The 104458-nt window shown below is 49.7% G+C and overlaps 4 protein-coding genes and 1 pseudogene across 4 annotated transcripts; 1 reads left to right on the top strand and 4 right to left on the bottom strand.

Annotated features, from left to right (window-relative positions):
• The first annotated feature begins 18067 nt into the window (after positions 1 to 18067).
• Positions 18068 to 25957, top strand: TEX261 (testis expressed 261). Its single transcript, XM_061155663.1, has 6 exons — positions 18068 to 18230; positions 19117 to 19196; positions 20339 to 20492; positions 22275 to 22342; positions 23002 to 23104; positions 23267 to 25957. The coding sequence occupies exons 1-6, from the start codon at positions 18161 to 18163 to the stop codon at positions 23380 to 23382; spliced, it is 591 nt and encodes a 196-aa protein (XP_061011646.1). The 5' UTR covers positions 18068 to 18160; the 3' UTR covers positions 23383 to 25957.
• Positions 25958 to 26571: 614 nt separating this feature from the next.
• Positions 26572 to 31753, bottom strand: ANKRD53 (ankyrin repeat domain 53). The gene is made up of 6 exons (XM_061156124.1): positions 31472 to 31753; positions 31188 to 31364; positions 30692 to 30891; positions 29318 to 29482; positions 28852 to 28972; positions 26572 to 27291 (listed from the first exon to the last, which is right to left on the bottom strand). Exons 1-6 carry the CDS (start codon positions 31751 to 31753, stop codon positions 26572 to 26574), a joined length of 1665 nt encoding a protein of 554 aa, XP_061012107.1.
• Positions 31754 to 36755: 5002 nt separating this feature from the next.
• LOC133065338 (selenoprotein W-like) lies at positions 36756 to 46046 on the bottom strand (annotated as a pseudogene).
• Positions 46047 to 46635: 589 nt separating this feature from the next.
• Positions 46636 to 74025, bottom strand: ATP6V1B1 (ATPase H+ transporting V1 subunit B1). The gene is made up of 14 exons (XM_061156317.1): positions 73908 to 74025; positions 66985 to 67040; positions 54230 to 54328; positions 53930 to 54023; positions 53275 to 53352; positions 52573 to 52712; positions 51556 to 51657; positions 51018 to 51115; positions 49910 to 50033; positions 49594 to 49744; positions 49288 to 49370; positions 48227 to 48331; positions 47900 to 48029; positions 46636 to 47813 (listed from the first exon to the last, which is right to left on the bottom strand). Exons 1-14 carry the CDS (start codon positions 74023 to 74025, stop codon positions 47650 to 47652), a joined length of 1542 nt encoding a protein of 513 aa, XP_061012300.1. The 3' UTR covers positions 46636 to 47649.
• A 1979-nt stretch (positions 74026 to 76004) lies between these two features.
• On the bottom strand, positions 76005 to 102405 carry VAX2 (ventral anterior homeobox 2). The gene is made up of 3 exons (XM_061156316.1): positions 102171 to 102405; positions 83027 to 83214; positions 76005 to 76661 (listed from the first exon to the last, which is right to left on the bottom strand). The coding sequence occupies exons 1-3, from the start codon at positions 102403 to 102405 to the stop codon at positions 76221 to 76223; spliced, it is 864 nt and encodes a 287-aa protein (XP_061012299.1). The 3' UTR covers positions 76005 to 76220.
• Positions 102406 to 104458: the final 2053 nt, after the last annotated feature.

Raw genomic sequence — 104458 nt, 5'->3', positions numbered from 1 at the left:
CCTCTGTATCAGGCATATAACAGGACGTCCATGAATGGTTTTAAGAGTACTTATAAACTATAAAGCACTCTACCACAAATATGAGAGGTAGTAAATACTACTGTGAACTAAAGACGGAAGCGAGCAGATTCTACAGCAGAGACGTTTTGCAGAACAAACTGGGGAGAGGAAGATGTTTGGAGAAAATAGAAGTGAAATTGTGAACTGGGGAAGTGGGTGCTGGACAAGTGGTCAGGGGGCCTCAGAGGGATCGAGCCCTGATGTGTCCTGCATTGGGAAGTTACCACGGCACGTGTGACCTCAGCACTGTGCTTTAGGATAATTAATCTGGCAGGTTCCTTATAGCAGGATAAATGGGAGGGAAGAGCCTGGAGCAGGAAGATACTCAGAAAGCTGGGGCAATGACCCAAGCAAGAGATGAACAAGAAGTGATGAGGAGCAGGGCAGAAGTCGTGGGGAGGGATTGAAGTTAGGGTGGGGATCATGCTGACCTTGTCCTTTGTTGTTCTACGATGAGAGCAGAGACAGGCTGGAGTTGGCTTCTTACAGGGGAAGAGAGAGGGGTGAGGGGCTGCCTTACTGTAAAGGGCGGAGGTGGGACTCTGAGGCTGGTAGCTGGAAGGCAAGAGCTCTTCCACACCTGTAGGTCCACCAGGAACAATTCAAAAGGGGTTAGGTGTCCAAAGAAGCAAGTGTGGATGATTGTACACAGTCTGCCTTTCAAGCCTCTTCTGCCTTGATCTGACATGGTTCTGAAAGGGGGGCCTTAGGTCAAGCCAACTACCCCAGAAAATCAGGTTGGTTTACTCCCTCTTCCTAGGCACGAGGGTGTTTATATATGTGTTTATATGCATGTTTTGGCTTGTATTGATCTATATGTAGATTTGTATATATTTACATATTTGTATATGTTCTAAGTGACTAAATTCATCTACAAGGGCATGTATTTGAGATTGTATCTTTATGCATGTTTCTGTATTAGTGTATGTACAGAATTAGCATTTCAATTCTCAAAGGAACCTAAGCAATCCTGCACATCTAGGTACCTCTGAGTGGGTGCCTAGGTGTACAAATGTAACTTTGCCCGTTGTGCTGGAGCTGGCCCGCACTAGCTCACAAAGAGCTAATTGTTCATATTTTTCTAACTGTTCAGTGATATGGCATTGATAGCTCTAAATTACCACGGTGGGAGTGTTTACAGCGCAGAAATCAGCAACTGGTGCCAATCACATTGTTGTTATTTGTATTTCCCAGAAAGCTGGCTGTTAGACCTTTAGCAGCACACACTGGATAGATGTTTGCCGTGTGTGAGAGCAACGGTGGTCTCTGGTCTGTGTACACCAGTGTAGAAGGACATACGTGAAAGCATGTCCTGCGTAATGGGTCCATTTTTTATAGACTACAGACTCAGGGGTTCAAAATGCACCTATTTTCCTACAACTAAGCATAATTTCTGTCTCAACCCTCCACTTTTAATCGAGCCGCTTACAGGAGAAAGTGATTTCAGGTTTCGGTTTAGACTGACCTCTGGAGAAAGTGATTTCAGGTTTCAGTTTAGACTGACCTCTCATCCTTCCTCCTCTTGTTTTCCCACACTTGTGTCTGAGGGCCAGGGGGCTGTGAGTAAGGGCAGCTCCAGGCATCTGCTGAGAGCTGAGGTTTTCCCATCAGGGTCTTTGCTCATTTGCATCCAGTCTCCTAACAGCTTCTGAGATTCCCTCAGCCCATGAAGCATCCAGTTTCCCAGAGCACACTGCCCGTTTTGAAACCTATCCTCTTGGCAGGTGTCAGGGCAGGTTGGTTCCCTTCTCCTGGCACCTGGACTCCCCCTACAGTCTGCTGCATACAGGAATCACAGGAGAAGAGCAGCAGCATCGCATCCCCTGGCCACAAAGTCCCTGATAAGAAAAATTTTACAGAGGCTGAAACTCCAGAGGTCAGGGGCCAAGATGGGGTTTAAACCAGTTCTCTCTGACTACAAGCCTTTTCCATTCTACCAGACGGGCCAAATTCTCCGTGGATTAGGAGCACTTGATACACGCTTTCGGTCATGAAGTGAAGTGAAGTGTTAGTCACTCAGTCGTGTCCAACTCTTTGTGATGCCCTGGACTGCAGCCTGCCAGGCTCCTCTGTCCATGGGATTTCCCAGGCAAGAATACTGGAGTGGGTTGCCATTCCCTTCCCCAGGGGATCTTCCCAACCCAGGGATCAAACATGGGTCATGATAGCTGCTCAAATAATTATAGAATTCCCAGTTTCATCATTCAACTTTGCAGCAACTGGTACCTCTCCTGACACTGTGGTACAACAGGAACCCCAGAAATAAGTGTATGGGGAAGGAGGGCTGTGAGCCGAATTTCTTCTAGGAAGTCTGTCACATGTAAAGCCAGTGGTAAACGTTTTTTTTTTTTCTTTTTTTCAGTGGTAAACGTTTCACCAACTCCTACTTCCCAGTTTGTCCCAGTCCTTTATCAGGGTTTGTTCTTCCTGAAGATTCCTAGTTTTCACTTGTTCCTAATCTCTAGTCTGTTACTAAATTTGCTTTTCTGCCCCTAACTCTGAACGAACTACCTTTTGCGCCTATTATCCTTTGACTCTATGTTAATCACACTCTGTATCTGGTGCTTACCTTTATAGCAGTCTTTTCACAGACCACCACTCTTAGTTTTTCTGTTTGAATTATAAAGAGAAGGCTGCAGGGCCACCAGACTGCCAGACTCAACTACAGAGTTACTGACTCCAGCCTATGACTGTGTTGGAAACAATGCAATAGGAAGAATACAAGATCCTTACACCTTTGTTCCTCATCAGACCCCTGACTGCAAGCCCTCATCTTATATGAAGCTCCTAGACTCCTTATGGAAAGGGGGCCCACAGTCCTTGAGGCATGAGCCTACTGTGTTCCCCTCCTCCACCGGCTGAGGATTAAAGGCACCTTTCTATTTCCTTCAAACTTTCTTTGTCTTTTTATTTGGCTTCTGTGGGCAGAGAAAGCCAAGATTTTGGTGGGCAACAGAAGCAGTGACAGATTTCATTGTCTTGGGCTCCAAAATCACTGCAGACATTGACTGCAGCCATGAAATTAAAAGATAGCTTGCTTCTTGGAAGAAAAGCTATGAACAATCTAGACAGCATATTAAAATGCAGAGACATCACTTTGCTGATGAAGGTCCTGTTATAGCCATGCCTTCCGGGAAACAAACTCACTCAGAGGGACAATACAGATAGTGGAATGCAGTTTATTACACCGGCGGGCCCAAGGCAGAGTCTCCTCTTAGACAAGGACCCCGACCAGCATTTGTGAAAATCTTTTATACCCCATGTGTACGTGTCCAAACCCATCACCCCAATCCCTTGATGCTTACAAAGGAAGGGTAAATACAATCACAATAACCCCATCATTCACGTGTTATGTGTCCAAACAGTTAATAATCAATAAGCCCGCGGTTACATTCCAACCAGTTAATAACCGATAAGCCTGTGCTTACCTTCTGATAGATACTGTCCGGAGGCAGGGGTGATTAGTGTCTGTTTTCTCTTAGGTGATGAGTAACCTGGATATGATCTTCAAGGGGAGTCTGGTGTGTTGCAATCCATGGGGTTTCAAAGAGTCAGACACCACTGAGTGACCAAACCACAACAATAACAAATCATCTCACTCATTAGCCTATGAAATCACCCAGCCTATAAAAACTAACCACCTCAAAAAAAAAAAAAAAAAACTAACCACCTCATGTCTCCAGGCCTCTTTCATCTTCTGAGATGGCCCACATTCTGTCTGCAGAATGTGTATCTCCCCCAAATAAACCTTCTTTCTCTTTACTATGGCTTGTTCTTGAATTCTTTCCTGTGCAAAGCCAAGAACCTAGACCCAGGGACTCATCTGAGACCTGGGAAGTGACCATACTCATGCCCCACACGCTTTCCTGCAATAGCTTAATCAGTTAAAACAATACCTTTCATGATGCCCTGCCTACCGATCTCCTTGGAGACAATCCCTGATATTTCAATACCTGTTAAGAAATTGGGAGACCAGTGGTCTGGTCTGCTCAGGACTGAGGGACTTCATTTAAAAATAGGATGAGTTGGTCACTCTATGAAAAAAATCACTCCTGGAGAGGAGTCCTAGGGCAACTCTGTCAGTTGCCCCAATGACCCATGACAGATTATATGGCTCAGGAGTCTTAAGGAGGAGAAATGTTGAGTTTTCAGTTCAATAAAATTGTCTTCCAAAATTTAAGAGAGCAGGATTTACATGTCATTGGGAGTAAGAGAATGAGGTATTTGTTCCACAGATCAATTCAGCATTGTTTCCCAAATGATGTTTCCTCGAGAGATGTTCATTGGTACTTCCAGAACAAAGAGTTTCTGTGGTCCCTCAGAATAGAGTCCTCTTTAGTCTTCCTGCCCCACCCTTATCCTGGGGAGTCCTGCTGCCCATCAATACATTAAGGCTCAGAAAAGCCCCAAAGGAGAACAACCAGTTTCATCCTATTTAATGGCTCAATAAGCAAGGATACTTGTGCTGACTTAAAAAAAAAAAAAGAAGCTTAACGTGAGAGTTAAGAGTTCTTTATTTCAGGCAAAATAAGGACTGCAGTCCAGGAGATAGCACCTTAGATAGATCTGGGAAACTGCTCCAAAGAGGCAGGGGGTGGGGGGAAAGTCAGTATATATATATGTGATTTTTGGCAAAGGTGGAATACATGCAATCAAGCATGTATTTTTCCAGAAGATTTCTGCTAGTCTCATGAAGCCTTCGCTAGCCACGAGAAACAGTGTCACCATGACTGATTTTAGAGCTCATCGAGATATGAGAAGACACACGAGTTGGGCTCATAAAATCAGTCCTGAGAATATCTATCCAAAGATCTGTTCTGCAGGTTTTCCTGGAGAACAGAGTGCCTCATTTCAGCTCTCCACCATGAACTCTTTTCAGGGGGTGTTGAAGGTCAGCAGCAACACACGATTTAACCCTTATAGAGGTAGATGGCAAGCACCCATGGCAAATGCCAATTTGTAGTTGACACTTGTACCAAGGAAGTGTTACCTCACAAGAGGTATTAGGTGCCTAATATCTCTGCCCTTCCAACACACATAGACACACACATACACACACACACACACTTTTTCTTAATTCCAGTTTGAAAACTCTGGAAGAGAATATTGATCTACAGGGTCATCTGTTTTATGGTCCTGGAGGCCTTTTCCAGCTCAGTAATCTCAGAGGGTAATCCAGCTGGAAGTGTAATTTCTATTCTATTCACTTTCTTTTTCTCTCTAATCATCCACTGGCATTTAAAAGTTGGGCTTTTCGACTCTCCAAGCTGCCTCACCCTAGAGTCCCAGGTGTACTTTGCTTCCCTCTGGGCTGGAACCACCAGCAGCCCTGGACCATTTCCCAGAGCCTGGTCATCTCTGCTGGAGGCCCAAGGCCTGGAGAAGATGGACGAAGCCATGGCCTAGCCAGGTGGGGTTTGCCCTCCTCCGCTCCTTCCCTTCCTCTTACCTCCTTCTCTGGGGCAGCCCAGAATCTTTCCCCAAACACTGGCTCAGGCAGACCTTGGCTGGCTCCAGCCTTTTCTGACTCCTAAGGAGGAAGGGCAATGTGGCTTTCAGCTCTCTAGACATAGAGCAAGGGCACGACCAGCCTAGGAAGTGTTGCCCAGAGCCTCTTTTTGTCCTTCCCCAGCATCTTGCCTCTCTCTGAGTGATGGAGTATATCAAAGGAGGCCATTGAAGTGGATGACCAGATGGGATTTTTTTTTCAGTCTTGAACCCCTGAGCTGGGGCATTGAGGGGGTGAAAGGCAGGAGAGGCATGCTATCACCCAAATATGCCCAGAGTTCTGCAATCCCTTGAGTAGGATAGATGGGGCAAGGGTGTAGACAAAGGTTATAAGATCTGGCCAGAGTAGTAGGAGGGTCCTTCCTGGAGGAGGCAGGATTTGGGGATGGATTACAGAGTGAGAAGTATTCTAATCCCAAACTGATGGGAGACTTTGGGTCCTGGTGAAAGTGTGAAGGGGTCCAAGCTGGGCTCTGGAGGCATGAAAGGTGGGCATGAGGTAGGTACCCCTTTGAGGAGGCCAAGTCTTAAGTTTTCTCATGGCCTGGGCACTGCTTCATTGAGAGGAGCATCGTAAACTAGCTCCCACTGAGGATTCCAGCCTTGGCTGAGAAAAAGCCACTTCATCGTCCCCAGAACCCTAATGCTGGGGATGGCAAGAGGCTGGGCAACTGCTTCTACTCAATCCCTGGAAAACCCCTGGAAAATCCCTGGAAGTGGGTTGCCAGGAGCATCTGTACGAACCCTGACAGGTGCATGTCAGCAGGGATCGACTGTAGTATTCCAGTTTGTGGGGCTTCCTCTCCCCACCCACTCCCATTAGGGGATGTGCACTTTAAGAGAAATCATGAGGGAGTGCCTCACTGAGCACAGAAGAACTGATGCTTTTGAACTGTGGTGCTGGAGGAGACTCTTGAGAGACCCTTGGACTGCAAGGAGATCCAACCAGTCCATCCTAAAGGAGATGAGTCCTGAATATTCATTGAAAGGACTGATGCTGAAGCTGAAACTCCAATACTTTGGCCACCTGATGCGAAGAACTGACTCATTTGGAAAGACCCTGATGCTGGGAAAGATCAAAGGTGGGAGGAGAGGAGATGACAGAGGATGAGATGGTTGGATAGCATCACCAACTCGACATGAGTTTGAGCAAGCTCTGGGATTTGGTGATGGACAGGGAATCTGGCATGCTGCTGTTCATGGGGTCGCAGAATCGGACACGACTGAGTGACTGAACTGAACAGATGAGGGAGAGCAAAGATGGACCTAGAGGTCTGTCCCTCTAACAGTGGCTTTTCAGACACTGAACAGGTCATCCTGCATAGATGTTTGGGCTTGGAGCCCTCCTCACACCCTTGTCATCACACCATATCCCCCCAGGCCAGTCCTGTGCACTGAGCCATCTCTGCGATCTCTCAGGAGGGTGAGGGGCGGGAGCCACCATCAGCAGGACTCACTGGTCCAGCCGGTCCCCCGTGGCCGGGCATGTGTGGTTCAGCGGCTGTCTGAGGCCTAAGCAGAGGGGACAGCAGCGCCTTTCCTGAGACAAGTGGGAAGAAGGTATCAGCCATGGCTGACCGAGCGGTGACCCAGGGCTCAACACAGAGCCAATTAGCAGCCACCACAGTGGCAGTGGGCTTGCCGCGGCTTCCACGAGAAGCCCCACGTGCCACCGGCATGTCAGCCTGAGTTAGCAGCAGGAGGGCTGAGTGGAGTCTGGCTGGAGGCTGCCTGCACTGCGGAGTGTGGGTGATAACACTTCCCCTGGGCTCAGGGCAGCTGGGCCAAGTGAGACGTGGGAGTACGCGTGCCTCTGCCTGAGAGTTAGTGTGTGTGGTGCCTGTGTACACATGTGTGGTGTGTGAACACGTGTACTGTGTACATACACATGTGTTGTGTATACACGTGTGTGGTGTGTGCATATGCATGCGGTGTGCATACATGTGTGGTGTGTGCACACATTTGTGGTGTGTGCATACACATGTGGTGTGTGTACACGTGTGGTGTGTGCATGCACATGTGTAGTGTGTGTAAATGTGTGTGGTGTGTTACCAGTTCATCATCCAGGACTTGTGTGTCAGTGTGCGTGCACACACCTGCTCACGTCCCTTCAGCATGTTTACTACGTGCTTTGTGTGCTTGCTTAGTGAGAGGTGAGGATTCTAGGACTGAGCAGGCCGAAGTCCCTGCCCTCCAGGGGCTTCTGTTCTAGTGGGAGAGACCAAAAAGCAGCCAGTAAACAACTACTCTGCGGACGCGGTAGAGGAAAGTGCTAAGAGGAAAGGCAAACAGGAAAAGGGCTGTTTGTGATCAGGGAGGGCCCCTCGGAGGAGGTGATCTTGATCTACATGAGCAGGAGGCAGCTCATGACTACCCCGAGCAGAGGGCTGCAGACAAGAGTGCGGAAAGCAGGGCCAGAGTGCCCAGCTAGGGTTCCACTGTGCTGTCCGTGTGTGATGTGGATGGGAGGAAAAGGGAGACCCCACAGCTGAGGGGATATCTGACAGGCCAGACCTGGGAACAGCCCTCAGTGAGAACCTCCTTGTCCAACTCAGCTTGCTAAATCCACCCCCACTGTCCAGCACGGCCGGGCCTCCCCAGGTGGGCCCCTCAGCTCGGCCGACGTGTCCACGGGGTGGCCAGAAACCAGAGAAGCCACTGCCAGGCTCCTTTTCTCTCTCAGAGAACTGGCCTGGAAGCTGCATCCTAGAGGCCAGAGGCGAGGCTGCCTGTGGGTGCTCTGACGCGAGGAGCCACTGGCAGATGGTGTGATGGGACTGCAAAGAGGCTGGTGGGGACGATGGATACCCTGGACCATGCTCTCTCAGCCCAGACTCGGGAGGCCTGGCAGGGCTGGGCCTGGGGAGAGCTGGAGGCCTCCCCGCTCTGCGCACCGCCTCTCTGTGGGAAGGGCAGGCTCTAGACCCCAGCAAACGTGCCAGAGCAGGCTTCAGACCTTGTCTTTCATTTCCCAAACCCAGAGGCCCTGGACAGGGAGCCTCGCAGGCCCAGGAGGGGAAGCTTAGTGGGCTCCGCCACAGGTGGCCTTTGGGAGAGGTTGGGTGGACGAAAGGAAGGGAGGTGGTCGGGGAGCAAAACCGTTGTCACCACACCAACCCAGCCAAAGGCTTCCTTCTGCTGGGGCGGACTGCGGTGTCTCGGGGTGACAGCAGGCATGGGGCCTGCGTCTGTCTCCCCGTGCAGCTTTGTCTGCGGGCCTGTGTGAGCGTGTATACTTGTGTGTATCCAGTGTCTGTGTCAGACTGGGTCCTTCCTGGTTGTTTGTGTGTCTGTGAGTGAGCCCCCCATGCCTGTATGTCTGCAGCTGGGCGCCTCTGGGGATCCTGCAGCCTCTCTGGGTACGTGCCTTTCTGGGTGTGAGTGCGTGAGGTGTCTTGCAGTTTGTCGCCTGTCAGCCTCTGAAACAGTAACACCCTGTTCCCTAGCGTGACCTCGAGGCTCTCGGGGAGAAGCTGCCTCCTCCACTCTTGTCAAGGCGGTGGAGACAACAGCTCTGGGGGCCGCGGGATTGCAGGGCTGGCCGGCAGAGACCTGCACTGTAGCTCTGCCTTTGCCGTTGCTGTCAATGTCAACCGCTGCTGCATGGCTGGCCAGACCGGCAGCCCCCAAACCAGGCCTACACTTATCCTGGCCTCTTACTGACCTCTGGCTGTGGTCTCAGACTCCCGTCCCGGCTGCTGCCTACCCTGAAGGGGCATGGAACGTGGTGGCGGGGCAAGGAGGCGGGTTGGCTGGATGGCAGCTCAGCTGTGTGGGGGGCTCAGAGACTTAAATTTGGGAGGAAATTAAGAAGTAATCTAGCCCTCTGCCCAGGGTATCCATCCCAGTGGCCGCAGCTGCATCTTTGTGTGTTCCCACTGAACCTGACTCCCTCTGGACCCTCCTAGGAGTGGACCCTCACTGAAACTTGGGAGTGGGAGGGGAGAAGGTGGAGCTGGGAGGGGCAACGAGGGCCCTGGATTCAGAGCCTCTCTAAGTGCCTCGCCCAGGTTTTGACCAGACTGGGTGGGGGCAGGGGGTCAGGGGGCGAGGTGGGGAGAGGCAGGCATGGGTTTCACAGACTGGCTGGGGAGGCAAGGCGTCAACTCTTGAAAAGTCACCAGGAGGCAGTAAATGAGCCTGGTGAGGACCACAGACTCCAGGTGTGGACAGGAGGCCAGAGAAGATGGGAGCTAGAATGGGCTGGAGCACTCAGGAAGGCTTCCTGGAGGAGGAGTGTTCAAAGGGTCTTGAAAGACTGGTAGAAGCTGGGTGGGCAGAGAGGGGGCGGGAAGAACACTGTGAGTTGAGAGAGGAGGGTCTGTGCAGGGCAGGGGCCCGGGAGAAGTAGGGTTCCAGGGCCATGAGGGACTGGGACTGGGAGTAGAGCCAAGAAAACTTAGGGGAGAAGCCCTCTGCTGAGGAGGAGCTGGAAGGAAGGGCAGGAAGAAGAAGGAGGACTGGGCGGGCTCACCTTACATGCCGGCCCCTCCTCAGCCACCGTGGCCACTGACTACCTGAGCGGGTGGGGCCTCAGGACTGCAGTGCCCTGGGCTCTCCTGGGCACTTCGCCCCACCGGGGCAGCGGTTCCCATCCTGGCTTTGCCCTGCGGAAGCCTTGTGCAAACAGGGGGTGTCCTGCACCATGGGAGCGCTTGAGAAACTGCCGCAGCCTGGGCCCCGGCCCGGAGTCTAATCCCAGTGGTCTGAGGAGTTGTTAGGCTGTGCAAGTGAAATGGAGACGTCCCTGACTCTCCGTTCAGAGAGAGTAAGCAACCAGGGGGACGTGGACGCAGCTGCTGCTGGGGAAGCTGGGGCCCTGGTAACCTTCTCCCCCGGGGGCAGTTAGGACTCTTGAGTTGCAAGAAACAAACTCTGTGGTGCCTCCTACAACTAAAAGGTGGGGAGGAAGCAGGGATGGGAAGGGTTCTGGGATCTGGAAACACTAAGTCATGCCCTGCTGACCATACCTCCTGTTTTATTTGAAAAGCAGGGCACATCGCCACTCTAAGCAAAACAGAAGGTCTGTTAGGAAGGAACAGGGGCGATTGGCAGCAGGCCCTCAACCTCCAGATCTCCACTTCCTTGTACTGGAAGCACCTGACTCTGCCCATGGCAGGAGGTGACGATATGCAGACCACAAGAAGTGTGCAGATGTGGAGGAGGCCGGCATAGGAGGTAAAAGTGTTCCGTATGAGAACAATGGGAAGGAGAGGGCTTGGTGGTGGTAGTGGGGCAAGTGTGTGTGTGTGAGAGAGAAATATCTGAAGAGTAGGTATCCGGAGGCAGTGTATCTGGTGGGAAAGGCATTCTCTTGTGCAGTCTTTCTACCCTCACTGGGCTGGAGAACAGGCCTTGGGCCCAGAACATTTCTTCCCCAAGAGAGAAAAAGCCACGCAGCCTGTGCCAGGCTTATCGCCTCATGTGGGAACATCTTTTCCTGTTTGCAGCTCAGTTTGTGCTCCTTTTGTCTGCTTTTATTTACATCCATGGCCCTCCCGCAAACCCCCAGCTTTCATTATTTCAAACTCCAGGAAGGAAGGGCTGGGGTCCTTCTGCTTCCACACTAGAGGGGCACACACAGGCCAACCGGCCTGCATCAGCTGCACTGCCATGAGGGCCACCTGCGGTCCACGAGGGGCCAAGGCCCGCTGCGGAAGCTGCCCTTGCTCTTTTTCCACCTGAGTAAAGGCCACTCAGGGCTGGACTGTGTCGTGTTTTCCTTGACGACTCCAGCACCAAGATTCAGGGGACAGAAGTGTTTGGACTTCTGTTCTGGTGGCTGACGCTGTGATGATTGTTGCTATCCTCCTCTTAATTGGAGTTCTCCCTGGCACTAACTGGGTTTCCCTAGTGGCTCAGACAGTAAAAAGAACCTGTCTGCAATGCAAGGAGACCCAAGTTCGATCCCCGGGTGGGGAAGATGCCCCGGAGAAGGGAATGGCAACCCGCTCCAGTATTCTTGCCTAGAGAATCCCATGGACAGAGGAGCCATGTTGCAAACAGTCAGACTCAACTGAGTGACTAACACTTTCACTTTTCCTGGCACTGGTTACCACCACAGGATGTTCTGTGGTGAAGCGTGTGGTGCCAGGAAGACTAGGGAGACCAACTCAGCCCAGTTTGCCTGTGACTGGGAGGGGAGGAGAGCTGGCTTGTCAGAGAGTCCCTTTTCTTCTAGTCAGGACTCTCTGTCATGGGATACCACTTGGAGCTGCTTGAGTCACAAGAGGAAAACACTCTGCCTGCAACTCCAGGGCTTTGTGATGAGTAAGGGCCAAGCGAGCGTGAAGGGCTGTCTGCTGTCTGCTGTCTGGGCTCATGCGGCGGCCTCCTCTCCTTGGAGAGAGCTCCCAGCCCTGACTGGACCTCCATCAGCCAGCTGCTTCCCCACAACCCTGCTCAGGAGCTCTTGTGTGTGTGTGTGTGTGTGTGTGTGTGACAGAGAGAGACAGAGACATCCGAAAGGGTATCCGGTGATGTTTGCCAAGTCTCGGAGTGTTTTCTTCTCCCTGTCTTGTTCTTTCCTGCCATTCCCCAGCCTCACACCCTTACACGTCTCCCTCCCTCACCCCCACACCCCCAACCAGGCCCTCTCAGGTCTGGAAGCTAAAGACAAGCCTGAGGCAATTAGTAGAGCCTATTGAAGACTTGTCACTAGAAAGCTCCTTAACTCAGCCACCTGAGTTGGGGCCCCAGGCAGGTGACAGGGATGGGGGAGGAGTTCCAGGAACACCAGGGCAGCTGCTTGGGTGGGGAAAGGGTTGGGGGGTGCAGCGGTGGGGGTGGGGGATGGGGCAGACACCTAGCAGAGAAACAGGGTTGGGAGGCCTAGATTGTATGAGCCTGTAGATTATGCAGATGTAGGAGTAGCCATTGTTTTTCACTGTTTGTGGTTTCTCTCTTCCTAGAATTTTGCTCTGGCTGATCTGCTGCAGAACCTAGGCCTGAGAGGTGAGGTGCCAAAGAATAAGCCTCCTGACTACATGGACCATCCCAGGAAAAGTTTTCCTCTTGGGTGTGGGCCCCTTAAAGAGGGGCCATCACGTGAAGACCCTGTATGTAACACATAGAGTGGGATGGGGTAGCACATGCCCATAAATCGTTCCACCCGTGACTCTGTGCTTCTCTGGGGTGGGGGAACTGGCCAGGAGAGAGACGAGCTCACAGCAGGATCAGAGGACGAGCAGGGAAGAGGGGCCTGGGTCTCCAGCCTGTCCCTGCCTATCTCTGACTTCATGGTGTCCCTCACACGACAACCATTGTAGCCAAGCCAGGCAGGGGCAGCAGAGGCCCTGATGCTGATGTAGATCCTGTCTCCAACTGTGTGTAGTGTGTGTGTGTGAGTGTGTGTAGTGTGTTTGTGAGCTGGCTCTCGATCGAGCTAGCCCTGGCTTTGGTCCGCTCAGCTCCTCTAGCTGCCACTAGAGGGCGGCAGTGAGCATAGCCGGGCCAGGGGAACTCGAGCTGCACCCCGCCCCCCAGCCTTTCCACTCCGCGTTTCCTGGCCCTTCCCAGCGCGGAGGGGTGATCAGGCCCCAGCCACACAGCCACGAGGACCGGAGAACCCACTAAAGCCAGTCCCTAGCCTTGGGTGCGGTGCAGGTGTAATGGTATGGGAGTGGGAGGTTAGTTAGTGAAGACGCTGGAGGGGACCAGAGGTGAACAGAGGTGGTCCAAGTCAGAACCGCCCTTTGTATTCATTACCTCCTACTAGGATCAAGGTAGAAGGACAAGAGGCGGGACCAGGGGACCAGGCAGCCTGCAGGGAGACAGGCAGTGGCCAGCCCACGACCAGGCAGGCAGAATCACCCTGACAGCAAAGGCAGGTTACTTTAAGAGGCCAGACAAAACCACGTGGCTCTGGAGCCAGACTGTCCAGATTCAAACACCAGCTCCTCAAGTACTAGCCCTGAGACGTTAGGTGAGGCTCTGAACCTCCTCCCTCGCTTTCTCATCTGTAAAACGGAGATGGGTAGATGTGAGTGTTAAATGGGTTAAAACATACAAATCACCTAGAACAGTGTCTGGCACAGAGTAAGAACACTCTCTGTGCACTAGAGTGCATTTATAGAAACTATAAAAAGAAACAAAAATCAGGGATGGTTTTCTGAGAATAGATCCACCTGCTGTCTAGATCCCCTAGGACAGCCTCATGAGATATATGGGAATGGATTCCCATACTCCCAGGCATTGAATAGTAACAATATGAGTTAGTGAATCAGTAAAAGTTAAAGGAGCCTGTGTAACACTGGTAAAAATGTATGGAGTTACCAAGGTCTGTCAATATGTAAATCGATAAACCTTTGACTCTACAAATCTTTTCACTCTTGGGTTCCCTGAATTGAGCATGAGAGCCCTTCTGCTTCCTCGAATTTCTACTTCAAGAGCGGCTGTTTTTTTTTTTTTTTTTTTTTTTTAACATTCTGGTGACCTCCTGCCTAAGCACAGGTCCCAAAGAGCCTCCTTGAGCCCTGCACTGCGTTGTTGGGAAATCCTAGTTTCTTCCTGTTATCCAGAGGAAATGTGAGTCCTCACCAGGTGCCAGTTTTGGCTTTAAGACTGTAGAGAAGTAAAAAGGCCCAGCTGTGGAATAACAGTCCTGGATCAGTCATCAGAATGCCCTTAACCTTTTCCAGCCTCATGTTTCCCTTATCTACAATTCTGGGGAGGGATGGGGGAATACTTTTATTATATTTTCCTCCTTCCTTGGGAGGATAATGCTCAGGAAAATAAAAACTAAGATCAATTGAGATTTTATTGTACTTCTACTCACTGATACTTCTGTGTCTCAAATACAAAGTATCCAACAGAAAAGACTTGACCAGGAAGCTCCCCTATTGGGCCCATCAGGAGGAAGGTCATGTGATCCAAGGCTAGCTGACTGACTTGTAAGGCACCATATGTTTTTCTCACAAAGAAACTGAGTAAGGACAGACAACTCGAGGCATCCCAGCAGGTCCAGCATACTACAGACATTTACATTTTACATTTAATTTATAATAGGTGATATATTTACATATATTTACATAGTTCAGTACTTTAAGCATATAAAAAGACATGCAGGAAACACCCTCTCTTACTCTTGAACCCAGCTCCTCTCTCTGTCTAGGAAGCAAGCAAAGTGACCATTTTCAAATGGACTTTTCCAGAGATAGTCCATATAAAGAAATATCTATGCAGATTCTTTCTCCTTATTCTTTGGCTTTTTTCAAAAGGGGATCCTCCTATACGGGTACATAGAGAACAGTCTCGATTGTTTCTATGGCTGTTCTTTAGAATGTACCAAAACGTACTTGTCCAGTTTCCTATTAATGAACATTTAGGTTGTTCTCAGTCTCTCCCAGTGCTGCAGTGAAGAGCCTTGTAAATAAGCACACAGGTCACACTTCTTATACACAGCCCTCAGAAATTCTTAACCAGGGGTGTGGGGACTCCTTAGAAGTCAGCAGATATAAAATTCAGGGAGACAGAACTGAAGGACTCCAGCAACCTGGACGGGAAAAAACTCCCTTTATTTACACTAAGGTCAACAGAAATTTAACATTTCCTTCCATTATGAATGCAGTCAACACATTCACAAGAACTGGCAATATCTGTGACTTTCTCATCTTACCTGGTTGAAGATATTTTGAAAATATTTACACTCATCCCTTCTCTGTCATTGTGGTAGTAAAGGAAAACGGTTTCTTTACTCACCACACTCTGACATCAAACATGTGGGTTTTTTCTGCACATCAATTTTGTGACTCTCTGGACACAAACTGGGTGCCTACAATTGCATTCAATTCTGAGACTATCTACCTGGAGTTATTGTCAGACTCCACAGCTTTAAGACCTTGGTCCCACAGCCCTTCCTTCAGTTCAGATTCAGTCACAGTCATGGGTCCCTGTGGTACCACACTTCTGTTCAACTTGGCTGCAAAACTAAGGGTCCCACATACCCCACCTCAGATTGGATAATTTCCTACAATGGCTCACCAAACCCAGAAACATTTACTTATGTCTCCCAGTTTATCATAAAGGACATTATAAAGGGCAGAGATGAACAGCCATATGAAGAGGTGAGGTCTGAAGGGACTGAGTCCAGGAACTTGTCCTCAGGGTGTTGGGGTGCACCACCCTCCCCTCAGGTGGATGTGCTCACTATTCTGAACCCTATACTTTAGAGATTTTTGTGGAGGCTTCCTCATGATTATTAACTCAATCTCCAGCCCTGCTCCCCTTCCTACCAGACAGAGGATAGGATTCAAAGTTCCAAGCTTCTAGGGAATTCCCTGGAGGTCCGAGCTCTCACTGCAGAGGCCCCTGGTTCGAGCCTTTTAGTTGGGGAACTAAAATCCCACCAAGTTAGGCAGCGTGGTCAAAAAAAGAAAAAAAGTTCCAAACTTCTAATCTGGTGACCAGCTCCCATCCTGAAGCTAACCAGGAGCTCACCAAGAGTCCCTCATTAGAACAAAAGATGCTTCTATCACTCAGGAAATTCCAAGGAACTTAGGAGTTCTGTGTCAGGAACTGTGGGCAGAGACTGAATATATATATATATATTTCTTATTATGTCACAGGCAGGTAGTTACTAGACTTTCTGTTAGAACGGGTTATGTTAGGCGTTCCAAAGAAGCGTGTGTGTGTGTGTGTGCTGTGTGCTAAGTCACCTCAGTTGTGTCTGACTCTTTGTGACCCTATGAACTGTAACCCACCAGGTTCCTCTGTCCATGGGATTCTCTAGGGAAGAATACTGGAGTGGGCTACCATTCCCTTCTCCAGGGATCTTCCTAACCCAGGGATCAAACCTGCATCTCCTGTGGCTCCTGCATTACAGGCAGATTCTTTACCACTGAGCCATCAGGGAAGTCACATATATATGACTATATCACACAGCTATCTAAAATTTTTTTGATATCTGTATTTCAGTGAATTTTTTTGCTTTGTAATCTTATGAATTTTTTATTCATGGTAAACTATACATAACACAAAATTTACCATTTGAACCTTGTTAAGGGTACGGATCAGTGGCATTACGTATATTCACAGTGTCATGCAAGCATCACTACCAGTCATTTCCAGAACTTCCTCATCTTCCCAAACAGAAGTTCTATACCATCAAACGGTAACTCCCTATCACCCACTGTCCCTTCCCCCTCCAACCAACCACCATTCTACTTTCTGTCCCTATGAATTTGATTACTTTAGATACCTCAGGTAAGTGGAATCATACAATATTTGTCCTTTTGTGGCTGGCTTATTTCACTTAGCATAATGTCCTCAAGATTCACTCATATTGTAGCATGTGTCAGAATTCCCTGTTCTTTAAGGCTGAATAATACTCCATTGTATGCATGTACCAGTTTGTTTATCCATTCATCTGTTGAATTATTTTCTTTCCATCTTTCGGCTATAGTGAATAATGTTATGAACATGAGTGTGCAAATATTTCTTTGGATCTCTACCTTGAATCAGTTCAGTTCAGTTCAGTCGCTCAGTCGTGTCCGACTCTTTGTGACCCCATGGACTGCAGCATACCAGGATTCCCTGTTCATCACTAACTCCCAGAGCTTGCTTAAACTCATGTCCATCAAGTCCAACCATCTCATCCTCTGTTGTCCCCTTCTCCTCCTGCCTTCAGTCTTTCCCAGCATCAGGGTCTTTTCTAAGGAGTCAGTTCTTCGCATCAGGTGGCCAAAGTATTGGAGCTTCAGCTTCAGTATCAGTCCTTCCAATGAATATTCAGGACTGGTTTTCTTTAGGATTGACTGGTTTGATCTCCTCCTAGTCCAAGGTACTCTCAAGAGTACTTTCAATACTTCTGGGTATATACCCTGGAAGCCCCGTATACATTCCTTATCTTTGCATGCCTGCCTCCGCCACTAGATGGGGGACTTCTTGATGGGCTGCCCTGCTCTCTGCGGCCCCTCAGCTAGCCCTTCCAGAGGTGGAGTAAATGCATTCAGCACCTAACGGAGGAAATCAACAGAGAGGGAGAGTTAGGCTTCAGGATGGCTAATCAAAGATGCCCCAGTTTCTACCTGTGCCACTTGTAGAGGTACAACCTGAGGCAAAGTAACTTTCCTGGGATCAGATTAATTTCCATCCTGAACCTACAGCCTAGCCTTTAGCACAGTGCTTGGCACTCGAGAATTTTGTTCCTTTTACCTGCAGGAGCAAAAGAAAGCCCTGGGCAACCTGCCTGGAGGCTTCTGGTCCGAAGCTGCTGGGGAGGGGTTGGGAGGCCCGAGATCACGCTCCAGGCTGACGCAGGAGTGCACGGAGGGGGCCGGAGGTTACTTTTCAAGCTCTGGTACTAGCGCCGCGTCCCGGGTTGCATAGCGGATCTTCTTGGTGCAGCCCTGGGAGCCCGGCGGTCCGCGGGCGCGCGCCGCTGGGAGCAGCAGCGGTTGGCCCTCCGCGCCGGCAGGCGGCGCTAGTCTTGTCCCGGCCGAGGGCGGCTCTCGGGCCGGGCTGCTCTCGGCGGCGGCGGCGCACGACCGTCCGCGGGGCGGGGACGCGGCGACGGTGGCGGCGGCCCCCTTTCGCCCGAACCGGAGCGCGCAGGCCCGTCCCGGTGGTCGGGGGCGGGCGGGGCTGGGGCGCCATGTGGTTCATGTACGTGCTGAGCTGGCTGTCGCTCTTCATCCAGGTGGCCTTCATCACGCTGGCCGTCGGTGAGAGTGCGCGACCCGGCCCCGCGCGGGCTCCCGCTCCGGCATCTGTGCCCGCCGGGGGTCGCATCACGAGGGCGCCGGGGCGACCGGCGAGACCCCCGCCCGGCCCTCCCGCCTTCGCAGCCCCCTCCTGTCCCGCCTGGTCCTGCTTCTCCTCCTGGCCCCAGCAGCCTAGCTGACCGCGGGTCCATCCAGGAGTCACAGAGTCCACCCCAGCGGTGCCCGGGAGAGGCTGCCTCAGGTGCCCCTTGCCCGCGCACCGCCAACCGCTGTCGCGCCCGTCCTCGCAGAGCCGGCCGCGCCGAACTTTCCCCTACCCCTACCGCCGCCCTTTCGCCTCTGGCCCTTCGTGCTTCCTACTCTCTCTGACACGCTTTCCCCTCCTGGCTAGTTCCTCCTGTTGATCCCAGCTGAGATCTCACCTCCTCCGAGAAGCCCTCCTTATGAGGTCTGATGGTCCAGCCGCGCCCTGTACTTCCTCTAAAGTAGCACCTGTCACACTGAGATCGTCTGATTCCATTACTACTCAACCGCCCCCCCTCAAAGTTGGATCAGGGAAGGGACGTTGTCTGCCTTGTAGTGTGCTCTGCTCTCAGCCCAGCACCTGTGAAAGAAATTCCCTTTTATGGGCCAGAGGTTAGGTTTTGTGCTGAGGCATCGAATACGGGTTTCCATTCACTTTTGTGAAATCTCTCCTTAGTTGCCTTGACAAAGTTTTACTCATGACTTGGGAGGGTAACGCACAGGTTGTTTGGTTTGTTCCTTGCCTCATGGACTCATGAAAGGTTGGGTGGGACCCAGCTGCAGATAGCGGGCTGATCAGGATGGTGGGAGTGACCCTGGCTAATGTTCTCCCTGCTTGCCTTGCTCTCCTCCCCGCCTCCAGCCGCTGGACTTTATTACCTGGCCGAATTGATAGAAGAATACACAGTTGCAACCAGCAGGATCATAAAATACATGATCTGGGTAAGTGACAGCTTTCCCCAGGATCCCCCTCACTCTTGACCTGCCTCAAAAGGAGAAAGTGGGGAAAGTTTGGCGTGGGTGATGAGACCTCTGACCTTGCTGTTTCCTGAGGGTACCATCCCCCACCTCCCTCCCCTGTACCTGGTCCCCTGGGTCTGCTCGCCTGGGCTTAGGGAGCTTCCTTCCCCAGTGGCATCGCTTCACTGCAGGCCTTGTTCTCGGTTCCTTACGGTGAGAGCCAAGTGCCTGTTCTGTGTTGACAGGACCATGGCTTTGCCTTTGTTTGATTGTCTTCAGTGGTCTTAGCCCCTTGCTCTGTTCACAGCATTTAGAACTGAGAGGAACCTTAAGGACAGTTTTGAGTAGTTGTTGGACCAAGTGACTTGTTCTAAGAGAGAGACACCGTCCCTGGCCCAGGCCCTGCCCTGCTCAGGGCTCATGGAAGGCTTCTCTTCCTGAAGATACAATCCTTGCCGTCGATGTCAAAGCCACAGGAGAGACTGCTGGTGGTCTGCAGCTGCAGGAGAGGCTGGGAAGGGGCTGGAGGCATATTTGAACAGGAGGGGTCCACCGCCTCTCAAATCACCTCCTGTCAGCAGCCGCTTTCTCTCTGGGCATGACCTGGGGTAGGGAGTCAATGGTGGAAACAAGACCATAGCGCTCAGCCCTGGGTTCAGGGACCCAGCTCGTAGGTGTTGATACAGGAGTCAGTCCTTCATTCAGCTAACTGCCTGCCATGTGTTATGCCCTGACAACTATAAGTCTTTCAGAACTGTGTTTTTCAAACTGCAGGTGTGATTATTGGGTTGTGCAGTCAATTCAGCAGGTCATTATCAGCATTAAAAAAAGGGGGGGATGGAAAAAACTAGAATTGAAATCTGAACTTTGATCACATGTATGTGTGTGTGTTGGGGTCACAGTGTAAGCTGTTTTTCTTACTGTGGCGTGCTGTCAAACAAACTTTGGGATTAAAAAAGAGCTGCCCTTTGGGAGCCAAGAGGCTAGTCGGGGAGGTCAGAACTGTGGCTATGAAACAAGGAAAGACAAGCATGAAAACACTGTTGCCCTGCGTAGGCTAGGGGTTAGTGAGTCCAGGAAGGCTGCCTGGAAGACGCTCCCCGCACCGTGTGCCTCTGTTTCAGTTCTCCACAGCTGTGCTGGTTGGCCTCTACGTTTTTGAGCGCTTCCCCACCTACATGATTGGCGTGGGCCTCTTCACCAACCTTGTCTACTTTGGCCTCCTCCAGACCTTCCCCTTCATCATGCTGACCTCACCTAACTTCATCCTGTCGTGCGGTGAGCGGGGACAGAGTGGGAGGGCCAGCTGAGGTGGTGGGATGTGCCCTGCTCCGTCTACGGCACCGAAGGGGGAGACAGACCATGAGGTCCTCCAGGAGGCCAGGCCAGTTGGAGGTCGGGGCTCTCACGTGAGGACCCGGGAGCCCACACCGGCTCTAGTGACTAGAATTTGGAGGACTGGGATGCTCAGAGAGGGACGGCTTTCCTGGGGCAGGTGGGGTTTGAAAGATTCGAGAAGGGAAAAGAAGTGGGTTGGCTGAGTAGTTACAGCCCTTAAGAAACCACTTGGCCAGGAAAAGCCCAAAGCCTTTCCCTGGCCTGCAGGCAGCGCTCCATCCAGTCGTCTGGCCGTGAGTTCTGATTAAGGTGTGCTTCACGGGGCTGTGGGTCTCCCTGCAGACAGCTGCCTTGGGGCTGACAAATGTGTTCGGAGGACCCTGGCCTTCTTGCCTTTGCTCTGCCACCAGTTTCTGGCCCCGGGGAGTCAGTTCCCCTTTCTGACCTTAGTGTCTTCATCTCTTCAATGATATTTGGGAAAGTCATTCGGCACATAGATGCTCTAGTTATTTCTGGAAAAGGTTCTAGACAGAATCTGGTTACCAGGATTGCCTTATCTCCCTTCAGTTGTTACTGGTCGTCATAGCCTTTTGTCAAGATGTCAGATGGAATTGGGGTTTCTTAGAGTTACTTTTCTATTTCTGTGAGAGAACCTGGAAAGAAACCGTCATTCACAGGAGGGCATGGTGTTCAGGCCAGGACTGAGTGCCTTGGTTTGATTCCACTGAAAGATTTGTTCTGTGGGGGTTGGTGTGAGGTGTCCTTCCTTGGATCCTATGCCCCTCTTGAATCTTCCTGGGTGGGAGGGTGCTCTCCACTCCCCCCAGCCCCACCTACAGTAGCACGCTCCCTTGGCTTCCCATTGTCACTTCCTCAACTTGCCCAGGAGAGTTTTTCTGAAAGTCTGTGGGCATGGGGTACCATGCTGTCTTCCAGCAAGCCCTTGCCCTAGAGCATGGCTAGGCATGGCAGAGATGTTGTCCCTGCTGTAGAAGGGGAGTGGCAAGAGAGGAGAAAAGAGGATGGACCCATGCTGTTGCCGGCAAGGTATATGTGAGGGGTGTTGGGTTTGAGGGGATGTCTACCCTTCACTTCACCACAACAGGAATGCCTATGTCTGAGCAGCGGGTCCCCCCAGGATCTGTCTGAATCTGGCTGCACATGAAGGAGGTGTGTGGGGATGCAGAACGTACCAGTTCAGATCAGCCAGTTTTACCCTGGGGCAGGATAAGGAGAGACCTGGAACTTTGAGGAACCCTGAGACTGCACCGCAAAGCATCCAGCAGATGGTGCCCTTTATTCCTGAGGAGTGAGAGCCTCTGTCTGTGGCGCCTCCTCTTGGACACAGGAGCCCTTTCCTCCTCCCCCACCGCCCGTGCAGAGCTCTCTTCAGGACTCACGGCCGCTCTAGACCAAGTCATTTGGCACGGTGCTTTGGGCTGTGTAGCACTGAAGTCTCATTTCTGTGACATTCAAGGAGTGTTTTATCCACTTCTAATGTAACTCACACGTGCACTCGGCAGCGGGCAGAGGAGGGGGCTCGTCCTCTCATTTTAACAGATGGGAGACTGCTGGAGAGCAGCGTGCTTGGCCCAAGCTGCACTCTGGGTCGTGTGTAAAGTTAGGACCAAGACTTGGCATCCGACCTCCGGGGCCTTGTGAAGGCTGAAGGTCTATTTTATGTCGTCCCTGAGACTGACTGACTCTTCATTCCCTCAACAGGGCTAGTGGTGGTGAATCATTACCTAGCGTTTCAGTTTTTTGCAGAGGAATATTACCCTTTCTCAGAGGTAAGAAGTCTTCAGTATGTCCTCAGACGTCTAACAGAGACAGCAGGGGTAAAGGGGACTTGTGTGATTTCTTTGTGAATTTGGCTGTGATTTGAAACTGAGACTATTCAGGAATAACACATTAAAAAAATAATAATATCGATGATTTTAGAAAGCTGTGAGTGTGAGGAGCAGGGACCCTTTGGCTGAGGAAGAAGGCCACTGGGTCTCCCAGGATCCCAGCCTGACATCCTAAGGTCAGGAAGGGGTGAGGGGTGACCTGGTCTGATGCCAACCTCACAGGGCAAGGCTGGGCCACAGCCTTGAACCCTGCTGCTCTAGTTTGAACCCTGGAGAAGAACAAGGTCACTTTTCCAGGAGATACGGGTTGGTCATGGTTTTGCCTTCCATCTACATCCTTCAGTTGAGGAGTTGCTTGTCCTGGTGACCAGGATTCAGGGATTTTGGCCTGAATCGTGGTCATCTTCAGTCTCCACCTTTCCCCACTGAGTCTCCATGTCTGGGGCTGTCCTGTCTCTGCTTCACGGGCCCTGGTCCCCTTCAGAGAGCCCACGTGGGGCCGTTGGTGTGCCCTCGGCCACCCTTCTGAGATACACGGTGGCCACTCCTGGGCCAGTCTCGCCACCCAGGCACCATCTTCTCAGTGTCTCTGTTGCCAGGTCCTGGCCTATTTCACCTTCTGTCTGTGGATAATCCCATTTGCGTTCTTCGTGTCACTCTCGGCTGGGGAGAACGTCCTGCCCTCCACCATGCAGCCAGGAGGTGAGAAGCGGGCGGGAAGGGGTCACAGTGGGAGGACACCGGCAAGGCCTGAGCTGCCGAGTGAGCAGAGCCCACCCTGAGAGAGAGACATTTGAATTCTGGGTGGGCAGCCCTGTGTACTCACACACACAGACTCTCACCTCCCTGCCTGTGTCTCCACAGATGACGTGGTCTCCAATTACTTCACCAAAGGCAAGCGGGGCAAACGCTTAGGGATCCTGGTTGTCTTCTCATTCATCAAAGAGGCCATTCTACCCAGTCGGCAGAAGATATACTGACCCCCTGGGGAGGGGATGCTGGCGCAGGAGCCGGAGAGTCAGGCCCCTGGGCCTCTGCACTGGGTGGGGGCCGAGAGTTGGAAGGCACCTTCCCCCAGCCCCGGCCCTCCTTCCTTCCACTCCCCTGGAAGCCCTCATCCCCACCCTCCTCAGGAGGCTCAGCTCAGGTCAGATCTGATACTGCTGGAGGCTGAGACCTCAGAGGCTGCCAGGGAGTCGGGGCCTGCTTAGCCAGGAGGCCACCACCCACCTGGGTGCACAGAAGCTGAGCCCGTGGCCCTCCTGCTCCCTCCTGTGATCGGTCAGGAGTTCTGGCTCAGCCTGGGAAGGTAGGGCCAGGGCCATGAAGCTGAAGAGCAGACAGTGATAACTGCCAGTGGGCAGACGGCCATGGGAGGGGCTGTGACTTAGCACTTGCAAGAAAAAGTTTTTGCTGTTGAACTGTGATTTCTGTCCAAGTGCTGATTCCCATTTGAATAAAGATTCTAGGTGGCACTGTTTGCCTTAATACCCTGAAAGTTCATCTTTCTTCCTGCAGACTTTCCGCCTGGACTGGCTTTGCTGCACCAGGGCTCTTTCTCCACGTTTGGGTCTTGCCCTTCCGAAGGGACCATTCTTGTGGCCCATAGTGGGAAGGGGACAGAGATGAGGAGCCGAACCTGCCGGGGGGATGGGGAGTGGAAATGGAGGCAACCTTTCTTAATCCCTGTCTCTCTTCTTCCGTCTCTTCTTTCCCTGGGGCTCTGTGACTGCCAGGCTGAGGGCAGAGAGGGGATAGTGTGGGACTGGGTTAGATTTTTCAGGAGAACATGTATGATATCCTATTTGTAAGTTTTGTCCTAGGGAAGAGGAGTGGTTTCTGCCTGATTTCTATCTCGGGCTTGAGGAGAAACAATAAAAATTGGCTTCCAGGCAGCCTGGACTACAGCCTGCTTTGTAAGAAACGGGTGGTGGGAGAAGCTGTGTGTTACTCTAAGCACACAGGGCTGGCCCTCTCTTCTGAGTGGTCACGGCTCCTGGGAGGTGGTTGTCTTCTAAGAAGACAGTCCAGGTCCTGGGCATAGGGCAGCATTTGTCGACCTTGCACTCCAACTATAGTGCCTTCCGAGTACTCAGCAGTATGTATGGGAATGAAGTCCCCAAGGGAGCCATTAGCGGCATGTCCGATACCTCACAGCAAAGCAGGCAGGTGCAGAGATGGACAGCACACATATGGTACCTTTCAGCCACGGGGAAGACCTCTGTGCTTGCAAACCTTATTTCTACCTCCTGCCTCCAGTCCCACTGTAGCCCTTCATTTCCTTGGCTTTAGTATTCCCTTTCTCTTAAAAATAACCAGCCCTCCCCTTTCCTGGGGAGGAGCAGCCATTTTGGCCTCCTCTCAGTGCCAGGCCCTTCTGTCCTATGCAGACAAGGCAGGACAAGGTCCAGGACGCTGGAGGCCAGTGTCCTCCTGACTGCTGGCTGGCAGCTGGCCTTGCTGTCTCTTGCAGTCTCTTTCTTTCTCACCCCAGTGGCAGCTTTGCCCCTCCATTCATTCCACTGCTCGTGTTCCAGCAGCTGCCAGTAGCCTTGTGCTAAGTCCAGCGGACCCTTTTCACATCTCTTTCTACGTCTCTGCAGCGTCGGGCAGGTTTCATCACTGCCGGCTTCCCAAGCCCTTTTGTGGCTGCTTCTCCCTCTCTGCTCCTTCTAGGCCAGCGCGGGCTCCTCCCTTCACCCTGTGTACAGGGTTCTGTCATGGGTTCCTTGGAGGAGCCTGTCCCTTGCTGATGGCTTCAAGGAATTGAGAGCTGACCTCCAACCCCAGCATCCCTTTTGATCCTCTGAACCACCATTCTGCTACCTTTGGGCACGCAGACAAATCTTGTGGCCCAGATAGCACTTGTTGCTGTCCTCTGCAAACCTGCCTTTTTTGGGTACCTGCTTTGGCCCGAAGATCACTCAGGAGCCCAACCAGACACCTGGTTTCTCTTTCTGCCTGGACATCCAATCTCTAACAACTGTCAAGTTTACCTTCTTAACATCTCTTTATTTGAGCCACTCCCACTGTCATCAGCTTTCACCTGGATTATTGTGGCAGCCTCTGGCTTCTCTATCCCACAGCTGGAGTTGTCTTTCTAAGGCATAGTTGATTCAGTCTCCTTCTGGCTTGCAGTCTTCCCTGGCTCTCCACTGCCCTGAGGATAAAGTCCAGACCCCTAAGCATGGCTCGTGAGACTCGTGGTGGCTTGATTCCTGCTTGCCTGTCTGGCCTCGTCACTGGCCACTTTGCACTCTGAATTTCAGCCTCCTGTATCCAGAAACGCCCCGTTGCTTCTCCTTCATTCTACTCACCTGGTTACCTTCTCTGTCAGTTCTCAACTTAGACCTCACTTCCTCCAAGGAACTCGATGTCCCGTCTCCCTCCAGCACACCACACAGATCACTTTGGTCTTACCTGCCCGCTGACTGGTCTGTCTCCCCACTAGACTGTAAGCTCCTTGAGGGCAGGGAGTGTCCAGTTTTTGTATCAACAGCGCCTAGCTTGGCACCTGGCACATAGAAAGTACTCAATAAATGTTTGTTTAATGAATGATTTGCAGTGATGTATACAGGGGCTAGCAGGGGATCCAGGTGAGCTTCCTGGAGGAAGGAGGAGTGCTTTCAGCCTCAACCTCCGTCCTCTATATAGAGACCGCCTGTGCTGCTCTGAACTGTAGAGACCCCACTGGCAACTGGGGTGAAGGAAGACCAGAGTGGCGGGAAAGCCAACGGCAGGGCGACACTAGCCTTCCTCCTCCCTGTTCTGGAAATGCAGAATGAGGCTCAGAACCTGCAGCAGGAAGGACTTAATATGAACAAGAGGCAGAATTTCAAAGTGGTCCCTCATCCTGGAATCCTCACCTCTGGTGAGCTGTTTGGGGTAGGAGGGGGAGATGGGGATGCCAAGGTGTCATTTTTCCAGTGCTAGGGCCCAGAACAGAGGGATCCCCACTCTGAGCCTTGGGATACTGCCCTAACTTGGATCTCCTGGGGGAGATTCCTTTGTGGAGAGAAGGGGACCTGGGGTTGTGGGGAGGGGGCTGCCATCCTTGAGCTTGAGGGTGGGCAGCCTGTGGGCACTCCCCCTTCCTCCCCATCCACACAGAATCACCACACCTCAGCCTTCACTGAGCAGTCTCCAGTGGAGAGGCTACCAAAGTAAGTTTAAGGGAGGGGTGATTTAGGGGAAGGCAGAGCGGGGAGTCCTTGATGGGCTCGAACAGCCGCCAGGAAGGCTTCGTCGAATGTCTCTCGCAGGTTCATGCTCAGCGTGTCGGTCCAGAAGCTGCTGTCGCCCAAGTGCCGCTTCCGGGGCACCTCTCCCATAGTGACAGAGCAGAAGCCCTGGGGCACCTTCATTCTGTAGGGCCGCACCGAAGGGTACAGCTCGCGGATTACCACTTCAAAAGGCAGCCGGGGCACAGGCTCCACATGGCGGCCGGCCACCGTGCGCAGGTGCACGCCACCGTGCCCGTTGGACCTCACCTCCACGAAGCAGCGGAAGTCACGCTCTGGCCTGGGGTCGGGATGCACACCCAGGCGGACGCCCTGTGGGTAGCCGATCTGGGCGGTGGGGGACCTGGCGGGGTTGCTGCTGAGATTCCACACCTTGGGCCGCCTGATGGTGGGCGGCTTATAGGTGGGCGCAGGCATCAGCAAGGGCAGATTGGGCTGCTGTATCTGTTGTAGACGAGCCTCCGGGGAGGGGTGGAAGGTCGTGGGAGGCCACAGTACCCCGTCCTTGCAGGTCTTGGAGAGGGCCGTGGCCCGGGGCGGAGCACGGGGCTCTCGCTGAACGCTGGGTATTAGGGACTGGTCTTGGAGTAGCAACTTGCGATGGAGCCACTTCTTGAAGTCAGCTTCTCTCAGAATTTGGTGCTCCTTCTGCAACATCAGAAGGCACAAGATACTTCTGGACAGCTGCTCCCCCTGTGCTTCTGTGAAAGCAGGCCCTGTGGCTGTAGCCCTGGAAACCCCAGGTCTAGTTGAGCAGATACCTTCCTGCCCTTTGCGAGCCCAGAGTCTGATGAGAGAAACCCCTGCCCTGTGGGAGCCTTGTTCTCATGAGGAAAACACTGCCTGGAGGGGCCCCTGGCTCTTGCGACAGAGCCTTTCCCACAGGGGAGACCTCCAGTCAGATGGAGACTCGGCCTCTGCCCTAGGTGAGGTCTCCAGCTTGAGAGGGGAGACCCGATCCCTGCCCTATGGAAAAGCTTGAGTCTTAATGGGGGAAACTCCTGCACCCCCCACAAAGGAGTTCCCAGCCTGCCTTAAAAGTTTCTGGTTTGATGGGGGTGGGGGTGGGGTGGGGGGAGGCAAATGAGTGGTGCAAACTTATCCTTGACCCTGGAAGGAGAGAACAGAGAAGTCTGGAAGGCCAGCAACTGGATGGAGCGAATCTGAGCAGGCTTCTTGGAAGTGGAGGCCTTGAGCAGTCAGGGTAGGGAGGGAGACAGTTGGCTGGTGCTCCAGACTGGATGGTGATGATGTCTGTCCTTCCTTCCACTAGAGCTGAACCTTCAGCTTGTCACAGAACCACCCCTTCCTCCATCCCCGTCTCAGTTCCCAGACTGTTGCTAAGCGGTCAGGTGGTTTGGAGACTGACCCAGCTCTAGAGGTAGGCACCCCCCCCCCCCCCCCCCCCCCGATTAGGCTAAGCCAATCATCATAATTCCATCAGCCTTGCCCCAGACTTCAGTCGGTCAGCACATGGCTTTCCTTGAGCTCTAGGGATTGGAACAAGAATGCACAGGTGATCCAATTGAGGCCAATAAGAGATGAGGGGAAATCTTAGAGACACAGGAACAGATGGGCTTTGCCTCCTCTGGATACACACGTGACTGAGAGCTGGGTGGACCAACAGGGGGTATGACAGGGAAAATGAGAGGAATGCAGCTTGAACAGAGCTGAAATACCAGATTTTGCCAGCCCCAAAGCCCTCCCCACCCCTGGATCCACTTAGGAGTCCCAGCATCTTCTTTTGGAGTTTCCTGGTTCTTGCATTCTATGCAGCTATACCTCACATTAAAATCCTTTACTCTCCTTTTCTGCCCCAGTCAAGGTCTGACATTGATCTGGGGCCCTGCCGAGTCTCTAGCTTGTCAGTCTCCAGCTCATATCTGATTCCTTGTCTGTTCTGAATTTGCACTTCTTGACATATACCATGTTCTCATGGTCCCCCATGCCTCTCCACAGGGCTGTCTGTTCCTTCTCCCAGGTCAGCTCTTTCCTGATGGTTCATATAGCCAACTGCTGCCCACCTCTATAGACTCTTCAGCATTATCCCTCTGGCACCCTCCTGGAGCTCCCTCCTCAGCCGGGGGGGAGGCTCTTTCTGGATGGGACCACTTCTAGCCACTCTTCTAACTAACCACACACGGGAGTCATGCTCACACACCTGGATCACAGCTGATGCCCAGCACCCCTGCCCGCCCTACCCCTTACTTGGTACTCAGTGAGGTAGTCCTCCTCCATGAGGGCCAGCTGGTCCCTGAGCCTCTTCAGTTTCGTCATCTCATGGGCAAAGTCCTTCTTGTCCCGTTTCCACATGGCATCTTTCAAGAACCTGGTGCCAAGGCGGGGGTGTGTCATCCCTTCAGTTTCACCCTGGGCTGGGAAGACTGGCTGCTGCTGAGGGCCTGGTGAGGGTAGGGGGAGCTGCTGGAGATGAGGTGAGCAAGATGGGCCATCCCCCGTCTGGTTAACTACTTCCCTGGTGGTGAGAGACGAAAGTGATCACCACCTTCCTGCTGAAGGGCTAGGACCTCAAGGTAATGCTAAACCCCAGGGGTGAGGCCCTGTGGAGAACCCCAGGAATAGCATCTTGGAGAGGGGATCCCCCCTGCAGACTCATCCTTGGGTGAGGGCCCTGGGGAAGGGTGGCAGATGGGGGTGGTTCTCACACTCTCACCGGGCACAGACTCGGTGGTTCCATATTTTGCAGTAGTCAATGGGCTTGCAGCCGGTGGCATCTTGTGCATGGACGTTGGCACCTTTCTGCACCAGGACTTTGACACAGCTCAGCAGGCCCTCGCGGGCTGCCAGATGCAGAGGTGTGGAGCCATTGCACGTCTGACTGTGGAGGGCCCCGCCAGGGAGAAGAGGGGAGAAAGGAAGGATGAAGGGCATCAGATAGGTGGGCAAACCAGCTCCCAGGCCTGCTGTGCCACCAGTCCACTGGGTGACCCTGGCACATCCCTTTTCTCTGTACCTCAGTTTCAACTGTTGAAGGAGGGTTTGGACTAAATGAACACCAAAAGTCTGATTATGGAGTATGTGACCATAAGGACCTACCAAAAGGAGAGCTGGGTTGGCTGGAGTGCAGAGACCATGAATCTCATCTCTTTAACCACCCAGGCCTCCTCCCCCTTCCCCACGCCTGGCCATGGGCCCTCTTCCTCCCCAACTTTGTCTTCTGACCTTGCCCCATTCTCTCCCAACATGGCCTTTGCACCTCTGCCTGGAATAATTTTCCCTGGCTCTTCACCTGGCCGGCTCCTCTCAGTCCTCTCCTTAGAGGTAACTGCCCATTCCCAAATAGGTCTTCTCCTTGTCCCCTTTACTCACAGCTGCATTACCCTTCATAACTGCTTACCAGACTGTCATTTTGTTCATTGGTTTGCTAGTTGACTGGCCGCTCCTACATTAGTATGTCAGCTTTAGGAGGGCAAGGACCATGGCTGTTATATTCACCATATTCCTCAACTCTGACCCAGTGCTCAGCACATTAGATGCTGGATAAGTATTTTGAATGAATGCAGTGTCCTCTAAGCTGTCCATTCACTTTCTCAATTATCACAGTAGTCTCATGTGATAGGCATTATCATCCACCCAAATTTCAGTTGAAGACACTGAGGCAGTAGTTCCTAAACTGTGCTGCAAATGAGAAACAGCTGGGACTCTTTTGCGCCTTCAAAGCCCGGGCCACATCCCAGGCCAATTAAATGACAGACGCCTTTGGATTGAAACACAGGCATTGGTATTTTTGAAGCTCCCCAGGTGATTCCAGTATACAGACAGGCTTGGGAACCAGAGCACTGAGACTTAGGATTGAGTGACTTGCCTGAGGTTTTTCTGTCTCCTGGCAGGTAGCAAAACGGGGACATGAAGTAGGTCTGCCCTCTTTCAAAGCCTCTCAGCCACTACCACGTGACTGCTTCATGTGGGAACTGAATCCTGGCACCCCACAGCTCCTCTCCCTCTCCTCTTTGAATCTCCCTGCCTGGAAGTGGGGCTCTTATCTGCCCAGCCTGCCAGCCCCTCTCCCCACACAGGCTGGACTCACATGTTGAGGGCCGCCCCTTGCTTAATCAGATAGTGAATGCAGGGGAGGGCCACGGTCTTGTTGTCAGCATGGATGACAAGGTGCAGAGGTGTCTGGCCGTTGTTAGTGGGCAGGTTTACGGGGAACTTGTACTCCTCCACCAAGACCTGCAGGCATGCAAGCTTGCCGCTCTGGGCTGCAAAGTGGATGGCAGTGAAACCCTGCGGGGGCCAGAGAAGACAGGAAGTGGCTGAGCAGGACTGTGCCCCGGGTCCCACAACCTAACCTAGAGTGGGTTTCTTGGGGTTACCCTCGCCTCTCCTCTGTGCCCCCTGGAATCTCACGTTCTCCTTTCCCATTCCCTTAACTCGCTCCCCCAAAATTGCCCTCCAGATGGTAGGAAGCTGAATTAGAACCGTCCACCCAGAAGCTGGACTTGCCAGGTAACCACTGTGTGTAGAGCTCTCTGTAAGGTGGAGAAGACTCCGGTTCCTGCCCCTGCGCTCCAAGGCCTTACCTTGTCATCGGCCACGATTTCGCCAGGGTGCTGATTTAGACAGAACCGCAACCATTCCAGGTTGCCCAATGAGGCCGCGAACAGCTCGTAGTAGCTTTCTCCGATCGCCCTCTGGTCCCACTCCTCCGCTAGACTCTTGGAACTGGAGCCGGCGCGGGAAGGAAGGTGGGCGTGAGCCTAGAGGCCGGCCCAGGGCGCGACGGGCGGCAGGGCCCCCGGGCACCTCTTGGGAGGTCAGCCCGGCCCGGCCTGAGCCCTCACCGCCCCGCCCCGAGCCCGCACACCCAGGCCCGGGCCCACCTGTGACGCCGGACCGCCGACTCTTTGCGGGTGGTTGAGCCCGCCTTCACCAGCTGCAGGTGTACGTCCCCGGAGAGGTACCGCCGCTTGCTGATGGGCGCCGCCGCCCACTTGCTGAAGTGCCAGCTGGCGCTACGGGCGGAGGCCGACGGGCGCTCCCGGATTAGGGTCGTGGTGGAGGGGCCGGACCGGGGCGCCTCCCTAGCCGGGTCACCGACCAGTCGGTTACCCCACCCCACGGCCCACGCATCCCGGAGACTCGTCATCTCAAGACCCCACACGGAAAGACGAGTAGCTTTTGTTTCTGATTATAAAATTAATAAGTGCTGATTGTAACAAAACAAAACAGAAGGGCAATGAAGATATTAAAAATAAAACCCCATTACCTACAGAAATCATGATCTATTTCGCTATGTGTATGCATATCCTATACGTGTTCCTGCCTCTTTTCATTCAGCCTTATACAATGAGCTAGCTTCCGTTGTCAGTCCACATACTAAACGTGAATTATGACGCAACCATAGCCCAGCATCATAATGGATGCGCTGCCGTTTCACTTGCGATGCAGAAAACAAAACGGCTCCTCTCTGGTTGTTTTCTCAGGATGGATTCCCAGAAGTAGAATTACTAGGTGAAAGGAAATGAACATTTTTAAGCCGTTGATAGATATTTCCAAAATGCCCTCCAGTAACGTTTTATATTCCCTTCTACTTCCACCTGCAGTGAAACAGGTACACTGTAAATCAGTCTCATGACTTTGGCCAAGTAGCCAAGCAACAAATGTTGCTTGAGACAGTGTTGCATGTTACTGATTCAACCACATTCTCACCCTTTCTCAGGGGAAACACCCCAGGCCTATCAGAGGGTGCCTGAGACCCCAGAGTCAACTCTACGCTTATCTGACCACACTGCCCACTTCTAACGGCTGTCTCCCCTCTGTGCCTGACTTTTTAGTGTTGCCCCTGGAAAAGTCTATGATGGACAAAGGAGGGTCTCTTAAGACCACAGTGACAGGGAGCAGGGAGCAGCAAAAATGCAATTCTCCACCCAGAAGCACCTCTCCCCCTTTCCAGGGAAACCTCCTTTGATAACCCACTTGCCTTCCAATCCCAGTGGCTGGAAGGAGTTAGCACCCCTCCAGAGCACCTTAAAAACCAGCAAATCCTACTGGAAATTAGCCTCTGGTGGGGCCTTAGCAACTGACTTCAAATTAAGATTAAAGTGACAATGCTTTGCAAGGACAAATTTTGAGGATTTCCTGGAAACTGAAGGATTCTTTGGAACTGTTGCTTTTGGAGTATTAGGATTCTAACAATGGCAGTAGGACCTTATGTGTGTGTTGGGGTCGGAGGGTGTATCTCAAGACCTCTTCAAGTAAATCCTCTTTATCTTCACCTCCGGTCTCTATACAGTAGTTGCAACCCTGACAGTACATTAGAATCACCTGGGGGGAAACACCAGTGCAGAGGACTTACACCTAGTGATTCAAATTACAGGTTGACCCTTGAACAACACGAGTTTGAGCTATGCGGTTTCATTACTCACATATTTTTCAATACTAAATGTTACATAGTCCCTGGTTGGTTGAATTTGTAAACGAGATACAGATACAAAAGAACCACTTTTATGCAAGGCCAACTATGTTGTGTGAGGATCGAGCCCCACATTGTTCAACAGTCAACTGACTGATTGGGTTTCTAGCCTGAGCGGTGGGTATCTTGTGAAATTCTCTAGGCAATCATCACATGCAGCCAGGGGTGAGAAGGACTTTGAGGCATTCCAGCCTCAGTCCTCTTCCTTAGGAGGCAAGAGGCTGCAGGTGACCCTAAGGAAAGAAGATCACAGAGGTAGGCAGGGAGATGGGAGAAGAGGATGTCTTTCCACCTCTAAGGAAAGATCACAGAGGTAGGCAGGGAGATGGGAGAAGAAGATGTCTTTCCACCTAAAGACCCCTTGGCCAGAGCTAGAGTCATACGGCTGGGCAGACCACGGGGAGGGCAGATGGCAGAATATGCCCAGGGAGAGTTGACTTCTCTCTGGAAGGGGCTGGTAAGGGGTATGGCTCCTGAACAGCTGGTTTTTACAGCCCTAGGTAAGAGAGATGGAAGGCTGAGCGAGGAGGCAAACCCAGATAGAAATGGAGGCAGGACCTCAGAGCCTGTTGTCTCCACACCCTGGTCCCATCCCCAAGGCCCGCTCCTCGTTGTTCTCTAAGCCACTCCAGGATCCTTTTGAAGCTTAGGCTATTTCAAACTGTTTCTGTCCCTTTAAACTGAAGCCTGACTACTAAAAAGTTCCCGAGGTTAAATTCTCCATAGGAACAAATAATTGAGAGCAGTGGGGGTTGTCTCTGAAAGGAGCTGTGTGGGCCGGGGCACTGTGAAGCCCCAGAGGACATTGGGACCGGTTCCTGAGGGGTGGGTGTGCTCTGAGAGCCAGGACGGGCTGGTTCGAGTGGGGGCACACTCACGTGGGCAAGGGCAGGGGAGGCTGATGCTGTCACTGTGATCTGGCTGAGCTAGTGCATCATCTGAGGATAGTGGTAGGACAGGGGATCGTGGCTGCAAGGAGCTGAAGTCCTCAAGTGGCAGGTCTGGTTTCTGGCTGTGGTGGTAATGGCATAGGAAAGAGGACAGACCGACCTTGAGATCAGCACCCTGGATATCTGGGCTTCCCGGTGGCCCAGCGGTAAAGAATCTGCCTGCAATGCAGGAGACGTAAGAGATGCAAGTTCGATCCCTGGATCAGGAAGATCCCCTGGAGGAGGGCATGGAAACCCACTCCAGTATTCTTGCCTGAATAATTCCATGGACGGAGGAGCCTGGCGGGCTACAGCGCATGAAGTCGCAAAGAGCCGGACATGACTGAAGCGACTTAGCACGCACCCTGAGTATCCAGTTGTAGTTGTGGGGGTAAACACTCCCATCAGGGGGAGAAAGGAAGCCTGAAAGACATGTCCTTAGAGGCAGGAGAGAGAATGCCTGCATCTTGAGACCAGATTTAGAGAAAAGCAGGAATCTGAGTGCCTATCACATTGTGGGGTGAAGATGGAGTCTATGCAGGACAGGAACTCCAGAGAGCAGGTCATGTCTCTTCACCAGATATCCAAGTTGTGTGGCCACTGTCTTATCTGTTCTCCCAAGTACTCTCAAGGAATGGGCCAAATCTGAATGAATCCTTTGCTTCAGTCTCAAAGCAGTTCCAAAGAATCAGCAAAACTGTAGCTGATTTGGTGTTCTCATCTATCCACTGCATGTCTCAGAGACTGGAGGTTACATGAAGCTTTCAGTACCAGGGAGATGATTTAATCAGGCTAGCACCTGAGTATCCTGCTTAATTTTAATGATCCCAGAAGGGATCTAAAATATAATTCCAATGTCTCTTGAACTGCTGAGAGCTGGAGTGAGTTTATCTCAAATCTCTATGCCTGGCTTTCACTTCTGGAATGGGGCACTCTGTTGACCCACTGTCCTACATAATCGGTGAAGATTATTTTACAAACCAATTGTCAAAGTCTCTGACATTTTCCTAAGGGCATACAGCAAATGAAGAAACTTATTCAAGAAAATCTACTCAATCTCAGCAAGAACAGTGAGAGTCTGTGGCACTTAAGCAGCAACCTGCTCATTCTCTCCTCTCTACCCATCTCAGAGCAATGCCTGAAGCTCTGATCCAGGTGGGCAAGGCCAAGAGAATGAGTCTCCTTTTCCTCTCAGTTCCCAGTTGAGATATAAGATATCTCACTGAAAGAAGCAGGCTGCCAGCATCTCACCAGTGCTTCCTTTCTCTGCTTGAAGTGGTGGAGGCTAAATTCCTGGTGAGTGTAGCCAAGAGATTGGGGCACACTTCCTCCACCCGGCTCTCACTGATGGGACAAAGGCTTGACTTCAGGCGTGGCAGGCTAAGAATATTGATCTCTTTGTTCCAGCCTGCATGCTCAGGGGGCAGATGTTCTGTGTTGGGAGAGAATTGCAGGTAACCTAAATGTCCATCGACAGAATGAAAGGCTACCACCACTGCCCAGAATCCTGCACATGAAGCCAGATGTTATTCTAGGAGATGAACCACTGTCCTTGCCCTCAGTTCTACAACAGAGACTCAGAGATTATGCCCAGTCAATCCACAAAAACTGAGAACTCTGAAGCTCTTCCCTAAGTCATTGACTTCCCTGGCTGTCCAGTGGTTAGGGCTCCATGCTTCCACAGCAGGGGGCATGAGTTCCATCCCTGGTTGGAACTAAGATCTGGCAAGTGGCACAGTGCAGCCAAAAAAAAAAAAAATCACGAACTTTATTTGAAACAGAACATGGGGACATTCAAACTTAAGAGTGCTCTGAATGCAATGGAGATTTGGGTGGTAAGCAATTTAAAACAAGCTGTAGGCCACCTAGTTTACCAGAGAGAACCAGGGAAAAAGAAAGCCTAGAAGAGCCCTCATGGGGTCAGAACAAACCTCAAAGACTAGCTTTAAAAACTACCTCCACAAAGGCACCCAGGTTTAATTGAATCAGACCCTAGAGTAATGTATGCCCTAGAGCAACAAATAGAGCAATAAGCTGACAATTAATGGAGCCTAAAAGTTGGGTATGATGCCAGCAGAGGCAGCCAGTTTAACAGAGAGCTCAGGGAAACAGTCTCAGAGAGTTCTGCTACTACTGCCATCCTAGAGTTATTGTGCATATATCCAGGGCTGCATCCTCTGAGCAGCATATCAGAGGCTTCACAAAGAGGGGGAAAATACCAAAATAATCCATCCAAGTCACTAAAGGAATAAACAAGCAAACAGCAACAAACAAACCTTGGGGAGTGAGTGAGTGAGTGAATGAAAGTTGCTCAGTTGGGTCTGATTCTTTGTGACCCCCATGGACTCTGGCTTGCCAGGAATTCTATCCATGGAATTCTCCAGGCAAGAATAGTGGAGTGGGTAGCCATTCCCTTCTCCAGGGGATCTTCCTGACTCAGGGATCAAATCTGCATCTCCTGCATTGCAGGAAGATTCTTTTTTTTTTTTCTGTTAACCTCATCACCATTTATTGAGCTGTGAACTGTTGCCACCACTGCTGAAATCTGAGACTCACTCATCCTGATCCTCCTCTCCGCTTCCCCTTGAAAAGGAAGCCTGGAGAAGGACCACCCCAAACACCACAGGGTAGAAGGGAAGACAAGGGCCAGTTTGGAGAGGGGGGAGATGCAGGGAGATGAGGGACGGGGAAGGCAGCAGGACCAGCGTGCGGGGACACACACTCACTCCCACACACACACACACAGGCAAAGACCAGGGGTGTCCATCTCTGCTCCAACCTGCAGCTGTGAGAACATCAGGGAAGGACCAGGCGTCCAAGAGACATTTCAGTCCTTCCTGTCATGAAGCGTCTGCCGGGAGGGGCTGGGCCACAGTTACAGGTCTTTGCCTTTAGGGCACATCAGGCCTGAGCCAAAGCAGCTTTGATGGCGGCCACCAGCTTCAGAAACTTGCTCTCTGTGTCCACATAGCCATCGCCTCCCTTCTTGGAGTGAACCAGCTTTCCTGCTATGAACACTTCAAAGAAGCCAGTGACCTGGGGAGTCCCCTCGCCGCAGATGTCCAGACGGCTAGGGAACTCATCTTCTAACTTCTTCTTGAGCTGAAGATACTTCGGCTTGTAGCCTCAAGCGCCACAATAAACCACTTGGATGACGACCGCCACCACTCCGGACCGTGGCGCGGACTCGGGATCCAAACCCCTGCAGGCAGATTCTTTACCATCTGAGCCACCAGGGAAGGGGTGAGAAAATCAGTATCCAGAGTTGCTACAATATATTACTTTAGAAGTCCAGTTCTCAACAAAAAATTATGAAATGTACAAAGAAACAAAAAGTAGGGTAAAAAAGCATACAACAGAAATTGTCTGTGAAAGGACACATATCAGATAGAACAAACCAAGATTTCAAAGCAGTTATCAGTTATCTTCAAAGAACTAAAGGAAGCCATACTAAAAAGTGAAAGTAAGTATGCCAATGTTTCATCAAAAAAGGAATATCAAAAAAGAGCAATTATTAAAAAAAAATGAAAATCCTGAAATTGAAAAATACAATAACGGAAATGAAAAACTTACTTGAAATTCTCAAGAGTAGATCTGAACTCACAGAAGAAATAATCAGCAAACTTGAAGATAAGCAGTAAAGATTATGCAATCAAAGAACAGAAATAAAAAAGAGTGAAGAAAAATCCTCAAAAAAAATATATATGGAACATCATTATGCACACCAACATACACATAATAGGAGTATCAGGATGAGAAGTGAGAGAAAAGAGCAGAAAAAATACTTGAAGAAGTAATGGTTGAAAAAGATTAATCTACACATTTAAGAAGCTCAACAAATTGAAAGTAGGAAAACATAAAGAGATTCACACCCAGGCAATCATACTAAAAATTCTGAAGACGAGAAGAAAATTTTGAAAGCAACAAAGAGAAAAGTGACTCACCACAAACAAGGGGAGCCCACAAAGATAAGCAACTCACTTCCCATCAGAAATAATAAGGCCAAAATGCAGTGAGATGACATATGCAAGTACTGAAAGAGAAGAACTATCAACCAAGAATCTTACATCCAGCAAAACCATCTTTTAAAATGACGACAAAATAAAGACATTGCTTACCCTGCTTGCTGCAACTAGAGAAAGCCTAGAGCAGCAACAAAGATCCAGTCCAGTCAAAGATAAATAAATAAATTAATATTTTTAAAAAAGGAATTGTATAAAACAATATATAATTGTATTGTTGGGCCTATAACATATAGAACAATAACAATAATAACACAAAGTAGGTGGATGGGAACAAAGCTGTATGGAGTAAGAAAATAAGTAAGTAAGATTTTTAACTTGAATCCACAGAGATTCAAGAGAATCTTGAATGAAGAGAACCAGAAATGGTAAATTGGAAAACAAGTATAACAAAATCTGTAAATATATACTGTTCTCAGCTTCTTTAAAGGACATAAAGTTACATAAAGCAATAATTAACAATGTATTGTTGCATATATAATATATATGCAAATTGTAATATGTATAATAATATTACAAGAAAGTGGAAGAAAAATAGAGATATATAGGATATACAGGATATAGAGGATATCCAGTATCTCCTTGAAATTAAATTAATATAAGTCTTAGATACTGCTAAGGCAAGATGTATATGATAAGTCCTAGAGAAAACACTAAGAAAATAAAAAACAAAAGTTTAAAACATCAACAGAATTAAAATGCTACACTACAAAAAATTCACTTATTGTAAAAGGAAACATTAAAGGAGGAATAGGGAAACAATAACAACAAAAAAGACTTGACACATAGAAAAATAAAATGGCAAATGTATATCCTAACATATCAGAAATAATATTCAATGTGAAAGGATTTAATAATCCAATCAAAAGACAGAAATGATCAAACTGAATAAACATCAAGATCCAACTATATACTGCCTATAGGAAGTATACTTTGGATTCAAAGATACAAATAGGTTGAAAGTAAAAGGAGAAAAGGAAAGAAAAAGTTGTATTTTGCAAGCAGCAACCATAAGAAAGCTGGAGTGGTTCTACTAGTATCAGACAAAATAGACTTTAACACAAAATCTAGCGCTAAAGAGGGACAATTCATAATGATAACAGGGTCGATCCATCAGAAAGATAGACCAGATCTGCAGATATGCAATTAACAACACAGCCCCCAAAATAGGAAGCAACAACTGCCAGAACTGAGAGAAGAAATATACAGTGTAACAATAATAGTTAGAAGCTTCAACACCCCACTTTCAACAATGGATAGAACAAGGAGACAGTACAGCAAGGAAACAAGAAGACCTGAACAACACTAACCCAATGACTTAACAGACATCGATAACACCCTCCATCCAAAAACAGCAGAATACACATTCTTCTCAAGTGTACACGGAACATTCTGCAAAATAAACAAATTTTGTCTATAAATTAGACCATAAAATAAGCCTCAATAAACTTAAATAAATTTAAATTATACAATTGTGTGTTCTCTGACACACAGGAATGAAATTAGCCATTAATAACAGAAAGTTAAGAAAGCCACAGATATATGAAAATTAAGGAACAAACTTCCAAATAACAGACGAGTCAAAGAATAAATCAGAAGGGAAATTACTTTGAGTGAATAAGGACAAAGGCACAGCATACCAAAATTTATTGGATGCAGCTAAAGCAGTGCTACCTGGATTGTTTATAGCTGTAAATGCCTAGGTTAAAAAAGGAGAAAGATCTCAGATAAATCTAAAATTCCACCTTAACGATGAAAATAAAAGAGCAAACTAAACCCAGAGCAAGTAGAGGAAAGAAAGATTAGAGCAGAAATTAATAGAATAGAGAATAGAAAACAATAGATAAAATCAAAAAAACGATTCTTTGAAAGATCAATAAGACTGGCAAATCTTTAGCTAGACTGACCAAGAGAAAAAGAGTGAAGAATTAAATTACTAAAACAGGAATTAAAGAGGGGGCATTATTACAAGCCTAACAGAAATGAAAAGGATTACAAGGGAATACTATGACCAGTCATTTCCCAACAATTTATATAGCTTAGATGAAATGGGCAAATTCTTCTTTGTAAAAAATTTTTTAAATTAAAAAAAAAAAATTTCTTCTTGGCTGTACCATACAGCTTGTGGGATCTTAGTTCCCTGACCAGAGACTGAACCCAGGACCTTTGCAGTGAGAGCATGGGGTCCTGACCACCGGCCAGCCAGGAAATGCCATGAAGCGGACAATTTCTTAGGACAAAAAGTACCAAAACGGACTCAGGAAGAAATGAAAAATATAAACAGAACTATAAGAAGTAAAGCAATTCAGTTAGGAATAACAAACTTTAAAAAACTTAAAAAAAAAAAAAACCTTAAAAACCAAATTCCTAGTTTAGACTTTTGGTGAATCTACCAAACTTTAAAGATGAATTATTACCAATTACTTACAAACTCTTCCAAAAGTAAAAAATAAAAGATCAAGGAATTCCAAGTCATTCTATGAGGTTGTGTGTGTGTGTGTGTGTGCACTCAGTCACTTAATTGTGTCTAATTCTGTCGACCCCATGGACTATGACAATAGGTTCCTCTGACCACGGGAATTCCCAGGCAAGAACACTGGAGTGGCCTGCCATCTCCTGCTCCAGGGGACCTTCCCGACCCAGGGATCGAATCTGAGTCTCTTGCATGACCTGCATTGGTAGGAGAATTCTTTACTGCTGCACCATGCAGTTAGTATCACCCTTATACCAAAATCAGACTAAACATCACAAGAAAAAAAAAAATCCTACAGACCAATAGCTCTTGTGAATATGCAAAAATTCTCTACAAAACACTACCAAAGAGAATCTAGGAATATGTAAAAAAGACTATACACTATGACAAAGTGGAATTGATCCTAGGAAAGCAACATTGGTTTAACATCTGAAAATCAATTAATGTAATTTGTCATATCAATCAAATAAAAGACAAAACCCATGATCATCTCAACAGACCAGAAAGAACATTTAACACTGCTTCCCCGGTGGCCCAGTGATTAAGAATCTGCCTGTCAATGGGTAAGGGACAAGGGTTCAATCCTTGGTCTGAGAAGATCCCACATGCCTTGGGGCAACTAGGCTAACTACTGAGCCTGCACTCGGAGCCGGTGAACCACAAGAAAGGAAGCCCGTGTGCCTAGAGTCCGTCCTCCACAACGGAAGCGACCACAGTGAGAAAGCTGTGCACTGCAGCCAGAGAAGGCCCAGCACAGCCATAATCAACAGATAAACCTTTAAAGAGCGTAACAGAACTTTTAACAAAATTCCACACCTCTTCTAGATAAAGTACTCAACAAACTTGGAATGGAAAGAAATCCCTCAACCTGATAGAGTATCTGTGTAAAATCTACAGCTAACTTTATACTTAATGGTGAAAGACTGATTTCTCTTTAAGATCTGGAACAAGACAGTGATGTCTGCTCTTGCCTATTCTATTCAACATTGTATTGAAGTATTATAGCCAGGGAAACGAGGCAAGGAAATGAAATAAAAGACATCCATTCAAAAGAAAGAAGTAAAACTATCTCTACTAAGATTATATGATCTTGCATATTGAAAATCTTAAGGAACATGGTCCTGGCAAAAGGATGGACATACAGATCTATGGGATAGGTCTGGAATCCAGGGGAAAAAAAAAACAAAACCTTAACACTGTCAATTGATTTTTTAAGAAAGTGCCAAGATAATTCAATGGAGGCAAGAATACTCTTTTCAACCAGTGGTGCTGGGACAACTGAATATCCACATGCAAAAGGGTAAAACTTGACCCCTGGTACCCTCTTTGTACCATAACAAAAACTAACTCAAAGTGAAGGAAGATATAAATGTAAGAGCTAAAGCCAAAAACTCTTAGAAAAAAATTGTAAATGTAAAGCTTTGTGCCCTTAGATTAGACAATAGGTTCTTAGATAAGACATCAAAAGAAACAAATTGGATATTATAAATTAAAATCCTTAGTGCTTCAAAAGATGCCATCAAAAAAGTGAAAGCCAATCTACAGAATGAGAGAAAATATTTACAAATTATTAAAGACTTGTGTCCAGAAAGTATAAAAAACTCTTAGAATTCAACAATAAAAAGACAAAAAAAAGGAACCCTCATTTTAAAATGGGCAAAACATCTGAATACACATTTCTCGAGAGAAAATATACAAATGGCCAACAGCACATGAAAAAATAATATGCTCAGTATCATTGGCCATCAGGGAAATGCAAATCAAAATAAAAAATGAGATGTCATTTCATGCCTACTAGGATAGCTGTTGTGTCAAAAAGACAATAACTGCACAGCTACATACAAAAGAATCAAACTGGACTCATACCACATAAAATAATAAACTTTAGGTGGGTTAAAGACTTAAATTTAAGACCTGAAACTATTAAACTCCTGGAAGAAAACAGGCAGTATGCTCTATGACATCAATTTTAGCAATATTCTTCTCGGGCAAGGGACACAAAATCAAAAATAAACAAGTTGGGTCTGCATGAATCTAAAGAGCTTAACACAAAAGACTGCCTTGAATGGGAGAAAATATTTGAAAATGATAAATCTGATTAGGAGTTAATATGAAAAATATATAAAAACTCATACAACTCAACATTTAAAAAAAAAAGACATTTTTCCCTGAATAAAAAATGCTGCATAGAGGACCTGAATAGATATTTTTGCAAAGATGACAGATGGGCAATGGACACATGAAAAGATGTTCACATCACTAGATATCAGGGAAATGTAAATCAAATCCACAGTGAGAGCTCACCCACAACTGTCAGAATGACTAATTTCAAAAAGACTAAAAATAACAACTATTGGTGAGGATGTGGAGAAAAGGGAACCATCATGTACTATTGGTGGGAATGTAAATTGGTACAGTCAACATGAGAAACGGTACAGAGATTCCTCTGAACATTAAGAACAGAACTACCACCAGTCCAGTTCAGACGCTCAGTCGTGTCCGACTCTCTGCGACCCCATGAATCGCAGCACGCCAGGCCTCCCTGTCCATCACCAACTCCCGGAGCTTACTCAAACTCATGTCCATCGAGTCGGTGATGCCATCCAGCCATCTCATCCTCTGTTGTCCCCTTCTCCTCCTGCCCCCAATCCCTCCCAGCATCGGAGTATTTTCCAGTGAGTCAACTCTTCGCATGAGGTGGCCAAAGTATTGGAGTTCCAGCTTCAGCATCAGTCCTTCCAATGAACACCCAGGACTGATCTCCTTCAGGATGGACTGGTTGGATTTCCTTGCAGTCCAAGGGACTCTCAAGAGTCTTCTCCAACACCACAGTTCAAAAGCATCAATTCTTTGGCACTCAGCTTTCTTCACAGTCCAACTCTCACATCCATACATGACCACTGGAAAAACCATAGCCTTGACTAGACGGACCTTTGTGGCAATGTAATGTCTCTGCTTTTTAATATGCTATTTAGGTTGGTCATAACTTTCCTTCCAAGGAGTAAGCGTCTTTTAATTTCATGGCTGTAATCACCATCTGCAGTGATTTTGAAGCCCTCCCAAAATAAAGTCTGACACTGTTTCCACTGTTTCAGAACTACCATACAATCCAACAATTCCTACTTCTGGGTATTTTTCTGAAGAAGACAAAAACACTAATTCAAAAAGATATGTGCAACCTTGTGTTCATTATTTACAGTTGCCAAGATATGAAAGTAACCTAAGTGTCCATTGATAGATGGATACGGATATGGTATATACACGTATACACACAATGGAATATTACTCAGCTATAAAAAATAAATCTTGACACAACATGGATGGATCTAGAAGGTATTATGCTAAGTGAACTGTCAGGGAAAGACAAACACTGCATGATTTCCCTTATATATGAAATCTAAAAAAACAAAACAAACAGGAAAACAGAAACAGATTAACAGATACAGAAAACAAACGGGTGGTTGCCAGGGGGGAGTGGGGGAAGATGAGTGAAATAAATGAGGGAGATTAAGAGGTACAAGCTTCCAGATAAAATAAACAAGTCATAGAGATGTAATGTACAGCATAGGACATATCGTCAATACTATTGTCATAACTGTATATGGTGACAGATGGTAGCTAGACCTTCATGGTGATTATTTTGTAATGTATAAAGATATCGAGCCATTAGATTGTACAGTTGAACCTAATATAATATTTGAAGTTAATCAAACTTCAATTTAAAAAAGAGAAAAACAAAAACTGTTGAGGACTTCCCTGGTGGTCCAGTGGATACAAATCTACCTGCCAGTGCACGGGGACATGGGTTCGGTCCCTAGTCTGGGAGGATCTCACATGCCGTGGTGCAATTAAGCCTGTGCACTGCGGCTGCCGAGCCGGCGCTCCGGAGCCCACGAGCTGCAGCTGCCAAGGCCGCGTGCTGCAACTACACAAGCCCTCAAACCTAGAGCCTGTGCTCCCCTACAAGAGAAGTGAAGTGCAAGTCACTCAGTCACGTCCAAGTCTTTGTGACCCCAAGGACTATAGCCTGCACGCTCCTCTGTCCGTGGGTTCTCCAGGCCAGAATACTGGAGTGGGTAACTGTCGGGAGCCGTTATGGCGGGTCCCGCCCTTGACGAGGTCATGAAGAAAATACCGGGCAGGCAAGGCCGTCTAGGATGAGGGAGCCTCCAGGTTGGCCTCAGCCTCTACCCCACCCTATATCCTCCCCCCTTTTCTGCTGTTGTTCTTGTTTGCCCTGTTGCAGATTCTTGTGTTGCCTGCCGAGAGCTCTCCTGCTCCTCTTTCACTGAATAAGGACCAACTTAAAACCCTAATTAATAAATCTCCTGGACGCTGGTACCCTATGAAGGAGCCAGGGATGAAGGAAATGCTTCCATTCAAACATTTTGCTGGCATTCTGGCTTGTTTGATAAATGTGTGATCTCATTGCACAAAATGCTCATGATTGTTCTAAACATCCTAAGCACAGTACGCTAACAAAAACTATTAAGCATAGGCCCCTTCACGGGGTGAAAAAAGCTCCACAAATATGATAGCCACAAATGTGCCTAACAAAAAACACTTCAGATAGAGATTAGCTGGCGACTTCTTGCAGGTGGTTAACTTGTAGACTAAGAGCATGTTTTGTGCCATATCTGCTGTTTCTGCAGTCCTTCGCATTTCTGTTCTGTAAAAATGTAATCCTATCTAGTTCCCATAAAGATGACGCTTATTAGAAAGGAAATAGATTAATTATAAGAAAAACAGGGTCGGCTACTGAAGTTGCTTAAGCCACACCAGGTGCAAGCCATAAAATGTTAGCAGGCCTGAAGGCCAAATGATAAGAAAAACTCTTGTGAATGAAAAAGTATGTGGGTGACGTCCTGTTTCTGTTGAAGGTCAAGTTGCTGGAAATGTTTTGAGATGACTTGTGTGTAAGCAATATGCACTTCCCCCAAAGATGTTGTTAAGGGTATAAAGGGGCAGTGCAAAAATAAACTTCAGACTTAGCCCCGAGCTTTGGCTCACTCTCTCTCTCTTTCGCCGACGCCGTTCATCCTGAGGGTTCCCCTGGATCCTGCTGGGGCTGGACCCCGGCAGGTAACCATTCCCTTCTCCAGGGGATCTTCCCAATCCAGGGATGGAACCCAGGTCTCCCACACTGCAGGCGAATTCTTTATCATCTGGCTGCCAGAGAAGCCCACCCAACAAGAGAAGCCACCCCAATGAGAAGCCTGAGCAGTGCAATGAAGAGTAGCCCCCATTTGCTGCAACTAAAGAAAGCCCACACAAAGCAATGAAGACCCAGCATAGCCAGAAATAATTAACAAATAAATAAAAATTTTAAAAAATTTCTAAAAAAATAACTTGAGGATGTAAAGAAATTGGAACCCTTTTACATTGCTGGGGGATGTAAGCCACTTTTGGAATTAGCTTTGCAATCTGGTAGTTCCACTACCAGATGGATACACTATTTATGTGACACTCTGACACAGATAGTGTCAGAGTCACTATCTGACACCCACTTATAAAAACATACGTCCACACAAAAACTTGTACATGATTGTTCATAGCAACATCATTTATGATTGTGAAAAAGTGGAAGCAATCATATGTCCATATACGGATAAACAGATAAAAGTTGTATCCATAGTGTGGAATATTACTTAGCAATAAAAAGGAATGAAGTACTGAGGCATACTACTACATGGATGAGCCTTGAAAATATCATGCTAAGAGAAATCAGTCAGACACAAAAGACCACATATTGTATGATTCCATTTATATGAGTTGACCAGCATAGGCAAAGCTACAGAAATAGAAAGATTAACGATTACCTTGGATTGGGGAAGGGGTAGAAGAGGGGTTTGAGAAATGATAACTCAGGCTGTAGGGTTTCTACTTGAGGTGATGAAGGTGTTCTAAAATTGGTTGTGGTGATGATTGCTCAGCTCTCTGAATACACTAAAAGTTGTTGAATTGTACAATTATAAATAGGTAAATTGTATGGTATGTGAATCATATCTCAATAAAGCTATAAGTAAGTAAAAACAACCCTATGCCCTGTGGACACCCAAAAGCTTTCCCTAAAATGGCTATAAATTGTCTTGGGGACGGCAATTTCATTCTCAGGGCCTCCTTTGGTGTCAGTTCTTTTTTTTTTTTTTTTAATGTGGATCATTTTTAAAGTTTTTTTTTTTGAATTTGTTATGATATTGCTTCTGTTTTGTTTTTTTGGCTGAAAGGCATGCAGAATCTTAGCTTCCCAACCAGGGATTGAACCTGCATCCCCTGCATTGGAAGCTGAAGTCCTAAGCACTGACTGGACTGCCAGGGAAGTCCCAGGTGTCAGCTCTTGATCCAAGAATTCTGGCCTGGTTCCATAACACACTGACCCAGAAATGGGGCACAGCCTTTTGCTGAAGATCGACCTTCCCAACCTTCCCTGCCTCTTAGGAAGCATTCATGACTTCACTGTAGATGGGACAGAGGAGGCAGGAGGGGAGGGCATTACAGAAGAGTGAGCAGTTTTCAAAGGAACATCTGTATCCTGGTTTTTAGGATGCTCTTCACCCATTTCTTAACTGGGGGCGCTTTTCTTCAGGCTGTCTCCCCAGAAACTCCCCCAGAGCAAACCAAATTCCTTTCTGGTGTCTCCTAGGCAGACATCTTTCGTGGCCTTGAGACTGTGCTTTCTATGGTCCATGACCTCACATTCCTAAGATACATATCAAGATACTTTTTAGGGAAGATAAATATTTCCCTAAGAAGAATTATGTTGTGATTGGTTAAGGCACTAATGTGTTTTTTCAAGGTGGAGAGAATAGTTTAATGAACCTCACGAATCCATCACCCTCAGCTCCAACAATTATCAATGTTTTGCCAATCTTGTTTTTACATGAGATAAATTCTTATGGGATGGGGGCTACTTTTAAAATACAAATGCTCCTATCAGAACGAGACAGAGAATATAGGCTTAACCACCTTCTGGTTCTCAATTCGGGGAATCCAGGGAGAGGACTGGAACGTAGGAGCGGCCTCCTCTCTCCTCATAGCCCACAGGCTGAGGGTGGGCACGGAGTTGGTTAAGGTGTGTGGACCACGAGGATGGGACGGACGAAGGCGGTCCCTGGACCCTGCTCCGGGGCCAGATTGCGGGCGGGGCTACAGCGCAGTGTCGGGTTCGGGGTCCGGCGGCGCCCCCTCGCGGGAGTAGAATTCATCGATGATGTTCTGCGGAATGCGCTTCAGCATTTCCTTGGGGAAGATGCGCAGCAGCTTCCAGCCCAGGTCCAAAGACTCGAAAACCGAGCGTTTCTCGTAGGGCCCTAAGGACAGAACACGAACGTTAAGGGTGTGTGTGTGTGTGTTGGAGTAAGGCGGTTGCTGCCTGAATGCCCCCAACGCGCCTCACCCTGGTTGATGAAGCTCTTCTCAAACTTCTGCAGGAATTCCAGGTAGAGCAGATCCTCGGACGTGAGCGCCTCCTCCCCCACCACTGCCTTCATGGCCTGCACGTCCTTCCCGATGGCGTAGCAGGCGTACTGGGTGAGGGCGGGGGAGGGGATCGGCAGTCACGGCAGGCTTACCGCAGGAGTCCCGTGTTCCCCCATCTGACTGTGCGTGCGGGGACCCCGAAAGGGGAGGGGTTGTTTGCCAGAAAAGCTCGTGATCCAGCTAAGGCTCCAGCCTCCGGCTTCTGAAACTAGCTTCCCCACCAGCCCTTGGGCCCACTCCTTACCAGCTGGTTGGAGACATCTCCATGGTCCTTTCTGGTCATTCCCTCCCCAATGGCGGACTTCATCAGCCGCGACAGGGAAGGGAGGACGTTGATGGGGGGGTAGATCTGGGGGGAGCCGAAACCGGGAGTGGCAGAAGGCAGGGTCCAAACTTTCCCCTCCTTCCCACCTCTACTTGTCTTCCCTCCCTCTGTGGTTCTCCCGAGACTGGTCCTTATTCATCCCACAGGAAGATGGGCTGGTCACACCCCTCGCCCTTTATCTCCCACAAATCCTGGGGCTTGGGATACAGGTGTCTAGATGTGTGCGCCTAGAATGGAGGGGGGAGTTCATGAAAGTCTAGCTATTTCAAAACTTTTGATTATTACTGAGATGAAAACGAGTGAAACTTAATAGTTCTTAGCTGCAAGGAAAGAAGCTGCCAAACAAAGAGGAAACAGTCATGGGGGTGACCTTTAACCTCCAATGGGACAGGCATATTATTCACCACCTACTTGTGTCAGTTACCTATTGTTTCTGTTCAGTAAAGCAAACTACTGGAAAGAAAAGAGAATTGGCATTTATTTTGTATCTATGATCCGCTAGATGCTTTCTAGATCTATATATACTTTCATACTGTATACTTTTTTGTTGTTTTGCTTTTTTTTTGGCTGTACTAGGTGACATGTAACCAAGCATTGAAACCGTGTCCCCTAGCAATGGAAGCACGGAGTCCTAACCACGGGACCACCAGGAAATTCCCACCAATTTATTTTGTTCTCCACAATGCAACTGTGTGATAAGTATTATCATTCCCATTTTACAGATGTGGAAACTGAAGATTAGAGAGATGAAATGATTTTCTAAAGATCCCACAGCCAAGGAGGCTGGACTCCACCCAGATTTGTCTTCTGTCTGGGGACCAAACTGTCTTCCTGGGGATTATCTCCTGTTTGGGGTTAGCCTTGCCCGGCCCCGCCTCATTCACTAGAGGTGAAGTGCAGTGGGAAGTGCACACTGGTTATTAGTCACTGTCTTTGGAGATGGTGGAGAGAGTTGGAAGTGGGTAGAGAGGGGACGGTACCTGTCTGTTATGAAGCTGTCTGTCCACGTAGATCTGTCCCTCTGTGATGAAGCCCGTCAGGTCTGGGATTGGGTGGGTGATATCTGCAAAGAGATGCATTGATGTCAGTATAGATGGTGCTCAGGTCTCCACCCACTCAGGGCCATGTAGGTTCTGTTCCCTCACAGGAGAGGGTGACAGGTGGAGGCGAGGAAGGGACAGTGCCTACCCTGCTGGAGGAGCGGAAGAAGCATGGGTCCTGTCAGTGTCCGGGTGGGATGGGAGGGCAGGGGACTGCAGGGGGCAGTGGGCAGGGAGGTGGCTCACCGTCATTGGGCATGGTGAGGATGGGGATCTGAGTGATGGATCCGCCCCGGCCCTCCACGCGGCCCGCCCGCTCGTAGATGGTGGCCAAGTCAGTGTACATGTACCCAGGGAAGCCTCGGCGCCCGGGCACCTCCTCTCTGGCAGCTGAGACCTGTAATACCCATGGGCCTTGGAGTAAGAGGATGATACAAGGAAGGGGCATGGGGGGCTCAGTGACCACCAGGAATGGGGTGAGGGTGGGGGTGGGCCTGCGTGGGCCAGCTCCGGGCTCATGACTGGGGGTGCTGAGCCCGACCCCCCTCGCCAGCCAACTCACCTCCCGCAAGGCCTCCGCATAGGAACTCATGTCCGTCAGTATGACCAGCACGTGCTTCTCACACTGGTAGGCGAGGAACTCTGCCGTGGTCAGTGCCAGGCGTGGGGTGATGATCCGCTCGATCCTGCAGGTATGGCCAATGGTCAGAGCACCCGGAGGCCAGGCCTGTGCTCCGTTTACCCCCGTGCTGCGTGGAGCACGGAAGCTGGTACAGTGCACAGCTATAGGGGACTGGGGAAGATGAGCCCCAGCCCCTAGCCCCCAGGCCCAGGCCATGGCTCCTGGGAGACTGGGCCCTCAACCACATCCTGCTGTTCAAGGCGGGAACAGGGACAGAGGCTGGGGCAGACGGGCAGGGAGCTGGGTGAGGGCCAGGCGGGGCCCGGAGGGTCTGTCCCCAGGGCAGATGGCATGTCAGAGCTCAGCAGTACGCCTCCCCCAGGGCACCTGGGCTGGGTCAGCCAGAAGGCTCCCACTCTCTGTGTCCTCAGGGTTCCTTCCTTCCTGTTCCCCTCACTGTTCCTGACCACACACGCGGGCCATACGCTTGCCTGCCTTGCAGCGCCTTCCACTGTGAGCGCTCTGGAGCCGTTCCTCCCACTCCAGGCACTCAGACCCCGGGCCCTGTGCTCATGGCACTTTTCTTTAGGATACCATCTGGGCCTCCTGAGCTCTGCTCCCTAGTTTCTGGAGTACCTTCAGCTCCCGGGACAGTTTATTGGGTTTTTGGGTTTTTTTTCCATCACCTGACCTACAGATTTAAATTCCCATTTTCTCGACTTTTAAAATAGCAGTTTTTCTAAGCAAAGGGTTTAGGGAAACATCTCTTTAGTGGTGACCTTGTGGAAGCAAGTCTAAGATGAGGAGCTGTGACTTGGGGCAGTGGCTGGATGCAGGTTGTAGGGAGGGTGGATGGGCTGCAGGCGGCCAGCAGGCGGTGGTCTGGCTCTTGCTATCTCCTCATGCACTGTCCCCACCTCTTCCCCAGCCTCAGTTTCCCCATCTGCACAATGAGGGGTTGTTCTCCCAGCTCTGGCGAAGCCTGAGACCTGGGCTCCGGGCCTTGGAAGTGCAGGGCCTGCTGCCTACAGGTAGTGTGGGTGCTCACGTGGGGTCGTTGGCCAAGTTCAGGAAGAGGCAGACGTTGCCCATGGTGCCGTTCTGCTCGAAGTCCGACTTGAAGAACCTGGCTGTCTCCATGTTCACCTGGACACACAGCGGGGAGGGCTGGAGGCGGGGCCAGGCCCCCCGATCTCTTCCAGTAAAGCCTATTACTGGCCAGCTATCAGTCAGTGCGGTCTCATCAGAACCCCAGACAGAGGTTCAGACGTCAGGCTGAGCTGCCCACTGTCACCCTGCTCCTCACCTGACCCGCTAAGCCTCTTGTTCCTCTGAGGGTCCCTGGGTTCCCCATCCTGAAGCCATCTTTTCTCCCCTAATTTCCTCTTCTCCCAGCTGCCCCAGAATCATCTTGGATTCTGCCAAGCCCTCATTCACACTCTTGCCTCTCCCAACAGACACGCCAAAGGCCAGGTTCTCAACGAGAAGGATAACGCCTCCCCTCTTAGACTGGGTATGCCTGGGGCCAAGGGGCCAAGGGCCCGCCCGCCACCTACAGAATTTGCCATCTGCCCAACCTCTCTTACCCCCATGGCTGCAAAGACGATGGCAAAGTTGTCATCATGATAGTCCAGCACGGCCTTGGACTTCTTCACCAGCCCAGCCTGGCGGCAGATCTGGGCAGCGATCTGGGGACAGGAGGAAGGATGTCAGAACTGGAGCCTGAGCTGGCGCCTCTGGGCACCCCTGAGGAGTGTGGACAGGGCAATGTTCCGTCCATCCTCCTGCTGAGGCCTTAGGTGGGAGGGACCGAAGGGTCCCTGGGTCCTCCAGCCGCTCCCAGGGGAGGGGAGCCCCAGCCCAGGGTGCCTGTCATGAAGAGCAGGGTGGAAAAACAGGTCCAAAGAACAACTACCTACCTCGGAGTTTGGGGCAACTAGATCCTTCAGAATCCCCTGTCCCCCTCGCCCTATGCTGGGATATCTCTGGGGCCAGTGGGGTGTGGGGTTACCAGATCCAGGATGAGCATGTGTGTAGGCAGGAGGCAGGGTCACTTAGACCATCCAATCACTGCAGGCATTTTGAAGGTGAGCTGGGGTGCATCCAGGGGTAGTGGGGGTGGGTGGTCAGTGGGGACCATCTAGAAACCTTGTCACACCAGCTGCTCTGGGAAGAACTGGGCTGTTCGCTCTTGGTGGTGGGGGTAGGGTAGGAAACTTGCCCAGAGAAGTTTCACACAGTTGGGCTGGCGTGAGGTGGGGTTTGCTCAGTGCAGGCGAGTAAAGACCACTATGAGGACCAGTGGGTAGAGCTGTCTTCTCAGCTGAGCAGGACTTTCCACACTGAGGCTACACGTGGGCTTGCTCATGAACCAGTGGGGGCCCCACTCACTCAGGAAGGAGGTTTGCAGATCTGTCTGCGGGCACCAAGGGGGCCTGTGCAGCCCCAAGGCCCGGAGCTGCCACCTGAGAGCTGCCGGTGACCCCAGCTCCGCTGGCCCCTGCCCGCTTGGCACAGGAGGCGCCCTTGCCGGCCCACGAGCTCTGGCCTCTGCGCTGTCCCTTCCCCTTGGTCATGCTTGCAGGCCCCCATGCAGTCCTCACCTCATTGTGGGGGAGCCCGGCTGCTGAGAAGATGGGGATCTTCTGACCACGGGCAATGCTGTTCATGATGTCAATGGGCGAGATGCCTGTCTCGATCATCTCCTCGGGGTAGATGCGGTCGTGGGGGTTGATGGGCTGGCCTGGGAGACGGCAGTCACGGGCCCTGCTGGAGGGTTCAGGCCCTTCCCCGAGTACCGCCCCCAGCCCTGCCCAGGTAGCACTGCGGGACAGAATTTTCTTCGATGATGGAAACGTGCTCTGACTGCGCTGCTCAGGATGCAGGCCTGGCCACCTGCAGCTACTGAGCACGTGCAGTGGCATTTTGATATGAAGTTTTATTTCATTTGAATTAGTGTGTATTTAAATAAAAACCACAGCCCATTGCTCTGTTGGATGGTGCCATCTAGGCACGTTAGACGTGGCAGAGGGTCTTGGGCATGTGGGGAATTTGCACAATGATGATGGCATTTTATAGGAATGGGACGTGAAGTGCCGCTGGCCCTGGACAGGCAGGCCTTTGCCGCTGTCGTATCTCACCGGGTCCGCCTGTCGGTCTGACCAGTCCTGGGGGTGAACCCTGGGCAATGGCCCTGGGCAATATCTGGGGCAGAACTTCCAAGTGTGAGGTGACACAGGCTGTGACTGGGGTGGGGAGAGGTGGCTGGAAGCTGGGTCCTGAGAGCTGCCCAGAGCCTCACTTACCGTTGATGTCCAGGAAGTCCTCGGCCATGACCACTGGCCCCTTGTCAATGGGTTTGCCTGAGCCGTTGAAAACCCGACCTGGGGGTGGGTGAGGGGGGTTGGAGCATGCTCAGGACCAGCCCTGGGGCTCTCACCGCTGCTCACCCTCCACCCCACCACCAGCTCCCACCTGTCCCTCCTGCCCCAATGCCCCATGTCCCCCTGCCTTCAGCCCTCAGTGACCCCCAGGGAGCTGGCTACAGTGACTGTCTCCTTGGGGGCCTGCCCTCCTCTCCTGGAAACCTTTATAGGCAAGACCTTGGCCGGGACAATGACTCTAGTGGGGCGTGTTAGAGCTGGAGAGAGGAGAGAGCCAGGGATGGCAGATCTTGGGAGAAAACTAGGGGATGCGCGGTTCACTCCAGCTTGACCCCAAATGTCCTCGTCCTCTAGTTTACTGAAGTTGCCTTCTTCATGTACTGAACACTTGCTGTAAGTCAGGCCCTGAGCGTGAGTTGGGGGTCAAAGAGAAGGCACAACCTCTAAGCTCCCAGGGCTCCCAGGGGAGGCAGACAGGTAGGGAGGCAACGGCAGTGCGGTCTGTTAAGCCCTTGGTCAGGGGTGCTGGACTGGATGGACAGACAGGCGCTCCACCCTGCCCAACCCTATCCCTCACCCAGCATGTCCTCCGACACTGGGGTCCGCAGGATGTCCCCTGTGAATTCGCAGGTGGTCTTCTGGGCATCGATCCCAGAGGTGCCTTCAAACACCTACAGGATAAGAGGTTAGTTACTTTAATAAGGGGTTTGCTGGGGAGAATGGGGCCTTCCATTCTAGGCTCCCTTTGTGTCCAGCTCTGGGCAAGGTGCTTTGAGGAAAAACAGACCATTTTCTGCCTTTGGAGTCTATGAGAGAGTGGAAACTTTGTGGGTTCGTTCATTTATTCAACCAGAAACATCTTAGTGACGCCACTTACCTGCACAATTGCCTTGGTCCCAGACACCTCGAGCACTTGCCCACTCCTCTGAGTCCCGTTGGGGAGGGTGAAGTTGACAATCTCAGCATACTGGGCAAACTGGTAGGAGGGGAGAGCAGCCCAGAGTGACAGTGAGGCCAGAGGTCTCCTCCCCGTCTCCTCCCCAGCCTTCCCCAGCCTCAAGCTCCGTTCTCCCATCTTGTGCCCAGACACTCTTGGAAATGAACTTGAGAGACTGGTTAAGTGGAAAGTTTGAATTCTGTTTGCAAGGCAGTATACTTGGGTGGGTAGGATCACTGACTTTAGAGTTGGAAGACCAGGGTTAGAACTGAAACTCTGACACTTAGAAGCTGTGTGACCTTGTAGAAGTTACATAATGTCTCTGAACCTTACTTTCCTCATCTTTAAAGTGGGAATAATACTAACCCCTATTTTATAGGGCTGCTGTGAGAAGGAATATATACTATATGGTAAGTCATTATCTGGTGCTGGGACCTTGTAACAGCTCAATAAAATGTAGTAGTTATTATGGCTGCTTAGGTCTCCTGACCATTGTTTCTGCCCCTGTGGACTAATGATGAACACACTGGCAAAGTGCTCTCCTTGGCTCCCACGTGTCCCCATCTACCAGTGGCAATCTTTCCCTAGTCACGGGGCTGGGGTCAATTCATGTGTAGTCCTCACAGTCTTCGGGAATAAAAAGAATCAGGCGATCACTTCTCTTTTCGTTAATCAAGTGAGGTATTCATTCTTAGTGTTAGAATCAGGCCGATCTCTGGAATATATAAAGAAATCTTACAACTCAACAATAAAAAGACAAATACTGGACTTCCCTGGTGGCCCAATGGTTAAGAATCTGCCTGCCAATGCAGGGGACACAGGTTTGATCCTTGGCCCAGGAGGATTCTACAAGCCATGGGGCAACTAACTCCGTGAGCCACAACTACTGAAGCCCGTGCACTAGAGCCCGTGTTCTGCAACAAAAGAAGCCACTGCAATGAGAAGCCAGAGTACCACAACCAGAAATTAGCTCCTGTTCACCACAACTAGAGAGAGCCCGTGTGCAGCGATGAAGACCCACTGCAGCCAAAAACTAGTTTGTTAATTAAAAAAAGATGAAAAAAAAAGATGAATATGCTATTTCAAAATGGCAAAGGATCTAAATAAACATTTCTCCAAAGAAGATATACATATGCCCAACTAATTAGTCATTGAGCTTCCCTGGTAGCTCAGCTGGTAAAGAATCTGCCTGCAATGCAGAAGACCTGGGTTCAATCCCTGGGGTGGGACGATCCCCTGAGAAGGGCATGGTAACTCACTCCAGTATTCTTGCCTGGATACTCCCCATGGACAGAGAAGCCTGGCTGGCTACAGTCCCTGGGGTCACAAAGAGTTGGACACGACTGAGCAACTAAGTGAATAGCACAAACTAATTAGTCATCAAAGAAACGGAAGCACACAATGAGATGGCACTTCACACTCATGACTGTAATAAAGACAGATAATAACACTCACACTCACGACTGTAATAAAGACAGATAATAACACGTGTTAAGGTTGTGGAGGAACTGGAACTCTCAGACACTGATGGTGTGAAGGTAAATTTGTGTGGCCACTTTACAAAATAGCCTGGTAGTTTATCAAAAGGTTAAACACAGAGTTACAATATGACCCAACAATTCCATCCCCAGGTGTACACCCAAGAGAAATAGGAACACATATCCACATAAAAACTTGCATATGAAGGTTCACAGTAGCATTATTTACAATAGGCAAAAAGCGAAAATAACCAAAAAGTCCACAAACTGATAACTGGATAAACAAAGGTGGGATATCCATGCAGTCAGCTTTAAAAAGGGATGAAGTACTGATACAGGCTATAACATGGATGAACCTTGAAAACATCATGCTAAGTGAAAGAGCCCAGACACAGCAAGCCACAGAGGACATGGTTCCACTGACACGAAATGTCCAGACCAGTCAAATCCACAAAGCAAAAAATGAGAGATTGCTGGGGGCTGGCGGAGAAAGGATCGGGGCTGGCAACTTACAGGTGCAGGGGTTCTCTCGGAGGTGATGAGACTGTTCTGGAATCAAGTAGTGCTGACAGGTTACACAAGTCTGTGTATAGACTAAGACCCACTGAACTATACACTTGAAAAGAGCGAACTTTATAGTATATAAATTATAACTCAACTAAAAAAAACAATCAGTCTGTCCCTCCAGGATCAGCGATGGGCAGGTGGGGGGCTGCCGGTGGGAGTCCCCAAGCTCTGCTGTCTGCGTGTACTTCAGGACCCGAGTCCTAGAGAAGGCGATGAGCTGAGCCACAGCAGCTGGGCTGAGAGGGCAGCCCCTCCCCTCTAACCCTGGGCCTCAGCTCTGGTCAGCACCAGGAGAGCAAAGTCCTCTACATGCGCCTTCTTCCAGGGGAGGTACCGAAGAGATTACATAGCATCGCCCGGCATCCCTCAGCTTGCTGCCCATCCATCTTGCTTCCTTGATTCACTTCAGGGAATAAGTCATATCATAATCCCATAAAAATAAATGATAAAAAGACTGCACCCCTCCATGAAGTGTTTCTAATATTCTGGGAAATTAAAGCACTCCTTTAAATTACTCCTTGGACATTAGAGGAAATCAAAAGTAAAATGACAGGAGAAACAAAAAATAATAAAAAGGATAGCACTTCATGCCACAACTAATAGCAAGCTGTACAATGTTTTCTGACCATAAGCAAAGTAAGGTAGAAGCCGATAACAAAAAGACAGTGAGGAAAAACTTCCTATGTTTGGAAATTTTGAAACATTCTAAATATCAGATTAGAAAACATTTAGCACTAAACAAAAATGAAAAACTATTTTTCAGCATATATGTGACACATTTAAAGTTTTAAATGCTTATATTAGAAAAAAGATAAGGTAGAGGTAGTTTTGAATGTATGCAACATGAAAAATTAGAAAAAAGAACAGCATTAAAATTCCAAATAAAATTGAAGAAATAATAAAAGGGCAGAGATCATTGAAAAAGAAACAGATACATAATAGAGAAGATCATCAAAGTCAAACTGGTTCTTTGAAAGCTTAATAAAATAGACAAATCTCTGGCAACACTAAGAAAAAAGACATGAGTAAATAATTGTTGCAATAAAAAAAGTCAAAATTAGCTGTACTAATACTGTTAAAAAATAATTTTAAACTCAGGAATAACTTTATGCAGCATTTCAGATCTTATTAAATGAATAAATTTCTTGAAGAATACAAATCAAATTCAATTAAAAACAAAATAGAAAGCCAGGATACACCTATAATCTTCAAGATATCAGATAAATAACTTAAAATATTTCCATGAAGAAAACACTAGTCCCAGATAATTAGTGAGTTCAAACAATCAAGAAACAAATAATTTGAAACTTACTTAAGCTCTTCAAAAGACTGAAAGAAAAACTCCAGTCTTAATTCATTTTATGAGTCAAGGATAACCTTGATACAAAATAAGATATTAATGGGAAAATTATAGGCAATCTCAATCATGAACATAGATGCAAAAATACTAAGCAGATATTAGCAAACAAAATCCAGCAATGTACCAAAAAAGACGAAGTTACAAACAAAGCAAAGAATCAAAGAAAAATTTTTAAAAACAAAAAATGAAGATAAATGCACACTCACACAAATAAAGATAAAAAAGACTAAGCTAGGATTATTCCAGGAATTCAAAGTTAGTCTAATATTAGAAAATCTACTAATATGTTTACCTTATTAATGAATTAGAAGATTAAAAAACACATTATTTCAACAAGTTTTAGAAAAAGTTAAACTACCCATGATTGAAAACAAAAACAAACAAAAAGAACAAAACTATTCTTTGAAAACAGAATAAAAGGGGAATTCCTTAACCTTAAAAAGTAGGCTCAGAAAACCTATAGAAAATAGTATAATGTATAAAACATTCTCTTTAAAACTAGAAGCAAAACAACACTGCCTGCTATCATCATTCCATTCAGCTTTATTGGAGGAACTAACCAAAGTAATAAGATGGGGAGAAAATAGAGATTAGAAGAAAACAAAACTGTAAAATGAAAAACTCCCAAACCCCAAATCTAATAGATAGTATCCCCGAAAAAACTTTAGACTAATTTTTCTTATAGATGCAGAAATTTTAAATTATAAATTAACTATTGGTCAGTCAAATCAAATAGTATATTAAATAAATAAACAAGTATGACCAAGTAGGGTTTATTCCAGCCATGCCAGCCTAGATCAATCAACCTTTGGGAATCAGTCAACATTTCACAACATTGTTCATAATAATAGGGAGTTTGTGAACCTAAAAGAAAAATCACACAGGATTATGTAAATAGAAGCCAAAAGGCTTTCGATATAATCCAGCAGCTGTTTTCTAATGTAGTTCTATGTAAAACAGGAATGGAAGGTAACTCCTTGCATACTAGATAGACATCAGTATACATCAACATCCTTGTAAATGGTAAAATGCTAAACCCATTTCATTTCCAATAAAATCAGTAATGCACAGAAAGAGATGCTTATATCCCCACTGTTACATAATATAATAAAATATAAATTTTAGTTTATATAGTAAGACAGAAAAAAAGTTGAAAAGTATACTACTAAACATAAATAATGTTCTGTTTTTTTAATTTTTTTTTTAAAGTTATGTTTTAATTGAAGGATAATTGCTTTACAGATTTTTACTGTTTTCTGCCAAATATCAACATGAATCAGCCATAGATAGTTTTTTGAAAGGTTCAGAAATGTTGAAGAAAGGCTGTGGAAACATTCCAGATTATAGAAGGCTAAACAGGCATGATGGTTAAATGTGATATCCAGCCCTAGACTGAATCCTATTCCAGAGGGAGAAAAATGCTATAAAAGACTTAGTAGGTCAGCTTATAAACTGGAATATAGATTGTAGATTAAAGTATCAGTGTCAATTTTGTGTTGATGACTACTGTGGTTATGTAAGAGTATATCCTTATTCTTCAGAAGTACACACTAGAGTTTTGGATATAAGTTACCCTCAAAAGCTCTAAAGAAAATAAAAACAAGAACACATACACACACACACATACACTCAGAGCAAATGCTAAAACAAATAGGTATATGGATGTTCCTTGTACTATTTTTATTTTTGCAACTTTTTATAAATTTGAAATTGTTTTAATAAAAAGTAAAATTAAAGTATGCCAATGGAAAAAGAGACATGATTCCCTTTATTTGCAGATGATGTTGCATATCTAAAAAACCTTCAGAGGAGCCAGTTTAAAATGAAAACAAATAAAAACAACCCCACCCAGAATTAATAAGAAAACTTGGCTATATATAAGATAAATATATAACAATCACTCTCAAATTATTTTCCATTATATGTTATTATAAGATTTGAATATAGTTCCCTGTTATACAGTAAATCTTTGTTGCTTAGCTATTTTAAGTAGCTTGTACCTGTTAATCCCATTCTCATAATTTATCTCATTATCCGAAAAATAAAATAAAACAGTCACTCTTGGTTTGTGTTCCCTTCATTAAGTTTTATAGTCATGACTTTTCTTCTGTGTGTGTTTGCTATACCTCAATTAAACTTAAAACAAAACTGAATCACTTTGTTGTACATCTGAAACTAACATAATATTGTAAATCAACTATACTTCAATTTAAAAAGACTGTGTTTCTCCCCAAAAGAATCACAGAATGTTAAAAGGGTTCAACAAAATTTATGCAAAAAGGGAAAAAAAAATCAATCGCTCTCTTTTCTATTCCAGCAATAAACAGAAGAGGAAGTGGAGAGAAATATTTCATTCACAATAGGGTCAAAACCCATAAAATGTCTGGAAATAAATTTAACAAGAAAAGTACAAGAAAACAATAAAATCTTACTAAAGGACAGAAAACAAGCCCTGAACAAATGGAGAGCAATAGTGTTTTCCAAAACAGTATGACTTACTATTATAAAAATTCAAATCCTTTTCATATGTATATAAATTCAATGTTTCCCCAATGGATTGTTTCTCCTGGAACTTAAAAATGATCTTAAAATCATTTAAATGTCTGAGAATATCCAGAAGCAGTTACGGAAAAGATTAGGAGTGGAGGACTTGCCTTGTCAGATATTAAAACAAGCTCTAAAGCTACTGAGGTCAAGTGGTCAGTGTTGGTGTGAGGGAAACAGTGACGTGGGAAGGCTACAGTTCAGAGACAGAGCCCAGATTTTAGGGGATTATTAGAGAGCAAATGTGGCATATGAGTTCACAGGAGAAAAGAATCTACTGTATGGTTCTAAGATATGGTTCTATCTAAGGTTCTATCTAAGAATGGTTCTAAGATAACTGGGTATCTACTCCCATAGTAAACACAAAACAGACCCCAGGCATATAAAAATTTAAATATAAAACTAAAACAAACAAAACACCAGAAGAACTTTTCTTCTTTCCCTTCTTACAGAATAATTTAGCTAAAATCTGGATGAGAGAGACATCTTTAAGCAAGATAGGAAATCCAGAAGCCACAAACAAAAAATAGAAATCTTTGATAATATAAACATTTGAAATTTCTGTATGACAAAGATACCATCAACAAAGGTGAACAATAAACAAAGCAAAATGTACAACTCAATACACAGGAAGAGTTCACAGAGGAGGAAGTGAGACGTCAACAGAGAAAGATACTCAACTCCCCCTAGTCATCAGGGAAACGCACCTAGAAGCAAGACAGAACTAGTCTTAGCTATTAGGCAAAATTACAGGTGAACACATATTCAGTGATCATAAGATGCTAGGAAGTGGGTCCTCTCATGTATCACTGCCTTTGCTGGACAAGCAATTTTGCTCCAAGTTGTCAATATCTATATAAAAAGAAATATACACTTTGAACCAGCAGTTCTATTTTGGGAGAATCTATCCTGCAGCAATAAAGGCATCCGTATAAAAGGGATATATATTGCTGTACTATTTGTAACAGCAAAACCTGGAAACAGCCTGAATGTCTATCCAAAAGGAAGTACATCACAGTACATTCATACCACAGTAAATCCAAACCAGTCACTATCAAAAAGGATAACTAAAACCTACCACAAGGAGGAAATACTCCACACATTTTAAAAGACTGACAAATACCAACATTAACATCTAACATGTTTGTATTTGCCCACATATAGCAGGATCTTTACTTGGTTATCAAGAGGTTGGGAATAAAGAGGTCAGGAGCAAATAGTTAACTTTGTGTTTTTAATTTCACTAGTTACAAAAAGCATGTTTTGTGAGTGCACGTAATTAAAATCTAAAAAAAAAAAAAAAGTTGGGGGGACGTCCCTTCACTGCACGCAGTGGGGGTTCCATCTCTAGCCGGGGAGCCAAGATCTGGGACGTGCCCCGTGAAGCCAAAAAATAGAAGAAAAAAAAAAAATTGGAGACATATTCAAGTACAGTGATGTGGTTGTCACCATCGTTACTATCGTTATATTCCCTGCTGTCCACAAGCCCGTGACCGTAAGGGCCAGGGAAGAGGGGTGGACGGCTCAGTTCTCCCAAAGGGTGTGAGCAAGACGGGGTCCCCTTTCCCAGGGCACCCCTGCTGGGGTGGAACCTGGGACTGGAGGCTTCCCAGCTCTGACAGTAGCCCTGGCTCGGGCCCCTCGTTGTTCTGTGAAGAGCATTCCAGGAAGGCGACCTTGTTCTCCCCTGGGGCACCCTCAGACCCCACGGAGTGGGGACCGCTCCAAGAGGAGCGCTCTGAGGTCCGCGAGGGGACCGGCTTTGGCTTCACAGCCACAAGGGGAAGCCCGAGAGCAAGGAGCAGCGGGCTGGGGGCCGGGAAACCAGTGAGGTGCGGGTCCCGGCTCCTTCCCCTCTCCCGCTCTCCGCGGGCCTGTGCGTCGCTCTCGGAAAAGGCCTCGTTGTCTGCGGCGTAGATGGTGGGCTGCCAACCCCAGGGGGAAAACTACCGGACGGAGCCCCGGCCCGAGTGGGCCCCAAGGCAGTCACGCAGTGGACCCAAGAGAAGACAGGCAGCTGGGTGATAAAACCCACCGTTTTTTTGTGTGTTTGTGGGTGAGGGGCAGGGGAGAGGAGCTGGCACACGGAGTGTCCCTGAAAGATGAAACATCAGAGAAAAGGAACTTTAAACAGCAGGAAGGTTACAGCCAGACAGAAGGAAGAATGGTCAGAAGCACGGGGCGGGGGCATGGAGCGTACTGTCCAGAATCCTTTAGGAAGAGAATGCCAGTTATTTATTTGCGGGGAGGGGTCGGCTTAGCCACTTAGAGCAGGGTGTGCAGCAGTGAGCTTGTGTTTCTACCCTGATTCCCAGCCTGATTCTCTCAGTTCTCACTGTTCCTTACTAAGAGGATTGCAGGGAATGTGGACAGTTCATTGCAACCCTCCTCCTTTGCTGCAGATTCAACCTGGATCCCAGCCAGCCAGGGGGCAGGCACAGAGGCCTGGAAAGTTCTAAGCAAGCCTGGCAGGATGTGTACAGGGTGTGCTGCCTCCCAGACCTCTGCCCCTGACAACACCCAGGGCAGTCTGGGGACTCCTCCTCGGAGACTGTTGTCTGAGCTGATACACACAAGCTTTTTCCCTGAAGTTTGGGAGCCACCACAGACATCTGGAACCAAGTCTGGTAGATAAGGTGAGTCTCAAATAAGGGCCAGTTGGAAACACAAAATATAGGAGCTGAAGATCCTTCAGAGCAGCGGTTCTAAGTGCGGCCTGGGTCTCCAGGCAGCAGTAGCCACTGGGAACATCTCAGGAATGCACATTCTTCAGTCTCAACCCAGGCTGCTGACTCAGAAACCACTGCTCTAGTGAAATCTCTCTAACATATCCCAGGCAGGAGGACGTGAAATATCCAGACTCCTGTTTAATGCTTGCAGAACCTGTGTACTTGTGTGTGCAGGTATGTGTGTGAGTATATGAATGTGCTTTTGTGAGATCAGGTCTTGGAGTGTGGCTATTCAAGAATCTAGAAGAGTCCATTTTATACTTGACAAAGCAAAGGTGTAGCCTTTTCTGGGTCACAGGCCCTAGAAAATCAGATTAAACTGTGGAAACTATCTCCCTCCCCTTCAATGCACAGACATATGACTACTTCCTTAAAAGGTCTGCATACAAATCAAAACCACAATGAGGTACCATTACATGCCAGTCAGGATGGCTGCTATCCAAAAGTCTACAAGCAATAAATGCTGGAGAGGGTGTGGAGAAAAGGGAACCCTCCTACACTGTTGGTGGGAATGCAAACTAATACAGCCACTATGGAGAACAATGTGGAGATTCCTTAAAAAACTGGAAATAGAACTGCCATATGACCCAGCAATCCTGCTGCTGGGCATACACACTGAGGAAACCAGATCTGAAAGAGACACGTGCACCCCAATGTTCATCGCAGCACTGTTTATAATAGCCAGGACATGGAAGCAACCTAGATGCCCATCAGCAGATGAAGGGATAAGGAAGCTGTGGTACATACACACCATGGAATATTACTCAGCTATTAAAAAGAATACATTTGGATCAGTTCTAATGAGGTGGATGAAACTGGAGCCTATTATACAGAGTGAAGTAAGCCAGAAAGAAAAACACCAATACAGTATACTAACGCATATATATGGGATTTAGAAAGATGGTAACGATAACCCTGTATGCCAGACAGGAAGACAGGCACAGATGTATTGAAGTCTTTTGGACTCTGTGGGAGAGCGCGAGGGCGGGATGATATGGGAGAATGGCATTGAAACATGTAAATTATCATATGTGAAACCAATCGCCAGTCCAGGTTCGATGCATGATACAGGATGCTCGGGGCTGGTGCACTGGGATGACCCAGAGGGATGGGATGGGAAGGGAGTTGGGAGGGGGCTTCAGGATGGGGAACACATGTACACCCATGGTGGATTCAAGTCAGTGAATGGCAAAACCAATACAATGTTATAAAGTAAAATAAATAAATTAATTAAAAAATAAAACTAGAATGATTGTGTTACAACTAAAACATAATAATAATAATAATGTTCTTTCTCAGCTCTGTAAGGGGTCATGGTGACTTGCTGCTCACTTTGTGTATGCTTACCTGGACTATGTATCTTTGGTGACCTGTATGTAAAATACCAAGAAGTCATTTTGATGTACGATCCTTTGTCTTAAAATGTGTGTGACTATGCCTTAGACTTCTAACAGGTGGGCCAGTTCTCAGAGCTTTCTGAAAATCTGCTTCCCCGGGCTCTGAGCCTCAGTCAGGCTTGAATAAAATTCCTGTTTTTTTCCTTAAAAAAAAGGTTTATATACAATCTCCAAGCTCTTAGTACCTGGCTAAGAACTTCGTATTTATTTTTGGCCAAGCGGATTCTTAGTTCCCTGACCAAGGATCGAAGCTGGATCCCTGTAGTGAAAGCACTGTATCCTAACCACTGGACCACCAGGGAATTCCTAAGAACTTCTGACCTACACAATTCTTCCCAACCAGCTATTTTTCCTTTTGAGGAAGATGGAAGCAGAAAGCGTTATTGCCTGTGTGATTCAATCTGGGCAGAAGGTGGCGCTATAGAGACAGAATTATGGCATTTTTGCCCAAGCAACTCTAGAACAAGGGATGTGAGACAGTGGAGAGAGATGCATAAACGTGTCTTCTCCATCTCCTGCACTTATGAGGCTATCAACTGCTGGTTCCTTTCCTTCCCTCTGCAAGCCCAGGGTTCTCTGAGTCTCTCCATCACCCAGTTACTATGTTCTGCAAGAGTTACAGATGCGTCCAGGAATCTCAGGATCATAGCCTGGGATCTATCTCCAGTTTCCAAGTCCAGCCCCAGTTTACAGTTGACAATTGGATGTCTGTATGGACACTGACTCTCCTTACCATGCAGCGTCCTATAGAGACTGACAGGTAGGGAGTGTGATGGAGGTGGGCAAGGGAGCAGGAGATTCACTGACTATTTAATCCGGCATATCAGCATATCCTAGCTGTTCTTGAGGAGGAATAATAACAATACATTTATCTGATTTGATCCCCACAACAGCCCTATTGTCAGTTAATAGATGAGGAGATGGGTTTACAATCCTAGACAGACGGTTCTCAGACTTCGGGGAACATCAGATCACCTGGATAGCAATGAAAAAAAGCTTCTGGGCCCCACCCTCAGAGTTTCTGTCAGTCTGGGGTAGGGCCCTAGAATCTGTATTTCTAACAAGGTCCCAGGTGGTGGTGGTGCTGCTGATCTAGAATTGACAGGTAGTTAATAGAAAGGGTGGGATGATCTGGGATTAAAATTCAAGAAGTCTGAGTCACACTGTCTGACTCCATCACTTCATTCCAGGACATTCCCGGCACTAATGGGCCCAACTGTGATGTCCATATGAGCTCAGAATCTGTTTTCCAGAAATGAGTGGGTCTGATCTTTTTGAGAGGGCCAGATTTTGACAGGCCCATAATCAGTCATGCTCTTAAATTCATTCATTCATTCACTCACCCTTCCTTTGAACAAACTGAGCATGCATGATGGGCTGGGTGTTCAGTAAAAGTGCAATGTGCAGCTCGGGGAGCTTGGGATTCATAAACACCACCCAAGTACAACTGTGGGGGTTAGGGAGAAGATTTGGTCACCACATGTGGCCAAGTGGTGACCAAATGCCTCGATGGATGCTGCTGGCAAGACAGCACACAAAGTCAAAAACAGAGACAAGCTCACTGTCCAGAAGGCTAAGAGAGGCTTCCAGGAGAAGGTGAGTCAGAAGAAGCCATGAGGAAAAGGTAGTTGTGAAGGCAGAGTATATGCAAAGGCCTGGAGACATCAATGGGAGCGCCACACAGAGACAGTGTGAGTTTCTAAGTGGGGAAGGGAGAGTCATGAGACGTGGAGAGGTGTGCAGGACCCTACCAGATGGAGGGTATGTATGGTGAAGGCAGGGGGAGCCCTAGTGAATTTGGACTAGGGGAGGGAAGGGGTTGGGACTGCATGGTAGAGGGTGGGAGGGCTCCAGGCTGGGGACCCAGAAGCCACGGCTATGAGAAGGGAGCAGTGGGTGGGAGATTGCTGAGGAACATGAGTGCTGATGGACTGGGGTCCAGGAAGTGAGGGATCAAGGATGGCACCCAGATCCAGTTTGGGTGTGGGTGACATGGGGTGGGAGACAGGGGTGAAACTAACAGTGGGGGGGGGGGGGAAGCAGAGTGACCTGGGAGCTTTGCAGGGCTCTTTGTGTCTTGAGAATCCCCAGCCTCGAACTCAGAATCTTTCCAGTGTCTACCACGGTTCTGCAGTTCCCAGGGACACCAAATCGCCCACACCCTCCTCCGTGAGGCATACTTCACTTCCCACTCCAGCTGCTGGCTCCCAGGCTGAGGTATTCCAAAGACCTTTGAAAGCCTCCAGGTCTGGAGAAAAGTTAGCTGCTATCCATCTGCCTGCCACCTCCTCCTCTTCCCTTTAAAAAAAATCCCTGAGTGCCTAGTGGGAGATTCCTGCCCCGGGAGAAGTTAGATACAGCCATTCTACTGATGAAGAAAGAGGTGCGATAGCCCAGTAGGCCCTGCTGACGGCTGGTAGGAGCAGGTCTCTTAAAGGCCAGGGTGGGGCCCACAGAAAAGGTGGGAGGGGGAAACCTTGGGTGACTGCGGGTGGGGGGATTAGGAAGAATGGGGTGGGAGCCTGGGAGACCCCCAAGGGCAGGGCAGTTTAGAAGAAATCAGCGCAGAGGCAGTGAGCGCTAAGATTTAATTGTCCCTGGGAAGAGATGGAAATCTTACCTTGACCTGGTCCAGCACCACCAGGGGCCCATTTACACTGCACACAGTCCTGTAGGCTGCGGGAAGGGTGGAGGCGGGTGAGGGTCTCATACTGACAGACAGACAGACAGACTCGCAGACACACAGACTCATCCTCCGCCTTCCCTCCAAGCACCACCCCCGCTCCTCTCGGGACCCAGGCCGTCAGGATCATTAGCTGTGACAGGGCCAGCCACCATTGCTGTAAAGGTCATGCCCCTGTCCGCGGGCCCCGCTGTCTCGGACACCTGCAGGAGGCCGGGGGAGGGCCGGCCGAGGGCAGAGGCTCCCCTCCCCTCCGCAGCCAGCCAGAGGTCTTTCTTATCCCTGAGGCTGTTCTGGCCTCAGCCCCCACTCACCCACTCCCTCCTCTCTGACCCACAGCATTTCCAAAAGCTGGAGATTCCAAAAGAGCTGCCCTCTCTACCCCCTGCCCCAGCCCTGGCAGGACCACACTCCTCTCCATCACCCACACTGACTGCGCACTGTGTGTGTGAGTGGGGTGGGGGGTCCAGGCATCCGTGAGAAAGGCCAGCAGGGCCCTGCCCCTCCATGAGGCCGGGTTCATTGGGTGCCTGTGGGGGAGGGGAGAGAGCCGAACCACAGAGGAGGAGGAAGCAGACTCTCCCCATGCTGGTGGCTGGAGAGACCTGAAATGGGGACGTGAGCTTGGCTCACACGGAAGGATTGGGCAGGACATCACGAAATATTTCCTAGCTCCAGTTCTGGGGACCCCAACCGGGGAAGCATGGTCTGGCAGGCAGGAAGCTTGCTTGGTTCTGTGAGGGGCTAGCTGAGGGCCCCTGAGTCTCTCCCTTGCCTGTAACCTGGGGACATGGTATTCCTTCCCCAGGCTCCTTTCAAAATTCCAATGAGACAACTGGGAGGAAGGAATCTGGCAGGGTGGGATGGCCGGGGGCATCTTCGAGGTTGCTAGGTCACTTCCAGGCTGGAAGGGCCTCCAGTGGGAAAGGGGTCCAGCCCTCTTCTCAACAGGCCAGGAGGATGGGCCCAGAGGAGTGGGAAGCCTGCCCAGGGTCACAGACTTTTGTGGCAGAGCAGGCGCTGGGACACCTCATGCTTCCCATCAGACCACATGGCTCCCAGCCACCTGCTCTCATGGTTCCAGCGAGCTGGCTGCCCAGCTGCCCCACCAGGTGAAGCTAAATGCCCCGGCCCACACCCTCCATGGTCTAAGGCTCAGTGGTCAACCCCTTATTTCTGTGAGATCTAAATTCCTTTCCCAGGGACTTGGGCTAGGAAGACCAAGTGGGCAAGGGGATCTTTGCACAGATGTTTGCCTGGTTCTCTTGAGCAATTAGGAAAACTCAAGAAAGAGAAGTTCTTCTTGGACTTGGGCCCAGAGCCAGGGCACTCCTCACCTTCCTGCCCTCAAACCACCACCCACCTGAACCATCCTCTTCTCCTTTTCCCATCTTCCATCTTAGCCAGGCCCACCCCCGTGGCACCAGGCTCTAGAGAGGGCTGCGCCCGGGGTCCCCGGCCAGCGCTCCCTCTCTCCGTGGCCTTCCCATCAAGCAAGCTCTGGTATCTTCCCTCTAAAAACCATGCCCTCTGCCCCAGTCCTGCGATGATCACAGCCCAGCCTCCCACAAGCCTGCCGTCAGGGAGGACGAATGGGATGTGGCTTGGGGAGGCACCCCGCACCTCACGCTCCAGTGTGGCTCTGCCCTGGGAAGGGACGACAGCCTGGACGTGTCCCCCACCCCCCGCAGCTCCCTGGAGGCCCTGCTTTAATTGCCCCCTTCCGACCTCCTCCGACCCCCTCCAGCTACTCCTCAGCCTATTTTCAAACCTTTGGATGCTGAGACCTCAAGATGGTTACCTGGCTCCGACCTCTCACATCTGCCCTCCAAGCTCCGCTTCCCTCCCTCTCTCCCTTCAAGCCTGACCATCAGAGGCCTTCTCAGTAACAGGCTATGCAAATAAAGGAGGCAAATAAAACATGGAGCCTACAATTTAAACAGGGCCAAAGTGGCTCAGATGGTAAAGAATCCCCCTGCAATGCAGAAGACCTGGATTTGATCCCTGGGTTGGGGGTCTTCCCCAAGTGGGTATGGCAACCCACTCCAGTGTTCTTGCCTGGAGAATCCCATGGACAGAGGAGCCTGACAGGCTAGAGTCCATCGGGTTGCGAAGAGTCCGACACGACCCATAACTAAGCACAACGCAGAGGAAATAATTGCCAACTGCTACAAACGGAAAGAACAGGGTGGGTGGGAACGGGCTGGAGGAGGCAGCTTGCAGAAGAGCCATTTGAGCTGAGGCCCCCAGGTCAAATGGGGTCATCCAGGCAGCCCCCAGAGAGCTGGACGAAGGGCACAGCTGGCCCAACTGAGGCGGTCCTGAGGCCCAGGGAAGGAACTCGGGGCCTGTGGGAAACAAAGAAGGACATTGTGGCTGCCTGGCCAGGCTCACCTTCCCTGTGAGAGAGGAAATGGCAGGGGTGCCTGCAAAGGTGCAGGAAGACCCGGCCTCTGGAGGGCGAGGACAGAGGCTGTGGCATCACCCTCCCCACCAAGAAACTCACCCAACAGCCACACACGCCCTTCCTGGCCGGGTGGCATTTTGCCCACATCCTCTGGATCACCAGGACTGTGTGGAGTGGAGAGGGCTGGGGAGCCCAGCAGAGGGAAGGTGGAGGACTTTGAGGACAGGGGAGGGAGCATGGGGCAGGGAATGCTTCTCTGCATTTCCAGGGAAGCTCTGGCATCTTACTGGCCTGTGGAGAAAATACCAAGACTAGCCAGAAGAAAGATGCGGGGTGGGGGGGGGGGCGTGCAGGGAGATGGGGGTGCAGGAGAGGAAGGGTGCCCCCCACCAGGTCCAGAAATCCCCAAGGAATCATTTCTAACTCCACGGGGGGGTGGGGGGGAGACGAGTCTTTCAACTTCCTCCCTTTGTTCACAGCTGGCTCCCCCCAATTTCACAGCTTGGTGATACCCAACAACTCTACCTGCTGAGGTGATGGTCACAAAGAAGGGAGTGATCTGGGTGTGGGTCTGGGGGAGCCAGGCAAAGTGCTTGCCTGCAGCAGGGCTGGGAGCTCCATCCGCACCTCTCAATTCCACGCAGCATGTTTCGAAGTTTCAGCTCATCACAGCCCCATCCACAAGCTCCCTTCCCAGGCTCCTGGCAGGCCTGGAGCTGGGCTCTCATTGCTGGCTGAATACAGCACTGAGGGCATCCCTAGTAGCTCAGCTAGTAAAGAATTCACTTGCAATGCAGGAGACCCCGGTTCAATTCTTGGGCCAGGGAAGATCCCCTGGAGAAGGGATAGGCTACGCACTTCAGTATTCTTGGGCTTCCCAGGTGGCTCAGCTGGTAAAGAATCTGCCTGCAATGGGGGAGCCCTGGGTTTGATTCCTGGGTTGGGAAGACCCCCTGGAGAAGGGAACAGCTACCTACTCCAGAATTCTGGCTTGGAGAATTCCATGGGGTCACAAAGAGTCAGACACGTCTGAACGACTTTCATATGGCATAGCCTGGACTATTTATTGCAGATAATCCAGTTATATGGCCATTTTCATTCAGCCTCTGGCTGCTGGCTTCCTTCGAGGCCCCTTGACTGACTAGGTCCTTTCCCTCTGAAACCCCAGAGCTGGCACTCAGGAGAGTGTCCTGCTTTCCAATTTGTCTGTTACTTGAGGCAGATCACGTCTCTCCCCTCAAACGAGGGGTGTCTCCTCTGTCGGACTAGACAGTGTCTTTTCTTAGACCCTTTCTGGTTTGTGCAACAAAGGGGTCCTTGCTTGGAAGCCAGGCCTTTTGTCTGCAGCCACTCCCAACTCTGACTGTGTCCATTGCATGGAGTGGCAAACTGAGGCCCAGGAAGTCGACTGATTTCTCCTAGGGCCCACCACAAATCAGGAAAGTGTCTGGTGATGCTCAAGCCTTAGAGCTCCTACCCCAGGCCCGGGGCATGCCCCTGACCCCGGAGGTGCTGCTGGAGGCAGGGGTTGAACCAGAAGACCCCCGAGGGGCACAGGCCTCCAGAGACTTTGCAGACACTCCCTCCAGCTGCTCTGCCTACCCCCTCTCCATTGTCCTAGCTGACACTCCGGGTTGTTCTCCGGGCTGCGGGCCCCTGCCTGCCCCCACCTCCCCACCGCCTTCCCCGTCAAAGGCTCAGCGGGGCTCCGCTAATTAGGGCTGGCCCGCCACACCTGCAGCGTCCTGGGAGCGGGCTCAGGCGGGCGCCCCTGCGTGAGGCCAAGGTGGGGGCAAGCCCGGGGCAGCAGCTCCGGCACCTCCTCCCTGATCCCCGCTGGAGGGATTAGGGGAGGGCGGGCAGGGGTTAGGAGGGTTTTTAGAATCAGCCCAAGACCCTGAGCAGTGGAACTCTCTTTGTCACCTCCCCTGCCCTTCGGCTGAGGAAACCAAGGCGGCCAGCGGTTTGGCACTCAAGTCCCTAGGCGATCTGACCTGGCTCCCGCCCTCCTGCCAGCCGGTTCATCCTAACCTTTGCCCAGGCTGTGAGCCCCGACCTGTCGCCTTACCCATCTTCTGCCCCACACAGCCAGCTACAGCCCCAGGTCACCTCTCTCTGCAGAACAGCTCTAGCTCCGAGGAAGGCAAACAGGTCCCTTCATTCCCAGGGTGGATACTGCCGGGGTCCCTCCCCATCCTGATTCCACCCCACTCTCCTTTCTGACCCATTCCCCTCCCTCAGCCACTGCAGAGAAATCACTTTGGATGCCTCAGGCCTGTTTAGTCCACCTCCTCCTCCAGGAAGTCTTCCCCTGGACTCATCCCCACCCATGGCCAAGTGAGCTGGGGGGCGGGGACCCAGCTGCCCTGTCCCCTGGCCCTCTGGTCCCCCAGCTCTCCTTCTGGGCTCTTTCTGCCTCTACACGAAGTTCTCTTGCCTGGAAGTGCTTTGAGTCCCCGGGTAGGGGGAGGAGGGCGGAGAGGGACACAGGAGTCCAAACCCCCAGGGAGAAACAAACCCTCCAGGCTTCCGAGGAGGAGGGGCGAGTTGCAGGAAACTGCAGAGGCACGCTGAGGAATCCAGCCTCCCTCGGGTGGGGGTGCCGGCCGGCCAGGGCCCCTGGGTTGGTGCTGGGAGGACACTGGTGTGCGGCAGAGGCACAGGAATGGCCTTTGTCATTGCAATAACATCTTTAAACGCAGGCATGGAGCGAGGGGCTCACCCCGCGCTGACCCGTGACTCTGGGTCGGCTGTTGGGTGTGAACACAGTCGCCTGGGTAGGGGCCCCATGGCGCAGACCGGGGGGTCACTGCGGCCCGGGCTTCCAGCCTGGGGTCAAACCCCCTGGGTGTTGCCCGTTGTGCCAGAGCTTGTTGACTACAGAAGCCGGCTGGGAGGGGACTGGCGGGAGGGGATCCTGGGGTAAGGTTGCACCCTGGGAGGGCACATTCCAGGAAGGAGGAAAGGGAGCCAGACCTCAGACCCACCCCTCCTCAGCACCCAGGCAGCTCTCGAATTCTCACAGGGGGAGGGGGAGGCCGTCACAGGGCCTGGACAAAGGTCAACCAACTCTGCTCATGTCTCCAGGTCTGGGCTCTGGACCCAAGGGGGGCCTAGTCACTGCACATTTCTGGGCCTTGGTGACCGTAGCTTTGCCCTAGGGGAGGATCTGGACCTTCATCTTCCCCGGTCCCCCATAGCACCTCCTTGATAAATCTGAGCCCACTCAGTTTCTCCTTGGCTGGGGTTCTCCAAGCCCCTCAGTGTCCCCCAAGGGCCTCAGCCAGTGCCCCCACCCGGAGCTGCCCCCCGAGCCCTGGGCCTGGTCATTCTGCTCCGCTCTCCACTCTCGATGGTGGGGGCGTGCTGCACCCCAAACTCTCAGCTGCCCCTCTGTGCACCCTGCCTGCCCCCGGTGGGGCTGGCCGATGGCTGCAGCGTCAGGCCAGAGTCCCCCCACACACACCCTCTTGGGAGCCTCTGGCTCTGCTTAGCTGATGCCGGCCAGGCCGGTTTACTCCAGTGAGCTGGCTGTCTTGAGAATTCGGGAATTTGCCATACCAGACCAGGGAACGTGACCTTGGACAAGGAAACACGACGGGCGGGGGTGGTGCGGGCTTTGGCCCTGGGGCCTCACCAGGTTTGTGGCCCCAGACATCCAGACTTGGCCCACGCCTGCAGGACAGGCACCCGAGCCACCCCCAACCCCCCTTAGAAGCTCACAAGGGTCTGTCCAGCACCCACAGCCCCCACACCGGACACCTGGGTGCCGGGCACTGGCCCTTCTCCCAGCCGCTCACACACAGACGTGTGACGTCATCTGACCAGTCATCCATGTTCTCCCTGTGAGCCCGCATGCTGGCGCACACACCCTCACCTGAGTGTACACATTGCATGCACACACTGTCACACATCTCCTTTCTGATGGTACACACTCTCAAGCTATCACATTCGTATTCACACACATACATCATCACCCAAGTGGAGATGGGAGCACACCCCCCCCAGGCACACCCCTTCCCCAGAAGGCACACGCCACGGCAGGACACACACCGGCTCCCATGTTCCCCATCCCGAGAATGCACACACACCCCAGGGCACTTGATTACACGATTCCTCATGCTGAGTATTCTGGGGGTGCATAGGAGCACACCCCAAACACATTCACACAGGGGCGCACACGCACGCCCTTGGGGGCAGCTGGGAGCTCTCTGTGGACTTGGGGTCTCAGTGCAGGGTCACTGATCACAGGAGGGTTCCTGCAGCTCCTCCGCTGCCGCTCCTCTGGGGTACCCTGCGCTGGAGACTCCGTCCCCCCGCCCGGGCCACTCCACAGGACCCAAGGCCCCTAAGGTCTCCCCAGGTCTGGGTCCTCCTCTGACCCCGAGGCGAAGGAGCAGGGCCTGAGGACGCAGCAGTCCACCCGACCACACCGCCTGGGGGTCATACTCACTGACGCGGGGGTGGGTGATGTAGTTTCGGGTGACCGCCTGCACGTGCTCTCGGGCGGCGCCCAAGCTCGCGCCTCCGCCGGGGAGACCCCTGGGCCTACTGTCTACTTCCGCGGCCATGGCGAGGTGGCGGGCTGGGAGCGGAGTGTCTGAGCCTCCCACAACTCGGGCCGAGCTGGAGCTGGAGAGAGCCGGCCGGCCTCCTCGGGCAACCGCCCGTCTTTCAACCCTCCCCTCCCGGGGTTGACTGTAAACAGGGAAACCTGGCCCTTTGGCTCGCAGCCCTTCCAGATCTGGGAGGGGCAGGGGGCGGGCTTCTCCCACCTTCGTCAGTCGGTGCCTACGCTCCTGACCCAGCCCTGCAGCTGGTTGGAACTCAACGCCTTCCCCGGGGAACCTCAGGTGGTGCTACAGCCTAAGCCCCTCACATCTCCTGCTGGGCTCACCCCACCCCGCCCCCCACCTCCCAAAGCCCATTTCCGGCAGCCTGCCATCTCCTCAGGTCTTCTGACTTCCCAAAATAACCTCTCCCTGCCCCATGCCCTGAGTACTTCTGGGTCCCTCTTCCTCCTGCAAAATTCCACCATCATCTTTGTTTGAACATCTATAGACGATCATTCTTGGGCCAGCTTCAGGGCCACCTCCTACAGGAAGCCTTCCCTGGATCCTCCAGCACCGTGATTCACCACACATCTGACCTCTTTCCTATGTCATGCCGTTTTGGGGAGTTGTCTCATTGCCACCTGGGGCTGTGAGCCCCTGGGAGCTCAGCCTGTGTTGCTCACCAGACTTGTGTCTTCATAAGCCTTTCTGTCTCATAATACTGAGGGTTCCCTGAGGACCAGCTCACCTCTCCCTCTGATCACCCTGTCTCACCTTGTACTTCACCTCCAGGGGCCCAGGCAGCAGGTCTGCCCTGAATTTTTCAGCCCAAGGCAGAAAGTACAAATGAAGGGTCCCTCTTCATGCTGGCTAAAGAAATTGTCCCCTGGGGTGATGTTTGCGGCTGGGAGAACGAGTACAGGTCTGTTGGGCAAGGCAGCACTGGCCCTAGGGGGTAGCTGCTCCCGTGACCCGCATATCTCCTTCCAGACTCAGGATTTCCTGGCATCTCTAAGCACCTTCCCAAACTACACTGCCCCACTGTGGGAACGGGGAAGCACAGCTAGGACTCCCAGTCTCCCAGCATCCCTCTCTGGGTGACTCAGGGCACTCAACCTGAAACCAAATACACTTCCCAGAGAGACTGGAGCTGACTGTGCTTGCTTGCCTTTTCTTCCTCAGAGGCAACATCTCACCCTGCATCCTAGGACTGGGGAATGCATTTCAGGTTCCTGGTCCCTCTCATACTTCCTAGTCTTTCAAAGAACTCTCTTGGGTTGGGGTGGGGGGGTGGGTGTGACTTTGACGGGCAGCACCGGGGTAGATCTCTGAGGTGGTCAACAGCTCTATATCATATTTGTGGTGGTAGTTTCACGAATCTTACACAGATGATAAAGTGACATGGAACTACACACACACACAATCAATGTCAATTTCCCAGTTTTGATACTATTCTGCAGGAATGGAAGATGCAACCACTGGGAGAGACTGGGTGTAGGGTACCTAGATTTCTCTGGACTATCTTTGCAACTCCTTGTAAGTCTACAATTACTGCAAAATTTAAAAGGTTAAACAAAAGTGTCTTATTTAAGCAAGAAAAAAATTTTGAAGTGCTTCAAGTTGGGGTGTTTGTGATGCGCGGGTCCTCTAAAGCATGTGGGATCCTGCCTGGGTTTACCTGTGATGCCCTCTCTCTGGCTTTCTGGATCCTCGTCTGATCTTTCACTGATCACCCTCCCCAAGGACTTGACATTCCACCTCTAGAGTACACGTTTGAAAGAGAAGCTTGCAAAGGGCAACATGTACCAACAAAGGCATGGATGGTGCTACCATGGGAGGTGAAACACCTGGGTGGTAGCTTGAATTGAGAGCAGGAGTCAGGTGGGTACCAGATTCCCCGGCTGTGAACATGCCTGTCAGGGAAATCAGTAGCCTGATTCCCTCCCCTGGAGGGGCAAGAGAGGGGACGGAGGCAGTGGCGTGCTGTGGGGACTCGATTTCCCTTCTTGTCATTGTTTTCCTTTTATTTCAGTGAGACACACACACACACTGCACTCACACACACACCAGCTGCGGACCAGCGCCGGCCACTGGAGAGTCTCTGAGCTGGGGGTGGACAGGGCAGGGCGGGCGCCTGCTCCTTCTGCCTCTGGGCCCAGGAGGCAGGGGTGGTGCTGTGTTTGGGGGCTCAGTGTCACGCGGGGGGTCGAGACTTAAGCGTTGGCCTTCTTGCTACCGCTGCCGGGGCTGCCCACTTTCCGATCCAGCCGGCTGTAGGGCTCGAAGGCCGAGGAGCCCAGTTCGTAGCCAGCAGGCAGGTCCAGGAGCGGGGTGGTGGAAAAGCAGAGCGCCGGCGGTGGGGGCGGCAGTGGGGGCGAGGCTGAGGCCGAGGTCAGCGGGTTGAGGTGTGGGGAGGAGTTCCTGGGGTCCCCCAAGGAGGTGCCCCTGTGGCCGGCAGGCAGGCCCGGTGGGCCAGGGGTCAGCGCCAGGAGGCTGGGGGCCCTGGGCACGGACAGCAGCCGGCCGTGTTCCAGCAGCCGCAGGATGTTGGAGGTGGCAAAGGCCTTGGACGCCGAGGAGGACTCCCGCTTCTCCAGGTCTCTGCTCTGGTCTTTCTTCTGCTTGGTGCGGCGGTTCTGGAACCAGACCTTCACCTTGGGGCGGAGTGAGGGGAGGGGAGTCCGCGAGGGAGAGGGGACAGGGAGTGGGGGGGAGCAGGGGTGCAGCGAGAGAGGGAAGAAGAGCAGTCAGACTGTCGTCAGGATCTTCCCTAGCGGGAAACAAGAGACCCTGGCCCCCCAAACCCACTGCTACCCTGACTCTTGGATGGGGGAGGCACAGATGAGGTCCCCCTCTTGGCCCACACGCCTTTCACTCTTAGCCACCCCCACTTCCTCCTGTCTCACCTCCCCCTGACCCCTAGCCCATCTCGAAGGGGGCTCCCTAGCCCATCTGGCCATCCCCCTATTTGAACCTCTCGGCATCCCCCTCCCACCCCATCACCTATAAAGCACCTCTCAACATGACACCCAGTATAAGAGGACGTGTCAGGATGGTGCGGGACACTTCCAATGGCCACATTCCCCAAACTGGGGATAGAGAGGTGCCAAGTACCCCACATCCTAAATGGAGCCACCAAAGAGCAGAGACCGTTCTCAAGCTCAAGGCTGATGAGATGAGAAATTGCCCTCTGCCAGCACCAGGCACCTGGCATCCAGCATTCCCAGCATTCCAACCCCCCCTCCCCCCGCCGTAGAAGGAAAGGAAGTCTGGGAGGCAGGCGAGCTCAGTGGTCAGTTCTGTGGGCCCCTCACGGTGATGGGATTTTCTCCCCTCTCTGGGGAAGGACAGGGTGCTCCGCCAAGGAGGCAGGTTGGGAGTCCTGAAGTGTCTGAGGAGGAGGGACTGACAGTTGCTCCCCAGTTAGCAACCCTGTCAACTGCTGCAGCACCCAGGTCCACGTTCCCAGGAGCAGAGCTCCCTTGCTCTGGCTGGGAGGTGCCGGAAGGCTGGCAGTTGGCTGAGCAGTGTGCCAGCCAGGGACCGTGGAGTGGAGGGCTGGGAAACAGAAGCGCGGGGAGACCCACCGGTTTCCTCCAGCCTGGGAGGACAGAAGGGAGGACAGCAGGGAGGACAGAAGGGAGGACAGAAGCGGGGAAGGAGAGGTGGGGAGGAGGAGCAGGGCCGAGAGGCTGGCCCGGGAGAGGATGAGGGCAGAGCTGAGGCTGCTTGGGGCGATGCCTACCAGGCCCCCTGTGGGAGCAACCGACCCTCCAGCCAAGGCCTCTGGCCATGAGGCTCCTCAGGCCAGAAGGTGCCACCCTCCCTGCCCTTCTGACCCCGGTGGGGGAGGGGTACCACACTCCCCCCTCCTTTCTAGAGGCTTTCTAGAGGGCTCTTCCCCTGCATGTCCCTCCAGCAGTGGGACATGCCTGCTCTGAGTGGAGGAGGGGGGAGAAGAAAAGATCTGAAATACATATGAGTTGGGTGTTTTCAACAGGATTGGATTGCTTTTCGATAAATGAAAGTGACCAGGGAGCTAGGGGATCTACCTGAGGTTGATTCCTGCATTCACTCACTTGCTCATGCATTCAGCAGATGTGGACTGAGCATCCAATCCCTGGGTTGGAAAGATCCCCTGGAGGAGGGCATGGCAACCCACTCCGGTATTTTTGCCTGGAGAATCCCATGGACAGAGAAGCCTGGTGGACCATGGTCCATGGGGTTGCAAAGAGTTAGACAGGACTGAAGCTACTTAGCACGCACAGCACATGTGCCAGGCACTGTTATAGGCGGCAGGATCCTCGCCGTGTAGGGTGGGCAGGGTAGCCAGGCAGACAATGATAAACAACAAATACAAGCGAATAGGTGTGGCTGTCGGTGGCTTTGACGCCGTGTCGGTAAGTGCTTTGAGCGGCATCTCTCAAAGGATTCGTGGTGAGGAGTCACTTTTTAATGTTTCCAATCTGTTGTGGACCAATACTTTCGTAAAATACAATTAGAGTGAATTGTTAGAAAAACTGCTCTGTATATTTCTAAACATGTACTCTCCATTTCTGTATTAACTTGGTATGCACAGACAACAGCTGTGGATTGGCACTTTGGGGACCCCGATGGAGAGAAAGGGGGCACAATAAGGAGAGGAGAGGAAGGGAGGCAGTGTCTTATCAGTGGGGTGGCAAACACGGCCCATCTAAAGAGGTGACATTTGAAGCTGATATCAATGAAGGGCAGTCAAGGAGGAAGGATGACTCGGCCAAATCTGGCCGAAAGATGTGACTGTTAGTCACACTGAAATTCAATTGCTCCAGGAAGAGGTCCTGCCAGATCCTTGGGGACATGGCTCTGTGTGTCCCTGTAATCCTTTCCCCTGCTGGGAAGCCTTCTGGGTTCTCGGCCAGGCACCAGCCCCAGGGACCCCTGAGTTTCAGTTCTCATCTTTAAGATAAGGACAAAAACACCTGGGTTGTGGCAGAGATCAAACAGGAAATCCTTGGGGCCCACACTCCGTGTGAGGTATACTGCTCACCTTCCCTGTTCCTTCCTCTGACCTGGCGGGGGAGGACAGACTCAGAGGTCACGGTTCCTTCCCTCTGGACCCTGAGGATGGAGCAGGAGAGAGACTGACCGCTGCCCGCAAACACAGGGCAAGTAGGTACAAAGCGAGCGGCAGTAACGGGGTGCGACCCACCAGGAGGGGAGCTTTCCAGGGGCTCCTGTCCTGTCCTGTCCTGTCCTGGGTGTGACAGGGAGGGGAGGGCCTTCCTAGAACAGCATCGGGTACACAGCAGGCAGTCAATGATACATTTGCCCAACAGTACGGGTGAATATATCTTCCCAGTGGTAAAGAATTCACCTGCCAATGCAGGAGACCTAGGAGACTTGGCTTTAATGCCTAGTAGGGAAGACCCCCTGGAGGAGGAAACGGCAACCTGCTCCAGTATTCTTGCCAGGAAAATCCCATGGACAGAGGAGCCTGGCAGGCTATAGTCCACGGGGGCACAAACAGTTGGAAACGACTGAGTGACTAAGCACGCATGCATATGCATAGGTGAATATGCTGAAAACTCCACAAAATTCTAGCCATGTAAACTTGGCAAGTTAATTAGTCTCTCTGAGTTCAACTTTGTGAAATGGGAATAATATGACTCATAAAGTCATCTTTTTTTTTTTTTTTTAGTGTTTTGACTGCATTGTGTGACCTATGGGAACGTAGTTCCCTGAGCAGGGATCAAACCCACGCCCCCTACATTGGAAGCTTGGCGTCTTAACCATTGGATCACCAGGGAAGTCCTGAAAGCTAACTTTTTATTAAGATTGGATGAGCTAATGAATGTGCCTGCTTTACATTTTGAGCATGGTATTTAATTTCTGTGTGCCTCCGTTTCCTTCTCTTTAATATAAAAATAATAAAGAGCCATTCTGTTGTACTAAAAAAAAAGTACACTTAGCTTTTGTCCCTGGTTCTTGGTCCAGAGCTCCTTGTTGTTCATAACCAGCCCCCTCTGAGCACACCTGAGTTTATGCTAATGAGGTGACTCAGGGTGGACCCCTAGTTTTAGAATGGGGGTTGGTCGCAGAAAGACCAAACCTGTAATTAGAGGGTTGGAACTTTCATTCCCTTCCCTCCAGGAAGCATAATGGGTCTGGAGACTGGGTTATAAAGACTCTTGAACAATGACGTTTCCTCCATGAACTCTCCCCTCTATATCTGGTTCTATGCATCTCTTCTATACGCCTATTTCTGAGTTGTATCCTTTATAATGGGGTTTCCCTGACGGCTCAGTGGGTAAAGAATCCACCCAGCCAATGCAGGAGATGCAAGAGATGTGGGTTCCATCCCCGGGTTGGGAAGATCCCTTGGAGCAGGAAGTGGCAATCCACTCTAGTACTCTTGCCTGAATAATCCCAATGGACAGAAAAGCCTGCTGGGCTACAGTCCAAGCGGTCACAAGGAGTCGGACATGACCTAGCCCAGCATATATGCATGCATCCTATATAATAAATACATTTGTAGAAGTAAATACAGTGTAAAGAGTTTTCCTGAGTTCTGTGAGTCATTCTAGCAAATTATCAAACCTAAGGAGAGGGTGTGGGAACCCGCCTTGTATAGCTGGTCATAACCTGTGGCGTGGGTGTTACCTCCAGGAGTTGAGGTCAGAACTGAATTGAGTTGTATTGTTGGACACCAGCTGGTACTGGAGAACTGGCTGCTGCTGGTGTGGGAACACACCACATAGTGTCAGAAGAAAAACCTCACACCTGTTCTACGAGCTGGTGGTGAGGACCAAACGAGTCAGAACACGTCTAGCACTTAGAACAATGCCTGGCACACAGGAAACTCTCAGTAATACTGTATATTGTCTGCCAAGCTCTAGGGCCAGGGGAAGGGGAAGGAGGCTGGTAAGTTGTAACCAGTCAGTTGAGGGTTCTTTGAGGGTCCACTGTGTACCCAGTTGTGTGCTGGGCTCCCCAAGGAGGCCTGAAGAGCAGATGTGCCCTTCAAATACATTCTTGTTTTGGGGAAATGCACATCGGTCGGTGCCCACCATCGCCCCCCCCCCCACACCCACCCACACACACACCACACTTTACAGGTCAAGCCATGTGGAACAGGTCTTGCAGTGAGGTCAAGAAGCCTCAGAGAAGGCTTCCTGGAAGAGAAGGGACTTGGCTTTGACCTTAAAGAACAGATAAAGGTGGCCTGTACTGGCAGGGCAGGGAAGGATGAGGACGGAGGAGTTGTTGGCCTGGGCATCTGAGGTGCCCTTGCGAAGAATGTTTCAGAGGGGGGAGTTGGGGGGGTAAACTACGTGAGGCAAAGGGAAATTAGGCCAAACAGGAGGAGGGACCCTGTGCCTACACCTCAGACCCTGGTCTGAGGGGGTCTCCCTGGCTCCCTCTACGCGCTCTGCCCCGCCTGGCCACTGCAGGCCTCCTGGACAAAGCCTGGCTGTCCAGCCCAGCTGAGCTCAGCTAGAAGGAGGGCCCAGCTGCCCCAGGCCATCTGCTGGGCTGTTTGGGACTCTACAGGGGCGGCTGGAGGAAAACAGGCCAGAGGGAGATGCCCCGGCTTGCAAGACAGCAGGGTGGTGTGAGGAGAGCCTCCCCAGTCCTCCCCCTCCCTCTCTGCTTCCTTCTCTCCTTCCTCTCCTCTTCCCTTCATGCCTCCTGGTTTGGCCCTTTTGATACATTTATTGGTACCTCAAGCTCTTTACTTGTAGCTAGACTTAGCGTCTCTGAGTCTTTTTTTGACAAGCTCCAGCGTGGTTGCCCAGTATACAGGCAGCATAAAGGGGCCAGATTGTCCAAATCCTAGTTCTGGGACTTATTTGTTGTATGACCTTGGGCATCATAACCTCTCCTGATGGGTAAAATGGGATAATACTGGTTGCTACAATCACAGGGTTGTAGGGGTTAGCAAACTAACATAACTAACTTGGAACAGTGTCTTGGCACAATAAATATTGGGGAGGCATTATTATTATTACTACCACCTTTTTGTTGACTGCATTGCACGCCCTTACAGGATTTTAATTCCCAGACCAGGGACTGAACCCAGGTCAGGGCAATGAAAGTATGGAGTCCTAACCACTGACCCCCAGGGAATTTCCCACTACTACTATCATTATTATTTAGATCTATTAGTTTGAATAATACTGCTCCAATACTTCGGCCACCTGATGCAAAGAGCCGACTCATTGGAAAAGACCCTGATGCTGGGAGAGACTGAGGGCAGGAGAAGGGGGTGACAGAAGATGAGATGGTTAAATAGCATTGCCAACTCAATGGACATGAGTCTAAGCAAACTCTGGGAGACCGTGGAGGACAGGGAAAGCTGGTGTGCTGCAGTCCATGGGGTCACAAAGAGTCAGACACAACTTAGTGACTGAACAACAACGACCAGTCTGAAATGCCTCCATTCACACAGAGTAGGTGCTCAGTTTACAAAAGTCTTTCCTTTGGGTCGGGCAGACCACTGCTAAGTGCTAAGCCCTACCTGGGTGAAGGGGGAGTTCAGACCTTTTCTCTCCAACAGGAGGTTCTGAGGCTCACTGGGATGAAGGGAGGATGGGAAAAGGCCCCGAAAGTGGAAATGAGAGGTCCCCAACCCACATCTGTAATGCCTCATCGCTTTCCTGAACCTGTGCTCCCAGCAAGCCAACCCTGCCCCATGCCTTTCTGCAGGCTCCCTCCTGCACCAACAAACACCCCCTTAAGCCACTGCCTTCATCTTGAATGTCCCTCTCCCCTATCTCTCTGGCCTTTCCCCAAATTCCATCCAAAGGGCCTGATAGATCCAGAAGTGCCCCACTACCCCACCTCCAATGGCAAATGCCAACTTTCTCTTGTCAGCACTGTGTTTATTTGCTCCGGTTTACCAGTAACTTTAAGCCTTTCCCTAATAGGTGTCTGAACTCCAAAGCTGGGTTTCCGGGCAGCAGCCCACCGGCCTCAGACCCCAGGGCACTCCTGGATGCCAGGGTAGCCGTGGAATGGCCTGGCCCTGCCCTCTTACCTGCGTCTCGGACAGGTTCAGCTGGCGGGCCAGCTCAGTGCGCTCCCGGCCCACCACGTACTGGCAGCGCTGGAACTCCATCTCCAGGCGGTAGAGCTGCTCAGCCGTGAAGGATGTGCGGGTCCGTTTGGGCCGGTCCAGGTCCAGGCCCTTGGGCAGGACAATTTCTCGGATGGTTCCTTTGGCATCTGCAGGGGTCGTGAAAGGAGGCAAGTTAGTTCACTAGTTAAGGATGTAAGCCGCCAATGAACATCTTAATTAGAGGCTGCGTGGGACTTCCCTGATGGTCCAGTGGTTAAGAATCTGCCTGCCAATGCGGGGGACACAGGTTCAATCCCTGGTTCACAAAGATCCCATATGCCTCAGAGCAGCTAAGCCTGTGGGCCACAACTACTGAAGCCTGGCCACCTAGAGCCTGTGCCCCACATCAAGAGAAGCCATCACAATGAGAGTCTGAACACTGCAACTAGAGAGTAGCCTCCTGCACATAGCAACAAAGACCCAGTGCAGCCAAAAATACAATAAACAAAAAAATTAAAAAAAAAAAAGAGGTAGCATGATCTGATGGGAAGCTCCTCAGGTCTGGGCCTGGCTGTATGACCTCTGACAAGTTGCTTACCCTCTCTGGGCCTAGCCTCCTCAATCACCCAATGCAGTATGTTGTGTATGTGAATGGGCCTCAGTACAAATGTCAGGTTTATCATCCAGCCTGGGCAGAAGGGACTCACTCTGCCCCCAGCCAGGATTCTCTTCCTTGGCAGAATAAGAAACAAATGTAAAGAGAAAATACCAAGTCCTCAAGTGCAGAGGAAAGGATGGTTTAGAATTGGATTTGATCAATCAGATAAGGCTTACTCGAGGAGATGTCCAGAGCCAGGTCTTAAGCTCTGTGTGTGTATGTGTGTGTGTGTGTGTAGCATGCATGGGTGCACTCTCTGTCCACAGACTCTCCTGGGGTCCCTGAAGAGGCTTGCTGGTGTGGGGTGGAGCTGGGATCCCCAGGAGCAGCCTGAGGACCACTGCCACTGTGTCAAGCTGCTGGGGTGCCTTCCAGAGGGGGAATTTCTGCCACTCCCTGTGTGCTGAGTCCTGGACAGCAGGGCCACCCTCCTGGTCCCTGGACCAACGTCACCCATGCAGGGCATCTTCAGTATTTTGAAGCCTACTTAAGAGAGGTTGAAAAACCTGCAGCTAACATTTGCCAGATAGTCCCACTTAAAGAACTCAGCCAAAGCAAAATTTCCTGGAGGTGGGGGGTGCGGAGGTGGATTATAATATATACATTAACCTTAAGTATAGGGGCAAAGATGATCCATGTTTGAATCACACACACTGATGGCTTCAAATCTAGTTATTAGAAAAGTTTATGTCAAAAATTAGAGTGTGGAAATATGTAGCATCGTATTCTGTGCATGCGTCTGTGAGCTCAGTCATGTCCGACTCTTTGGGAACCCATGGACCATAACCCACCAGGCTCCTTTGTCCATGGGATTCTCCAGGCAAGAACACTGGAGTGGGGTGTCAATTCCTACTCCAGGGGATCTTCCCAACCCAGGGATCAAACCCACATCTCCTGTGTCTCCTGTCTTGGCAGGCGGATTTTTTGCCACTGTGCCACCTGGGATTTACCAAACCTCCCCCAACACACACTGTTGATAATAATAAAGCTAAACTAACAGTAATTTGCCATTAATGTCAATGGGAAACTTCTCAACTCAAGGCAGCCCTGATGAAGCACAGGTAACAGAGCAAGCCTCCAAGGTTGCAGGAACTCCACCCCTCTCCAGAGGGCACACACAGTTTCCAATGCAGTCAGAAGCTTTAGCAGCCTTGGCCACTAGCAATAATAGCTGACATCTCTGCAGTGCGTGCTCTGGGCCAGGCATCGTTTTAAGTGCTTAAACCCTCCCTATGTCTCAGTGAAGTTGGAATTGTGATTATCCCCATTTTAGAGATGAGGAAGTGGAGGAACACGTTATAAGTACCTACCCAAGATCATACTGACAGTGTTTAAAAAACTCTAGAAACACCGCCATTTTACTTAATGAATACCCTCCTTTAGTAATTCTTAGTGATTCCGTTAATAGGTTATAGTGAAGAGATAGATTATAGACATCATGGGTAGAAAATGGAATCTTCTGACAGGCTCATCATTGCCCCGGAAGACGCAGGAAAGGAATTGCATTTGGGCGGTGCTGTCTGTCAAGAGGCTCCTTGTGAGCCATAAGACTGCAGAACCTACTTTTAGAACCTGAGATCTCTCCCTCCAAGTCCTGTAGTATACTTTATGAGACTGGCTCTGCTTACCTCCTATTAGGGCCAGTTAATGTTCCCCACTCCAGGAGGTACTCTATTTATTTGGCTGCATTGGGTCTTAGCTGTGGTTGTGGGATCTTAGTTCCCCGACCAGGGACTGAACCCGAGTCTCCTTCATTGCAGGGTGAGTTCTTAAGCACGGGATCACACGGGGCAGTCCCACTCCAGGGTGCACTTTGGCTCTTCATAGGCTCCTGGCTCGGCTCACAGGTCATACCCCTGATCTCAGAGGTTCAAACACCTTCGTGTTCTCAGTCAACCCTCAGGGAGAGGGTAAGCCTGGGGACGCAGTCATGGTCCAGAGGCTGTCCCCCACCACTGGGCTGGCCTTTCCAGGGTGCTGGGCAGGACACAGCACACGGATGGGAGCCTTGCTCTTGGCAGGCTGGTAGAATCAGGCTTTTTTGGACATCTCAAGCTTCCCCCCTCCAATACTTTCTACATTTCACAACGGTGGGTTAATGTTTGTGACCCCATTGTGACTGGGTCCTCTTTGCTCAGGTTCTACTGTTTCCAATTGTGAAATCAGGCTCAGAACTTTCCTCACAACACCCAACGAACCCATCTCCAAAGGCACTGATTTTATTAAAAGTATCTTGAGGGGTGTGAAGAGGAGAAAGGGTGATGGATGTCATATATGGTGCCGGAAGCTTCACATCCGCTTCCGGGTGAGCCTCTTGGAGCCCACCTGAAGCCCTGAGACTGCTCTTGACCTCTGATGTCAAACCATACAGCCCTTCCCCTCCTTTCCTCCTTGGAGAGGAGCTAAGAGGGGATATTCCTGCCTTAGGGAGCAGCCGAGGGCAGCCCTCCTCCACAGGGCCAGGAGAGGCAGGAGCATGGAACAAGCACCTTAGACTTGTCCCCGGATATCCCAAAAGTGAAAATGAAAGTTGCTCAGTCATGTTTGACTCTTTTCGTCCCCTTGGACTATAGCCCACCAGGCTCCTCTGTCCATGGAATTGTCCAGGCCACATACAGAATTGGGTAGCAGTTTCCTTCTCCAGGGGATCTTCCCAACGCAGGGATCAAACCCAGGTCTCCCGCATTGTGGACTGATTACCTTCTGAGCCACCAGGGAAGCCCCAAGGGCCGTGCAAATGAGCACAGGAAAAGAGGTTCAACCCCACTAGCCATCAGGAGAAAACAAATGAAAACCAGGAGAAAAATGATCAGAGGAGCGAAAAGGCAAAAGAGTGAGAGTTCCAAAGGCTAGTGAGGATACCAAGAAACTAGATGCCTCGTTCATTGCTGCTGGGAATGTAAAACGGTGCAGCCACTCTGGAAACTGACCTGGCAGTTTCCTAAAAGGTTAAACATATATTAACCTTGGAACCCCGTAACCTCATTCCTGGGCAATTTATCTCAGAGAAATGAAATCTTAGGTTCACATCAAACCTACAGGGGGATATTCACAGCAGCTTTACCTGTAATAACTCCCAAATGGGAACAACCCAGGTGTTCCTCAATGGGTGAACGGATAAACAAACTGTGGTACAACAATGACTATGGACAGACACAACAATTTGGATACATCTCCAAATGACACTGAGTGAAAAAACCCAAGGCAGTCCTTCAGATTATGTGTTGTATGATTCCATTTATATTACATTATCAAAATGACAAAGTTGTAGAGGTGGCAAACAGATGTGTGCTGCCAAGGGGTTAGGGAAGGGGGACTGTGGCTACAAAGGGGTAGGCAGCAGGATGATGCTTCTTGGTGGTGTCAAAACAGTTCTGAATCTTGATTTCGGTGGTGGTTACATGGACCTGTAAGTGTAATAAAATGTCACAGTACTATATACTAAGAAAAAAGTGTATGCAAAAAATGGGTGAAATCTGAGGAAGGTCACTAGTCTAGTTAATTATATTGAATTAATGTCAATTTCTGGATGTTGATCATGTATTCTAGTTATATAAGATGTCACCATTGTGAGAAGCTAGGTTGCAGATACATGGGGCTTTTCTACCATTTTTGCAACTTCTTGTGATTCTCTTACTATTTCAAAATAAGACATTAATAACAACAACAATAAAACATGCCAAGAGGTTAGAATGATGTTTTGTCATAGAAACTGACAAATCTGTTTGTGTAAAGAATACAATAGAAGCTCCCCAAGTGCCTCTGCATTTCACTCGTAGTTTGTAAGATGATTTAAAATGGTACATAAATAAATCTTTGTCATTTCAAAAGTTATGCAGTTATTTTAGTGTTTACTAGAACAAATTTAAATCTATGATTTTACATACTCAGCATGAAGTTAAAGTAGACATTTCATTTGAAAATATAAAATATTCTTTCCACAGATTTGTCAGTTTCTGTGACAAAACATCAGTCTAAACTCTTGGCATGTTTTGTTGTTGTTTGCTAAAATATTAAGTAAATAAATGAAACATGGATATAATAGAAATGGTAATGGTGGGATTCAGATTACTGAATATTGGGAAAAAATGAAATAAGGAGTATACAATGAGAGCCATGGATATACACTGACAGAGTCTATGATAAAGGGAACATTCTGTATGTCTAGGCTCTCAATGCAGTTAAGTAGATTGAGGACCATAAATTATCCAGGTTTGGAATAAAATTAGGTTAAATTCACGTCTCACACCATAAAGAATAATGCTTCAAATGGAATAGAGAGCAAATTGTAGACTGTAAAATGATGAAGAAATTACAAGAAAATATGAAAAGCTATTTTTATATTCCTAAGCTTGGGAAGAGTTTTCCAGGTAAGATGCAAACCTGGACTGTAAAGGAAAAACAAAGGATGTATTCAACTATATTAAATCTAAAAACTTTATATGACAAAAGCATCAAAACCAAGATAAAATACAAAGTACACAATTGAAAGTCTTTTTTAAAAGGCAGAGAAATAATATCCAGAATATATAAAATACAATTAAGAGTAATTATTTTAAAAAGGGGTAATAGTCTAATAGAAAAAATGGTCAAGTAATTTTTGTGAGCCATTCACAGGAAACATATCCAAATGGCCAATAAATATGTGAAAAGATGAACACAGCTTCACAGTAATCAGGATAATGCAAGTCCCAAGCAACAATGGATAATTTTCTATCTCCCATAAGACCGGAGAGACATTAGTAGATGATTAATAAAGCAAAGATGCACTGTTGGTGATTCCACACTCCCATTAACTGCTGGTAGGACCATAAATTGTCATAATCTTTCAAGGCTGCATTTGTCAAGTTTATAGAAGCACGTAATTATTGCCCCAGCAATTTTATTTTAAGCACAGACTCATGTGCTCCAAGGTATACATAAAGATATTTGCAGCAGCATTGTTCAAAATGTTGAAAATTTGAAAGCATCCTGAGTGTTCCCCACAAGGGACACAGATGAACAAATTACGATACATTCATGCCGTTCATATTTTATAAAATACCATGTAGCTAAAAGAATGAGGCAGTATCCATATAAACTGACATTAAGTGAAAGAAAGTAAGTAGTACTATCCCATTTATATAAATAAAACAACTGTGTATATTCAACCATTCAACATAAATTTTAAAAATGCCTGCATGTGTTAGCTGCTCAGTCGGTCTGACTCCGCAACCTCATGGACTGTAGCCTGCCAGGCTCTTCTGTCTGTGGGATTCTCCAGGCAAGAATGAATGCTGGAGTAGGTTGCCATTCCCTTCTACAGGGGATCTTCCTGACTCAGGGATTGAATCCGGTCTCTTGCATTGCAGATAGATTATTTACTGTCTTAGAGTCACCAGGAAAGCTGTAATAAATGTCTGCTATGTGCCAAATAGTACTCTTGCGTCTGAGAACATAGAAATGAGCAAATTTGACAAAGTCCCTGTTCCCGTAGACCTTGTACTGGGGAGACAGACAGATAATAAATTAAAAAATGAGTATGTAGAGACTTCCCTGGTGGTCCAGCGGCTAAGAATCCTGCCTTCCTGTGCGGGGGATGTGGGCTGGATCCTTGGTTGGGGAACAAAGATCTCATGTGCCATAGAGCAACTAAGCCTGAGTACTGCAACCACAGAAGCCCACACATCCCAAGGAAGACCCAATGCAGATAAACAAAACCAAACCAAAAAATCTAATATGTAAGGTAATGATAAACACTAGAAAGTAAAACCACGGGATGTTTCTGACCTTCTCCAAATAGCTAACATCCAATAGTCAGTGCTTCTGTGCTTGCTGTTTTAGCTAGGACCAGCAGAGGAGACCGCTCATCAAAGTCAAGCTAATGGATAAACCAAGGATGCTGCTCGCCAGTGTTTCCAATTCCTTCCAGGCACACAGTAGGATTGCATTCATTTTCTGCCCTTTGAAATCAGATATAGACACATGATTTGTTTTAGACAAGAGGAAGGGATGCAGTCACTTTCAGGGAACATGTCAAAAGCCAGGTCTGGATTTCCCACCTCCCCTTCCCTCTACTGGGATGGTCCAGAGGCAGAAGCCAAGCTGGAACTTCATCAGCCTGGGTTTCTGAGTACCAAGACAAGCCCCTGCCCACTTGTGATGGATTTACCAAGTGATTTAGAAATATATTTCTTTGTTGAACCTCTGAGATTTGAGGTTGTCCCTGCAGCAAAATTTAGCCCCTCCTACTGACAGAGCCCTCTTCCCTGAATTGTTGCTTTTCTAGGTGGAGTTATGTGTGTGGGGGACACCAGGAAGGAAGGACAGCTTAATTCCAGAGCCTCTGGGTGGGTAGGGTCTTGTTAGGGTGAAATGCATGAGTCTAAGTGGAATGAAGGCTGAGTTTTGCTGTCCTTCAGGTCTCCTCAAAGAGGGGTAAGCCTCAGGAGTACCAGGGAGAGTGAATTCCACCAAAGATCCTTTGCCATGGGAGAGGTGGTGACTCCTGCCTAATTACAGATAGCTAACGCTCTTGACCTCCAGCACCAAAAATGACCATCTCCCACTACCTCTCCCAGTAGACCCCCTCAAAGTCTTACCCAGACTTCATCAAGGTAGCACCTAGCTAGTTACTTTACATGATAAGTTGTTAACACACTCATTTTAAAATGTAACAATGTCGTTTCTGCCTTAATCTACAAATGAAATGTAATCACTATGAAAATTCCTTATAAAAAAACCTCATTCTCCAGTTTACTGGAAACATTGAAAATGGAAGAATAGTTGAGAAAAAATGTGCAAGAATAAGGAGAGAATTCTTGCATTACCGTCAAAGCAAAATATACTACAAATCTACAGCAACTAAACTGGTGATGCTGGCACACGAGTTATGAAGCAAATCCACGCCTATATGAGGAACTGCGATATTATCAAGATGAAAGTTCAAATTAGTTGGAGGAAAGACAAGATTACTCAAGACCTGGCTTTTGGACAGTTAGTGCATCATCTGGAATAAAGTCATTTATCTCACAGTGCATGCAAAACTATATACAAGATGGATTAAAACTTTAGATGAAATAAATAAATCTTTGAAAGTGGAATAAAAACACTAATGAGTTTTAAAAAATAAATAACAGATTTGAGTATCTAGAGAAAAAAACTGCTGCAGGATGAGAGACAGTTAAAAGAAAAGCGACAGATTGGGAGAATATTAATAATACATGCATAACAGTCTTAATGTCTAGTACACAGACAGCCTTTATAGTCTAACGAGTAAAGTCAAGCAGTCCAGTAGGAAACTGCATAAATTATATGAAAGGGTTACTAAGAGAAGAAGAAATACTAGTGGCTAATAAATATGAAAAAATACACCCAGAGGGACTTAAAGAAAATGAAAATTAGAATAGAAAAGAGATAACTTTTTTTCAGATACTTTATCAGACTGGGAAAATTGTACTGGCAAAGGTGAGCGAAAATAGGTTTTCTCAAGCTCTATTGGTGAGAATACAGGTTAATAGAGGAAAGGTTTTTCTTGAAGGACAATTTCACAGTGCCTAACCTAATTTAAAAATGTATAGTTCTTTTGTTTCAGAAATTTTACAGAGGTTTCTACCCCAGAGAAATATTGTATATTTCATAAAGAGCCACTGTTTGTAGCAGTTTGTAAGAAGGGGTGGGAGAGAGGAAAAGCTGAATGTTTATCAATAGCAACACTGATGAAGCCACAGTAGGGTCATGCCTTGGTTGTTGTGTAGACATTAATAAGAATGAAGTACATCTTCATATACTGACCTGAATAGGTGTCTACTGTATACTGCTACATGAAAACAAGTTCATGTGTACAAGCCCAGTTTTATAAAGAACAACAGGTAAAAGTAAAGTGTGTATGTGGGTGCCCATGGGCTTATATCTATATAGAATTAAATCTGGCAGGATGGACACCTCTCTTTTCTGTTCACTCTGTGGAGTGGAAGCTGGTAAGGAAGGAAAGATATCCCCCATCTTACTTCATGTATTTCTTTATTATTTGGTGTGTTGCAAAGACTGTCACAGTCTTCAGACAGACTATTTTAGCAGTGTGCAAAAAAAAACCCCACTTTTGTAATATATAACTTACATATTTATGTTTTCAATTACCAAAGCAAGTCTAGGAGGGTATATCTTGGTAGTGAAGTGCCTTGGGTGGGGTAAATGAAGAGTTTTCAACTTACACTTCATTTCAGCTTGAATTGGTTTTATAATTAAAAGAATATTTTATGCTTCAGAAATGAAAAGACATGAGAAAGAAAAACAAAAGACAAATTATAAACTCAAAAATTGTAACATATATTGAATTTTTGTAACAAAAATTTTAAGAGTATTCTAAGTTATATAACATATACATTATATGTAATATATGTAATATTGTTACCTTTGGCTGGAGAAGAACTTTCTAGTTGAGAACTAAAACATAGAAGCCCAAAAAATTTGAGTCAAAAACAACAACAACAACAACCCAACTCACAGCAAGGTTGAAAATGAAAAAGAAGAAAAAAGAATGAAATAGATCTGGGGATGTTTGAAACATATGTCACAGAAAAGGGGATCATTTTCTTTCTATACAAACATACTAAATATGTGTATATTTGTATGTTTAAATATGTTACATATATGTTATATATTTATGTAGTCTATACATAGTTTACAACTATAAAAAAACAATGAGTAAGCCAATAGAGAAATGGCTATGCATATGAATGAAAAATTCACAGAAGAGGAAATAAACATGAAAAATAAGTATATGAAAATACACTTAACCTGACTAGTAATCAAAAACACCAATAAAACAAGATTTTTTTTTTTTCACTTGAAAAGATTTTGCTCTAAAAGACTAAGTACATCCTAGGTTGGGAGGATGTGGGGGAGAAATGGTATATTTATACACAAACTCCAGGGGTATAAATTAGTACATTTTGGTGTTTAGAAATATCAATCATAATTTTAAGTGTATATACTCAGATTTAAAAATTTAACTTCTAGGAACTTACCCTGTAATTATATGCATACCAGATATATGTGAAATGATGTTTATTATTTTAAAATTTTTATCATGAGAAATTTCAAACATACAAAACAAGAGCAAAAGAGAGAAAAAGAGAAAATATAATGAATTGTGATATACCTATCCTCCAGCTTCAACAATTATAAACTCAGTAACAATCCTAGCTCTTCTATCTCCCTATAACTTTAAGCAAATCCCAGTCACCATGTAATTTCATCCAGAAACATTTTTATAAATGTTTTTATAAATCATTTTATAAGTATCTTTAAAAAGCAATCACAATACTACTGTCACAATTAGAAACATTAACAACCATTCCTTAATATAATAAAATGTCTCACTTGTTTTCATATAGTCTCATAAATGAGACTTTTTAATAAATCTGTTCAAATTAGGATACAAAACATTGAAGTATTGTTTGTAATTGTGAAAAAGTAGAACCATCCTAAATATCCATCACCAAGGGACTGGTTAAATAAATGTTATTATATCTGCATAATATAGTATTATGCAACTGTTAAAAATAACAAGGTAGTTCTAGATTGAAAAGTATCTATTAAATGAAGAAAAGAAGTTTGCAAAAAAAAAACCTCACTCTTGCAATCTATAACTTATTTATGGTTTTCAATGTCTAGGGAAAGTTTGGGAGGTTGCATCTTGGGAGTAGAAGTGTACTATGTGGGGGAAATGAAGAAATTGCAACTTTTACATGATATAATGAAATGGCATGGATTGATTTTGTAATTAGAGATTTTATACTTCAGAAAACAAAAGACATCAGAAAAAAATTAAAGGACAATTTATAACCCCCCAAATTGCAACATATATTGAAAGCAATGAGCCACTGTCCACAGTACAGAATTTCTAAAAATCAATAAGGAAAGGAATATTTGAAAATTAAAATGGTCACATGAAATGAATTGATAGCAGAAGTGCAACTGGCCAATAAACATGAAAAGATGCTCAACTTCACTGATAATCAAAGAAATAAAAATTAAAATGCCAGTGAGGAACTTCTTAGCAAAGATGTGTGAGATATATAATGTCTAATATGGGGAGAGGGCAAAGGTGGGGGTCTAAATTGCTAAACTTTTCTTCCCCTGAAAGAACAATTTAACATCTATCAAGAAAAAAAGTGTGAACTGTGATAGCAAGACTTGGGGATACAAGCACTTTCAGGCATTGCTAAGGGGCGTAGGTACCATCTTATTGAGGACCCTTGGGCATTATCTTTCAAATCACAAACACAGATACTCTTTGACCCAGTAACCTACTTTCAGGAACTTCTCTGACAGATAAGACCCACACATGTGGAAATGACCAAGGAACAAGCATATTTAATATAGCATTGTATATAATAACAGAAGATAAGAAAAAAGCTAAATGTCTACCATTAGGGCACAGGTGGTATAACATACATTATGGTCTATCCAGTCTCTAGAAATGGAATACTATGCATTTGTAAAAAACTAACAGGAGTTCTTTATACCCTAAGATACACTGGTAAGTGAAATTAGCAAGGTGCAGGAAAATATATATAGATACGACCATATGCATAACAAGCAAAAGGAAGAAAAAATAATGGACTGGCTGACAGAATCATAGAAATGATTTGGAATAACATATTGGAAAGCAGTAAATAATGGCTGCCTTTGAGCCCAGTGGGAATTGGAGGATGGGGAAGGATGGGGACGAGATTGCTCATGTGTACTTAAAACAACTTTTTGATATTTGAATCAGATGAATTACTATTTTAAAATTAAAGGAAACACATTAAAAAATTTTAGAGTGTAACTCTTTTTTTTCCACATGAATTTTCAATCACGCTTTTAATGAAAAGATCATAAAATAACAACATCTCATCACCGTACATTAAGACTGCAGGCTCTGAATGGAGAGATCAGTGACCAGCTTCACTATGACACTCGAGGCTTGTGAGCCTGCGGCTCTGACCTGAAGCAGCAATTCCACTGCTAGTAATTTATCTTTAGGAAACACTCAAGGGCTCAAAGACCTGGGCATTGGGAGTTCATTTCTCAAGCTCTCAAACTTCCCCAGTAACTGAAAAAAATTAATAGGTAAGTTATATATTACAAAAGTAAGATTTCCCGCAAATCGCTGTTTTTCATTTGATAAATGAATTTATTTAATAATTTATTCAATAAATATCTTTCCATCTAGAAGTGCTTCATTATTTTTAACAACTGCATAGTACTACATTATGCAGCTATAATAAAATTTTATTTAACCAGTCCCTTGTTGTTGGATATTTGGATTGGTTTTACTTTTTCACAATTACAAAACTTCAATGTACCAGAGGAAAACAACAGGAACACCCTTCTAAAGGATACAAAAATCCGCTTTCCTCCTCCTTTGGAGGAGGGGAAATACTGTGCAGAAGGGGAACAGTGTGAAATGGTTGGGTGGAAAAGACCCCAGGGGGTTGAAAAAAATTTTTTTTAATGTTAAGTTCCAAGACAGCTTCTGTAACGTGTAAGAGGGGAGAAATCTATGGAAGCACACCGGTGGCTATTTCTGGGAGCTTCCTACCACCTTTTTTTTTTTTTTAACCTTGAAACCGTATTGCTTTTTTTTTCTTATATTTTTTCCCCATGTGGACCATTTCAAAAGTCTTTGTTGAATTTGTTACAATGTTTCTGTAAACGCTTGGGTTTGTTTTTTCCACAGGCTTGTGAGATCTTAACTACCCCACCAGGGGTGGAACTCATATCCCCCCACCCCTGCATTAACCACTGGACCACCAGGGAAGTCCCCATATTGCTTTTTGAATTTAAATGCTCTACCTGTTTTGTTCCCATCTATTTTGTGAGCGTGGTCTTACGTTCTTCGCTGGGTGTCTTCCACCCGCCGAGCCCTGGGTGCCAGCAGCTCTGCGGTGGGCGGGGGGACAATCAAAACACAACAAACCTAACTTTAATTATCCCGTTATTTCAAGCTCCAACCAAGGAACGTAGGCCTGTGAATTGGACGGGGAGAAGGGGCGCAGATTTACCTAATTATTAATATTTCCCTGATTGGCTCTGCAGCGGAACCTCCCCCAAGCAACTGCGGAGAACCGGGAGACTCACTACCGCCCTGCGGGCCCTGCTCTTGCCCGGCCTCCTCGTCCAGACTCTGCCTGCCTCCAGACTGCCTCCGTGTCCCTGGGGATCCAAAGAACGAGTAAAAAGAACCATATTTGAGCTTTTTCAGGTTTTATATTTCAGTGGCCCCCGAAGTTGACGATTGCACAAAATTCCAAAAATAGGGTGCCGTCAACTTTCTAGTTTAACGATTATTCTGTGCTCTGGCATCATCACCGTTTCATGTTAGGAACGCCTTTGTAACGTCAAAGAATAAGGAGGTGGCTGCAGGACAGACGTTCTTCGCGGGGAGGGGCGTGGCGGCCTCCTACCTAGTGAAACCAGAGGTTGGTTTTGCTTCCTCTAATTCATTCGGCAGACATTTACTGAGTGCCGACTGTATGCACGCGTAATGCGTCTGGGGAGACCAACAGGGTTTGGCGGGTGCGGTGTCTACCTCCTACGTGGTCCCTGCGTGGTGTCTAGGGGACCCGGCTTGCACCCTCCTTCCTTGCATTGTTCGCCTACATGGCTCCCTCGCCACCCAGGCCCTGCCGCCGCCCCGGCGGGCCAGGAACCTCGCATGTCCCGCTTTCCAGATGGTCTCTCGGTTGGTTGTCAGCGCCAGCAGCCCCACCGTGCTGGTCTGGCACGGAGTTGCTTAGTCGCTCGGTCGTGTCCGACTCTTCGCGGCCCGGTGGACTGTGGCCCAGCAGGCTCCTCTGTCCATGGGGTTTTCCAGGCAAGAATACTGGAGTGGGGTGCCATTTCCTCCTCCACTGGCACACAGTAGGTACTCGTTAATGTTTGTGGAATCAATCAACTAGCAAGCGAAGGGCAAGCTCATGGGAAAACGTGGGTGAGTTGGGTCGGGGGTGGCAGGAGCGTCTCACAGCCGCGCCCCCGCCCCGCTGCGCTCGCAGCCCTGGCTTTTCCAGGTCCGCCCACTTTTCCGCTTTGCAGGCCAGATTTCGTCCTGGCGCCGCCTTCCCTTTTTGCGGTGTCCACTGCCACCTTGGCACCCCTAGTCGAGACCATCCAACCTCCCTCCTGGATGCGGACGGAGTGGGGCAACACAGGCGCACAGACCACCCGGGTCCCGGGGACCCCTGGGTCGGCCCACTCTATCCGAGTGGAGTCCTCTATCAGAGGTTTTCACACTGGGGTACGCAACTCCGCGGGATGTACTGCCGGTAACCCGCTACCGACTTTCCGAGGAGGGTCAGGCCGACCTTTAGTTTATACTAAGCACACAGGAAGTAAAGACAAAACGCATATGCTTCCTATACCGTCCCCCACCTCGCCGCCCATTTAAAACACAAATCAAAGAGCGAACTGAGAGGGAGCTTGGGTTGGTTACTTCGGCCCAGGACTTGAGTCCGGGTAATTGAAGATATGGCGTCGAGCCAACGCGAGCCTTAGAAGCCCTGTCTAGCTCCAGGGGGTGCGCATTTGTGCGGAGACTCAACGCGTTTGGTGCAGCCGAACAAAGATCCAGGGACGCACGCTGCGGCAGTCCGCTCCCTCCCCTCCAGTTCCTAGTACCCACCCACTGTCCCGGCCGGGTCACCCGGGGGCCGCCTAAAAGCGCCGACCTTTCAGGCGCGCGCGCGCGCGCGTGTCCGTGTCTGCTGGGCGCGGGATGCTGGCGGCGGGTCCACAGGCACCCGAGTTCAAGAGACCAGCCAGGGCGGCAGCGCTAGCTGAGCACCGGAGGCGCCCCAGAAGGCCCTTCACAGCTCCCAGAAAATGAAAGTGTGCACGCAAGACACACCAACACGACGACACATTTGTCTGCAGGTCTGCTTCTGGGGGTATGTGTGTCTTGGGGGTGGGGTGGAAGCATGGATATCAAGTAAAAAATAAAGACCCAAAATGATAGGGTACACCTAGACCCACCGTGAGAATGTGGGTCCTTCCACCAAAAAAAAAAAAAGCAAAAGGAAAAACATAACAAACATAAAACGAAAACAATCCTAGGAAAATAAAAAAGAAACCTAATACTCCCCACGAACTCCCCAAATAAAACCAAAACCAAAACCCACACCCCCAAAGCACAATCCCCTGCATGAATCATTTAAAGCTTTCAACCACTGCCTGGGAGGTATGGTCCGGTTATCTCTTAACAGACATGTTGAGGCTCCAGTCCCAAAGTCTGGTGCTCGGAGGGCCCAGACACAGGGCCTTGCAATCCAGCGGCTCCTTCCAATAAATACTCTGGGTCACCGACTCCATTGCCAGGACACCCCATCTAGGACGGGGGGTGGGTGGCAGGTGTTCCCTCGTGGAGTTGCCATGACTTGGGTGGGGGTTGAGGACGCTAGGTCCAGTTTGAGTCATCCTGGGTCTTGGGACTGCTGTAAATCCAACTGGAAAGCAGGTGATGCCATTCAACGCTGAGCCCAGACCCGGCTGTAGAAGGGGTTTGACTGTTCCCTGGGTTGCTACTAGCTCAAGCCCCCCAGAAGGCTTAGCCCCCTGCCCAGCATCCTCAAACATGTCCGCAGCATCCAAGGCTCTGCCTGGTGTATGCCATTGTGCTATTTCCACCAATACATTTCTGCAGCGCGGGTCCAGTACTGCCCTCAATTCTCAGGGGGCTAGACCCCGCTAAATTCAATCACCCCTTGCTCCAAACTCACATCCACAGAAGGAATTGTTCAGCCATAGCCAGAGGCCCTGGGCACATCCATCGGGATCCCAGGCGAAAGCATTTCTGCTAGTGGGTGTTGGTGCTGCAGGGGTGAGGGGAGCAGTCATTCACTCAGTCCGAGGATTCCTGCAGTTTTCCTGTCCGCCTGTTACCAGACAGAGGGGTGCTGAGTCAGGCCCAGGATGTCACAGGTCTCAAGGTGCAGGAGTGCACTGGGGTCGCCTCTGAACTCTGTAGACTCAGGCCCAGGTGGCAGTGCAGAGTTGAGGAGGCCCGACTGGGGTTTTGAGACTGGCAGGTCAGAGGGACGCTTTGTGTGCGCTGGGATCAGCGCTAGGCATTGTTCATAACATCTGCTGGGTGGGTGAGGCTGGTGGACCGCCATTCCCGGATCTGTCCAGAAGCTGAATTGACTCTGAGTCCATTTGAGAATCACCTAAGTGCATCTGAGTGTGCAGATCAGAGCATGGATTGTGAGGTTTGGGAGTTTGGGGTGAGACTTGTCCCCCCTCTTTTGACTGAAGGGATCTCAGCTCCACCGAAAAGGCAGTCCCACTCAGACCGCAGCGAACTTGGAGCTGCAGCTTTCTTTCCACCTGCTTCCTGCCCACGGCTTGTCTTTTCCAAATGCCCCTGTGGAAGCCTAGCTGTGTCCTCAGCAGAGTGTCTGGGGTGCCTGTTGCGTGCACACCCCTGTTATCTCAGAGCCTTGCTTGTGCCCCTGTGTGGCGTGAAGCGGCCTCCATCTTGAGGCAGGGGATATGGCAGGTCGGCCTTCCTGGCTCCCTGACCCACATTTTGCAGGGGCAGGGAAACTTCTGTGATTGGCTGTGTGAGGGTTCCTCGAAGGGGACTGGGGAAGGCCGCACTGTGTGTCTGCAAGGTGGCACTGGGTCTCCTTCCATCATCCAGTCCCGTCCCCTTGGCTGCTCACCTCCGAACGCTCACACAGCCTCTGGGGCCAGGGGTTGCGGTCGGGGAGGCCTCTGAGGGAGGAGGCCCACGGCCTGAAGCAGTTTTAGTCTCCTTGGAGCTCCTACCCTTCTCGGTCCACAGAATATTTATGGAGATCCTGCTGCTTGTTTGCAGTTTTATAGACAACATCTCTGACCCTGAGCACAGGCACTCAAGGGAAGAGCTACGCTTTCTTCGTTCAGATGAGGAAACTGGGTCACAGAGAGGCAAAGAAACTAGCTCAAGTTCAAAGGGCTATAAGCCTTGTATTCCAAATCGGCTTCACGTAATTCCAGCACCAGGCCTTTCTCTTATTCCTCTGCGTCTTGGGACTCCCTCAACAGGTCTGCTACCTTGGGGTGGAGCCCTCAATGGAGCAAGGGAAGGAGGCAGAAAAAAAGACTCAGAGAGAGTGGGGCTCTTTCCCAGAACCTTCACCCCGCCAGCAACTTAACAGCGGACACACTAACCGCCTACTCTCCCCCACTGTATGGTTTCCTCCATGGGTACTTTGGGAGGATAGATCCTTGGAGGTCAAGGGCAAAATGTACTGTCTGCTTAGAGCGCGTTGGGCGGGGGACCAGGTTGCTGTGGACTTCCTTTCACCAGTGCTGGGCCTCCGCCCTGGGCCCAGTGGGGCCCCGGAGTGACGCAGGTGACTCTGGCTAGGAGGGATTAGCGGTAAATGACGTCCCTGGTATCTGAGGCCTGTAATAACCTCCTTGTCGCTAAATGGAAAAGGACAGAGAGATTTACGCGGGCCCTGCATTTACCTTTTATTTCTTTTAAGTGAATAAATACCTCCTCTGTACTCTCTCTCCATTCTGTTGTCTAAGCGCAGTGGCGCTGCTGTATCGCCTCCATGAATTTGGGAAAGTACAGCTGGTGGTGCACACTAGCTGCCCCACATCCAGCAGGGGCTCCATGATTGCTCCTGGAGTGGGTGGTCTCTTGGAAGGCATCATTTTTGATCCTACCTTCCAAGAGTCAACACCTGGGAGTTATCTGTCATCGCATGCGGACACAAAATCTATTCCATCTGCACGGAGTTAGAGCAGAAGGGATGGTAGGTGGGTACAGAACTACAACTGTTCAGGCAGAAGGAAATGAAAAACCCACAGATGAAGTGTGAGGTGGTGAGTGTCCTTAATCTGGGAATGTGGGCTTAGGAGGCTGATTTCTCTGTTTCTGGAAGCCTTGCAGATTTCCTTAACGGAATTCCAAACTGGCTGCTAACGCCTTGTACACAGGACACCCCACAGTCTACGGAATGGATCTAATTTAATCCCAAGTGCCCAAGAGGTCCACACACCTGTTGGTTGGGGACCACCTCCTTTGACCCCCAAAGCCTGCCCCGGATTGGCACGGAGTGACTCTACCTGGCCTGGAGCTTCCTGTGTTTCCTGAAGACCAGGGTCCCCGAGTCTGTGTCCCGGATGGTCATCAAGCAACTTCACACTGGGCTGCCTCCACGCTGTGCCTTTAGCCCCATTCCCAGAGTCACCCAGACTCAGCAGCTGTGGGGAGGCCGTGAGCGACCAGGCCAAGGTGTCTCAGTCTGTGTGTGGGTAGCTCACACACAGCCCAGCCCGGATCAAACTCGGGGGTCCTGGAGCTGGTTTCCCTTCCCTAGGCGGTGGCAAAGGAAATCAGCTCCGGCTGATTTCCTTCTAGGCCTTCAGGCTCTCAAGAGAAGCGATCAAAAAGAAAGGGCAAGAAAAAGGCAGAGGGAGGAACCGGGGACAGCCGCTACCCTCGAGTGGCCTCTTTCCGCTGGGTCTCCCAGTCCGGGACTCTGGGATGGTGAGGGAAACAGACCTCGGGCTTCGCCGCGGCCTAGGGACGGGCTTAAGGCAAGACCTCGGAATCCCCTTTCTTCTCCTATCTTGCTGGGCGAGGCCCGGATCCGGCGAAAGGCGAGCCTAGAGCTGGGCGTGAGGCTGGCTTTGGGGGCCGGGGAAGCCGCAGCCTCTCAGCGAGGAAGCCAGGCAGAGCCGGGCACTCGGACTCTTGCAGGGAGGGAAGGCGGGGAAGGCAAGCTCGGCGGAGGGGAATGGCCGGGAAAGAAGAGAGCAGGGCGAAGGGCGAGGGAGAATCGGAGAGACGCGAGAAGCCAGGCCGTGAGAAGGCCGCGCCGAGAGCCGGCTGGGCCCAGGCGCCGCGAGGAAGTGGAACCGCGAGAGCGAAGCCCCGGCCGGCGAGCGCGGCGCACGCCGCCCTCTGCGTTCCGGTGCCGTCTCCCGGGAGTAGCCCGTGCGCCTGCGAGGCCGGGACCGGGAAGCGGGGCTGGGCAGGGAGCGGGGAGGCGCCCGGCAGCTGAGCGGAGCCCGGGCCTTCTCCTCCCGCGGTTCCGGGCGCTGGTCCCTCCTCGCCCTGACCCCGCGGAGCGCTCGTGACGCTTTTCTCCGCACCCGCCGCGAGGGCCGCGGGGCGGGGACTCGGCTCTCCGCATCCCCGCACTCTCATCTCGCCCCCCGCCACGGTAACCCGCGCGGGTGAGACTAGAGAGCTGAGCATCCCAAGGCAGTGAAACGGGAATCTCTCACGTACCGCTCGCCGCTTTGTCCCCTGCACTCAGCTCAATGTCCAGCACACAATGGACGCTCAAAATAATGTTTGCTGAATGAATGACTGGACGACGATCGTCTGAATGAATATAGGACTTGGGAGGTGGAGGCTGCAGGAAGGTCGGAGGCCCCGGAGAGGGAAGGGAGGGAAGTTCAGTGGGCCACGGCTTCGAGCCGTCCCCTTACCTCGCACCAGGATGCGGCGGCAGTGGTCTGCCTCGCCGAGCCCCGGCTGCCCGTCGCTGTCGGCGCCGCTCTCCCTGGAGCCCGCAGGGCTGGAGTCGGAAGTCCCGGCAATCTCCCTGGGGCTGCGGCCGCCCGCATCGGCGCTCGAGTCTTCTGCTCCGCCGCCGTCCCTGCCGCGCCCGCTCCGCGACTCCCGTGCGGGGCCGCGGTCGCGCTCAGCGCCCCCATCGCCCATGCCGGCCGCCACCGCCGCCTTCGCCACCGCCTGGCCAGCCTGGGCCGGCCAAGCCCGCGCCTCCCCGCCCCTCGCGCCCCCAGCGCTCCCCGTGCCCCCCGCCCGACTCCTCCCTCTCCGGCCCCGCCCCCGCCCGGCCGCCCCACCCCTCTCTGCTGATTGGGCCCGAGTCGGGGTTCTCCGACTCCCAGCGGCGCTACGGAGCTGCGCTGGGGGTGGGGGGTCGTCCGCCCTCCTACCCCTAGTCTAGCCGCTCTCGGAGCCCGGCAGAGGGAGGCCGAGGAGGCCCTGGGGTACCGAGGAACGCCCTGCATCCCTCCTAAAGTTTATCAACTCCCTCCCCCAACCACCAGCCTGCTCCCCTCCCCACTCCCTTCGTCCCCAGGGAAGCGCAGTCTCCGCACTCCGGCTCTTTCAGCGGAATCAATAACCAAAGTGTTCCAGGAAGGCGACCCCGGCGAGACCGAGCAGAAAACAGGAGGTTGGCCTTGCTCGAGTACTTGGCGGGGTAGGGGGCTGGGACTGGGAGCTCAGGCCTGGGATTCAGTGGCCCCCACCCCCCAGATTCATACCTCCACCCACACTCAGGAACATAGCCCTCTCCCGGCGCTCCTGGAGGAGCAAGGCCAAGAGTGTGGTAAAAGAACCCGAGACAGCGAGGCAAGGGGACGAGGGGATGGTCTGCACTCGCCGGGGAGAAAAGACTGATTACAGACCCAAAGCCGGGTTCAGGAGCCGGGAGGGTCGAGTGAGGCTGAGACTGTGGTAGGCTGCAAAGACCCCAGGCCCCTGAGGCTCAGAGGCCTTCAGAAGCGGGATCGCACCCCTAGACTGGGACAGAAGGTGAAAAATCTCCCTGGCCCCTCCATTCCCCCATTCTCGGCCCCGCGGAGGTCTCCCCTCCTCAGTCCCGAGTCCCGGCCCGCCTCGCTAGGCCGGGGAGAGGGGGAAAAGCGGAGGTGAGCGCGGCTGGGAGCCGGGCTGGCCTTCAGGCCGAGCAGTGGGGTCCCTGGACCCTCCGAGTCCCAAGCGCTTTGTGAGGTTCCCAGGGTTCTCCTGAGTCCATCTTCTCTTTTGACAGCGCCAGGAGAGGCCAGGCGGATTTCCCTTCCTTTGACTCAGAAAGGGGCTTGGAAGAAAGATTGAGAGGCCGTAGCAAAGATGTGTGTGCAAACGTGTGTGCGCGTGCGGGGGAGGGCCCCGACCCCTCCCCTAAAACGCTAGAACAACAGCCGGCTTCCCTTTTGTGCACCGCGTGCTGCTGTGAGCGAGGGTGCGTCGGTGTGTCCGGGGGTCGGATCAAGAGCGTCTGGGGGCCGCGCCCGTGGATGTGCAGGGGGCCAGTGGCAGTGGGGCGGCCGAGTGCGTTGCTCGCGCGTCCGGCAGGACTCCCGGAGCCAGAGGAGCGGGTGAATGAGTGAGCGTGTGAGTCAGTGCCTTAGTGGATGTCAAGTGTGCATGTGAGCGGTTGAGTGTGTGTCTGTGTCCAAACTCGAAAGTCCCCAACGGAAAGCGAAGTGGGCGGGGCGCACCAATTATTTAATTGGGTGACTAATGGCGCTTCCCGGCAGGGTTTGGGACAGGAAAAAAGGAGGGTAAAGGGGGCGGGCAGGGGTAAAGGCCTGCTGGTCCTTACTAACGGAAAGGAGGGACGGATGGAAGGAAGGGAGGAAACTCTGCTACAAGGTAATTTGGGTGGGGGAGGGGAGCGGCGTCTGGAGCCCAGGGTGTAGGGCAGGGTATGCAGAGCGAGAGCAGCACGCACCCGCTGCCAGGCCGAGAATCTGTGGTGCCCAGACTCTCAGAGAGGGAGAAAGGAGGGTTAGAGTTACAGAAGGGCTCTGGGGAGCGTAACCCAGCCGGACCCAACCCCGCTGGAAGGACGCACGCCGCGTGGTACCGGAGCCCTGCACTTGCATTTGGTCCCCTGGAGCCTGGTGTCTAGAGGAGATGCCAAACTCCCCTCCCCTCCCCTCCCCTCCCTTCCCCACGATGGGCCAGGGCGCCTTCCTCCCCAGCCCCGGATCACGCTGGTCGCTTGATCCAGTCCGTC

Source organism: Dama dama, chromosome 11 (genome assembly GCF_033118175.1).
Source record: "Dama dama isolate Ldn47 chromosome 11, ASM3311817v1, whole genome shotgun sequence".
In the NCBI taxonomy this organism is placed as follows: Eukaryota; Metazoa; Chordata; class Mammalia; order Artiodactyla; family Cervidae; genus Dama; species Dama dama.
This window is presented reverse-complemented; position numbering and strand designations above follow the sequence as displayed.

Coding starts and splice junctions, on each gene's coding strand:
- VAX2 (XM_061156316.1), bottom strand. CDS start 102,405: ATGGGCGATGGGGGCGCTGAGCGCGACCGCGGCCCCGCACGGGAGTCG. Junction 83,215..102,170: donor CCGCCGCATCCTGGTGCGAG/GTAAGGGGACGG, acceptor CGACCCCTGCAG/ATGCCAAAGGAACCATCCGA. Junction 76,662..83,026: donor TGAACCTGTCCGAGACGCAG/GTAAGAGGGCAG, acceptor CTCCGCCCCAAG/GTGAAGGTCTGGTTCCAGAA.
- ATP6V1B1 (XM_061156317.1), bottom strand. CDS start 74,025: ATGGCCGCGGAAGTAGACAGTAGGCCCAGGGGTCTCCCCGGCGGAGGC. Junction 54,329..66,984: donor TGGTGCTGGACCAGGTCAAG/GTAAGATTTCCA, acceptor CCCTCCTACCAG/TTTGCCCAGTATGCTGAGAT. Junction 53,353..53,929: donor AGTGTCGGAGGACATGCTGG/GTGAGGGATAGG, acceptor ACCCACCCCCAG/GTCGGGTTTTCAACGGCTCA.
- TEX261 (XM_061155663.1), top strand. CDS start 18,161: ATGTGGTTCATGTACGTGCTGAGCTGGCTGTCGCTCTTCATCCAGGTG. Junction 20,493..22,274: donor TAACTTCATCCTGTCGTGCG/GTGAGCGGGGAC, acceptor TTCCCTCAACAG/GGCTAGTGGTGGTGAATCAT. Junction 23,105..23,266: donor CTCCACCATGCAGCCAGGAG/GTGAGAAGCGGG, acceptor GTGTCTCCACAG/ATGACGTGGTCTCCAATTAC.
- ANKRD53 (XM_061156124.1), bottom strand. CDS start 31,753: ATGACGAGTCTCCGGGATGCGTGGGCCGTGGGGTGGGGTAACCGACTG. Junction 30,892..31,187: donor AAATCGTGGCCGATGACAAG/GTAAGGCCTTGG, acceptor TGGCCCCCGCAG/GGTTTCACTGCCATCCACTT. Junction 28,973..29,317: donor AACCACCGAGTCTGTGCCCG/GTGAGAGTGTGA, acceptor CCTTGGCACCAG/GTTCTTGAAAGATGCCATGT.